General features: G+C 51.3%; 15 protein-coding genes, 1 long non-coding RNA gene and 5 pseudogenes across 24 annotated transcripts in view; 9 read left to right on the top strand and 12 right to left on the bottom strand.

The window, feature by feature from the left end:
• Nucleotides 1-7,949: 7,949 nt before the first annotated feature.
• LOC109143274 lies at nucleotides 7,950-9,719 on the bottom strand. 5 transcript variants are annotated; one of them, XR_002043328.3, is made up of 4 exons: nucleotides 9,522-9,719; nucleotides 8,867-9,198; nucleotides 8,593-8,779; nucleotides 7,950-8,119 (listed from the first exon to the last, which is right to left on the bottom strand). It is a non-coding gene; the product is annotated as an uncharacterized LOC109143274 (long non-coding RNA). The 5 variants fall into 5 exon arrangements; XR_002043327.3 differs by having other exon boundaries at nucleotides 8,593-8,757; XR_002043326.3 differs by having other exon boundaries at nucleotides 8,593-8,754.
• A 120-nt stretch (nucleotides 9,720-9,839) lies between these two features.
• Nucleotides 9,840-24,126, top strand: GOSR2 (golgi SNAP receptor complex member 2). Of its 3 annotated transcripts, none has more exons than XM_039565690.1 (6): nucleotides 9,840-9,921; nucleotides 11,323-11,387; nucleotides 12,894-13,002; nucleotides 14,297-14,429; nucleotides 17,134-17,274; nucleotides 21,223-24,126. In XM_039565690.1, exons 1-6 carry the CDS (start codon nucleotides 9,893-9,895, stop codon nucleotides 21,382-21,384), a joined length of 639 nt encoding a protein of 212 aa, XP_039421624.1. In that variant the 5' UTR covers nucleotides 9,840-9,892; the 3' UTR covers nucleotides 21,385-24,126. The 3 variants fall into 3 exon arrangements, with proteins under 3 accessions (XP_039421624.1, XP_039421625.1, XP_010412199.2); XM_010413897.4 differs by lacking the exon at nucleotides 9,840-9,921 and adding an exon at nucleotides 9,979-10,019; XM_039565691.1 differs by lacking the exon at nucleotides 17,134-17,274.
• A 5,212-nt stretch (nucleotides 24,127-29,338) lies between these two features.
• LOC104698527 (gametocyte-specific factor 1-like) lies at nucleotides 29,339-38,231 on the bottom strand. Its single transcript, XM_039565686.1, has 7 exons — nucleotides 37,937-38,231; nucleotides 35,786-35,883; nucleotides 34,358-34,484; nucleotides 33,619-33,705; nucleotides 32,871-32,931; nucleotides 31,946-32,026; nucleotides 29,339-31,124 (listed from the first exon to the last, which is right to left on the bottom strand). The coding sequence occupies exons 1-7, from the start codon at nucleotides 38,214-38,216 to the stop codon at nucleotides 31,073-31,075; spliced, it is 786 nt and encodes a 261-aa protein (XP_039421620.1). The 5' UTR covers nucleotides 38,217-38,231; the 3' UTR covers nucleotides 29,339-31,072.
• Nucleotides 38,232-41,783: 3,552 nt separating this feature from the next.
• On the bottom strand, nucleotides 41,784-42,709 carry LOC120409631 (annotated as a pseudogene).
• Nucleotides 42,710-44,482: 1,773 nt separating this feature from the next.
• On the top strand, nucleotides 44,483-45,685 carry LOC104698513 (feather keratin 1-like). Its single transcript, XM_019279964.3, has 2 exons — nucleotides 44,483-44,575; nucleotides 44,929-45,685. The coding sequence occupies exons 1-2, from the start codon at nucleotides 44,498-44,500 to the stop codon at nucleotides 45,253-45,255; spliced, it is 405 nt and encodes a 134-aa protein (XP_019135509.2). The 5' UTR covers nucleotides 44,483-44,497; the 3' UTR covers nucleotides 45,256-45,685.
• Nucleotides 45,686-48,231: 2,546 nt separating this feature from the next.
• Nucleotides 48,232-48,971, bottom strand: LOC104698514 (annotated as a pseudogene).
• Nucleotides 48,972-50,058: 1,087 nt separating this feature from the next.
• On the top strand, nucleotides 50,059-51,424 carry LOC120411309 (feather keratin 1-like). The gene is made up of 3 exons (XM_039565578.1): nucleotides 50,059-50,120; nucleotides 50,216-50,312; nucleotides 50,680-51,424. Exons 1-3 carry the CDS (start codon nucleotides 50,059-50,061, stop codon nucleotides 51,004-51,006), a joined length of 486 nt encoding a protein of 161 aa, XP_039421512.1. The 3' UTR covers nucleotides 51,007-51,424.
• A 2,906-nt stretch (nucleotides 51,425-54,330) lies between these two features.
• Nucleotides 54,331-54,990, bottom strand: LOC104684232 (feather keratin 1). The gene is given in 3 exon segments (XM_039565719.1): nucleotides 54,331-54,527; nucleotides 54,530-54,704; nucleotides 54,707-54,990. Coding segments are annotated over 3 exon segments (300 nt in total). The 5' UTR covers nucleotides 54,731-54,990; the 3' UTR covers nucleotides 54,331-54,426.
• A 57-nt stretch (nucleotides 54,991-55,047) lies between these two features.
• Nucleotides 55,048-58,659, top strand: LOC120411308. Its single transcript, XM_039565577.1, is given in 7 exon segments — nucleotides 55,048-55,104; nucleotides 56,229-56,315; nucleotides 56,420-56,501; nucleotides 57,163-57,276; nucleotides 57,396-57,444; nucleotides 57,446-57,548; nucleotides 57,915-58,659. Coding segments are annotated over 7 exon segments (819 nt in total). The 3' UTR covers nucleotides 58,242-58,659.
• Nucleotides 58,660-62,244: 3,585 nt separating this feature from the next.
• Nucleotides 62,245-70,597, bottom strand: LOC120411342 (feather keratin 1-like). The gene is made up of 3 exons (XM_039565713.1): nucleotides 70,512-70,597; nucleotides 69,839-70,149; nucleotides 62,245-62,326 (listed from the first exon to the last, which is right to left on the bottom strand). The coding sequence occupies exons 2-3, from the start codon at nucleotides 70,126-70,128 to the stop codon at nucleotides 62,311-62,313; spliced, it is 306 nt and encodes a 101-aa protein (XP_039421647.1). The 5' UTR covers nucleotides 70,129-70,149; nucleotides 70,512-70,597; the 3' UTR covers nucleotides 62,245-62,310.
• Nucleotides 62,311-63,034, bottom strand: LOC120411349 (annotated as a pseudogene).
• Nucleotides 65,226-75,401, top strand: LOC120411331 (feather keratin 1-like). 3 transcript variants are annotated; one of them, XM_039565704.1, is made up of 3 exons: nucleotides 65,226-65,318; nucleotides 65,672-65,982; nucleotides 75,342-75,401. In XM_039565704.1, the coding sequence occupies exons 1-3, from the start codon at nucleotides 65,241-65,243 to the stop codon at nucleotides 75,355-75,357; spliced, it is 405 nt and encodes a 134-aa protein (XP_039421638.1). In that variant the 5' UTR covers nucleotides 65,226-65,240; the 3' UTR covers nucleotides 75,358-75,401. The 3 variants fall into 3 exon arrangements, with proteins under 3 accessions (XP_039421638.1, XP_039421636.1, XP_039421637.1); XM_039565702.1 differs by lacking the exon at nucleotides 65,672-65,982 and having other exon boundaries at nucleotides 75,031-75,394; XM_039565703.1 differs by lacking the exon at nucleotides 75,342-75,401 and having other exon boundaries at nucleotides 65,672-66,138.
• An 11,987-nt stretch (nucleotides 75,402-87,388) lies between these two features.
• Nucleotides 87,389-88,326, bottom strand: LOC120411344 (feather keratin 1-like). Its single transcript, XM_039565716.1, has 2 exons — nucleotides 88,218-88,326; nucleotides 87,389-87,855 (listed from the first exon to the last, which is right to left on the bottom strand). The coding sequence occupies exon 2, from the start codon at nucleotides 87,832-87,834 to the stop codon at nucleotides 87,529-87,531; it is 306 nt and encodes a 101-aa protein (XP_039421650.1). The 5' UTR covers nucleotides 87,835-87,855; nucleotides 88,218-88,326; the 3' UTR covers nucleotides 87,389-87,528.
• A 6,789-nt stretch (nucleotides 88,327-95,115) lies between these two features.
• LOC120411346 lies at nucleotides 95,116-96,051 on the bottom strand (annotated as a pseudogene).
• A 1,969-nt stretch (nucleotides 96,052-98,020) lies between these two features.
• Nucleotides 98,021-100,863, top strand: LOC120411307. The gene is made up of 3 exons (XM_039565576.1): nucleotides 98,021-98,336; nucleotides 99,999-100,096; nucleotides 100,463-100,863. The coding sequence occupies exons 1-3, from the start codon at nucleotides 98,021-98,023 to the stop codon at nucleotides 100,787-100,789; spliced, it is 741 nt and encodes a 246-aa protein (XP_039421510.1). The 3' UTR covers nucleotides 100,790-100,863.
• A 4,247-nt stretch (nucleotides 100,864-105,110) lies between these two features.
• On the bottom strand, nucleotides 105,111-106,048 carry LOC120411345 (feather keratin 1-like). Its single transcript, XM_039565717.1, has 2 exons — nucleotides 105,940-106,048; nucleotides 105,111-105,577 (listed from the first exon to the last, which is right to left on the bottom strand). The coding sequence occupies exon 2, from the start codon at nucleotides 105,554-105,556 to the stop codon at nucleotides 105,251-105,253; it is 306 nt and encodes a 101-aa protein (XP_039421651.1). The 5' UTR covers nucleotides 105,557-105,577; nucleotides 105,940-106,048; the 3' UTR covers nucleotides 105,111-105,250.
• A 3,945-nt stretch (nucleotides 106,049-109,993) lies between these two features.
• LOC120411347 (feather keratin 1-like) lies at nucleotides 109,994-110,852 on the top strand. The gene is made up of 2 exons (XM_039565718.1): nucleotides 109,994-110,091; nucleotides 110,458-110,852. The coding sequence occupies exon 2, from the start codon at nucleotides 110,479-110,481 to the stop codon at nucleotides 110,782-110,784; it is 306 nt and encodes a 101-aa protein (XP_039421652.1). The 5' UTR covers nucleotides 109,994-110,091; nucleotides 110,458-110,478; the 3' UTR covers nucleotides 110,785-110,852.
• Nucleotides 110,853-112,842: 1,990 nt separating this feature from the next.
• LOC120411352 (feather keratin 1-like) lies at nucleotides 112,843-121,807 on the bottom strand. The gene is made up of 2 exons (XM_039565724.1): nucleotides 121,785-121,807; nucleotides 112,843-113,309 (listed from the first exon to the last, which is right to left on the bottom strand). The coding sequence occupies exon 2, from the start codon at nucleotides 113,286-113,288 to the stop codon at nucleotides 112,983-112,985; it is 306 nt and encodes a 101-aa protein (XP_039421658.1). The 5' UTR covers nucleotides 113,289-113,309; nucleotides 121,785-121,807; the 3' UTR covers nucleotides 112,843-112,982.
• Nucleotides 118,558-118,934, top strand: LOC120411348 (annotated as a pseudogene).
• On the bottom strand, nucleotides 121,038-121,459 carry LOC104684237 (feather keratin Cos1-2). The gene has a single exon (XM_039565722.1). The coding sequence runs from the start codon at nucleotides 121,412-121,414 to the stop codon at nucleotides 121,118-121,120; it is 297 nt and encodes a 98-aa protein (XP_039421656.1). The 5' UTR covers nucleotides 121,415-121,459; the 3' UTR covers nucleotides 121,038-121,117.
• Nucleotides 121,808-124,721: 2,914 nt separating the features above from the next.
• LOC120411351 (feather keratin Cos1-1/Cos1-3/Cos2-1) overlaps nucleotides 124,722-127,885 on the top strand; it is a 20,591-nt gene continuing 17,427 nt past the window's right edge. Inside the window, exons 1-2 of the mRNA XM_039565723.1 lie at nucleotides 124,722-124,796; nucleotides 125,146-125,213. Of these exons, the coding sequence (XP_039421657.1) occupies nucleotides 125,167-125,213 (47 nt within the window). The 5' untranslated portion in view covers nucleotides 124,722-124,796; nucleotides 125,146-125,166. The remainder of the gene's footprint in view (nucleotides 124,797-125,145; nucleotides 125,214-127,885) is intronic.

The following is a 127,885-nucleotide window of genomic DNA, read 5'->3' as shown; positions in this document are numbered from 1 at the left end:
GCCTTGATGCCAATTCCTGCTTTCTGCAGTTTGGTTTCTCATGTCCAGGAGGAACCATTCCCTAGCAGCAGCCTCCAAGCTGTAAACTTTTGACCTGAGCTAATTACTGAATTCACTTTATAGAAGTAATGAGGTTCTGAGCCTCTGCAATGCCTTGGAGGCTCTAGAGAGTCCGAGCCAAAACCTGAGCTCCCTAATCAGTTCTGACTGTTTTTTTATTCATTTACCGAGTGCCCCAAGGCACTGCCGCTCCTTGAGCTCCCTGGGAGGACCTGCAGTGCTGCTCTCCCCAGTCTGCAACTGGGCAAAACATCCCAGTCAGGGCTGCAGGTACACTCAGCACCTCAGGGATGAGAGGAGGAGACACCAGTGGGGATCAGTGGTCAGAGCAGCAGGGCCAAGAGAGTTGTGCTCAAGTCTTTCCTCAAATCTACTATTGGGCAACTGGGATCTCCTCCTTCTGCCTCAAAACCTCCAGCAAAGAAATTGATAGAACTTTGCTATCTGTGGGAGAGCACTTGGATAGCTGTGGGCAGTGTAAAGATGAGAGGAGGTGTAGCTGTGCAGGAGCATTCATGGACACTGGTGGCAGGAGCACAGCAGGAAAAGGCAGTGGGAACACTGCAGAGATGTTCCTGTGCTCTGGGCAGCATGTGAAGTCCCATCTCCCTCACTTTCCTGAGTTCTTCCCACCCAGTACAGGCAGGCCTTAACCAGCAGTCCAAAACTAGGCCCAGACAAATTGTGGATGCCCCATCCCTGGATCTGTTCAAGGCCAAGTTGGATGGGGCTTGGAGCAATCTGGATTTTTTTCTACTGGAAGGTGTCCCTGCCCATGGCAGGGGATTGGAACTAGATGAGCTTAAAAGGTCCCTTCCAACATAAATAATTCTGTGATTCTATGACTCTGTGATTCTGCCTTTCCCTGGTTACATTCAGGAGCTGTCAGCAGCTGAAGAAGAGCTGGAGACCTGTGCTGAACCCCTCAGCCCCAAGCCCACCACTGGTCTCCAGTTGTTCACAGAGCTGATGGCCCCAGCTTCCCCTCTCAAAGGCTTCCCCTTGCCCTTGTGCTTGCTCTGTTTGTCCCTCTCTCTTACGTGCTGCAGCACCCCCAGGGCTGACACCAGGGAGAAGGTGACTGTGCCACCCAGGTCAGGACACTGCTGACCAGCTCCACCTCCAGCCCTCCACTCCAGCAACCTCCCACTCTGGGGCTGCGTGGTGAGAAGAGCATCCCCGCTTCCCAAGACGGGAACGGAGAAGGGAAGGTGTGCTGTCCCTGCCCAGCCTCGTGACCAGTTTGAGGCATGAATGGTTTGCCATGGTGGGCTCCTGCTGAGCCTCACTGAGCCTTGTCCATGGGCAGTGGGGGATCCCAAGGGGAGCTCTGCTCCACAAGGGGACCCCAAGGTGAGCTCCACTCCACCCTGGACAGTGAGGGACCCCACACTGAATCACCTTCAGCCATGTCCTGCCTGCTCATGGCAGAGCCCAGGCAGACAGAGCTTGCTGTGCCTGCCAAGCCCCTCTGTGCCCAGCCCTGCAGTGTGGGCACGAGCGGTGTCAGCTGGGGCACAGGGAAAGCAGAGCTGCCAGAATGCAGGAATGGCCCTGCTGCTGCTGCTGTGGATCCCAGGGAGGCTGGGCTGGCAGGAGCAGGGGCAGGGATTTACATTGCAAATCCACGCAAGGCTGAGTTCAAGCACCCGGGGCCAGCAAAATCATTATTGTGGTCTTGGCAAACCCAGCTCTCCTTGCTGAGGGTGATGTGCTTGGTAATTACATAAGATTGGCACATTTCTCTCTGCTGTTCTTCTGTCTCCCTTCAGACAGAGGGTTGGTGATTCAAAGTGGGGACTTTGTGAGCATCCTTGCATTCAGCCTGACAACTCAGATAATGGCATTTCTCACACAGGTTTGAGGCATCACCTCACTGACACAGGCCAGAGGAATTAACCTGCAATGCAAATGATATTTTTATTTTCAATATAAAAATTCCCTAAAAATACATGTGATAGTTCTAATTTTAACTCATAGCCATGCAAGTGAAGGTTGTGGCATCCGAAATGCTCAAAATTGCAGTGTTTTAAAACAGCTGTACCAGAAAAGTGACTGGGGGAAGCAAGAGTGGTTCTTCAGCTTGTGCTATGGACACTGAGAAAGGGTATTGGCAGGTGGAAATGCACCAAGGTCTTTTGAAATCAGTGATGAGCTGATTTTGCATCACTTGCTGTGAACAAAGGTCTTATTTGGTTTGGAGGCTGCAGGGAAGTGATGCAGAAAAATCTGTGACCGAACAGGTAAGGATAAGCTGTGAGTGCCTGTTACCAACACACATTCATGATATTCTAAAATAATATATTTATAGCATATGATTTTATAATATTATATATTTTTTATAATTCATGAAATTGTCCAGCAGGAGTTAAAATTTGATCTTAGAAAATTCAGATCCACAAGGATAGTAAGCTATAGCAAATTCAGTGGTGGATGTGGCCAACAGAAAGTGTTCTTGAATTTCAGGTATTTTTCCAAAACTAAGAAGAAAAAATTATAAGGACTATGTTAAAAAAAAATTAATCTCTTCATGATGCATGGTCACTTTGCTGTCAGTGGGGCTGCCCTGGCTGTGGGCAGGGAGGTGAGCACACCTGAGTAGGCTGAGCACACATTGGTTTACCAGGGACTAAAGTGATTATGGGATAATCCAAAACACTTGGAGAGAGCAATAAATCCTGGAGCTCCTGTGCCACTTCTCATGTCCCCAGCTGCTGCCTCATCATGCTTGGGGCAGTGGGACAGTGTTGGCAAACTTGAAGGAGCAATAAAGGAAATCCATTTCATTAAAACAAGGAAGAGTGGTAGATGTAATTTTGCAGATTTCATTTGATGTTAAACCCACCTGCCTTGTAGTGGGGCAGAAAAAACCCTGCTGCCAGTGGAATCGGTGACTGGAGTGGGCAATGCAACTGGACCTGGGAGGAGTCTGAAGTGTGAGGTAAGATTTGCAAGGCTGGCTGCTGGAGGTAGATTTTTTTGTGATTAGACCATTTAGTCTGGTCAGAAAAAGCAGATAAGCTTGAGGGAAAACAAGCCCTTCTCTGAATTTGAAATAGAAGCAGCAAATTGACAGATGGCTCAGGATAGCAGGAGCAGTGCAACAGGGCCAGCTAATCACTGGAGATAAGATCTCCAACAGAGGCACGCTCCCAGCCCCCGCTGTGGCACCGTCCCTGTCCCTGCAGACATCCCGGCAGGTGGGGAAATGCCGCCGCACCAAGGAGTGACCTCACGTCAGAGGGGACATGTGCAGCTCCAGCTGGGGCAGCAGTGCCTGGTGCAGCCCTGCTGCCGAGGAGGCTGAGCCAAACCACTGCCAACAACGCTCCTCAGCCTCTGGTGGGAGCCTCAATCTTAGGGAATATAAAAGCTCTTGAGACACAATCTGCCTCTCCATCCCTTGGCAGGTGTTTTCCAGCCCCAAGGAAATAAGATTCATGTTACCCACAGGTACCAAAACCATCTTGTGGGAAGATGGCAAAATTGAATTCCTAAGGAAAAAAGTTTGTAAAAGCACCAGGAAAGTCAGTGCTAGAGATGGATTTTCTCTTCAGTGGGGTGTGTTGGGTACTGTGAGCAAGCTTGGTAAGGAGAACTCCTCCTAAGGGATGCCTGTGCTGTGCATTTCTGAGTGCCACTGCAGTCCAGAGCTTCCTGGGCTATCAGAAACTCCTGGGACCCCTCTCACAGAGCACCTGACTTACCTGGGCATTGGGAAATGGCCAGGAAAACACCACCCTGCTGTTGTTAAACTGAGCAACACCAGGCTGGCTCACAGTAGTTGCCCAGAGAAGCCCCATCCCTGGAAGTGTCCAAGGCCAAGGCTGGACCAGGCTTGGAGCCACCTGGGATAGTGGAAGGTGTTCCCTGTCCATGGCAGGGGGTGGAAATGGATGGGCTTTAAAGACCCTTCCCAGCCAAACCGCTCCATGATTCTGTGATTCTGTGACTCTGGCACAGGAGCTGCCAGGCTGGACTGAATGGTGAATTCCATGTTTTATGCCTCCATCCAGTCCCCACACTTTCTCCTGATCTCCATTAACACAAGAGCCTTGGGAAGGTTTTGTTCAGATTACCGGGGAAGGTTTTAGGAAAATTCCTCTATGGCATTCTTGAGAAAACTCTCCCTCTCACCACTGCAGACAATCCCATTTTCTCTCTTGGGGGACTCGGGCTGGATTGACAGGAGACGACATCCATCCTGTGGGTGCACGCAGCTCCTGGGGCCTCTTTGTGTCAGGCTGCTTTAACAACAAACAGAGCACAGCCCCTGCAGCATCCCATCCAGCCAGGGAGACATGGGGAGAGGGACCCGGCACGCCAGCTCCTCATGCCTGGATTACCCTGTGGATGAAATGCAGATGAAATAGATTTTTTTTTTTTTTTCTTTTCCATTTTAAGATCCCCCATATTGACAAAATGTGAGTATGAGGCAGATTGACACCCAGATTTGACTTGGGAAGCAGTTCAGCATTAACCTATTCAGCTAATGAACTCCAGTTATCCGGATTGGTTTGCCAAAATTAGACCCAGGAAATGGCTGTTTATTCAGTGGGAAAGAGAATATAAAAGGTCTGTCCCTAAAATTTGCCAAAGCAGCTGATGATGATGCCTTAGGTTTTAACTTTTATATTTTTCAAATTCTGTACCGCTTAGTGTGTAACTCTGAAGTTCCTTGTAACCTGTTCACTTCTGCTCTCTTGTGCTAGGGAGACATAACAAAGCCTCTCCAGGCCTGCTCTTCAAGGACACCCAGACTGTCCTAGGCCCAAAAAGTACAAACCAAAGAGCCTCTAAGGGGGGCAAGTGGAGGGGAAATTACATCATTAAACTGAAGCTTTAATTGGAGAATTAACCCTGCTATGTAAATGAACCAAACCTATAAAAGTGTGAAGAACTCGTGACTGTTGTCCATCTTGGGGTCCATCTCGGCAGTGGCCTCTGGCTCCCCAGGGGTACCTTTGAAGGCCCTTCAAATAAATACCTGCCTTTATTCCCTTACTCCTGTCCAGTCTCTGTTTCTAGGAGGCCTCTTCAGGCATCAATGATGTTGTCTAATTCCGATGGAATTCTTAACCTGACACATTTCAGAGAGACTGACTGTCAGGGAACTGACCCCTGGAAAAATCAGGATAATGGCACATGGTTTTGCTCACAGGTTTTAAGATTTTCTTATGTAAGTGTTACATTATGCATCCAGTCCAGGGTTAATAGTGCCCAGACAGAATCTGCCCTAATACATTTATGTATCAAACAGGGCTGCCCAGTAAATAAATTCAAAATATTTTCAAAGCCAGAGCTTTTAAGGCTGAAACTCAGAGATTTCTGTGGGATTTGGAATTGAGGGGGGATACCATTTCAGTTGAAGGCAGCTGAGGCTCCTAACAGGTTCCTGATGCTGGGCAAAAGGAAGGAGTAGTGGCAGGGTTATTGGAATTTCAGTTGTTCACTGTCTGGAGAAGGCAATGTTATTTCTTGCCCCTTCTGCCTCCTTGGCTCTGTTGGAGGAGGCTCTTTGTTCCTGATTCCTGAATTTCATTGATAAGGTCAAACAGGCAGGATCAGCAGGAAAAAGGCATGAGGAACTCAGTCCTGCATGGAGAACTGAGTTGTGTTTAATCATTATTATGATAATATAACATTTATAATGCAGTGGAGGCATGGGGTTACCAACAGAGCCATGCAGTGCCTGCACCAAAAATCCATCAAAGTCAGTATTTCACCTCCAGCAGCCCCGTGTGGCTGCCACCAGGGAAGGATGAAAGCATGAAGAAAATACACTTGCCCAGGATATTCTCCAAACCTTCAGCCGTTTGTGTCTCAAAGATCCCTCAGGCTCGGGGATGCTGCAGTGTTCCTCGCCACCGGGTACATCTTTGTTTTTCCTTCTATTCCTATTCCTTTTTCTATTTCTGCCATATTTCCCTGGCATCATTGCAGAAGGGAGGGAGGGAATGAATTTGCAGAGATGCTCCTTGACTCTTTCTTCCCTTGGCCTGGCCTTCCCCATCCTTTCCATATCCGTTTCCCTGGGATATTTATGCATAAGGGAATGATGGTCTGAGTGTTTGTGACTCTCATGGCCACTGATCAGTCTCAAAGCTGATTGTGACAGTCGTGCAGAAATGTTCTTAATTTGGGAAGATGAGCAGGAAGGTGCAATGTGTCTTTAAAAAGCTCCTTGCCCAGGGAGACCTGGGTCCAGCACATCACCCAAGAGCCTGAGAAATTTGATAGATGAGTCTCCAACATTCTTGTCATGTCTCCCCTTCTTGTTTTGCCCCCTTCCCCGGGCTGGAAGTGCTGAGAGGCATGCTGTGAGGTCTGCCTTGTGTCCGTGAGCCTGTCAGAGCTGGGACATGCAGCCCATGGCCTGCAGCTGGACTCAGAGGAGTCTCCATCAAGCACTCATCCAAACGTCTCTCCCCGGCGGAATGCCCTGGGGTTCGGCACTCCTTTGTTTTGAAAGCCACAGTTATTTGTATCAGCAAAGCATGCAAAGAGTGCCCCAAAAAGAGAGGGAGGGGGAAGAGAAAGAGAGAGGGGGGCAGAGAGTTTCTGTGCCTGATGGGATCATGCTCAGAGAAAGAGGGAGAGATGCATTATTGGAGTCTGGTATTAAACAGAGCATCAGTGTTTTTGGAGAGAGCCCCAAGTCCCGTGGCTGTGAGGGGGACAGGGGCTGGTGCAGGCAGAGCAAAGGAGACCCTGTGAGGATCCAGCTCTCCCTTGGGTGCTGCCAGGCTTCACAAGGCAGAGGAGGCAATGGGGAACACAGCAACGGGGTTCGAAAGCTGCTGCTGAATGCACATGGGGTCTGGAGATGGTGTGATAGAGAAAATCCCCCAGCTGGGTTTCTGGGAGAGCAGGGAATATGAATTCCTTTTTCTCCAGTAGATGCTACACAGGAATGACCTGGGGACATGAGAGACAGTGATAAGTGACTCTCTCCATCCCCTTTTATCCTGTTTACAATACAGAGGCTTTCCTTGAACAAAACCCTTTTTTTCCTCTCCGTGCTCCTGGCTGTTGTGTCTAAATGAGCCAATTTGCTGAAGGACTCCTCCTGGAAGGACTTGAAGTCTAACAAGAACAGACGCTGGGTTGCAGCATGTTGTTTCTGGCAAAAATCAATTTCTTCACAAAAGAACAGAAATCTGTTCTTGTATTTCAGTGCTTGCCATTTCATCAGGGCTCCTGTGATACCTCTCACAGCCCTGGCCAGGAGGGAAATCCTAGGGTCTATTTCCATTCAACTTATTTCCAGAAAATGTCTGAAACTGGGGTCTAATGGCTCAGGGAAGGGAGAGCAAAGGCCGGGGAGCGAATGTGTTTGTTACTGCTGCAGTTAATGGTTTTGTTGATGTGCTGTTTATCCTTGGGCTGATGTGATTTCTGGGGCTTGAGCTGCTGTTTGACATCCAGGGGATAATCTCTTGCCAGAGGCCTGGCTTGGCTGCATGGCAGGGCAGGGCAGACTAAGTTTGATGCATCATCTGAAACGCAAGAGATGGACCCACAGGGACAGAATCTCTCATTAATTAAAGATGCGTTCTTGTTTCCCTCTTTTATAGCTGTGTGATGCTCAGGAATGTGTTCTCCTGTGACAAGGCTGCATTCTTCAGGTGCTCACCCTGAACTGCAAATGAGCAACAACAGAAAGAACCCAACACTTTGGAGACTGTTCCAGCCTCCAGGTTTCCCAATTCGCCCAGTCTCACATCAGGAGGTGTCTGCCTTCAGCTTCCCCACCTCTGAAAATAATTTCTCACTTTTCCTCCAACGTTTGTCATCCTTCAGTAGCCTGAATTTTTGCTGCACAGTTATTTAGGTTTTGCCTAAGTAAAGTGCAGGACAAGGCTGAGGCTGCTGAAGAAAGTCTAGGATTTAAATAATTGTATTTTATTCAACTGTATTAGAGCATTTTATCGGGATGGACCCAGTTTAAGACATTATTCTTGTTGATAAAGCAGGTTTCCCTTCACACCAGAGGTGGGACAGGCATCACACACCCAGAAAAGGGCAGAATCAGCTCAACATCAGGGGAATTCAAAGCCTGAGGAACAAGTGAAAAACGAAAACATTATTAGAGGGAAGAGATAGTGGAGAAGGAGAGAGCTGAGTGCTTGTCAGGGCCATGAGACTTATAAATGATTGATCTTGTGGTATAGAGTTTAATGCTTTACAGAATACAAGCTTTTCCCGATTTTCCCCAATCAAGCTCTTTATTAGCATGAAGTTACATTTGTTGACAAGAACTGTTTTCCATTATACCACAGTGACAAGACAGAGTCATGGTCCTAATTTGAGCTTTTTAATCAATCAGTGATTGTACCTGTGCAGTTGTACCTGTGCCTCTGACATCCTGCTGCCCTGACTAACTGGGCTATACCTCCCCCCATTTTTTTTTTTTTTTTTAATAATCCACCTTCTCCTTGCTTTTCCCATGAAGTTAAAAGGTGACAGGAGTTCAGGTGGCTCAGCAGACTCTGACTATAAAGATATTGGGTTTTGTAGCCCAGTACATACAAGGAAGAGTTCTGGCTTCAACTGTAGTGTATTATCTAGTCCAAACAATGAAGAAACCATGTGCAGAAGAGTGAACTGAAAAGCAGTCTCTCATCGAGCCCCAGAGCAAGGCTGTGTGAGATAGGACAGGAACCTGCAGCTCCACCGTGAATGGGTGATATCCTGCTGGAGAGAATGTAGTGTATCTCTAAGCAGGGAGAAAAACCAGGATTATTAAGAAAGCAAAACTATTTGCAGGATGCCCTAAACTGACCGTGATCATGTGCAAACAAACCTGTGAAGTTAAGGCAGTTCTCTGGCAATGAAACACTGAATGGGACAGCAAGGCATGGTGCAGGACAGGTGTAATGATAATGAAAGAGCTGTTTTAGAAGGGATACCTTGATGAGGGATTCATCCTACGAGGAAGAAGGTATCTGCTTGGTATCTGCATCTCCAGGTGTGTTGGTCACCTGGACTTCTAGAGGTGACCTGACCTCTGGGGTTGTGTCCAGCCCTTCCTCAGCATCAGGATGTGGAGCTGCTCAGGGGAGGAGGCCACAGAGGTGCAGCAGGGCTGAAGCCCCTCTGCCATGGAGCCAGGCTGGGAGAGCTGCGGGTGTTCACCTGGACAAGAGAAGGCTACAGGGAGACCTCAGAGCCCCTTCCAGGGCCTAAAGGGGCTCCAAGAGAGCTGGAGGGGGACTTTGGACAAGGGCCTGGAGGGACAGGACACAGGGAATGGCTTCCCAGTGCCAGAGGGCAGGAATAGATGGGATATTGGGAAGGAATTGTTCCCTGAGAGGGTGGGCAGGCCCTGGCACAGGTTGCCCAGAGCAGCTGTGGCTGCCCCTGGATCACTGGAAGTGTCCAAGGCCAGGCTGGACAGGGCTTGGAGGAACCTGGGATAGTGGAAGGTGTCCCTGCCCATGGGACGGGTGGGACTATACCGTGACTCAATTCCATGCTCCGGTGCAGGGGATGCAGTTCCGCGAACCCAGGCGGCTCTCGTAGCTGACACCACCTTCGCTGACGGTACCGAGAAGCCGCAGCCACTATTTCCATGCTGCGAACGGAGGGAGCCACGGCACGATTCGTGTGGGAAGGGCCGCCCGGCCACTGCCCCTCACGGCCCCGGCCCGGCCCCTCACGGCCCCGGCCCGGCCCCTCACGGCCCCGCCACGCCTGTCCTGCAGCGCCCCCTGGCGGCGGTGTAGGGGCGGGACCGCGGCCAGGGAGGCGGAAGCGGAAGCAGCGAGAGGCGGCGGAGCCGGAAGTGGCCGGAGGCGACGTGTGCGGAGCGGAGCGGAGCTGGTGCGGAATGGAGGGGCTGTACCAGCAAACCAACAAGTGCGTGAGGGCTCGGGGGGTGCGAGGGGCTGTACCAGCAAACCAACAAGTGCGTGAGGGCTCGGGGGGTGCGAGGGGCTGTACCAGCAAACCAACAAGTGCGTGAGGGCTCGGGGGGTGTGAGGGGCTGTACCCTCAAACCAGCTGGTGTGTGAGGGATCTGGGTGTGAGGGGCTGTACCCGCACGCCGAGTGTGAGGCCGGGGCCGGGTGTGCGGGAGCCCAGGGCCGACACCCCACAGATCTCAGCGCTCTTTAAAAGCGTTTCCCCCATAAAACCCCATCCCGGAGCGGGGCCGCGGCGGGAGCAGAGCCCCGGGCCGCGTGTGCCACGTCAGCCCCGAGGGCTTGGCGATGATTCCCGTTTGTTGATGTAGATTTATTTAAAGCGTGCCCGTTTATAAGGATTTCTGCGGCAGCAGAGTGTGAGGGGTCCGGCTGCCGCAGTTTAAACCACCTCTGGAGGCGTGTGGCTCCTTAAGGATTAGTCCCACATTTGACAGGTAGTGCTGGTCTGGGGAGAGAGGAGTGGTGTGGGAATTGCAAAATAAGGCAAAAAACCTCGCGGTTCTGTTATTACAACATATGGAGTAACTCACGGGAAAGGGGCCAAAGGACATGGTTAATCTAATAGTCTGAACTTCCATGGTAATTTGCTTCTTTGTGGAGCTGTGTTCAGGGAGGTGGGGTGGTAAGAGACTTGAGTTAGATCTTGTATTGAATCATCATTTCTCTATCATTGAATAGTGATGCAGAGTGACCCTGTAGGGAAGAGCAGGACATCCTGCTGGAGGCAGCTGTTACAGATATGGAGAATGATCTTGTCCTGTTCCCGTTTCTGTAGTGCCTTATGATCATCAAATGGTTCAGGTTGAAATGGGCCTTAAAGCCCATCTAGTTCCAGAAGAATTTAACAACCATCAGTATTTTGTTTTGTTTTTCTTTGCCACTGCTTGTCCAGCAACAGTACTTTTTTATAATTAAAAGCTTTTAATTTCACTTGATGCCTGTGAATTCACATGTTGTTGAGAGTCAAAATCATTCCTTATTCATCTTTTCCTCTTGGATGTCTCCCCGCTGTCATCTCCAGACCAGGCTGAACAGCTGTTTCTTGTAGAAGAGTTGTTCTGTGCTTTTCATAATCTTCATGTTGATTTCTGTTTTTAAATAAAGTTACTTTGTAGGTGCTTATGAAGTGAGAGCACAGTTTGCTTCCTGCTGAGGACCTGGGTTGGTGGTCAGGGATGGGCTGTCTGCTCTTAACACTGTGTTGCTGATTCCTGTGCTGTTCTAAAAAGTACATTTCAGAAAAAAAAGCTGAAAAGTGAGGTACTGAGAAATGATTTTATAGCTGTTAAGTGACTTCTCTGTTCCTTTTCTCTTTCTCTTTCTCTCCTGACAGGCAGGTCCATGAGGTCCAGTCTTACATGGGGCGCCTGGAGACTTCAGACAAAGAGTCAGTGCACTGTAAGTAATGAGTGAGTGAGGGAGGTTGATTTAGTTTGCATCTTCAACCTTATATGCCTTCTCATATTTACAGTCATTATTGTAACAAATTTAGCTCCTGAGTCATTGTGATCAGCTGCTGAGACACATCACCAATTCAGAATGCACTGAAATCATTGTACTGTCTAACCTCAATAAGGTGATGTTCTGTATGAGGACAGAGCAGAAAAGACAGGACAAGAATTTACCTCATCTTCCTGTTATAATCCTTTAACTGACAGAGAGTGCTTGCTGTGGATGCTTCTTTAATATCGTGGTAGAATGCCAGATTTTTGGTGCTGTTAGGTTTTCGAACTCATGCTCAGGGTGTCTGTGCAGGCCTTCAGCACAAAGAGATCAAAATCCCCACATCGATGGAGGTTTTTTGGACACTTTGAATTAATGAACAGCTTGGTGTGGACGGAACTGCAAATTGAGAGCATCTCTGGGCCAGTTTGTTAGAAGCTCAGAAAGCTGAGAGATGTGACTGTGCCTGCCCTGCTGTGTTGTTATCCCCTCAGCATCCACCAGCTGGCAGCTTTCCCCTAAAGATGCTCAGTGCAGTTTCTGGGGAACATGCTGTGTGATTTTGTGTGCAGGAACTTAAGCAGGATGATCCTGACAATTGCTGCTGCAGCAGAGTCAGAACCTGTAATTCCACCTGCTTATAGGAAATGTGTAGAACCATTAGGTCTGAAATTGCCTCAGTAAATTTGGACTATAACCCTGTGCTCATAAATGACTAATAAGAAGATGCTCTGATATGTGTGGCAGGACTTTTTACCCCAGTGCAGAATTGGCACGTGTATTTTGGACCTGTGCTTGAACCCTTAATTCCTGCATGAGTCACTAATAATGGGTTTCATCAGGAACTTCTGAGGTGAAAGGACACTGCATTGACTGGATGCATTTCTGCACAGGTTCACTGACTTCTCTTACCTTGAACACATTTGTGAACCACGTCTGGGCTGTAGAAAGGGCTGTGATAATATTCCTATCAAAAAAGAATGACTTACTAATCCAGGTTGTGGGTTTTGTGGTGGTTATACCACTCCTCCTACAATGCCATACTTCCCAGACTGCTGAATGTGGTTTTCTGGGAAGTCCTGGTATGTGGAGTGGTTGGCAGGTGGTTGATGATGCTTCTCTGTGTTCTTGTGAGAGCAAATCCTGCCGAGGGAGCAGGAAGGGGGCTGCAGGGGGAATGTAGGGGCTTGAAATCCTAATTCATGGACCTGATGGGGAAAGAGGCTCAGATGTATGAAAAGAGCAGGGGCTTTCCTCAGAGCAGGAGGGAAAGGTGAGAGTGTCAAATTACTGCGCTAAAGAAGTGACATTTCATGATATTTATAGTTCCCAGTTACCTGATTATTTTCATCCAGTAAGGATGTCAGGTTTTACATACTGCCTTGAATGCTTTTGATCTTTTACCTTCATCAGATTGCAGTTCTTTAATTCAAATCAAATTCTCTTTTTATTTCCTTGCAGTGGTAGAAAATGAGATTCAGGCAAGAATAGACAACATATTCAGCAACTTGGAACGTCTGGAAATCCTGTCCAGCAAAGAACCTCCCAACAAGCGGCAGAATGCCAAACTGTGAGTTCACTGCTTTGCTTTGATTATGCAGGGTAGTCTTTGTAATTATTTTAATTAAATTTGTTGAAACCCTTTGCCTTTTGATTTGTGTGAAATCTTTGTATTTTGCATAACTTATCTCTGTGCTCTACAATAGCAAAATTGAGGCACAGAGGCAAAATTGCTTTCCTCTGTTTAACCACAGGATAATGAGAATCATTAAGGTTGGAAAAGACCTCAAAGATCATCAAGTCAGACTGGTGATGCAGCTGGATTCTTGGCTCTGTTCTCAGATGAGCAGAACATGCACTTGGATGCTCTCTCTCTCTCACTTGCTTTTAATGGCACTTGTGGAGGTAGAGAGTAAAATTCCTTCAGTTGGTGTCATTTTTTCTGGGCTATTTTCCAAGCTGTTGGTGACTGAAACAAAGAGGTTTCTGAAGTGAGCAATATTTTGAGCAAGGAGCTTGGACCACAAACATCAGGACTTGCTGTTCTTAATTAATTCTGTGACTCAGTTATTAATGTTTAGTCCAAAATCCCATTGTAGATAGTAGGGGTGGATTTCATGTCACCTGTATTAAAGAAAGAGGTCAGTATCTGAAATACTCATTGATTTCTTTATAGAATCCTGGAATGGTTTGGGTTGGAAGGGGCCTTAAAGATCAGTTCCAACCCCTGCCACGGGCAGGGACACCTTCCACTAGGTCAGGATAATCGGGTAATCAAATATTAAACTTAACCAATCATTTAATCAGGGCCAGTGGAGTTCTGGACATGATTTGTTTCAGCCCAGTGGAGATGTCTGAGATGTCTCTTGTATCGCCCACTGACTTTTGAGCTCCTTTTAATAAACCCTCAAACTTAAGAACATGGTGCTAATTAAAGAAACTGGAAAGCTTCATCTTCTTTGTGAAGAGGGGTCATTAAATAGAACCTGTACAAATCCTACCATCTTCCCAAATCTGTGTTAAATGAGGAACAGATATTGTTATATAACTCCTGAGGAGACAGTCCGTGGGATAGGATGTCCAAGAGAGCTCAGGAGTTCTGCTTCACATTCTGTCATTAGCCTGGAAGCTAAATAATTGATTAAAATAAATAACCACCCATGAAAGAATCACCTGTGTAGTAGAAAAATGAGACAGGGAAGATGTAAGTGTGGAATTCGGCCTAGCATTGGATGCCCTGCATTTTCTAGAGAAGTAGAACCCGTCATTCCTTGTTGTTCATCACTGTTAATTTATGATGCTCCTTTGCTGATACAAAAACCACCAGAAAAGAAGAGTGTTTTTATGTTGCTGGTCCTTTGCAGGCGAGTTGACCAGCTGAAATACGATGTGCAGCACCTGCAGACAGCTCTGAGGAACTTCCAGCACCGCCGGTACCTGCGGGAGCAGCAGGAGCGGCAGCGGGAGGAGCTGCTGGCTCGCACCTTCACCACCAACGTAAATATCTGTGCTTGGGCTCCCAGTGCTCCACAGCTCAAATCCATCAGGGGGGTGTCAGGCAGGATGTAAACAGGACTGTTGGGAGCTGCTGTGAGTGTGAGTGAAGGTAGAGAAGAATCAAAAAATGTGGGGATCAAGTCCAGCTCTCATGAGGAAAAGCTGGGCTCTTAAGGCAGCAGGGAAAGGCTCCAGAAGCTGCTGCTCCTGTTTTATCCAGTGCAGTTCCACCTGGGTTTACATAGCAGTTGTAAAAGGGTCAGTGAGGTAGGTACCAAAGTGTACATTTACTTGGATTTGTGTTAAATGTTTGCCAAATCCTGAGAGCTGTGAAAAGCCTGGCTTTACACACCCCACTGGCAGCAGGTGTCAGCAAACTTCAGTTTAGCCAAACACAAAGCACACAGCTGGATCGAAGGCCTGCTTTTTGCCTGGAAATGAGTCAAAAAGTTGGTAATAACATGAATGTATTCCACCTGTTCTTATTAATTCTTAGTTCTTGCATTGGGAAGCCCCCCCAGTGCAAATTCCTGGAGGAATTTTGCTCTGAATAATGCAGCTTTGCTTTCAGATTTTACTTTTCTGCAACTAGAAAGTTAGTCTTGTTGTTGTTGGGGCTTTTTTTATACTACTATTCTTTATTTAAAAAAAAATATTCTCCTTTTTTTCCCCTTTTTAAAGGCATCTCACCTAACATTCGTTATCTGTGTTGTCAGTCACTGTCAGGGCAAGAAAGAAAGAATGTGTGCAGTCCTAATGAACTAAGATTTGGGCAGTTCGATGCATTTCTCAAAGCCTGCCAGAAAGATAATGTCTGGTATTGTGTTGGCTATTTCAAAATTATAAACAAGGCTTGAAAGGAACACTGCAGTTTGTTGTTTTTGAAACATTGTGGTGTTTCCCTGCAAGTCGGGACAGGTTTTTCCTACAGGAAAATTTGCTGTTCAGAAACAAAAAGTGTGTAAGTGGAACAGTTTTAAAGAGCAGTAGCAGGCTTACAGATGCAAAATATAGAGCAAATGGGTTATTTTATCCTTCAGATATTGAAAGGTATCACAGATAAAAAAAGACACGATTATTTTGTATTTCTTTTTAGCTTGCTACAAGAATGTGGCTTTAAAATGATCATTTAATACGAAAATGATGATTTATTTGTCAGTTATCAGCCTCTCTTGGTTACAGGTTTACACAGTTCCTATTCATGTACTCCCCTATTCTACCAGAGATGTCAACTGAGTGTGTAAATCAGTGGAACATCCAGAACAGCTTTTTGAAGCTTGTAGCAGTGTTCTGAACAGTTTGCTTAATTCAGAGTTTTAAATGGTCTTTATCTTTAAAGCCTTTCCTTGTACCTGGAGAAAATCACAAGCAGCAAAACAGAGCTGTGGTGCCATCTCATCTCCTCGGGAGGGGGGGTCACAAATCTACTTCTCTATTTTAATTGCTGCCTTATAGTGGATAAAAAAAAACCTTGTACAGAAATGGAATCTGCTGTTTTGGAGGTTGTTAAATCTCTGGAATAAGAGCCATTCACTTGGAAATCTCAGTGCTTCTGCTCAGAGACGTGCGTGAGCCTTGGTGCTGCGTTCACAGTGGGCCAGGGTTGTGTGTTCTGCCACAGCCCCTTCATCCAGGGCCTTTGAGAGCTCTGTCCCTGATTCTTCCTTCTTCCACAGTGAGCAGAACCCCTGCCCAGGCTCTGGGTCCTACGTGGCATTTTCAGATGAACATTTGGGGTTATTACCAAAGAGTCTGTTCAGAGCACGTTCTGCTGTGTCTGTGTGTCACCTGCAGCTGCTGGGCACAGGGAGGGTGTTCATCATCTCTGACTGATTTCTGCCTTTGGGTGGTTCTTGTTCTGAATACCTGGAGCAGGTGATCAGTGTTCCCAACACTTCTCCCTTACCAGTATCCCAGTTCCTGCTCTAAACCATGTGGGAGCAGTGAGCCATTTCCTTGCCCCTCTGGAAGGAGTGGTGTCCAGAAAACAGAGACCTGGAGGCCTTTGGCAGACAGGGGTGATCCCATCCCTGGCCTCTTGTGCAGTCCAGATTAGAGTTTTACCCTGTTATTTCCATTTCAAGATTCCTAGTTCCTAGTTGAATGCATCTTTTCTGGAAAAACTTGAAAAATACTAATTTTTAATAATTTTTTTTTTTTTAAATGAGGTCCCTGGGTGATGAGTGAGCCAGAGCTCAGGGAACCAGGCCCATGTCTGTTTGCTCTCACTGCCAGAAATTCGCGCTATTTTGTAAATGTTTAGATGTCATCTCCAACATTTTGTTTTTCAGGCCTTTTGTTGCTCAGAAATGTGGTGTGAAATCTTCCACAAGTCTTTCATTTGCAGTGATCAGTGACTAAGCACCTTCTTGGTGTTTAACACCTTGTTAAACACCTTCTGTTAGCTTTGATGTTCTCTCTTGCAGTCCCCTTTCCTACTGAGATTATAAAAATTCTCTGCTTTTGCTCTTTTCATCCTTGAGATCTCATTGCAGCTGAGCATCTGCTCAGCTTTGCCTTTTCGCTTCCTCCCTGTCTTCTCTAAATGACTCTTTTCACTCAAACATCAATGCTGTATTTAAAATCATTATGAAAAAAAATGTTTAAGCGCAGTCCTCCAAGTCCTGTTGGGTTTTTGCAGTGTCTGCTGGTGCATGTTGTGTTTCTGAGTGAGCAGGTAACCGAGTCCCTGCTTTCCCTACAGGACTCTGACACCACCATCCCGATCGACGAAACCTTGCAGTTTAATGAATCCCTGCAGAGTGCCCACCGTGGCATGGATGAGCTTATTGGCAGTGGCACCAACATCCTGCAGGGCCTGAGGGACCAGAGAGTCACATTAAAGGTGGGGGCATCATTTTTTACCAGAAAGACCCCACGTTTTTCTGTGTTTATGCTGATCAGGCTAAGTAAAATCAATATATGTGTTGTTTCAGTACATTGCTCCGAGCTGAGGATGCTGGAAAGGCCCAAAATTCATTTAAACAACCAGAAATCTTTACATTTTATCATCCTTTAATACCCTTAAGATCTCTTGGGGCTGGCTGGCCTTCACCTGCAGGGCAGCATCTGGAGTGCTGAGTGTTATGTTTTATTCCATTATGTTTGTTTTTCTTTGGTTGATTGTTGTTTTTTAGTTCAGGTTCAGGAGCAGCAGTAGCTGGCTGGCAGGGAAATGTTGGTTCAGATGAACATCCCTCGGAGCAGCCACAAAGTTGGGTGTAGAGCACTTGGGGTTAAGATTAGTAATAAAGATATTGCACCTCAACAGTCCCTCCTTCCCTGCTGGTATGCATTGCTGCATGTCTCTTCATAGCAAATATTTGTCTTTTATTTTACAGACTGCTCAAAGTGATGGTAAATTTTGAGTGAAAAGCTCAGGGATACAAAAAGCTTTTTAATAAGAAGCGTGTGGGGAGAAATGGGACTTTTGAAAAATGTAGGGGAATGCCTGTGTTGTATCCATCTTCTGATGGGGATAACCACTGTTGTCAGTTTTGTGACACTGCTTTGTTTTGGGATGTATTTGCCAGATTTAGGCATTTTTAATGACATAAATCCCAGATTTGGTCAGGTCTGTCACACCTGCAGCTCCATGGTGTGGCAGGCAGTGTAAGCCTGGTCTGCACTCCAGCTGGCACATGGGGAGCTGAGCTGGATGTGCACAGGCACTTTGCTGCCCTGATCTCAGGGTTCTTGGCTGCCTGGTGTTCCCTGAGCCCTGCACAGGACCAGCAGAGGGTCCAAAGCAGGGCTGCAGCTCCTTTTCTGCTCCCTAGTCTGGTGTCCAGGCCCTGCACCCACAGATGTTACACAGAGACATTAAAGCAGAGTTTAAAGCTGAGTTCTTTCCAAGATGAGGTTTAGCTTCTTGGTTCAGGTCAATTGTTCACTGACCTGGTGAATATGGATTTGTTTTAAGACAAGGTCCATTACTAGAAAAACCTCAGTGGGTAGTTCAGTGTTCATTGCAGAGGAATGGTGTTGCTGAGCAGTCTGGCCACAGGACTGGTGGGGACAGGGAGGGGTTCTGCTGCCAGTTCATGAGGAAAGGGCTGGAAGGACTCATTACTAGTGCTGGGAGAGGACTGGGGTTTGTGAATGCTTTTTGGAAAGAGCACCTTCCTTGAAGTTCCTGCATCCCTGAGAGGATTGTGGACATTTGTCCTCGGTGTTGAGCACTGGGTTGCTTTGGTGGCTGATCACATTGGCCTGGGGCATCCAATCATCAGTGTTCCTGTGCTGCACACAGGGAATTGGAGTTGATTCTCCAAGCTGGGATATCACTGATCCAAGGTAATCTCTGATGAGGGACTGGATGAAGCACATGGATTCTGGAGGGTCCCAGAGAAGGAGGTGCATCCCATCACAGGTCAGGAGAGCTCAACCACAGCTGGCCAGTGCCATAGAGAAGCCCTGGCAGGACCTGGTGCCCTGCAGAGATAAGGAAATGCTGTTTCTTGTAGCACCACCAGTCCTGCGTGGCTGCTTTTGCTGGCTGGCTGGCAGTGACTGCCTGGTTCCTGCTGGATCTCCCTGGGCCTCCTGGCTCTCCTCCAGCCTTTGCCAGGCACGTGAGCTCTGGGCCAGCCCTGCAGCAGGGAATTGCTGGGTGTCTGTCTATGGCTGCTCATACACACAGTCTGTGCTTTTGGGGCCATCGTGTTCCTGGGGGATGTTGCTTCTCCCTCGCAGGTGAGGAAATGTCTGTTTATGTTCCTTTTCCCCTTACTCAGTTTTTCTTACACTGAGAACATCTGGCAGAAGCAGCTGGTGTAGAGACAGCCTACAAAGAGAAATGGGTTAATGTGGAATCATGGAATATCCCATGTTGGAAGGGCCTCCCAAGGATCACTGAGTCCAACTCCGGGCACAGACACCCCAACAGCCCCACCCTGGGCATCCCTGGCAGCGCTGTCCCAGCGCTCCTGCAGCTCTGGCAGCCTCGGGGCCGGGACCATTCCCTGGGGAGCCTGGGCAGTGTCCAAACACCCTCTGGGGACAGATCCTTTCCCTGATCTCCATCCCAAATCCCCCCTGACACAGCTCCAGCTGTTCCCTGGGGTCCTGTCCCTGTCACAGAGCAGAGATTGGAGCTGCAGCCCCCACTGAGCTCTGCCCTCAGTCTCCTCTGCTCCAGCTGAACAAGTGACCTCTGCTGCTCCTCCTGTGGCCTCTCCAGACCCTTCCCCACCCTCGTGTCCCTCCTCTGGACACTAATAGCTTTATTCTCTGTAACTTTGTGCATTTTGGCTATAAATAGACAGGTACGGAATGAGTATTCCCAGAAGTGATCCGGTTCTACAATTTCACTGTTCTGTGACTGCAGGAATTGAAGAGCTTTCCCTTTCTATGGTTTGCTTTCATTTTAAAGCTTCATATTTGGTTTCTGTTCTCCCAGCACGGTTTGGTTTTGTTCTGAAGCAGTGTGAAATGATTCTGCGGAGACAGGAAGGTGCTGAGCCTGAGAGCAGTGCACAAGAGGTTAATGAGAGGTGTGGGAAATGGAGAAAACAGATTATGTGGAACTAGCAGAGACACAACCTGACCAGTGAAGGGCCTGAACTGCCTTGAACACTGATGATGTAGTTCAGCACTGCAAGTCTGTGTTTTATGAACTGAGACACTTTTCCATGTGGGTCTAATATAGTTGATCTAAATTCTCTCCTTGGAGAGCCTTCCTGATCTTGAGTCAAGTTTATACTCAAGACAGTTCCCAATTTCCGCATTTTCACTCTTTTGAGACCAAAAATAACGTGGACTGAAGAAGGGAGGCTGAAGATTTTATTTCAAAGTCAAAGCATGGAATTCAGCACTGTGATGGGAATCTGTGCTGTTGACTTGGCTCAGAGATGAACCCAGTGTTACAGCATCCTGTAGTGGGGTGTTCTGTCAGGGACAGCCCAGATGTCACCGTGAGGGACTGTCCATTATCCCTGGCCTGGCAGGGCCCCTCCTGGCAGTTGCCCTGAGCACACGTGGGTGTGAGGAGGGTCCTGGCCTGTGTCTGGCTGTGGCTCAGTGCTCTGCCTGCCCACAGGTGTGTACAGCTTTCCTGGAAGGGTCCTTCTCACCTCCTGTGCCATTGGGACTCTGCAGCCCTGAGTCCTCTCCCTTCTCCCCACTCGGGACAATATCCCACCCTGACCTGTGCCTGGAGCACGTCTCTGTGCCAGTATTTCATACTGTTTCCTCCAACCACTGCCCTGAAATAAAGCAGCATTCCTGTTGTGTCCCTGCTGCTGATGTAATCGTGGGATCCACATTCCTAATTCTAAGTGTCCTGCCTGCAGCACCCTGTGCTTTTCTGTGCAAGGATTTCAGCAAATGGCATTAATTACACATTTATCTTCCTTTTTTCTGCCATTTACCTTGCAAGTGTCTGGACCTTCTCAGTCAATCTCTGTTGGTATGAACTGTACTTCAGCAAGGGGAGCTCTGCACAAAACCTTGCCTGGTCAGAGCTTGAAGTTCTTTTTAGACTGTGACTAGAACAGGACCAGGAAAATTCTTACTCTTGCTTAGGGAGTGCATTTTTCTGAGACACTTTTTATCTTGTCTCTGTCCAGACAGATTGTTTTGTGTCTTTAACCATGTTCCTGTTCATGTGTATGAATTAATTAGTCAAACATCCAGTTGTTTCCAGGGTCCTGTGGCCACCTCCTGTGGAATGGGAGGGATGGTTGGCTGGGAGAAGTCCGTGGACTAGAATCCACACAGAAATATGTGTGGACTGTGGAATAAGAAGGCTCAGAGCATGAGTGTAATTGTGTCATTGCTGTGTTGTCTTCAGGGCACTCACAAGAAGATCCTGGACGTTGCCAACATGCTGGGCCTGTCCAACACGGTGATGCGGCTGATTGAGAAACGCGCCTTCCAGGACAAGTTCCTCATGCTGGGGGGGATGGCCGTGACCTGCCTCATCATGTTCCTCGTCGTGCAGTACCTGACATGAGCTGCTGAACTCCTGCAAGAGGAGTGTCTCCAGGACTGACTTTCCTCTGGGTGCTGCTTTGGATGAGCCCTTTCCGTGGACTTCAGAGTTTACAAATCCCACTCGGACAGTGTCACGTGGAAAGCACGTCGGGAAATGGATGTGTCCGGGGATGCTGTGCTTGAGAATGGCCCTGTGAAAATAACCCCTGGCCTTTACTGCTCTCACCTCAAGCCTGCAGGTTGAACAGTCTGGTTAATAGGAAGCAGAAGTGAACATTGTGCCCAGTTGTAGCAAGGCAGGAATGTCCCTTTGGGCACACAGGGATGGGAGGATGCAAAGGCACAGCATAGGATGCAGCGAGTCTTTCCTGTGCTGGCCAGCACTGACCTGACCCCTGCACTTCGCACAGAGAATTTCACAGTGTTCATGGGCCTGAGTTCAGCCTGTGGGACTGAGTGTGCAAAAAGAGTTGGGAGGTGAAGGGCTCCCATCTGCGGTTCCATTTGCTTGGAGGAGGAGGATGTGTGGGGAAGAGTCTTAGAGCACGGTTATAACCTCAGTTAACTTCACACACGGTATTAACCAGCACAGATCTCTCTGGTTTAGGCTGAAATGCTGCTCTGCTCATCTGAGGGATGTTCTGGTACCTCTCTCTGCCCTGCTGCTTCCCAGGGGATGCTGACTGCTGTGCTCCCTCCTGCTTCCACTGGGATGCACATCAGGCCTGTGGCATCTCCCTGGGTCTCCTGCCAAATCCAGCCTCCTAAACTGACATTTCTAATGCTGAAGCACAGAGATTTGGGGAGCTGCGTTCATTTCCTGAGGTGCTGGTTGGGTTTGGGGCTCTGGAGCTGGAACTTATGTGGATAGAGCAGGTGAGTCCCCCTGTACTGCCTGGAGGTGTGGGATTGTTCACAGAGCTGGAACAGGTTCTTCACACCAGAGGAATGGTGGGATCAGCACAACAGGCCTGGCACTGAAAATCAGCTTGGTATGGGGAGTTCCCTCAAGTTTGTGCCTTGGGATGGTGATGTCCCCATCCTTGGGAAGGGTGTTCCCTGTGGTACCCTCTGCACCTGTGGAGTTACTGTGAAAGACACTGGGACATGTCACCTCCCGGGGGTGGTGCTGGCTGGGACTCGTCTCCTTGGGGTCATTCCCTGTCTCAGTGAAACACTGGAGCTGTGAGATCCTTGTCTCAATCCAGCACTGCTTTCCCTGCAGACTGGGGATGTCTGACAGAGGGGCCATCCTGGGATTTTGGGCATCATCCATTTCTGTCACCCTACAGAGCCATTCCCATCCCAATGTGCAGCAAGTCTGGAGCATTCCCTGATGTCTGACAGTGGCCCAGAGGTGTCATATCCAGATGATGTGGCCTCATGCTGGCAATTCCTTCCTTGTTTTCTGTCTGGAATGGTTGTGGGTCTCTGGATTAGTAACTAATCACAAGTTCTGCATTCTGTCCTCACTGCACTGAGCTTTGCTTTCATTATGTGGCTTGTTGCAAACTGGGAGAAGGAATTTTAGGGAATGTGGACCATGAGACGGGGCCATGCTGGTGACCAGAGCTGGGGTGGGGCCCAGCCAGACCCCCAGTGTGACCAGTGGCCCCTGTCCATGGACTTCTCCATGTATTTGATACTTCTGGAGTGTTTCCTGCTCTTGGAGTTCCCTATTTGTCCAGGTTTTCCAAGGAAATACTGTAGCAGAGCAAATACAGAACTGGTTTTCATTTGAGCCCAAGGGAGTAAGGAATTAAAGGAAAAGAGGGAATCTGCAGTGATGGAGCATCTGTGTTGCTGTGTCTGTAATAGAAATCATAAATCCAAATTTGCCTGAAATTTATTTTGGATATGAAATCTGATGGATTCAGCCCTTGAGAGGGCAGCTGAGCACTTACAGGGGGTCCCTGGCAAATCTCAGTTCCAATGAACTGATCCAATTCCACTTGATTTTACAGTGTTGGTGTTTAGAGTTTAAAGCTGTTATTGTTTAAAGTTTCTGTAGCTGTGACCTGGTGTAGCAGGGTTTATCTTACACCAGGCTGGGACTCTGGCCAATCTTTTGGGCTGCAGTAGGAGCCATAACATACTTGGAACTGGATTTTTTTTCTGTTTCTGAGCCTAGCTTGGCATTTTAATAGACGTTTTCCTCTTGATTTATTCTGCCTTCTCCGTGTCCCTGCACAGGCTGATTTCCCCTTGGTGAGCCAAGTGTCCTTGCTACCCATGGCATCCAAAGGTGACATGTGGGGCTTGAAGGAACCACCTGGGGAACTGGATTTGAGGATGTGTGACATCAAACATGTTTGCAGTGCCTGTGAAATCCAAAGAGATTTCCAAGAGCATCCGTGCTCTCAGGTGGTTTGTGTGAAACTCCAAAAGCCTCCATTGCAGTGGGACAGGGCAGGGACATTTGTGGTTCCTTCAAGCCCCACCTCTCCCCTTTGGATGCAGTGGGAGATGAGCTGGAGCCCTGGTGGGATTGTGGGCCCTGCCAAAGGAAGTGAACTGGAGGCCAGGAGGCTTTGCTGCTGTAGCTTGGTGGTGTTTCCTTCCTCACTGAACACCTCACTTCTGCTTCCAAACTGTGGCACGAGTTCCAGCTCTGGGAGGAGCTGCTCTCTCAAGAGGGGACTCTGTGGGAATTCATTTGCCTCTGGAATAAAACTTTTTACCAGTATTTTATACATAAAGGAGCAAGGGTGGGATGTGATTCATGTGATGGTCTGTGAATAAAGATTTTTTTCAACCAAAATTGAGGGGTTTTTTTTACCTTTACCACCATGTTGGGGCCAAAAGAAACAAGCAGGACCAGTTCCAGGATTGATCCTGGTTCAGTGTGGATGGAGGAGGGGTCTGCAGGGGAGGGGGCCACGGGGCTGCTGTGGGGGGCTCCCATTTGGGTCACAGTAGGAAATGGGTCCCACTGCACTGGGGCTGGAAGGAGTGGGAGCCTGTGCTGTCTGTACCAGACCTCACTGGTCAGACTGGTGGGATGTGGCTGGCTGGGACAGCCCCAGAGCTGGTGGCGGTTCAGAAAAGGGGCTAGAAATGGGTGGGTGATGGAACAGCAGTGGGGAGGAGCTGGGGGCACATCCAGGCCCTTGCTGTGCTCTGCCCACCTCCCCTTAGGCCCTTGGATGGGCCAGACCTTCCTCTCCCTCTCTACCAGCCAGTGATGCAGGTGAAAGGGTTCTAATTAAGAGTAGTGAAGGAAGATGGAAATGTGGCTCTTGATAAAGAGATTGTGAAATTAAAATGTGAGAGCAAGGGGTTGGATTATCTTCCTCTTGTTCTTATGTTCTGTTTTGAAGTCATTCCAGTCCCCACAGCTACAAAACACTTATTAAATCAGAAAATACCCAGCAAAGAATGCCGAAACTTGTCAGTGCTGTACGTAGGAGCTTGATGCAGAGGTGGGAGCAGCCTGTGGCAGTGCTGGGATGGGGCTGCAGCAGTTCTGCAGAGGCCTGCGGCGGCCACCCTGCCCTTAACGAGAACCCCGTGTAGAGAGCAACTTGTTTATGTTACCTTTGATAAAGGCTGAAGTAAAGACAATTCAGCCAAATTAAATTTAATAAAGAAATAGATTTTATTCCGCGGCTGAAGGATCGGTCACACAGAAAGCCACGATGGAGAAAAGCAGCCCCGAGCCCGGGGTCGGAGCTGGGTGAACACGCACAGATCTGATCTCTATCGCACCAGACCTCCCAAGTTCACGACTGCTGCTTCGGCTGGTCCCTTCTCATACAGCTTTTGGGCAGAGTCCGAATTAATTCTATTCTTCTCGCAATTTAGCATATTCATGATGTTTTCTTGTCCTGAAGTTGGACTGCACAAAGCCTTTCCTGGGTCTGATGAATTGTCCATCCTGGATGATGAATGGTCCATCTCTGGTTTCTGGAACAGTTCTTTTTAGTTCCTGGAATGTCCAATTCCTTATCAGCTGAGATGTAGATATCAGAAGATAGCGATCAAGTCATCATAGTGTGAATGTTCCGGTGATAAGATCCAATCCCACCTGGGGTGGAATTCTCACCTATTGATTACATCTGTGCTGAAAGAACTTCCTTTTCAACTGCTCCAGTGTTGTAAAATTTTCCTCTCAGCCAGGCTGGTGGGGTGTGTGTGTGGGGGGGGGGGTTGAAACTCTGGCTCTGTATAGTTTTATTACAGTTCATTTTTATACATAACAGCACGAATTACAGACTTCATTTATAACAAGGCCTTTTGTTCTCTCGGGAAGATGCATACCAGGGAAATGACCACAGCTATAAGCACCAGGTGTGAATTATTTCTCCTTTATCTCCCAGAACGCTGGGACTGGCATGTTTGCGTGAGTGGCTGCTAAGGGACACCAAAGTCTGCCCTGCCAGGTGTTCGGCGGTGCAGCTGTTTTGTCTTTCCCTCTGCACGTTCCAAAAACTTTCTTAAAACTTTCCGATGGTAGAAACACATAAATACTGAAGTGTGTGTAATAAAGATGGATCCTGCTAGAAGCAGCAGTGGTCTCTGTATTTTTCCAAGCTGCTGCAAGTTCCTGTCCAGGGTGGACCCCTGAGGGGCTTTGATACTGTGAGCAGCAGCTGGAAATGGGACTGATGCTTCAGGAGCGTGTTTGAGCGTGACTGAGCACGGGGAAGAAATCCAGGAAAGATTTTATGTCCTGGTTTCACCTGGGATTGAGTTAATTTTCTCCCCAGCAGCTGGTCCAGGGCTGTGTTTGGGATTCAGTATGGGAATAATGTTGATAACAGACGGATGGTTTGTGTTCACTTTAAATCAAGGATTTTCAGTTTCCCAGGCTCTGCCAGTGAGCAGAGGCTCAAGAAGCTGGGAGGGAACAGGGCCATGACAGGTGACCCAGAGTGGCCAAAGGGATATTCCACACCACAGAGTCATTCTGAGTATATACACTGGGAGGGGTCAGAGGGTGGTGAACAACTGTACAGGCCAGCACTTGTCTGTCTTGTTTATGTCTCCCCTTCTCTCTCTCTCTTTTTTTTTTAATTATTGATAATCTCTAACTTTGTTTCAATTATTAAACTGTTCTTATCTCAACCCACAAGTTTTACTTTTCCCCCCCCTGATTCCCTCATCTCCCTGCCTGGAAGGCGGCGATCTGTGATGATCTGAGAGGGAAAAGTTTTTAAACAAAGAGACTAAACCATTTGAGCACTTAAAACCAGTGCAATTGGGGTAAGGTATGTGCAGAATAGAGGGGGAGATAATGAGTGATAAGCGATGATGATTGGGTGGGACAGAATTAATTTAGAAGGAAGACAGTGTAGGTAAGTACCAGAGGATGTCTGTACTCAGCCGGGAACAAAAGCCTGCTCTGTGTGTGCCTCTCCCTGTTCACTCCTCCTCAGGTTGACCCTGGAATGTCCGAGCACAAGGGGCTGTGTTAAAAATCAACCTCCTATAGTGCAACACACAGCCCATGGTAACACTGCCCAGGGCTGGAAGTCTCAGGAGGAGGAAAATGTCTTTTCCTGGGCTATCACAGGTGAAGGTGTCCTGGTTTCCCGGCCCCGTGTAAAGGGAAAGCTCTGTCAGCTCCCTGCTCCTGCCTCACTTTCTCTCCCCAAGGCCTGCAGGTGATGGAGCCCTTCCCTTCCCAGCCCCCTGAGCTCTCCCTGCACCAGTCCCGGGGGATTCCTGGCAGGGAGTTTCCTTCTTACCCACGAGGCATCGTTGGTCTCCTGTTCCACCACTCTTGGATATCTTTGTGCCTTTGCTTAGGGAGGGGAAGGGCCAAGAGAAAGGAAGGGGTAGAGGGGAATAAGGGATCCAAGTCATGTCAATGTCCTGGAAAGGGGCAGGAGAAAATAAAGCCCAGCAGAACTGTAAATGATACTGGAGTTGCAACATATAGGGCAGGAGTACTGTCAGAGCCCTTGGCTGTGCTGGACACAGCAACAGGGAGCTGCTGCCCTGGGCCATTATGGGATGTCTGTATTGGGTGTGTAGGGATGGAGTCAGGAAAGCCAAGGCACACATGGAATGGGACTTGGCAAGGGACATAGGTCAGAACAGAAGGGCCAAGGAGAGTGTACCCTCCTGATGGAACTGAAGGGAGAAATGGTGGCAATGGACAGTGAGCTGGGGGTGTCCAGCCTGGAGAAGAGAGGGCTCCCAGGAAACCCTAGAGCCCCTCCCAGTGCCTAAAGGGGGCTTATAAAAAAGAGGGAAAGGGACTTCTTACAGAGGCAGTGATAGGACAAAGGGAACAGTTTTTAACTAAAAGAGGAGAGATTTAGATTAGATATCAGGAAGAAATTCTTCTCTGTGAGGGTGGGGAGGCCCTGGCACAGGATGCCCAGAGCAGCTGTGGCTGCCCCTGGATCCCTGGGAGTGTCCAAGGCCAGGCTGGATGGGGCTTGGAGCAACCTGGAATAGTGGAAGGTGTCCCTGCCCATGGCAGGGGGTGGGACTGGATGGGCTTTAAGGTCTCTTCCAGCCCAAAGGAGTCCGTGATTTTGACTCTACATCCCATCAGCTCCTAGCAAGGACATCCAGCCTCCAGGGAATGGGGTGAAGGCTCTGGCACTGCACAACCCGCCCAGCACAAGAGATTGAGGATTTAACACAGGAATTGTCACACCAAAGTCCTCACTCTGTCACCAGGATGGAGGAGCCCTGTGATACGCTTTAAAAGATATTCTGCGTCCTGTAGTAAATACAAAACAAGCAGAGGGAGCCGAGAGCCTCGGAAACATTCCCGATGCTGGGGGAGGGTCACCCTGCCAGCCTCTCACCCAGCATTCCCAAAGCACTGCAGGAGCAGCAGAGCCACGGCCTCTCTGCCCTTCACAGGAGGTGGCACGTGCAGGATGTGATGACATTGAGGATGTTGAAGACCTTGTCCAGAAGGATATGGGGTTTCAGATCTCTGGGATGTGGGATCTCAGATGTCAGTCACAGGTGGGCTGCACCCACCCTAACACAACCGGGGGCTTGTAGCTGCAAGGCTCGGCGTGCCCTCGGGCAGAGGGATGCAGTGTTGGCCTCCACAGCGTCCTCGCTGCACGGCTCAGTGGAATCGGCGTGGGATGGGTTCGTGCCTGGCTCCTCCTCAGAGGAAACACGTCGGGTGGCCGATGATCAGGCTGGTGTTTGCCCGGAGGCAAAGAAGGCAGGAGGGGCTTCTGGTGTGGGTTCCAACAGATTCATTTGCAGGAGGGTCCAGGGACCAGAAATTGCTCGAGAAGAAGCGGGCTCACCCCTTTATGGGGGGGTGGAGCAAGGCGGGGAAAGGGAAAACAACCAATGGGGTACAAGCAGAGGGGAGGATACAATTTTTCAGAACAAATGGGGAAAACAGGGAGGCAGGAGTCATAACAGGGAACCAATTAATAACTAAAAAAGGGAGAACTTTCTGGAACGGGGGGAGGTAATTTAGGATTGGGAGCCACCCAGGGGGAGGTAACCTAGACCTCAGTGATCTCTTCTGGTGACTGACATTTGATGCTTTCAGCCCGAGAGCAGAGTGACCCACCCCAACACCACCCTACAAAACAAACCCCCTTCTCATGGACCCTACCCTCAGTTCTTGTGGCCTGGGGGTGTTTGAAGTCACAACCACAACTTTCCAAGCCTGGTCCTTTCCAGAAAGGCCGGGGTACTAGATTCACCCCAGACTGGGGGAATAATGTTCCCCCCAGTGTTAATAACGTGGAGGAGCTCTCCTCCTCCAGACTGCAGACACATGTGAGCCTCAGCGAGGAGCAGCTTTCACCCACTGCCAGTTAAAAGAGCTCAGGCTAATGGAGCCCAATTATGGCATTTACCTGTAAAATTGTAGTGCTCTGGCCCACAAAACCTGCAAATGAGCTGCTGCTGTCAAACCAGAAACAATCACAGCTGGTGTTTGTCACCACTTTCATCCCAAGTGACAAAAAATAAATGAAGGTGGAAAGGAGAACTTCATGTCAGCACTGGCTGACTTCAAAGAAAAGCAGTTGTAGGGCATTTACAATATTTTTATTCTAAACTGCCAACAAGAACCTTGACATAAATTGACAGAATTTTAAAAGAATCCTAATTTTGCACATTCCAGTCAACATGTATTACTTTCTAGTGGTAGTATACAGATGGTGGGAATCCAGTTTTTAGAGGACAATATGAAGGCATTAATCTCTTTCTAGACAAACACCATGTCTGGCTTCTTAATTGTTTATGGTTGTGTATTTGGATCCCATTTTGTACTTTGCATGTTTAGAAATTCACTGCTTGATCTTAACATTTTCAGGCCTAAACACATATTTTTACTGATTTAAACCATTCCTACTCCCTTCCTCCCCTCCCCCAATACAGAACAGGTACCTGAGAGCTCTCAAACATGTTTTAAGCATTAGAAAACTGCAAAACTCTAATGGAAACTAGACGAGCACTTCAGTGTCCTGAAACTTCCCCTGTTTGGAGTTGTGATTGCAGAGGATTCTCTGTTAAGGTCTGCCTGGGGAAGCCCCTCACACACAGGAGGCAAAGGTAAGGCCTAAGGTGACAAAGGCAAGGCTGAAGGTGTGAAGCTGCAAAAGTTAAGGTCAGAATGCTCTCAAGACAGTCTCTGTAAATGACAACACAGTTTAAAACCCAACCTGAACATTCTCCACACTCTGAGTGGACAAACTCAGAGTCCAGTCAGACTCCAACAAGATAGAAACAAAAAGTGCATGCACAGAAAAAATACTTTTAAGTTTGGCTGCTCTAGATGATTTTAATCTCAGCCTCTTGACAGCCTGGAGAAACTCAGCACTTTGTGCTCTCCAGGCTGTAACAGGCCCTCAAACACAACTCCTGAAGCCTCAGTGGCAGGGAGTTTGCGGCAGCTCCCCAGCAAATAGCCAAAACTTCTCCCAAATGTCCAGCAGAAGTTCCATAATCCCTCCAGGCTTCCTGAGAACAACAAGATGCTTAAGGCATATGGTAGAAATTCCTGGAAGTAACTGTTGGGTGGTTCCTGACTTCTACTGAAATGGGACTGTAACAGTTTCTGCTATGCCAGGCCTGAACTCTCCCAAATCTGCCATTCCTGCAGGACATTCCCCCTCCCATTCCTGCATCTGCTGTTCACAGTTAGCACTGACCATGAGCACCCAGCTCCCAAGGGGCACCTCCACATGCACACACTTGTTTTAAAGCATCAAGTGAAGGGACAAGATTCTGGGGGGTATTTTCAGCCCCCCAAACTGTTCTGTTTCCCACTGTCTCTTCTCTAATTAGAAACCTAATCAGACCCTGCTTCCCCTGCTTAAAATCACTCCCTCAGTCCCCACTCCTTAAAAGCCTTCTGAAGGGTCTCTTGCTGTTTCCCAGTCTCTGGAGCACACAGAACAGCCTCACAATTCATCACCTGCCATTTGACAAGTTAAACAACAGAGTCTTGCCAGTTCCTGTGTTTTTCCTGTTCACGGGGAGTTATCAGGATCCAGGGCTGGGCAGGGAAGGTTTCTGAGTCTGTAAATTTATCAGTCTATTTTTTCAAGAACAGTAACAAAATTCACCAAGTAAAGGTGAGGGTAACTTCTAAAACAACTGCTTGGGGGAAACATCTGGCAACCAAGGACAGTTCCACATATTCAAATGTTGCAAGAAACACATAATGCAACAAAAGCCAAGTGTAAAGGAGTCCTCCCATCAGGTCCAGAGCGTGTCTGTCATCTGCAGGAGCTCTCCTGTCCAAAACAGGGAGACACTTACTGCTGGGGCAAAACCAAGTTCCAGGGGGAGGAACTAATACTCCGAATTCTGAAAAGGAAAAGATATAATTTTTGCTTGAGATGGACAAAGATACAACAACTTCTCCCATTGCCCAGAGGGACAGTGGCCTCTGCAGAGGCAGCACTTGTCCCCTTGGCAACAAGGCCTGTCTACAACTAACATTTCAGTTTGGTTTGGCAGATTCAGCTCAACACTGTGGCAATTGCACAGTCCCTGTCTGTGCAGGAGCTGTGTCTGCAGTGCCCTGAGAGCACCAGGTTTAGTTGCTCCCAGTGGGAATCAGGACAGTCATTCCTCAAAGCATCTTCAAGCTGTTGCTTTGCTGCTAAAGACAAACAATAGTCTTTGATTTCAGCATTAGATGCTTTCCCATGGGGAGCTCCATCCCTCCCCCAGATGGAATTTGATGGCTTCTTCTCCCAGTGGTGCTGGTTTAAGGAGCCCATTTCACCCCAGCTCTGATTTAGCTGGGCCTGACAGTGAACAGAGCAGAAAGCAAAGAAACAATTTGGTTTAAGTCAGGGGGAGGATGTTGGGTGAAAGGGGTAATGGGGATGCTGTGGAAGGGCCTGGTTAGCGAGACCGAGCCAATGTGGCCAGGATGCAGCTCTGCCTAACCTGGGCCACAGGAATGGAGCAAGAAAAGAATAGAAGAGGCTTCAAAGGATGGACAAAGCGGATGATCTGAGCAGCAGATTCCCTCAGAAGCTGCTCTCAAGAAGCAAGTGCTCAATACAACCCCTCCTGTCCGTGCAGTGGGAGCCACAAAGTGCTGCTGCAGCCAGAGATTTTAGGAGCTGTCCCCAGCTCTGGACTGACAGTGCCAAAGCCCCATGCTCAGTACTCACGGTCCTGCAGACACGGTGTACGGGAAGGTCCCGGGGAGCCGCATCTCTGAGGGCAGGGAGTCATTCCGGTGACTGATGGTGCTGGAATTAAATGACTTTGGTTACTTCTGGCAAATGCACTGGCTCACATTCATTCATTTTACTGCAGCAGGGCCCTGGGGGATGGTGCTGTGCCACCATGGTGGTGGTGGTGGTGCTGAGGAGAGCTGGATGTGCTCTGAACACTAAAAGATCTTTTAAAGAGTCTTACAGGTGGAACCAGGCAGTGCTGCTGTCAGCCCCTGTGGAAGAGCTCACACAGAACTCGGAGCTGCCATGGGCAGGAGTGTTGCTGAACCCTGAATGAACCCATTAGATAAACCTTAAAACACCTTGGGCAGCTCTGGTGGTGCCATCACATCCTGTAGCCAGCCCACAATCAGTGAAACCAGCCAGGGCAGCCCCTTCCAGTTCACAGCTGGGCACTGAGCTCCTCACTCCCCCTGCCCCAAACTGTGACCATAATTTGGAAGAGGCACAATGGGAGGATTCTGCTGACACAGGGCCCAACTCCAGCACATCTGCCATGCCCCAGGAGGCAGGAGCTCACAAGGGATCTCCCAAGGAGTCACAGGGATCACGAGGTGTGACCACCTTTCTCCCCTGCACATTGTCCAGACATCCATCAGTCCCTGAACACAGGCCATGGGCAGGAAGAGCAGCCTGCCACAGGCATACAGGAGCAGTATCTGTGCTCCTGAGGGTTTCCTTCTCTGGTCCAGGCCACATGAGGAAGCAGGTCACACTGCACCAGCAGCATCTCTCCTCCCAGGGTTGTACAGCAGCAAAGGCAGCTCCTGTGCAGCCATCAAGGTGAGGCTGAGAGAAGGCTGCAATATTTGTTTAAACAAACACTGGTGTAAAGAATCAAACTTGCATTCCCTACCTGTTTATGGCAGAGTTGATCACGCCCCACACAAAAGGAGACTCAGATCCCTCCAGCAGCTCTGTGAAAGAAAGCAGATGTTGTGGCTCAGAACTAAGAAACCCCAGAAACCACCATCAGATCAGTGGCTTAAATGGCTCCCCACTTCCAGAGGGCAGGGTTAGATGGGATACTGGGCAGGAATTCTCCCTGTGAGGGTGGGGAGGCCCTGGCACAGGGTGCCCAGAGAAGCTGGGGCTGCCCCTGGATCCCTGGAAGTGTCCAAGGTCAGGTTGGACAGGGCTGGGAGCCACCTGGGATAGTGGAAGGTGTCGCTGCCCATGGAATGAGATGAACTTTAAGGTTCTACCCAAGCCAAACCATTCAGGGATTCTGTAATTCTATGATCTGTATCTCTGTCATATTTTCACATGCTCAAGAGGAAGGAAAAGCTGACCTATGATGAATGTGTCTGCTCCACTGAGGAACATGTTTCCATTGCTGTCACTGCACATAAGGTACAAAAGCTCATATGGGATGAAGGGATGCTTGGAAATCTCTCCCCATCCTCATTCTGGCAGGCATTTTGGATTGTTCTCTATACCAAGCCAAGCCTGCTGGGGGGAGAGATCCATGTTCTTAGGAACAAGCATAAGCAAAGTGTCTGACAAGGCAGCCCTGAGTGAACAGCACCCCTGGCCTCACACTGTCCCAAGAGGAACTGGAGGACATGGCCAGGGAGAAGGCAGCAGATGGGGAAGTTCCTCACCTGTTTCCCAGTCTTCATCACATGGAGGTGCCTGCCATGTGCTCCCATTATTCAACTGCTCCTTTGGGGGCTCACAGGACCGGCTCACTTCAGGAAGAGAGAAAACACAGTGACCAGCAGTCCTTAAATCCCTTGAACACTTTGGCTCAAGCTGTAAAACATCTCTGGGCTTCAGAGGAAGCCCTGCCTGATGCAAACAGGTTGGGGACAGCTGAAATCCAGCAACTTCAAATTTGCCTTTTTCAATGAAAAAGAGAAGACTCTGCTCCCTGGAACTTTGAGCAGGAATGCTGGAGTGAAGAGGAAACTTGCTGACATGGTTGCAGGCATCACTGCCTGTGCACCTCTACAGAAGAGAAAAAACTGTGTGCTCTGTGGTGTGCAAGAGTTAAAGGGAGATCAGCTCTGCAAGAGGAGTGGCCCATCCTTGTGGCCATTAATGCATCCCACCCCTCCTTCCAGAGGCACTTCCTGCATGGTGTTGGGTACAACCTTTCTATTCAACAAGCCCGGTAACAAAATATGTGCAAGGCCTACCCAGAGCACCTGCCATATTCTCAAGAAAATGCCCAATAAAGCCAAGCAAATGAGATCAAGTTTTCCTGAAGCTGCTGTGTCACACAAAACTACAGACAACATTTTGCCTCCCACTTTTGGGTTATTCCATGATCCATCCTCACGAGAGGAGACCTCAGTCCCCAGGGTGCACTGACACCTGGGAGCACAGGGGTTCTCTTACCCACATCTTGCTCCATGAAGGCTTTGTCGTTGCACTTTGTGATGTGGTCACTGAGGTCAGCCTGAGGAACCAGGTGACGAGCGTTGAAGGGGCACGTGGCCAATTTCTTTGCAATTTCAGGGTTGCTCTAGACAAGGGAAAACCAAAATTATGTGCCACATCTCTCAAGTTCACTTATCTCTTGTTGATAAAAAGGCACAAAACACTGGGATATTTGTGGTGTTGCTTTAAAAAATACAATAATAAACAAGAAATTGCAACGTATTGATCAGACAATCACTAAAAACAAAAGGGAAATGAACTTCCAGACACAAATCACAGACACTGAGCCACCCTTGACTGAAGTGAAACAGACCCTCAGCAAACTCCCTACAGTTCCCTGTAGTGCTGCTGATACGACTGCATGGCTTAAAGCACAAATGAAACCATTTTCAAACCAATAGGGGAGAGACATCAGGCATATATCACCCTTCAGATATATTTTAACTAAGTGGGCACAAAGGCAGAGAAATTCTGTAAACCTTTCAGCAGGACACCAGGACAAAACCAACATGCTTAAAGGTTTACTTACTAACACTGTTCACCCAGCTTACATGCACACTCCTACCAAAACGTGCAGGGGCTCAACACAGAAAATTTCAGCCCTCTTGAATATTTGGTACTTGCCACTTAGCTCTGGCCCCCACTTTCACTAGCTAATTAATATTTTTAAAGCTTCAGTTCCACCAAAATGAATTTATTGTACTGATGCCAGGACACACTGCCTACAACTGCATCTTAAGTGGAAGGCACAGCAATGCTGGACTGTTTTAAAAACACACTGGCAAACTTAAAAAGGGGACAATCAGGTTTTCAAAAGTCTCAGAAAAAACCCAAAGCTCAGAAGGTTTAAAGAAACCAAATCATGAGGGCAACAGTGGAGAAGAGAGGAAGTGTGTCCTATGAAATGACTTGTAATCAAATTCTTGATTAAAGATGGAGAGGGGAGTAAACCTCTCCCAAACATGCTGAGCCCAGGATGTGCAGTTTCTGCCAGATGCCCATTAAACAGCTGTTGGCAAAACAAAACTGCCCAGCCCTGCAGTTAAAGGATAAACTGCAACATCAAAGCACTTCTGCTCTGAGGGGCCCAGAGGGGTGCTCAGAACTCCAACAGAGTCCTCTCTTCAGCTGAAAGTGGAAAAATGAATCCGACCTCCCTGTGAGCTGCTGGAAGAGACTGGAGTCTCCTCCCTGAACTAACCATGAAGGATCTCTGTCTCCTTCCAACAGAGCCACACCCATCTTGGGTGAATTCATGTGTGCCTGGAACTATTACTAAACAAATCACAAAGTTATATGAAATAAAGGCTAAACAGGGCTATTTGTCAGGAACACAGGGTGCACTTGCATGCACAGAGTCACTCAATCACTGCCTGTCCAGCTCACCTCCTTACACTTCACCAGGTGATAGGGAAACCGCCGTGCTCTGATCCGATGGTGTTTAACCAATGGGCACTGGATCAACCTCTCCGGATCCAACGTATCTGAGAGAACAGGAGAACAGAGAAAAGCACCTGGTTAGAAAGGCAAGAATCACACAGTGCAATGGGGAAAACCCCACACCACCACATCAGGGCTGTGGTCTGAGGGAGTTAAACCAGTTGCTCTTAGTTTGAAACCATTCATTAAGGCAGGCACCTGCTTTGCATAACCAAATTAATTAAACTTGAAGTTCTCATAACTGGGACATTACTTAAAACAGAGGAGAGTCAGTACCACTGAGTGTAATAACTCTTTAGGTTACCTTATTAGGGAGAAAACCACCCTTACTCCAAGGGAAAGCCAGCAGCACTTTCCAGCTCTCCTGGAGGAGGATCAATGGGATCCTGTCACACCCACCAGAGCCTTCAGAAGCTGAACCAAATCATTTTTCCATCAACAGCTTGTTTTGCTGGAGGCAGAACGTGAGGGAACTGAATTACACTCTGGAGGTAGCAGTGTGCCTAACATGGTGCATGAGACTCTAAATGAAGCTTTTAATCATGTAGTTATTTGGAGCTGAGGCATTACTAAACCAGGAAAAACACTGAGGAACAAATACACTGAACAGTGAAGCAGTGTGAATCCATGCATACATAATATTTGTCTTTAAAATATATTAAAATATAAATATTGATAAATATGCATATTCTCAGTGAGGATGAGAGGCAGCCAGGAGGAGACACAAGGCCCCACTACTGCCTGTGGGTCTGTCTGTGGGGTACACACCAGGGAGCCTGGACTGCTCCCATCCTTTCTGCTCAGCCACTCTTGTTGCCCAGGCTTTCAGCACTTTAGGATTTGATTAGACAGGAGTTAAACCAGGTCTAGGCACTGGCTGTTGCTGCCTCTGTCCTCCTCTCTCACATGGGTGGCTCCATCAGGCCCCAGGCTGGCAGTTGTTAAAATGCTGTTCCAGAAGTCCCAACGAGCAGAATTCATGCTGAAAGCCACTTGGAAAGCAAAAGGACAGGCAGGATCCTCTTTGCCATCTGGGCTGTGCAGTGCTGCTGCCTCTGAGCACCTCTCACCTCAACAGCCCAGGCAGGGCATTAGAGCAGCTGAAAACCCACCTGGCTTTGCACTGTTCCAGCTGGCCCTTGAAGAGCAATCACAAGTGGTTTTGCCACCAAAAACGCTGTGAAAAATAAAACTCTCTAACACTATAATTTTAGTATTAAAAAGCAGCATTACTTTATTTTGGCACTGGGTGCACGGGGGATGCTCCTCCTAACGACCCCTCCTCCGCCCAAGGAGGGTTTCTTATCCTTTAATGCATTCCAACTACGGGGTCTGGCCGAGATGTATCTTGAGATTTTATCAGGCACACAGTCTTTATTCTCACGGCTAAGTTACCCACTTGTGCACATTAATCACTGATATATGTAAATACAAGATTAAGCACTATCTGTTTAAGGAATTCACGAGACTAAACACTATTTGTTAGAGGTTTTTCCAAAAGCTTCTCTCTCTCGGAACTGGCTCCGCACAAGATCAAGTACGTTGCCAATGAAGGGAAGGGGACAGATGTCGAGCACCAGAGGACGAGCAGAGCCCTCAGCACCAAACACCAACAGCACAGGAGCGGCTCGGGCAGCCGAGAAGCTGCAATTTATATACGGCTGAAACCACCAAAGGCACCACAACAATGCCACGTGCAGGGAGATCCTTGTACCTGTCCCTGTCCACACTGCGTGGAAACGGATCCCAAAACCGCCTGGAGCGGCTGAGCCGGGAGACACGGGTGGAAGCCACGCTCGAACTAAACAAAGTCGCTTTATTCAGGTAAATCCTGCAGGCCGGACCCCACCCGCACCAGCTGCCCCTGTTGTGCCAACCTGGGCTCGAACCACCGAGAGAGGGCTCGCGGGGGCCCGCCCGGCTTCGGCACTGGGCACGGGGACTGACCCGGCCCGAGAGGGGACGGGGCCCGGCCCGAGGGGAGCAACAAACCCGGCCCGAGACGGAACAGACCCCGATAGCGCGGGTCAGGCCCGGGCCCTGCCCGCAGCCGACGAGCGCTTTCCCCGTCTCTCCCCAACCAACCCCAAGCCTCACCCAAGTCCTCCTCGAACTCCATGGCGGCGCTGGGCCTGGGGTCGGGTGTGGGACTGGCTGAGCCGGGTCTGCTCCGGAGCGGGATATGGGGTGAGACCGGGCAAGGCCGGATCTGCCTCGGGGCCGGCTGTGGGATTGGGTGTGGGACTGGTCCACCACCGCCTCGGGGCCGGCTGGGGCCGGTCCGGGGCCGGCTGTGGGGTTGGCTGTGGGGCCGGTCCGGCTCCGCCCTTCCCGCCCAGCCGCGGTTGGCGGGGCAGAGCCGCGGGCGCGGCGCCATCGAGCGCGGCCGGGCCGGGCCCCTTAAACCACCCTGAGGTGCTGGGGAATGTTCGGCCGTGTGAAAAACGAGGTTCACTCTTTGTAAAATTTTAAGAAAAATTTAATAAAAGGGACAATTAGGAGACAACAGCAAAAAAAAAAAAGAAAAAAAAAAAAAAGTATTGCGGCCGGGTGCTTTGGCAGAGATCCAAAGGCACACCTGTACATCCCAAAGATCGTCTTTAAAAGTACATCGCTTATTGCATATTCATTATCATCATGCATAATTCATTAATTCTTTGGAGTTGCTAAGTATCATCCCGTCAGCCTTATCCTTCTCCTTGGCTCCATTCCGTTTGTTTTCGGGTCTTCTCCTCTGATAAGATCTTCCAGGAATGTGAAGACTTTTCTCTGCCTATCTTTTCTAAATTGAATACCTAAGCAATAGACATTCTATTTCATATAGTACATTACAGAACCTAGGTAAAGTTTTTCTAGCATTAAGTAACATGCAAAAAGCCAACATCACAATACATTTATAACAGCCGAAATAAACCAATTTAGGTAGAACGAGCCAGACTTAGGCTCATTCTGGTGTTTGTGACTGGGCCTGCTGCAGGCTCAGGTGCTGGTTATGAACTGACCCCAGACAGAGAATCAGAATTGTCAAGTTTGGAAGAGACCTTTGAGATCATCGAGGTCATCCAGTCCAGCTGTCCTCCCACTGTGACCCTTAAACCCCTAAACCACATCACCCAGCGCCAGATCCTGACACCTCCTGAGCACCCCCAGGGGTGGTGACTCCACCACCTCCCTGGGCAGCCCCTTCCAGTGCCTGACCACCCTGATCTAATGTGAATCTCTCCTGTCTCAGCTCAAGGCCGTTTCCCTGGTCCTCTCACTGCAGGCACAGCAAAAGAGACTGACCCCGCCTCACCACAACTTTTCAGGGAGTCGTAGAGAGTGACAAAGTCCCCCGGAACCTCCTCTCCTGGCTAAACAAACCCCCCTCCCTCAGCCCTTCCTCATAATACAATTTATTTCGGCTGGAATGGAGTTGATTCCCTCAGTAATTTCCCAGTAGCTGTCACAGTGCTGTGCTTTGACTTTAGTATGGGAATGAGAGGAAAGATGTGTGCTAATGCCTTTAAAACAGTTTGATGGGTGTTAACATCTTTGAAATGGGTCTTCGTGTCTCTGCAGACTTCGGGCAGCAGGTTCATTACCGGGCCCGGACAGCTTGGCTCCGGAAACAGGCGAGGGTCTGCACGAGGCTGAACCTCTGAGCTTTGGGGTAAAACAGTAGGTTCAAGGGGGATCTGTGGTAGGCGGCTCGGGAAGGCTGTTCCTGCCTGGTGCCTCAGCCGACGGGGAAAGGAAGAGGGCAACGTGCGGCCGGGAGTTGGGATAAAAGGGAGGCCGTGCCCTCAGAAACCTCGAGAGAGAAAAGCCCGCGGGCGTGTGCCCCAGTGGCCTCTCTCCCTTTATTCGAATAAAGTTCAAGGACTTCTCTGTCTCCTTTTTGGACATAAACCTCTGGCGTTTGTGATTTTCCTGACAGGAACATTGGTAATGTTGTCCACAAAAATTGTGTTCATTACCTGGTGTGTAACCAGCCAATAATTACACACTTGAGGGAGACATTGATTATTTATTTCAGAGTTGCACAAGCCTGGATGCTCGGTGGAATTCCACAGAACAAGCACACCAAACATCAGAACTTTTTATACATTTTAGCAAACAAAGTAATTAGTGTTCATTGGCTACACATAACATAGTTCTCTTATTAATTAGCATTCTATCTTCCATTGGTTAATGATTCTCTCGTTTCTCATGCTAATTAGTCCACATGCTCAGTCTTTCTCTTCCTTTGGGTCAGGGGATTTCTTGGGTCAGTGGTCCGTGCATTGGTGGCCATGATCTGCCCCTGCCAGAATTACCTTTTACTGACTTGGAGCTGATTTCAACACAATTGCTGAGTTGGCTTTGTTGGTTTCTTCCTTACTTTGGGAGTTCTGCCAGATGTCCTTGAAGGCCGTAAATTCTGCATTCCTTGTGCCCGCTATCAAGTGGTTCGTCCTCCTTCACAAGCTTTGTTAACCTCTCCCTATGTATGAGATCAGTGAAGCCTGTCCAACTCTAAACCTTAGCAAGGCAATTCTAGGAACAAGTGGTCTTTCTAACACCTGGATGTCACTTACAGCTTGCTGGCTGCTCTCTGTTTCACAGACTAAATCTCTCTTTTTGTCGATTAGGCTTGAAAGTATACAAAGATCACACGTCAAAGAACATCATTTCTTAAGAAAATTTTATATACTCCACATTTTGCAACAATAACACAGTGATGGTTTGGGTGCTCAGTTGTGTTTATCCTGTGTCTGGGGCTGTTTTAGCCCCCCGGTGCACCAGAAGCCAGAGCAGGAGTTCAAGAGGCTGCAGCCTCAGCAGAAGCTGCACCTCTGTAAGCTCCGGATGTCCCCCTGCACTGACTTGGAGAAGGAACTCAGCAAGGTGTTAGAAGACCCTGGACCAAAACTTGAACCAAGAGGTGTGTGTGAGCACATGTGGAGGGCAGGTGCCCAAGTCACAGGGACATCATTGCCTGGGGATTTCTTTGCACCAGCTTGAGCTCTCCTGAAAGTTGCCTAATTTAATTCCAGCAGGTGATTGAAAACTTACTAGTGCTCTCTGGTAGCAGCAAGAGCAGAATCATCTTAAGGTACAAGAGATAGTGTACCTTAGAATCATAACTGTACATCAGGAGAACAGTGTAGGCTTCTCTTGAGTGGAAATACAAACAAAAGATTTTTTCAAGCACAGAGAAGCTTGTCTCTTCCTGTCCTGTCTGCAAAAAATATGTAAAAAACTGTTTCCAGAAGCCTAAGATGGACTAGATCTATCAAAGGATTGTGTCTTCCTGCACACATGATCTGCAGTGGTGCTTTACTCATTTGCGAAGGCTGAAAAGGGCTCAGTACACTCTTCCATCCTTCCCTCTGGGAATAGTGAAGGCTCTCCATGTGCCCTATGCACCCTTAACCTTCCCAAACACCCTTCCTCCTGACTCTGTGTGTCTGGAGTGTCCAAGAGGCAGGGACCCTGCATGGAGAGTTAACAATCGTCATGTGAACAATCCCTGCACGAACGTCCCTGAAATACCCTCCCAAAACCACCCCTGGTCAACACTGCTCTGCTTGGGCATCTTGGGATCATATCTGTAGGGGAAAGGATGACACAGAGATGTGGGCTTGGATGCAGAAGAACTTTAATGTGTCAAAAGAGATAAACAGGTCAATCCAAAAGAGGAATCCAGTGCAGGAAGCACCAGGGGCAGATGAGTTTGTGTCCCATGTCTGTGGCAGGGATCCCAGCAGAGATCTGCCTGATCCAGAGAGGGAGCAGGGCCAGCAGCTCCTCCCCAGGCTGGCTGAGTGCAGCTCACAGCCCAGGGGAGCACAAGGCAACAAGGACACAGGAGGGAAAGGAGAGAGTGGCAGAGGGCACAGGCAGGGATGGGCCGTGCTTCCCGAGAGCCCAGGCTGGCCCTGTCCTTCTGCAAGGCATGGGCTGGGCTGGCTCAGTCCCTCAGGAAGCAACAAGCTGATGCTGCGTCCCCAGGGCGGTTCCACCCTCTGCATCCCTGGCTTCCTTCCCCAGGGCCATCGCCAGCAGCTTTAGCAGGGGAGGCCCCTCGTGCCACAGAGGCCACTGCCCAAGCCTGAGAGGCCAAAGCCCCCGGAGCTGATGGGCACTCCCTGAGAGCTGAGGATGCTGCCAACAGCAGCCGAGGTGGAGGATCCCACCACGGTGTTCTGTGGGAAGGAGCTGAGGATGGGCCCGGGCAGGGTCACCACCACAGGAGAGGGTTCGATGATGACGGTGGAGTCCTGGCACTGCCGGACACAGGGCTCATTGCAGCTGTTGGCCAGCGGGGTGGGGCCGCAGGGCTGGCAGGGCCGGCACGGGGTGTAGCAGGACATGTCTTGGGGCTGCAGGTGCACCTGGCAGAGAGGACAGAGAGGACCAGAGTACAAGGAGTGTGTAAGGATCAACCTGTCACTCCACAATGGGGGACAAAAGGCATGAACAGGAGACAAGCCCTGGGGGCTGTATAGAGAGACCCACAGGCTTCTCCTTTTCCTCAGAAGAGCCCTGCCAAGAGCTACCAAGGAAGATCCCTGCCTGGCCCATAGCTCTGGAAACACCTCAGACAAGCCCCAGCTTTCCCCATGTCGCACCTTCTGCCCCCTTCCCATTCCCATGGCAAGAATCTATATAGGACAAAAAAGCATGCATGGCTGAGAAATCCCATGGGAGGAGGAGAAGGATGAGAAAAAGCTTCAGACTCACCTTGTTCTCAAGGAGATGGAGGCGAGACGAATGGATGAGAGAGTGAGGAGAAGGGCCCATTTTTATACTTCTCCTGCACTGCCCCAGGCCCACAGTCACTGCACAAGGACAGTAATTTTCCTACAGACTCACCTCAAAGCAAAACATTCTGCCCAATGGCACAGGTTGTAGTTTGGATTCCATCTATGTTGCCATTTCATTTCCTCATTTCTGACATTCCCACTAAATTATGGAGGCTTCTATCATGTAGTGGAATGACAAGTCCAAGGATTTCTTGTGCAGGAACACATCGGTATGGGCAGGAATCAAGGCTCAAGTTGACCCATGTGGAGTTCTGTACTTCCTCACTGCCTGAGGGATGTGTTGGCTCTGGGACAGCACCTTCTCTTCCCCCTCTCTTCACCCCATGATGCACTTTGGCTGCACTCTTTGCACCGTGACGTAGAGGACACAGAAAGTCCTGCCACACATTGTCAATTCTGAGAACACCCTGAGCTGTGGCAGTGCTGCCGAGCAGGTCAGGCTGAGGACAATGGCCTTTGGGCTGCCTGGAGCTGTGGGTCTGGGCACAGCCCAGTGCTTGAAGATGGTTTTCCACGGCTAGGATGGAGCTGCCCTTGCTGAAGGGGAATTCAGCCCTGCCCGGGACAAAGCCTGCAGACATCACACCTTCCTGGCTTGGCCTCACACCAAAATTAGAGCCTGACTCACCATGGGTCAGGAGAGTCTCTCTTTGGAAATTTGCCTACTGAAGGCATTCCCTTTCCCTCCTGGGTAGCGTCCCAGCTGCCTCCATGTCTGCAGGGCAGGGAAGTGCATCAGTCCTTGGTGTAGTTTGAAAGCCGGATTTGCATCCAGGGTGCTTCTGCTGCGCACATGTCCCTGAGCACTTCATGTTGGATTTCGTAGTGATTTTTTCTATCACCTTTCCAGATATCGAGGCAAGTCTGACTGGCCTGTTATTCCCTGACTCCTCTTTCATGCCCCTTTTGAAGACAAGACACTCACTGGCTTTCTTCCAGTTCTCAGGTGCATTCCATGGTTGCTGTGACTTTCAAAGGGAGTTGAGAAAGGCTTTGTACTGGAACCAGTGAACACATAACATCAATTCACAGACACTCATTTCAGACCAGTGTATTTGAATGTTCCCCCATCGGATTCTGTTCTGCTTGGGGAAGTCTTTTCTGTTCTAGATGTTCCAAGGAGTATCAGGAGCCTCAATTCCTGACAGCAATTCCTGATGGTAAAAACCAAGGACAGGAACCTTTGAGGATCTCCACCTTTCCTGTATCCCCTGCCCTCAGGGAAGCTGCCCTGTTGAATACTGGGGCTGTCTTTGGCCAAGGCTCCCTTTACTGATGACCTGTCTGGAGAAGACCTTCTTATTGCCCCTCCTTTGCCTGTTTCAACTCCAGGTGGGCTTTGGCTTTCCTAACGCCTGGCAAACATCCCCTCCAGAGCAAAGGGCATCAAGAGGAAGAGAGATGGAACATTGGCATGGCCTGGCTGCCTAGAGATGCTGCAGCTTGTGACCCTTGAAGAGAGCAGAGAGAGAGGGAAAAGACAGAAGCAAGTGAAATGTCCATAAAAAGTGCAGTATTTGGATGCTCTCTAACATGCGGTGCAAGACAGGGCCTCTTCCTGCAAGGGTTATTGCAAAGAGTTGCTTTTCACTGCCCAAGACCAACATTCCCTGCCTTCGTGGGACCCTTCCAGCACTTGGGTGATGTGCCCCCACTGACATGACTCTGCCTGGGATATCCTTTGGCTTCTCATCACAGAACATGAAAGGATCCTGCAATGCAGGGCAGGAATGTCAGAAATGAGGAAATGAAATGGCAGCGTAGATGGAAACAAAGGTGAATCACTACCACTGTGTGGGGTATTTTCCTTTGAAGATGAGTCTGTTGAAAAATTACTGCCCTTGTGCAGGACTGTGGGCCTGGGGCAATGCAAGAGCTGTATAAAAGCAGGCTCTTCTCCGCACTCTCACATTCACTCCACTCACCTCCATCTCCTTGGAACAAGGTGAGTTTGAAGCCCATTCTTCATTTTCTCCTTCTTCTCTGCGATTTCTCTACACATACCCATGACTTTGTCCCATGCGGGATCTTGGAGATGCTTTTTGTGAGGGGAGGAAAGGAGTGGGAGGTGTGTGGCTGCTGGGTCTTAGCAGAAGTATTGCCCCAGCTTTGGGCTGGTTGGAGATGTCCCTGGGCTTGAGCTCTTGGTGGGGTTTGTGTGAGGGGAAGAGCCCATGTGCCTCCACAAACAGCCTCCAGCTCTTATTCCCAGCTCATGCCTTTGCTCCCTCATGGTGTGATGACAGTTGGATCCTTACGCACTCCTTGTACTCTGGTCCTCTCTGCTCTCTCTGCCAGGTGCACCTGCAGCCCCAAGACATGTCCTGCTTCACCCCGTGCCGGCCCTGCCAGCCCTGCGGCCCCACCCCGCTGGCCAACAGCTGCAATGAGCCCTGTGTCCGGCAGTGCCAGGACTCCACCGTCATCATCGAACCCTCTCCTGTGGTGGTGACCCTGCCTGGGCCCATCCTCAGCTCCTTCCCACAGAACACCGTGGTGGGATCCTCCACCTCGGCTGCTGTTGGCAGCATCCTCAGCTCTCAGGGAGTGCCCATCAGCTCCGGGGGCTTTGGCCTCTCAGGCTTGGGCAGTGGCCTCTGTGGCACGAGGGGCCTCCCCTGCTAAAGCTGCTGGCGATGGCCCTGGGGAAGGAAGCCAGGGATGCAGAGGGTGGAACCGCCCTGGGGACGCAGCATCAGCTTGTTGCTTCCTGAGGGACTGAGCCAGCCCAGCCCATGCCTTGCAGAAGGACAGGGCCAGCCTGGGCTCTCGGGAAGCACGGCCCATCCCTGCCTGTGCCCTGTGCCACTCTCTCCTTTCCCTCCTGTGTCCTTATTGCCTTGTGCTCCCCTGGGCTGTGAGCCGCACTCAGCTATCCTGGGGAGGAGCTGCTGGCCCTGCTCCCTCTCTGGATCAGGCAGATCTCTGCTGGGATCCCTGCCACAGACATGTGATAGAGATTCTTAGGTGACCCTGGTGCTGTCTGCACTGCGGCTTCCACTCAGAGTGACCTTGTTTGTTCTCTTTTAACTCATTAAATTTCTGTTGCATCCCAGCCCATGCCTCTGTGTCATCCTTTCCCTGTTATTGGTCTCCCAAGATTCCCAGGGAGAGAAGTGTTGCTCTGGAATGGTTCTGTGAGACAGGTTCAGGAGAAGGTGTCTCAGTGCCTTTTAGGACAGGAGAGTTAAATGTGCTTTATCACAGTATTGCTGCTTTTTAACCTTCTCCATGTGTCTGTGTTACGACCCACTGCAGAAGGTGGGGGGTAACGCAGGTTCTTGCTAATACATCCCTTGAGATTGATTAGAGAGAACCAATACTGAATGCTCCGTGTTTGTAAGTTCACACATGGAGGGTTTATTGTAGAACAATGTGATTGCACAGGAAGACATGTCTGTAGCCATTTTGGTTATTATTCTCTATAGCAACACAACAACATGAAAGCACTGCAAGATGAAAATGCAACCACATCACCCAGGGACGTGCACAAGGCAAAATAAAGGAAGAGAGATAAAGGGCAAGCTTGTGAAGATCTCTGCAACCATAGGCCCTGTGATGAGACTTGGTTGCTGCGCAGTCTTGGTCAAAGTGCTTGCAGACTGGACCTGTCAGGTTGTGGGGGAAGTCTCAAAGAACTGGTGCAGAAAAGTCCCTGGGAAAATCCACAGAACACAAAATCTATTGGTTTTCTATTGGGTTTATATTCACTCTGTTTCAGATATGCCCAGGTTCCTCCCCTGGAGCGGGGAGCTTCACACTGCATCATGTAATGTTCAGGAGCCCTTGACACTTCTAAGACAACACAGCTGCCCATCACACCCAGCTCAGTTGCATTGTTTTTGGCCCAATATGGCTCATCAGCAGAGATGAACAGTCAGGACACACCAATGTCCTGGTGCTTCCCCTGCGGGAGGAGATGGACCCCCACAACCCAGTGGTCTGTGCAAGGGAGGGCAACTTAGAGTGACAGGAGGCACCAGCATCCACCTCCTATCTTGTTTGAAGCCCATCATTCACCCTCTGTCTTATTAGATCAGAGGTTGGCCATCCAAAGCTCACCTCCCCCAGTTCACCAAAGCACCCTGGTCTCCACAAATGGGGGAATGTTTTGAGTCATTATCCCTTAAGAGTTCAGTGTCTCACAGGTGGATAGAATGAACCAAACCTCTCCACTGACCCTGTCTACTCCAAGAATATTATCTCTCTGACCAAACCATTCTTGTCTTCATGCTCAGCAGTGCCTCTGCCTAAGTCAAATGGTCTGATCTCCTCCCAGCCACCCTGCAGTGAACTTGCGCCTCTTGGTCCTGGTGGTTCTTGCATTGCAGCCTGTGCCCAACACGGGGGATGGCAGCAGGCGAGTGCTGAGCAGAGCAGCATCATTGCTCCCACCCTTCTCCTGGTTCCACTCCTGCTCACACAGCCCAAGATGCTGGTGACAGCCCTCAGTGTCTGTGATCATCAGTGACACAGACAATGGCATTGGGTACACCCTCGTAGCACTTTCAGATGTGGTTTATTTGCCATAGGGGTATTCAGCCAAGGTGATGATCTTGGAGGTCTTTTCCAACCTTAATGATTTGTGACTCTCAGCAATGACACGAAGCTGAGGGGAGCAACAGCTACACTAGAGGGGAGGGTTTAAATCCAGAGGGATCTTGACAGACTTGAGGAATGGTCCCATGTGGAACATGGGAACTTCAACAAAGCCAAGTGCAAGGTCCTGCCACTGCTTTGGGCAATCCTAGAAATCAATAGGGACTGTGGGGTGCATGGATGGAGAGCTGCCCCGCAGAGTAGGGCTGCAAAAATGGTCACACAGATGCATCACCCCTGCTCTGAAGGGCAGCTGAAGCAGTTGAGGTTTTTCAGTCAAGAAAAGAGCAGGGTCTGGGGGACCTTATTGCAGCCTTTCAGTACATCAAGGGGTGGTGTAAGGAAGTTGGAGACACACATTATATCAAGTGATTGGACAAGGGGCAGGAGTTATAAACTGGAATAGGCGAGCTGGAGCTGAGGTACCCATGCCCATGGCAGGAGGTTTGGACGAGATGATCTTTAACAATCTCTTCCAATCAAACCCATTCTATGATCCCATGATAACATGGGTCTGTGAGAAGGCAGACCATGGCACTGTGTCCTTCCCTTTCAGAAACCTTTCAGATCCGTGTGATCTCCTGGAGTCTGAAGGGAATCCAGTACCTCTGTCTGGTTAGTAACATATTCACTGCTGAGTACTTATGTCACAGTGTTGAGCTGAGAAAGGAAAAGAAAAAGAAGTGCAAACAAAGTGAATGTTTGTCCCTGGAATGTGTGGGGAAGCTCTATCCTCACCCAAAAAGGCAGAGAAACTGAGAACCGAGAGAGTCACTCAGTGCACACTGAGCACAGCCAATGCCAGCCTGTGTTGACAGCCAGTGCAAAACCAGCCCAACAACCCCCTCCCAGAAACACCCCAGGGCAGCCTCTCTGCCTTGGGAGAGGGTCTGCAGGGCAAAGGATGACACAAAGGCATGGGCTGGGATGCAGCAGAATTTAATGAGTCAAAAGAGGGAAAAGAGGGGAATCCAGGTGGAGGCTCCAGTGCAGGGAGCAGCTTTAGCAGGGGAAGCACCTCGTGCCACAGAGGCCACTGCCCAAGCCTGAGAGGCCAAAGCCCCGGAGCTGATGGGCACTCCCTGAGAGCTGAGGATGCTGCCAACAGCAGCCGAGGTGGAGGATCCCACGGCGGTGTTCTGTGGGAAGGAGCTGAGGATGGGCCCGGGCAGGGTCACCACGACTGGGGAGGGCTGGATGGCGACGGTGGAGTCCTGGCACTGCCGGACACAGGGCTCATTGCAGCTGTTGGCCAGCGGGGTGGGGCCGCAGGGCTGGCAGGGCCGGCACGGGGTGTAGCAGGACATGTCTTGGGGCTGCAGGTGCACCTGGCAGAGAGGACAGAGAGGAGCAGAGTACAAGGAGTGGGTGTGAAGCAGCCTTTCAGCCCACCATGAGGATGACCCTGTTTCTCTCAGTGCCAAAGACTCCCCAAATCATGACAAAGTCCATGGAGATCCCCACCTGACCAGTAGCTCAGGAGACACCTCAGCCAAGCCCCAGTGTCTGTCTCTGCCACACCTTCTGCCTCCTTTCCCTCACCCATGGCAAGGAGCCCCAGTGCTCAGCTGAACACAAGTAATGTGCTTAGAAATGCATTTGGTGGAGGACAAGGAGGAGGAGAAATGCTCCAGACTCACCTTATTCCCAAGGAGCTGAAGACAGGAAGAGTGGATGAGAGAGTGAGGCGAAGGAGCTGCTTTTATATTGCTCCTGAACTGCCCCAGGCCCACAGTCACTGCACAGGGGCAACAATTTTCCTACAGACTCATCTCCCAAGCACAATATCCTCCCTAATGCCACAGGGCATGTTTTGGTTTCCATCAACCTGCCTTTTTCATTTCCTCCTTTCTGACATCCCACTAGGTCATGGGGATCCCTTTCATGTTAAAGGATGAGAAGCCCAAGGATTTGACTTGCAGGAACACATGAGGAATGGTTGGACTCAATGATCTTGGAGGTCCTTGCAATCCTCATGATTCTCTTGAGTCAATAATTCCCTGATCATTGGCAGGAATCAAGTCTCAAGCAGAGCCCTGTGCCATTGGGCTTCTCAATATCCGGGGGAGGTGTTGGGTGTCTGGACCATTCCTTGTTCCTCCCTCTCTCTCCTCACCTGTGATGTCCTTTGGCTGCACAATGTGGAGCCTGATCTGGATGACACACAAGCACAGGCCACTTTTCCAATACGTGCTGTCAGTGCTGAGAACACGTGTGACATGTAGGAGAGCTGCCAAGCACCCTTTTCTCTGTGACTGGATGGAGCTGCACTTGCTGAAGGGGAATTCAGCCCTGCCTGGAACAAAGCCTGCAGGCATCCCACCCTCCTGCCTTGGCCTCCCACCAAAAGGCTGACACACGGCCAACCCAATATTAGAGCGTGACTTGTCACTGGTAGGGAGAGTCTCTCCCTGGAAATTTGCCTACTGAAGGCATTCCATTGTCCTTCCTTGGGCCTTGGCTTTTGTAAACCCAACCCTGGAATACTCAGACAGCCCAGCTAATGTTCTGCATCAGCAAAGGGCATCAGGACGAAGGGAGAGGAAAGCATTTCCGTGGAGAAGCAGTGGCCAGTGGGCATTGGAGTGAGGTGAGGGCGGGGAGAGAGCAGCAGGCAGGACGTGGTGCCAGGAGAGGAGGCTCTGGATGCTCTGCTGCTCTGTGCGGGGGCAGGGCAGAGCTGGGCCTTGCCCCGCAGAAGCAGCTGCCAACAGTGGCAAGGCACTGCCCCCAGCCAACATCCCCTGCGTGCACGGGACCCTCTGGCACGGGGGGCACATCCTGTGCCTGCATGGACACGCTCTGACCGCGGGTATCCTCAGGCCTCGCATGGCACACGTGAAAGGAGCTGCAACACAGAGCAAGCACGTGAGAAATGAGGAAATGAAATGGCAGTGTTTATGGAAATCAAACCATAACGTGTGGCGTTAGGGAGGATATTTTTCTTTGGAGGTGAATGTGTTGGAAAATTACTGCCCTTGTGCAGTGCCTGTGGCCTGGGGCGGTGCAGGAGCAGTATAAAAGGGGCACCTTCTCCTCGCTCTCTCATCCACTCCTCTCACCTCCATCTCCTTGGGATCAAGGTGAGTCTGAAGCCCTTTCTTTTCTTGCTCCTTTGAGCTTTCTGATCCCCTTCTTTGCTTTAATCCCATGTGGGCTCTTGAGAACTGCTTGTCATGGGAGAGGGAAGGGGCAGAAGTTGTGCATGGAGAGAGGCTGGGTTTTGGCTGAAGTTTCTCCTGAGTTCTGGCCCAGGTGTGGAAGTGTCTGGGCTTGGTCGCTCTTTGGGAGATTCTTGGGGCCTTGAGCAAAGAGTGAGGCTGTTGGGCCTGTCTGAGCAGCCTCCTGTGGTCTTCTCCTTCTCTTTGCTTTTCTTCATCATGGTGTGCCAACAGACTGCTCTGACATAGCCCTTCCTTGTACTCTGCTCCTCAATGTCCTGTCTGCCAGGTGCACCTGCAGCCCCAAGACATGTCCTGCTTCACCCCGTGCCGGCCCTGCCAGCCCTGCGGCCCCACCCCGCTGGCCAACAGCTGCAATGAGCCCTGTGTCCGGCAGTGCCAGGACTCCACCGTCATCATCGAACCCTCTCCTGTGGTGGTGACGCTGCCTGGGCCCATCCTCAGCTCCTTCCCACAGAACACCGTGGTGGGATCCTCCACCTCGGCTGCTGTTGGCAGCATCCTCAGCTCTCAGGGAGTGCCCATCAGCTCCGGGGGCTTTGGCCTCTCAGGCTTGGGCAGTGGCCTCTGTGGCATGAGGGGCCTCCCCTGCTAAAAGCTGCTGGCGATGGCCCTGGGGAAGGAAGCCAGGGATGCAGAGGGTGGAACCGCCCTGGGGACGCAGCATCAGCTTGCTGCTTCCTGAGGGACTGAGCCAGCCCAGCCCATGCCTTGCAGAAGGACAGGGCCAGCCTGGGCTCTCGGGAAGCACGGCCCATCCCTGCCTGTGCCCTCTGCCACTCTCTCCTTTCCCTCCTGTGTCCTTGTTGCCTTGTGCTCCCCTGGGCTGTGAGCCGCACTCAGCCAGCCTGGGGAGGAGCTGCTGGCTCCACTGCCTGTGTGGGCACCTGCTTAGAAAACAGCCCTTGGAAAACAAGCCCTTGTTGTTTTCCCCTGGTGCTCTCTGCATTGACATCTCAGCTTGGATTGACCTAATTTTCCTGTTTAGACTCATTAAAGTTCTGTGCATTGCAGCCCATGTCTTTCTCTCATTTATTCCCCTGAAGATCCTCTCCCAACATGCCCAGAAAGAGAGATGTTGCTCAGGGCTGGTTGTGGGAGGGCCTTGTGGCGGGATGATTTTGCACAGGGTGTTAAGAAAGGCTCAATTTAAATATTCTTAGTCATGCAATGGGTAACTCTGTTTTTTAATTTTCTCTACTGACTTGGGGCTGGAGAGCATGGCTGGATGCTCTTCAATGATCATAATGACAAGAGAGATGATTTTTGGTCTCCCCATAAGCTTTCTCTTCCCTACACTCAGCAAGCCCTTGGCCTTCAGTGTCTCCTCTCCAGCCAAGTGCTCCAACCTCCTCACTGTCCTGGCCACCTTACACCAAACTCGCTGCACTTGGTCCAGGTGGTTCTTGCATTGCAGCCTGTGCCCAACACCGGGGATGGCAGCAGGCGAGTGCTGAGCAGCACGACATCGTCGCTCCCACCCTTCTCCTGGTTCCACTCCTGCTCACACAGCCCAGGATGGTGGTGACAGCCCTCAGTGTCAGGGAGAGCGAGAGAGAGAGAGAGAGAAGAGAGACTTTTTGGTTGAAATAGATTTAAGAAAGAAAGGGCCAAAAAGAGAAAACCCAGGAAAGGCAACATTTAAGGAAGTTGGAGACAGACATTATATCAAGGCCTGCAGTGATTGGAGACGGAGCAAGATATTCAATGTGAAATAGGGTAGATGTAGAAGGCACAAAAGATAGAAATTTATGATGATGAGTGTGGTGAGGCACTGGAAAATATTACTTATAGAATGATGTGGTGCCCCATCCTGGGAAGGATCCAAGGTCAGGCTTAAAGGACTTTTGATTAACCTGATGTAGTGACCGATATCCCTGTCCATGGAAAGGGGTTGGACTAGATGACCTTTACTGGATTCTTCCAGCTCCTGAAGAATGTGTAATATGTCAAGATTATCTCAATTCAGGATCATCTCTGATGTCAGCTAGTTCTGGTTCCAGCCAGGACAGGGTCAATTTTTGCAGCAGCCAGGAGAGGGCACGGCCAGGACTTGGAGGTATTTCTATACCACTTCAGATCATTGCTGGGGCCGGGAGAGGGAAGGGAGTCTCTTCAGGAAGGAAGGGCTCTCTTGGGGTCGGGGCAGTTGTGGCTGCAGTTGGGTTGGGGAGCTCCACGGTCACATTTTGGCATGTGATTCACTCTCTCTCTTGTACACTTTTGTTATTAATACTGCTGTGATTATAGTTCATTTTCTTATCTCATTGCTGCTTCCAGTAAAGTGTACCTATCTCAGCCTGTGATCTTTGCTTTTTGTGCCTCCAATTCTCCTCTCCTGCCCTCCACAGTGGAGAAGGAAGGGAAGGGAACAGAGCAGCACGTGGTTGGATTTGGAGCACTAAAGTGGAGAATACCACTGTTAAACCAGGACAAAGATCTTTCTCTACTTGCTAGCCTAATCAGCAAGAAAGGGGGTCTAATGATTGGAACAGGCAGTGGCTGCCTCCCCTAGTCAAGGACATCTGGGAACTAACAAGGCTTAAAGATGTAGCTGTCCTGGTTTGGCCCAGGTAAGCAGGAGGGGGCATGGGCAAGACTCATGTGAATTGATACCAGCCCATGTTGGTACCTGGACGAGGTGGAGGGGGGAGAGGGAGAGGGACCCTCTGGCTTCCAGGAAGAAGGGTGTTCCTTCCATTGGGAAAAAGCCTGGGGGATGAAACCATCTGGACTTGTTTAACTTTCCTGTAAATATTTTCTTTGTCTTACACCTTTTGTTTTTAATATTGTGGCAGTTACTGTTAGTTTTCTTATCTCGTTGCTGTTTCCAGTAAATTGTTCTTATCTCAACCCGTGACCTTTGACTTTTGTGCTTCCATCTGGAGGGGAAGGGGAAGTGAGTGTTGGCCTGGAGTTTTTTTTAGCGGGACTACTAAATTGGAGAATACCATTCCTAAAACACAACAGTAGTAAATCAAGATGTTGTGTGCCAGTGGAGCAGATTGCAGTTAGCATGTCTTCCTCCCAGACATCTTGTATGGAACTCAGTAACCCACCCCAGTAGAGGGGCTGCACTTGGAAAGCTTCTACCTCTGAATTTCTGGGTACAAATAATGGCATGAAGAGTCTGGTGGGTATGCTTGATTTGGGGAATTCCACCGAGAACCCAGGCTTGTGCAACTCTGACATAAATAATCAGGTTCTCTTTGGAGTGTGTGATTATTGAGTTATTGCACAGTGGGCAACAAATCTGATTTTGTGGGCAACACAATCAAACCCATTCTGTGATTCCATGGTAACAGGGGTCTGTGTGAAGGCAGCCCACTGCTCTGTGTCCCTCATTTTGGGAATCCTGTGGTTAGGATGGGATCTCCTGGGAGTCTGAGGGAAGCTGGTGCCTCCATCTTGTCAGTGCCACATTGAGTGCTGAGTCCTTGTGTCAACTGTTCAGCTTAAAGAGGAAAGGGAAAAGAGGTGCATGGCTGTCCCTGGACTATGTAGGGTAATTTTATTCTGTTCTAGGGTTATTCTATTCTATTCTATTCTATTCTATTCTATTCTATTCTATTCTATTCTATTCTATTCTATTCTATGCCATTCTAATCTATTCTATGCAGCACTGCCAAGAAGGACTTGGGGGTGCCTGTGGGATGATAGGCTTGCCACGAACCAGAACTGTGCTCTGGCAGCCCAGAAAGCCAGCTGTGTCCTGAGCTACATCAAAACCATCTTGGGCAGCTGGAAAAGGGAGGGAATTCAGGGAAACTGAGAACCCAGAGGGTCGCTTAGTGCACACTGAGCACAGCCAATGCCAGCCTGTGTTGACAGCCAGTGCAAAACCAGCCGAACAACCCCCTCCCAGAAACACCCCAGGGCAGCCTCTCTGCCTTGGGAGAGGGTCTGCAGGGCAAAGGATGACACAAAGGCATGGGCTGGGATGCAGCAGAATTTAATGAGTCAAGAGAGGGGAAAGAAGGGGATCGAGGTGGAGGCTCCAGTGCAGGGAGCAGCTTTAGCAGGGGAAGCACCTCGTGCCACAGAGGCCACTGCCCAAGCCTGAGAGGCCAAAGCCCCCGGAGCTGATGGGCACTCCCTGAGAGCTGAGGATGCTGCAACAGCAGCCGAGGTGGAGGATCCCACGGCGGTGTTCTGTGGGAAGGAGCTGAGGATGGGCCCGGGCAGCGTCACCACGACTGGGGAGGGCTGGATGGCGACGGTGGAGTCCTGGCACTGCCGGACACAGGGCTCATTGCAGCTGTTGGCCAGCGGGGTGGGGCCGCAGGGCTGCAGGGCCGGCACGGGGTGTAGCAGGACATGTCTTGGGGCTGCAGGTGCACCTGGCAGAGAGGACAGAGAGGAGCAGAGTACAAGGAGTGGGTGTGAAGCAGCCTTTCAGCCCACCATGAGGATGACCCTGTTTCTCTCAGTGCCAAAGACTCCCCAAATCATGACAAAGTCCATGGAGATCCCCACCTGACCAGTAGCTCAGGAGACACCTCAGCCAAGCCCCAGTGTCTGTCTCTGCCACACCTTCTGCCTCCTTTCCTCACCCATGGCAAGGAGCCCCAGTGCTCAGCTGAACACAAGTAATGTGCTTAGAAATGCATTTGGTGGAGGACAAGGAGGAGGAGAAATGCTCCAGACTCACCTTATTCCCAAGGAGCTGGAGACAGGAAGAGTGGATGAGAGAGTGAGGCGAAGGAGCTGCTTTTATATTGCTCCTGAACTGCCCCAGGCCCACAGTCACTGCACAGGGGCAACAATTTTCCTACAGACTCATCTCCCAAGCACAATATCCTCCCTAATGCCACAGGGCATGTTTTGGTTTCCATCAACGCTGCCTTTTCATTTCCTCCTTTCTGACATCCCCACTAGGTCATGGGGATCCCTTTCATGTTAAAGGATGAGAAGCCCAAGGATTTGACTTGCAGGAACACATGAGGAATGGTTGGACTCAATGATCTTGGAGGTCCTTGCCAATCCTCATGATTCTCTTGAGTCAATAATTCCCTGATCATTGGCAGGAATCAAGTCTCAAGCAGAGCCCTGTGCCATTGGGCTTCTCAATATCCGGGGGAGGTGTTGGGTGTCTGGACCATTCCTTGTTCCTCCCTCTCTCTCCTCACCTGTGATGTCCTTTGGCTGCACAATGTGGAGCCTGACCTGGATGACACACAAGCACAGGCCACTTTTCCAATACGTGCTGTCAGTGCTGAGAACACGTGTGACATGTGAGAGAGCTGCCAAGCACCCTTTTCCCAGTGCCTGGATGGAGCTGCACTTGCTGAAGGGGAATTCAGCCCTGCCTGGAACAAAGCCTGCAGGCATCCCACCCTCCTGCCTTGGCCTCCCACCAAAAGGCTGACACACGGCCAACCCAATATTAGAGCGTGACTTGTCACTGGTAAGGAGAGTCTCTCCCTGGAAATTTGCCTACTGAAGGCATTCCCTTGCCCTCCTGGGACGCATCCCCGCTGCCTCCATGTCTGGAGGGCAGGGAAGTGCAGCGCTCCTTGGTGTGTTTTGAGAGCTGGCTTTGTACCCAGGGCGCTTCGGAGCGCATCCCCTCGCTGAGCATCCCCAGGCATGTGGCACTGCAGTTTCCCCAGAGCTTTCATGTGTTGTGGAAATGGAGGAGGTTTCCTGCCCTATTCAGTGGTGCTGGGTTGTTGTCTAGGCTGAGGAGGCATTTGGGGCATGGGGAAGGAGTGGATTTAAGTCCCAATGCCCAGCAGAAGCCATAGAGCTTTGGAACCCAGGATGTGTCCCAAGCAGTGGGGAGGTATTTTCTGAAACCCCTTCTTTTGTCTCCAGAACATCCAGGAGAGCTCCCCTCCACAGCCAGATGTCTTTGACCTGGAAGATGAGTTCCCTGTGTCCATTGCTGCCCCCCATCAGAGTGTTCTCTTTTTATCCTGTGTTTTGCCTGGACCTTTCATGTTCCTTGGACCATGAGGTGCCCCTCTGGTGCTGCTGGCTTTTCCAATCTCTTTTGGTCGTCACAGGTGCCTGTGAAGGCACATCTGACCTGCCAGATGCCTGACTGGATGGAAGTTGTCATGTTTGAAGTCCAGGGTCTGTACATTGGTACTCATATACGTCCTGACCATCTCTTCCTCCCTGTCCTCAGCTGCATTCCCTGACTGCTGGCACTAGCCAAAGGGTGTTTGGAGGTGTTTTCTTTGACTCCAGCACTTGTGTGCCTGTCACGAGGTTGCACACATTCATGTCGGTCCAGTCTGAATGTTGTTCCTCCTCTGCTGTGGGGAAGGTCTCCTTATTCTGCTCTTTCTGAGGAATATCAGGATCCTGAGCCTGTGACAAGAAATGTTGCCAGTGAAGACCAAAGCCCAGAAGCCCTGGGGAGCCTTCCCCTTTCCCATAACCCCTGTCCCCAGCGAAGCTGCTCCAGTCAGCCTTGGCTCAAGCCTCCCTTTTGCTGCTGCCCTGTGTGGAAGATCTTCTTGTTTCCCACCACCAGCTTTGCTGATTCTGCTCCAGGTGGGCCTTGGCTTTGGTAAACCCAACCCTGGAATACTCAGACAGCCCAGCTAATGTTCTGCATCAGCAAAGGGCATCAGGACGAAGGGAGAGGAAAGCATTTCCGTGGAGAAGCAGTGGCCAGTGGGCATTGGAGTGAGGTGAGAGCGGGGAGAGAGCAGCAGGCAGGACGTGGTGCCAGGAGAGGAGGCTCTGGATGCTCTGCTGCTCTGTGCGGGGCAGGGCAGAGCTGGGCCTGTCCCCGCAGAAGCAGCTGCCAACAGTGGCAAGGCACTGCCCCCAGCCAACATCCCCTGCGTGCACGGGACCCTCTGGCACGGGGGGCACATCCTGTGCCTGCATGGACACGCTCTGACCGCGGGTATCCTCAGGCCTCGCATGGCACACGTGAAAGGAGCTGCAACACAGAGCAAGCACGTGAGAAATGAGGAAATGAAATGGCAGTGTTTATGGAAATCAAACCATAACGTGTGGCGTTAGGGAGGATATTTTTCTTTGGAGGTGAATGTGTTGGAAAATTACTGCCCTTGTGCAGTGCCTGTGGGCCTGGGGCGGTGCAGGAGCAGTATAAAAGGGGCACCTTCTCCTCGCTCTCTCATCCACTCCTCTCACCTCCATCTCCTTGGGATCAAGGTGAGTCTGAAGCCCTTTCTTTTCTTGCTCCTTTGAGCTTTCTGATCCCCTTCTTTGCTTAATCCCATGTGGGCTCTTGAGAACTGCTTGTCATGGGAGAGGGAAGGGGCAGAAGTTGTGCATGGAGAGAGGCTGGGTTTTGGCTGAAGTTTCTCCTGAGTTCTGGCCCAGGTGTGGAAGTGTCTGGGCTTGGTCGCTCTTTGGGAGATTCTTGGGGCCTTGAGCAAAGAGTGAGGCTGTTGGGCCTGTCTGAGCAGCCTCCTGTGGTCTTCTCCTTCTCTTTGCTTTTCTTCATCATGGTGTGCCAACAGACTGCTCTGACATAGCCCTTCCTTGTACTCTGCTCCTCAATGTCCTGTCTGCCAGGTGCACCTGCAGCCCCAAGACATGTCCTGCTTCACCCCGTGCCGGCCCTGCCAGCCCTGCGGCCCCACCCCGCTGGCCAACAGCTGCAATGAGCCCTGTGTCCGGCAGTGCCAGGACTCCACCGTCATCATCGAACCCTCTCCTGTGGTGGTGACGCTGCCTGGGCCCATCCTCAGCTCCTTCCCACAGAACACCGTGGTGGGATCCTCCACCTCGGCTGCTGTTGGCAGCATCCTCAGCTCTCAGGGAGTGCCCATCAGCTCCGGGGGCTTTGGCCTCTCAGGCTTGGGCAGTGGCCTCTGTGGCATGAGGGGCCTCCCCTGCTAAAGCTGCTGGCGATGGCCCTGGGGAAGGAAGCCAGGGATGCAGAGGGTGGAACCGCCCTGGGGACGCAGCATCAGCTTGCTGCTTCCTGAGGGACTGAGCCAGCCCAGCCCATGCCTTGCAGAAGGACAGGGCCAGCCTGGGCTCTTGGGAAGCACGGCCCATCCCTGCCTGTGCCCTCTGCCACTCTCTCCTTTCCCTCCTGTGTCCTTGTTGCCTTGTGCTCCCCTGGGCTGTGAGCCGCACTCAGCCAGCCTGGGGAGGAGCTGCTGGCTCCACTGCCTGTGTGGGCACCTGCTTAGAAAACAGCCCTTGGAAAACAATGGACTGTTGTTTGCCTCTGGTGCTCTCTGCATTGGCATCTCAGCTTGGATTGACCTAATTTTCCTGTTTAGACTCATTAAAGTTCTTGTGCATTGCAGCCCATGTCTTTCTCTCATTTATTCCCCTGAAGATCCTCTCCCAACATGCCCAGAAAGAGAGATGTTGCTCAGGGCTGGTTGTGGGAGGGCCTTGTGGCGGGATGATTTTGCACAGGGTGTTAAGAAAGGCTCAATTTAAATATTCTTAGTCATGCAATGGGTAACTCTGTTTTTTAATTTTCTCTACTGACTTGGGGCTGGAGAGCATGGCTGGATGCTCTTCAATGATCATAATGACAAGAGAGATGATTTTTGGTCTCCATTAAAGCTTTCACTTCCCTACACTCAGCAAGCCCTTGGCCTTCAGTGTCTCCTCTCCAGCCAAGTGCTCCAACCTCCTCACTGTCCTGGCCACCTTACACCAAACTCGCTGCACTTGGTCCAGGTGGTTCTTGCATTGCAGCCTGTGCCCAACACCGGGGATGGCAGCAGGCGAGTGCTGAGCAGCACGACATCGTCGCTCCCATCCTTCTCCTGGTTCCACTCCTGCTCACACAGCCCAGGATGGTGGTGACAGCCCTCAGTGTCAGGGAGAGCAAGAGGGAGAGAGAGAGAGACTTTTTGGTTGAAATAGATTTAAGAAAGAAAGGGCCAAAAAGAGAAAACCCAGGAAAGGCAACATTTAAGGAAGTTGGAGACAGACATTATATCAAGGCCTGCAGTGATTGGAGATGGAGCAAGATATTCAATGTGAAATAGGGTAGATGTAGAAGGCACAAAAGATAGAAATTTATGATGATGAGTGTGGTGAGGCACTGGAAAATATTACTTATAGAATGATGTGGTGCCCCATCCTGGGAAGGGTCCAAGGTCAGGCTTAAAGGACTTTTGATTAACCTAATGTAGTGACCGATATCCCTGTCCATGGAAAGGGGTTGGACTAGATGACCTTTACTGGATTCTTCCAGCTCCTGAAGAATGTGTAATATGTCAAGATTATCTCAATTCAGGATCATCTCTGATGTCAGCTAGTTCTGGTTCCAGCCAGGACAGGGTCAATTTTTGCAGCAGCCAGGAGAGGGCACGGCCAGGACTTGGAGGTATTTCTATACCACTTCAGATCATTGCTGGGGCCGGGAGAGGGAAGGGAGTCTCTTCAGGAAGGAAGGGCTCTCTTGGGGTCGGGGCAGTTGTGGCTGCAGTTGGGTTGGGAGCTCCACGGTCACATTTTGGCATGTGATTCACTCTCTCTCTTGTACACTTTTGTTATTAATATTGCTGTGATTATAGTTCATTTTCTTATCTCATTGCTGCTTCCAGTAAAGTGTACCTATCTCAGCCTGTGATCTTTGCTTTTTGTGCCTCCAATTCTCCTCTCCTGCCCTCCACAGTGGAGAAGGAAGGGAAGGGAACAGAGCAGCACGTGGTTGGATTTGGAGCACTAAAGTGGAGAATACCACTGTTAAACCAGGACAAAGATCTTTCTCTACTTGCCAGCCTAATCAGCAAGAAAGGGGATCTAATGATTGGAACAGGCAGTGGCTGCCTCCCCTAGTCAAGGACATCTGGGAACTAACAAGGCTTAAAGATGTAGCTGTCCTGGTTTGGCCCAGGTAAGCAGGAGGGGGCATGGGCAAGACTCATGTGAATTGATACCAGCCCATGTTGGTACCTGGACGAGGTGGAGGGGGGAGAGGGAGAGGGACCCTCTGGCTTCCAGGAAGAAGGGTGTTCCTTCCATTGGGGAAAAAGCCTGGGGGATGAAACCATCTGGACTTGTTTAACTTTCCTGTAAATATTTTCTTTGTCTTACACCTTTTGTTTTTAATATTGTGGCAGTTACTGTTAGTTTTCTTATCTCGTTGCTGTTTCCAGTAAATTGTTCTTATCTCAACCCGTGACCTTTGACTTTTGTGCTTCCATCTGGAGGGGAAGGGGAAGTGAGTGTTGGCCTGGAGTTTTTTTTAGCGGGACTACTAAATTGGAGAATACCATTCCTAAAACACAACAGTAGTACATCAAGATGTTGTGTGCCAGTGGAGCAGATTGCAGTTAGCATGTTGTCTTGGGGTGACCTTATGATGTGTATCCCATATCGCTACCTATGCCCAGAAATTAATTATTGGCCTTTCTATGCCTCTGAACTGAGCCTGAGAGGGGGAAGAAAAAACTGAGCAAAACTTTCTCAAAGCAGTTTGAAACTTGTTCAAGGTCACATAAAGATAGCAGGTTTTTTTTTCCAGCTGGGCAGGGGGGAGCGAGGAAGCACCCAGGCTGGCAGTTTTTTCCAGTCAGCTTTTGGCCAGTTTTTCCGGCAGTTCCTTTGTTCTCTGGAGAGAGGCTGAGAGCTGAACTTTTCCTTCTCTGGAATTCGGGATTTTCTCCCTTTTCTACTGGACTGCCTGATTGCTGTAACATCAGAGCACATCGGGAAGACTTTCCACCGGGCACAGAGGGCCTGGCCCCGGCCCAAGCCCCAGCTCCGAGGAGACCAAAGGAGGACTCGAACACTTTCCCAGGTTTTTCCTCTACAGCGAAAGATTTTACCATTTAACATTATTTCCTTTCCTGTGTGCTTGTTAAATAAATAGTTTTATCTTCTTCACTTTCCTTCGAGGAAAATTTATTTTTTTTTTTTCCCGAACCTGGTGGGGGAAGGGGTGGTTGTGCCTTCTCTCAGAGTATATATATATTTCTAAATTTGGCCAAACCGGAACACATGTCTTCCTCCCAGACATCTTGTATGGAACTCAGTAACCCACCCCAGTAGAGGGGCTGCACTTGGAAAGCTTCTACCTCTGAATTTCTGGGTACAAATAATGGCATGAAGAGTCTGGTGGGTATGCTTGATTTGGGGAATTCCACGAGAACCCAGGCTTGTGCAACTCTGACATAAATAATCAGTTCTCTTTGGAGTGTGTGATTATTGAGTTATTGCACAGTGGGCAACAAATCTGATTTTGTGGGCAACACAATCAAACCCATTCTGTGATTCCATGGTAACAGGGGTCTGTGTGAAGGCAGCCCACTGCTCTGTGTCCCTCATTTTGGGAATCCTGTGGTTAGGATGGGATCTCCTGGAGTCTGAGGGAAGCTGGTGCCTCCATCTTGTCAGTGCCACATTGAGTGCTGAGTCCTTGTGTCAACTGTTCAGCTTAAAGAGGAAAGGGAAAAGAGGTGCATGGCTGTCCCTGGACTATGTAGGGTAATTTTATTCTGTTCTAGGGTTATTCTATTCCATTCTATTCTATTCTATTCTATTCTATTCTATTCTATTCTATTCTATTCTATGCCATTCTAATCTATTCTATGCAGCACTGCCAAGAAGGACTTGGGGGTGCCTGTGGGATGATAGGCTTGTCACAAACCAGAACTGTGCTCTGGCAGCCCAGAATGCCAACTGTGTCCTGAGCTACATCAAAACCATCTTGGGCAGCTGGAAAAGGGAGGGAATTCAGGGAAACTGAGAACCCAGAGGGTCGCTTAGTGCACACTGAGCACAGCCAATGCCAGCCTGTGTTGACAGCCAGTGCAAAACCAGCCCAACAACCCCCTCCCAGAAACACCCCAGGGCAGCCTCTCTGCCTTGGGAGAGGGTCTGCAGGGCAAAGGATGACACAAAGGCATGGGCTGGGATGCAGCAGAATTTAATGAGTCAAGAGAGGGGAAAGAAGGGGATCGAGGTGGAGGCTCCAGTGCAGGGAGCAGCTTTAGCAGGGGAAGCACCTTCTGCCATAGTAGCACCTGGAAATGCCAGACGGGTCACAGCCCCCGGAGCTGATGGGCGCTCTGCCAGAGCTGACGATGCTGCCAACAGCAGCAGAGGTGGAGGATCCCACGGCGGTGGGAAGGAGCTGAGGATGGGACCAGGCAGGGTCACAACCACAGGCGAGGGCTGGATGGCCACGGTGGAGTCCTGGCACTGCCGGACACAGGGCTCATTGCAGCTGTTGGCCAGTGGGGTGGGGCCGCAGGGCTGGCAGGGCCGGCACGGGGTGAAGCAGGACATGTCTTGGGGCTGCAGGTGCACCTGGAACAGAGAGCAGAGAATCAATTCATGAGAGGTATTTGAAGTGCCACCTTTCACCTCAAAATGAGGTAGATCCTTTCTCTCAGCTCAGTGAGCTCCACCAAGAGCCATGGAGCACCCCAGCTAGCCCATAGCTCAGGAAACATCTTATTCTTTATCCATCCTTTCTCCGTTATATACTGTCCCTCTCCCATGGTAAGCAGCCTCAAGACCCAGTACTGGGTTTGGAGATGTGAGAAGAGGTCCCAGAAGAGGATAATGTGGAAGGAGTAGAAGGACAAGGAAAATAAGAAGGAGGATAAGAACCGGCTCCAAGCTCACCTTGTTCCCAGTGCGATGGAGAAGAGAGAAGTGGATGAGAGAGTGGTGAGAAGGGCCCTTTTTATACTGCTCCAGCGCTGCCCCCAGCCCACAGTCACTGCATAAAGACAGCAATTTTCCAACACACTCATCTCTAAAGCAAAATATATGACCTACTGCCCCAGGTTGTGTTTTAGTTTCCATCAACAGTGCCATTTCATTTCCTCATTTCTGACTCACCCTCTAAGTAACAGAGGCACCTTTCAAGTACCTGGATGAGGAACCTGATGATTTCCTGCTCAGGTACTCATCAGTACAGGCAGAAGATGTGCTCCACTCACTGGAGGTGTCTGTGCAGCCTGAGGTCTGGGGAAATCTGGTGGGTCTGTTTTCAGCACCCTGTGCAGGACAATGTGCACATCTTCCCACCAAAGCACCTCTTGGACACCTAAAGGCCCCTGTGCCAGACTCTGGACCCCATTCCTCTCCCTCCCTGCTGCTTCCCTGCTCATGCCAGGAGTCACTGGGCATTGATAGACGGGTGCGCTGCAGTGCTGTTGTCTGATGCTTTCACTCAGGGAAATCTCCTTCCGGGGACACAATTGCCAATTTCCTTCTGAAAGTCACCCTTTCTTGTGACAGTCTCTGGGGTCCCCAACCTATACTATCATTAGGCTTGCAGAAAAATGTTGTTCTCTCAAATTCCTTGATTCCTCAATAAACCTTGGACCTCTACTCTCCTGACACCACCATAAGCTTTAGCAGCAGCTGTGGGCACTGCCAGCAGCAGAGTCAAAGCCCTGCACACTTTTTGCAAACACAATGAGTCCTGCAAGCCCCCTGGGTTGAGGGAGTGCTGACAACCAGGTCACGGAGAGGGCAGTGACCATGGGGCTGCCTGGAGCTGCAGTCCAGTGCTCAGAGATGGTTTTACTGGGACATGGTGCAGCTGCCCTGGCTGTGGGGGAATTCAGCTCTGTGTGGGACGTGGGCCAACAGGATGCCAAAAGGTTGACAACCGGCCAATCCAAAATTAGAGTGTGACTTGCCACAGGCAGGGAGAGTCTACCCCAGGAAATTTGTTTACTCAAGGCATTCCCTTGCCCTCCTGGGATGCATCCCAGCTGCCTCCATGTCTGGAGGGCAGGGAAGTGCATCCCTCACTGGTGTAGTCTGAGAGCTGGTTTTGTACCCAGGGCGCTTCAGAGCACATCTCCTCCCGGAGCATCCCCAGGCATGTGGCACTGCAGAATTTGAAGGCTGTAAGATCACAGCAGAGTTCTGTGCAGTGATTCAAGAGTTCTTCCTTTTTCAGTGCAAGACTTCTTGGCACCTTCTTGAAGGCAGAAAAACTTGCGTGGGCCAAGTCCTCCAGCTCGTTTCCAGTGCTCACATGCTTTTTTGACAGCTGTGATTTCAAAGGGAGTTGACACCAACCATCCCGCCTGTGTGCACAGCATCAAATCACAGACACTTTTGTCAGGTCAAACTGTTTATGTTCCCACACTTATCCCGTTGAACTGTGGGGAACTCTTCCCATATCCCAGCAACCTGAGGAGCGTCAGGAACTCAAATTCCTGATAGCAACTTCTGCCAGTAAAGAACAATTCCAGGAACCCCTGGAGTACCTCTGCCAGGCATGTACACCCTGCCCTCAGGGAAGCTGAGTTGAGTACTGTGGCTGCCTTTGGCCAATTCTCCCTTTTCCTGGAAGACCACCTTGTTGCCCTCCACGTGCTTTGCCTGATTCAGCTCCAGGTGAGCTTTGGCTTTCCTAACCCCACCCTGGATATTCCAACAGCCTAGCAAAGATCGGCCCCCCAGAGCAAAGGGCAGAAAGAGGAAGAGAGATGAAACATTGGCACAACCTGGCTGCCTGGAGATGCTGCAGCTCGTGACCCTTACAGAGAAAGGGAAGAGAGAGAAGCAAGTGACAGGTCCCTGAGCAGGAGGAACTCTTGGGGGATGTGGTGACATATGTTGCAGGGGGCAGAGCTGGGGCACTTCTTCCACAGGCAGTTGCAAACAATTGCACTTCACTGCCCCAAGCTAACATCTCCTGCCTGCATGGGACCCTTCCAGCACCTCTGGCCCAACAGACATGATTCGGCTTGGGATATTCTTTAGCTTCTTATTGTGACACATGAAAGGATCCTGCAGAGCAGGGCAGGAATGTCAGAAATGAGGAAGTAAAATGTCAAGGTAGATGGAAACATAACCAGAATCGGTGCCATTATGTAGGATATTTTGTTTTCTAGGTGAGTCTGTTGTAAAATTACTGCCCTTGTGCAGGACTGTGGGCCTGGGGCAATGCAAGAGCTGTATAAAAGCAGGCTCTTCTCCGCACTCTCACATTCACTCCACTCACCTCCATCTCCTTGGAACAAGGTGAGTTTGAAGCCCATTCTTCATTTTCTCCTTCTTCTCTGCGATTTCTCTACACATACCCATGACTTTGTCCCATGCGGGATCTTGGAGATGCTTTTTGTGAGGGGAGGAAAGGAGTGGGAGGTGTGTGACTGCTGGGTCTTAGCAAAAGTATTGCCCCAGCTTTGGGCTGGTTGGGGATGTCCCTGGGCTTGAGCTCTTGGTGGGGTTTGTGTGAGGGGAAGAGCCCATGTGCCTCCACAAACAGCCTCCAGCTCTTATTCCCAGCTCATGCCTTTGCTCCCTCATGGTGTGATGACAGTTGGATCCTTACGCACTCCTTGTACTCTGGTCCTCTCTGCTCTCTCTGCCAGGTGCACCTGCAGCCCCAAGACATGTCCTGCTACAACCCGTGCCGGCCCTGCCAGCCCTGCGGCCCCACCCCGCTGGCCAACAGCTGCAATGAGCCCTGTGTCCGGCAGTGCCAGGACTCCACCGTCATCATCGAACCCTCTCCTGTGGTGGTGACCCTGCCCGGGCCCATCCTCAGCTCCTTCCCACAGAACACCGTGGTGGGATCCTCCACCTCGGCTGCTGTTGGCAGCATCCTCAGCTCTCAGGGAGTGCCCATCAGCTCCGGGGGCTTTGGCCTCTCAGGCTTGGGCAGTGGCCTCTGTGGCACGAGGGGCCTCCCCTGCTAAAGCTGCTGGCGATGGCCCTGGAGAAGGAACCCAGGGACACACAGGATGGTACAAGCTTGGGATAGAGCATCAATGCTCTATCTACCACTCAGATGACTTCTTTCCCATCTTTTGTCTCATTAAAGTTCTGCTGCATCCCAGTCCATGCCTCTGTGTCATCCTTTGCCCTGCACATGCTCACCCTGCATGTCCAGTGAGGGAGGTGTTGCTGTGTGGTTCCGGGAGGGCGTTGTTGGAAGTGGCATTGCCATGGTCGTCAACATTGCATTCATTATTCTAACGCAGCACTGATTACTCATATTAAGTGTGACCTTTCTAAATTCCTCTGCCTCTCTGTACCTCCAAGAATTACCTGATGCCATTCAGCAACCATTCAGATACTCCAGGAATTCTTTTAGTCCTCCCATCAAAGCCTTCCTTCTCTTCTCTGTTGTCAGCACAGCCTGTGTCCTCAGTCTCTCATCCACAAGTAAATGTTTCAGCCCACTCCCTGACCTGCCCAATCTTCATGTATTTCACTTCCCTTGCTGGAGATATTTTTGTGTTACAGTCCAGTAGGCAGCACAGCATGCTTGATGCCATCTGGGGAGTGCAGAGCAGAGTGGGATCTTTGCTCCCATCAATATCCTGTTGACAGTCGTGCTCTGATAGCCCACAATGTTGATGACAGTCCTTGGTGTCCAGGAACACTCCTGGCACTTCCTCCTGTTTTGATGGTGTTACCACAGAAGCACCTCACGTGGGCCCTGCTTTTCAGAGGCTGAAGCATGTGACAGGGTTGGCTACTACAATGCCAACTTCAAATCTGGACTCTGTGAGGATGTTTGTCACTGTGCCCAGCTGTGTCCTGCAGCCGTTCAGCTGCTCCTCTCCCTCAGATGCCCCTGGACAGTTCTTTGAGACTCTCAGCCCACACCCGCTGCCTCTCCCTGCCTCCCTCCATCCAGAAACTCTCCCAGGAAAGTTGCATTGAGGAAATCCACAATATCAGAATGGCCTACGAGAAGAAAAGACTGAGAGCAGACCTTTAAGGAAGACATGGGGACACTGGAGATTGAAAACTGGACATGAGCCAGCAGTGTGCCTTTGCAGCTGAGAAATTCCATCAGGTCCAGGGCTGCACAAACAGAACCATGGCCAGCAGGTCAAGGCAGGGGATTCTCCCCTTCGTATCTGCTCTGCTTAGACCTCAGCTGGAGCCCTGAATCCAGTCTGGAGTCCTCAATTCCAAGTAGACACGGAGCTGTGAGAGCAGCTCCAGACAAGGGCTGCAAAATGATCACACGGATGCATTGCCCCTGCTCTGGAGAAAGGCTGGGGGGAGTGGAGGTTTCTGAGGCAGGAGAAGAGCAGGCTCTGGGGACAGCTCATTGCAGCCTTTCAATATGTAAAGGGCATGAATGAGGAGGTTGGAGAGAGGCGTTTTCTCAAGGCCTGCACTGATTGGACAAGGAGCAACAGTTTTAAACTGAACTAGGATAAATACAGATGGGACATGAGGAAGAATTTTACTATGGTGAGAGTGGTAGGACACTGGGAAATGCTGCCTAGAGAATGAGGGCGTGTCCCATCTTGGGAAGGGTTCACGGTCACGTTTGCTCAAACCTTATGGGATGCAGTGACAGATATCCGTGTCCACGGCAGCAGGGCTGGACTGGATAAACCTCAACGGTCTCTTCCAACCAAATCCATTCTATGATGCCATGATAACAGGGGGCTGTGAGAAGGCAGCCCACTGCACGGTGCCCCTCCCTTTGAGAACATCCTGTGTTAGGATGGGATCTGCTGGAGTCTGAAGGGAATCCAGAACCTCTGTCTGGTCAGTAACACACTCACTGCTGACTACTCGTGTCACAGTGTGGGGAGGAAAAGGAAAAGAAGTGCAAACAAAGTGAATGTTTGTTCCCCACATTGTCCAGGAACAAACATTCACTTTGTTTGCACTTCTTTTCCTTTTCCTCCCCACACTGTGACACGAGTAGTCAGCAGTGAGTGTGTTACTGACCAGACAGAGGTTCTGGATTCCCTTCAGACTCCAGCAGATCCCATTCTAACACAGGATGTTCTCAAAGGGAGGGACACCGTGCAGTGGGCTGCCTTCTCACAGCCCCCTGTTATCATGGCATCATAGAATGGATTTGGTTGGAAGAGACCGTTGAGGTTTATCCAGTCCAGCCCTGCTGCCGTGGACACGGATATCTGTCACTGCATCCCATAAGGTTTGAGCAAACATGACCGTGAACCCTTCCCAAGATGGGACACGCCCTCATTCTCTAGGCAGCATTTCCCAGTGTCCTACCACTCTCACCATAGTAAAATTCTTCCTCATGTCCCATCTGTATTTATCCTAGTTCAGTTTAAAACTGTTGCTCCTTGTCCAATCAGTGCAGGCCTTGAGAAAACGCCTCTCTCCAACCTCCTCATTCATGCCCTTTACATATTGAAAGGCTGCAATGAGCTGTCCCCAGAGCCTGCTCTTCTCCTGCCTCAGAAACCTCCACTCCCCCCAGCCTTTCTCCAGAGCAGGGGCAATGCATCCGTGTGATCATTTTGCAGCCCTTGTCTGGAGCTGCTCTCACAGCTCCGTGTCTACTTTGAATTGAGGACTCCAGACTGGATTCAGGGCTCCAGCTGAGGTCTAAGCAGAGCAGATAAGAAGGGGAGAATCCCCTGCCTTGACCTGCTGGCTATGGTTCTGTTTGTGCAGCCCTGGACCTGCTGGAATTTCTCAGCTGCAAAGGCACATTGCTGGCTCATGTCCAGTTTTCAATCTCCAGTGTCCCCATGTCTTCCTTAAAGGTCTGCTCTCAGTCTTTTCTTCTCGCAGGCCATTCTGATATTGTGGATTTCCTCAATGCAACTTTCCTGGGAGAGTTTCTGGATGGAGGGAGGCAGGGAGAGGCAGCGGGTGTGGGCTGAGAGTCTCAAAGAACTGTCCAGGGGCATCTGAGGGAGAGGAGCAGCTGAACGGCTGCAGGACACAGCTGGGCACAGTGACAAACATCCTCACAGAGTCCAGATTTGAAGTTGGCATTGTAGTAGCCAACCCTGTCACATGCTTCAGCCTCTGAAAAGCAGGGCCCACGTGAGGTGCTTCTGTGGTAACACCATCAAAACAGGAGGAAGTGCCAGGAGTGTTCCTGGACACCAAGGACTGTCATCAACATTGTGGGCTATCAGAGCACGACTGTCAACAGGATATTGATGGGAGCAAAGATCCCACTCTGCTCTGCACTCCCCAGATGGCATCAAGCATGCTGTGCTGCCTACTGGACTGTAACACAAAAATATCTCCAGCAAGGGAAGTGAAATACATGAAGATTAGGCAGGTCAGGGAGTGGGCTGAAACATTTACTTGTGGATGAGAGACTGAGGACACAGGCTGTGCTGACAACAGAGAAGAGAAGGAAGGCTTTGATGGGAGGACTAAAAGAATTCCTGGAGTATCTGAATGGTTGCTGAATGGCATCAGGTAATTCTTGGAGGTACAGAGAGGCAGAGGAATTTAGAAAGGTCACACTTAATATGAGTAATCAGTGCTGCGTTAGAATAATGAATGCAATGTTGACGACCATGGCAATGCCACTTCCAACAACGCCCTCCCGGAACCACACAGCAACACCTCCCTCACTGGACATGCAGGGTGAGCATGTGCAGGGCAAAGGATGACACAGAGGCATGGACTGGGATGCAGCAGAACTTTAATGAGTCAAAAGATGGGAAAGAAGTCATCTGAGTGGTAGATAGAGCATTGATGCTCTATCCCAGGCTTGTGCCATCCTGTGTGTCCCTGGGTTCCTTCTCCAGGGCCATCGCCAGCAGCTTTAGCAGGGGAGGCACCTCGTGCCACAGAGGCCACTGCCCAAGCCTGAGAGGCCAAAGCCCCCGGAGCTGATGGGCACTCCCTGAGAGCTGAGGATGCTGCCAACAGCAGCCGAGGTGGAGGATCCCACCACGGTGTTCTGTGGGAAGGAGCTGAGGATGGGCCCGGGCAGCGTCACCACCACAGGCGAGGGCTGGATGGCCACGGTGGAGTCCTGGCACTGCTGGACACAGGGCTCATTGCAGCTGTTGGCCAGCGGGGTGGGGCCGCTGGGCTGGCAGGGCCGGCACGGGGTGTAGCAGGACATGTCTTGGGGCTGCAGGTGCACCTGGCAGAGATGGCAAGAAAAAGTCATGAGAGGCATTTGAAAAGCAACCCGTCACCACACCATGCAGCTGCCTTGTTAAGGCAAGATGGGAACAAGAGCTGGAGGTGCTGTACTGAGGCCCACAGGCTTCTCCTTCCATTTAGCCAAGAAGTTCCCTGCCAAGAGCAACCAAGCCCAGGGTAATCCCACCTATCCCATCGCTCACTTCAGCCAAGTCCCAAACTCTTGCACACTTTCTGTTCCCACTCCTCTCCCAGCATAGGCAGCCCCATGACCCAGCATAGAACAAAGGGGCAGGTATGTGCAGAAAGCAGAAGGGAGGAGAAGAGAAGGAGGGAGAGCAGAAAAGTCTTCAAGCTTACCTTGTTCCCAATGAGATGGAGACAAGAGGACTGGATGTGAGAGTGAGGAGAAGGGCTGGCTTTTATACTTCTCCTGCACCACCCCAGGTCCACAGTCACTGCACAAGTAAATTTCCAACAGACTCATCTCCAAAGCAAAATATCCTCCCTAAAACCACAAGCTGTGCTTTTGTTTCTGTCAGCGCTGCCGTTTCATTTCCTCATTGCTGACATTCCTGCTCTGCCTTGCAGGATCCTTCCAAGGATCCACAAGGAGAAGATACCCCATGCACTGTCACGTCAGTGAGCGCAGAAGTACAGGAGGGGTCCCGTGCAGGGAGGAGATGTTGGCTTGGCACAGTGAAGTGCTGTTTGTAACTGCAGTGGATGAGCTCCAAGTCAAGGATCGCCTGGGAAAAGTCAACCCATACAAGCAGAAGCTGGAAGGGAAGGGCTGCACAGGCCTCATCTACCTGGCCTGAGGCTTGTCTCAGGCTGTGGTGGGGGGCTCTCCTGAATGCTTTACAGAGTTAAAGAAAGGTTTGCAGAAAACATCTCCCCACCATCTGGGACACATCCCTGGGCTTCACGTGACATGACTTCTCCTGGCATTAGTGCTTCCTCATGCTTCCTTTCCCCTGACCTAAAGGCTGCCTCAGCCTGGAGCACAAACCATCACCAGTGGGGAAGCTGGAAACTTGCACAACTCCCCAGTGACTGAGCTGGAAGGACCCTGTGGTACCACATGCCTGGGGATGCTCAAGCAGGGGACGTGCTCAGAAGGGCCCTGGGTACAAACCCAGCTCTCAAACCACATCAAGCAGGGCTGTACTTCCCTGCCCTGCAGACATGGAGGCAGCTGGAGAGCATCCAGCAGGGCAAGGGAATGCCTTCAGTAGGCAAAATTTCCAGGGAGAGACTCACCCTATCCATGGAGTCATGCTCCAAGTTTGGGTTGACCGTGTGTCCGTCTTTTGGTGACGTTCTGCATGCAGGCCCATGACCCACACACAGCTGAATTGGCCTCCAGCAAGGGCAGCTCCATCCATGCCTTGGGAAAACCATCTTCAGTCTTTGGGCTGTTCCTTGTAAAGAGCTCCAGGCAGCTCAAACAGACATTGCCCTCAGCATGAACTTGTTACCATCCCTCCCACAGCTCAGGGGGTGTTGGGGTTCCTCCCTCCTGCCATGGGGTCCGGGGAGAAGGGGCCCCGGGGTAGAGGCACCGGGTTTCTCCACTCTCTGGTCAACCTCGTTCCCCATTGGGTGTTTTGTGTTCCTCTGCCCAGGAAGGACCCTGCTGGTTCCGTGATTGTTACAGTTCTTCGGCAGTCGCCGGCCATGTGGCTGGAAAATAAACATCTCTGAAAAACATCTATCAAGAATCGGTCCTTATATTTTTCCACGGGTCTCGCTGTCTTATGCAGGTTGCAAAATTCCCCACTGCAACAATGGTGGGCAGAACAATCCCCTGGAGACAGCGCCTGAGGAATAACTGAAATTCTGAAGGTCCCTGAAAATTCATGTGAAAAAGGACACTCTGGATCTCTCTCTTCTTGCCTTGCTTTGGCTGTTCTCTCTGGACTATGGAGGAATTGTGGGAAGTGTGGCTGTCTAAGCCACAGAAAGAAATGTATCTAGAAGTTAAAGGAATCCTGGCACAGCAAAACAGGAAACTTGCTCAGGGAGATCTAGAACATTTTTTTGACTGGCTTTTCAAAAATTTCTTTTGTATTTCTCGAGACTTACTTTTTGATATTAATCCTCCTGGAATTGGTAACTTGTATTTTTGGTCCGAGATCTTGGGTGAGATATTGGCTCAATGAAAACATGGACTAGTGATAGAACTTCTCCATGCATCTCCTGTAATCAGTGAAGCTCTTCAGGCGCGTGTGCATGGTCCCATTACCTCAGTGGCAGAAGATGACCATCATCACATGGCTGGGACAGTGCGGTGGCCATCCCAGGAGCGCGTGACTGCAGCCACAGGGTGTCCCCTGCCCGTGCCGGCAGAGGTGCCCATGCTGGATGCGCCCGGCATCCTCGGGAGCCCGCGCCTTATCGCGGACCCCATCCCTGTCTCGGGGTCCCCTGCCATGCGACTGCGAGTGAGGGAGCGACGCCGCAGGCGCCGCGGGTTCCGTGGGCCACGTGCAGCAGAGAGGCGGCTCCTGCGAGCAGCCAGGAACCGGGCTCAGCTTGGAGAACCCGCTCCGAGCACACGGCTCAGAGAGCTTCGTAGAGAGAGAAGCGGCGGTTTCCACAGCGACACGAGAAGCCGCGCAGCGCAGCACCGAGCCGAAGCGGCGCCTCTCGGAGGGCGCGGAGCAGCAGCAACGCTGGGGCCCGACCGAGGCGTTGGAGTCGGCGAAGCAGTGGCCTCGCAGGACCAGCAGCCACAACACAGATGCAAGCACGTAATAGGAGAAGTTCTAGCAACAAGAATCAGGAATTGTGAAGTGGTACAATGTCAAAAACAACTGTGGTTTTATAATGAGATGTGACAACCAGGAAGATGTATTCATCCCTAGAAGTGCCATTAAAAGGAATAACCTTGAAAAATACCTCCAAAGTGTAGGAGATGGAGAAGCTGTACAATTTGATGTTGTGCAAGGAAGAAAAGGCCCACAGGTGGCCCACGTGACAGGGCCTGGTGGTATTCCAGTCAAAGGCAGCCATTATGGTCAAAATTATAAACAATATCCATCGCAGCAACTTCCCTACCTGCAGCCTACTTTCCCCTTTTACCCTCTACCCAATATGAACCCTTTCCTAAGTTAACCCCATCTGCAATTTATCCCTAATCCATTTTTCACCCCATGGCTTCCCTATACAATTCCCTTTCCCTACAACACCTCTCCGATGCCGAGGGGTGGATGAAAAAGGGGAGGGAAGAAATTAATTATTTTTGATTAGAGTTCCAACAGGTAGAAATGGGAGAAACCCTCTCCTGCCTCAGTTTCCCCACAAAGCGTGCTCAGAGTGTCCTGTCTCCTTTCTGCCAGCCTTAAGATGTTCCAGAGAAAAAATCCATTTGGACATTTAGAGACTCAGGAGGGTGGCTTGTTTTCTTTTGAAATTGTTATCTTATGTTTTTCCAGTTGTTTCCAATGTTAAGTTTTAAATCTCTTTTAGTTAAAACAAAAGGGTGAAGTGTTGGGGTTCCTCCCCCCTGCCATGGGGTCCTGGGAGAGGGGTCCCAGGGTGGAGGCACCGGGTTTCCCCACTCCCTGGCCAACCTTTTTCCCCATTGATTGTTTTGTGTTCCCGTGCGCAGGGAAGGAACCTCTGGTCCCATGATTGCTACAGTGCCTCGGCAGCCGCCGGCCCCAGTTGGGGCTGGAAAATAAACATCTCTAAAACTAAAGACCAAGAATCGGTCCATATTTCTTTTCCACGGGCCTCGCTGTCTTATACATGTTGCAGTAATCCCCGCTGCAACAAGGGGGCTTTCAGGACAAGCAGCTTCTTTTGGAAAAGTATCCTCGGCTAGTATGGGGCCAAAGTGTGTGGCCAAAGTGTATGTTGATCTGAGGAAAATGGGAAGAACAAGGTATTTACTCAACCTCCACACACCCCCTACAACAGTGAGAAGGGACCCAGCTCCAGAGGGCATCTCAAGGAATCCTGGCGTCCAGGAGAGCAAAGTTATCTTCCCTCACAACTGCTGATGGCACACACTGGGAGTCCCACAAGGCAGCCACGAGAGGGGACAACCTTGCCAAACAAACTGTCACATAAGGAGAAGACAGGCTTGGTGGGAGGGTATGTCCAGCTGCCTGCAAAGAAGGTAGAAAACAACCACACCGTATTTCCCCAGATAGGTGTCAACTGTCTGCATAGACCCCTCCAGCACATGCAACTCATCTTCTGCACGTGCTGATGTGTCACTGCCCAGAAAATCCTTGGGCCTTTCATCTCAGTGCTTGAAAGAATCCTTGGAGGCCTATTGGTCACGTCAGAAAGGAGGGAATGAAAATGGCAGCGTTGATGGAAACAAAAGCACAAGCTGTGGCATTAGGGAGGATATTTTGCTGGGGAGGCGAGTCTGGTAGGAAAATTACTGCTCTTGCGCAGTGACTGTGGGCCTGGGGCGGTGCAGGAGCAGTATAAAAGCAGGACCTTCTCTTCATTCTCTCATCCACTCTTTACGGTTCCATCTCACTGGGAACAAGGTGAGTTTGGAAGACTTTTCTCTTATCCTCCTCCTTATCCTCCTTTTCCTTCTCCTGTGGGCTGTCTCAGCACATACATCTCTCTGTCATATTCTGGGGCCATGAGAATGCACGGATAGGAAAGGAACAAGACACTGGGGAAAGGAAAAAGTTCAGGCTTCAGAGAGACTTGTCTGGAGCCATGAGCTACGTGGGGTCATCCCTGGGACTTCAATTCCTGCTGAGTTCTTCTGAGGGAAAGGAGATGCTTGTGGCTACTAGTGGAGTCCTTTAGGGAAGAGAAAAAGGGTATCCCTCACGTGGGGGGTGACAGGTTGCTCTTGAAACACCCCTCATGGTCTGCCCCTCTCTGCTCTCTGTTCCAGGTGCACCTGCAGCCCCAAGACATGTCCTGCTTCACCCCGTGCCGGCCCTGCCAGCCCAGCGGCCCCCCCCCGCTGGCCAGCAGCTGCAATGAGCCCTCTGTCCAGAAGACCCCGGACTCCACCGTGGCCATCCAGCCCTCGCCCGTGGTGGTGACCCTGCCCGGGCCCATCCTCAGCTCCTTCCCACAGAACACCGCCGTGGGATCCTCCACCTCGGCTGCTGTTGGCAGCATCCTCAGCTCTCAGGGAGTGCCCATCAGCTCCGGGGGCTTTGGCCTCTCAGGCTTGGGCAGTGGCCTCTGTGGCACGAGGTGCTTCCCCTGCTAAAGCTGCTCCCTGCACTGGAGCCTCCACCTGGATTCCCCTCTTTCCCTCTTTTGACTCATTAAATTCTGCTGCATCCCAGCCCATGCCTTTGTGTCATCCTTTGCCCTGCAGAGCCTCTCCCAAGGCAGAGAGGCTGCCCTGGGGTGTTTCTGGAGGGGGTTGTTGGGGCTTGTTTTGCACTGGTTGTCATCACAGGCTGGCATTGGCTGTGCTCAGTGTGCACTGAGCGACCCTTGGGTTCTGAATTTTGAGCCTCTTTAGGTCAGGATAGAACTTCCCCACATTGTCCAGGAACAAACATTCACTTTGTTTGCACTTCTTTTCCTTTTCCTCCCCACACTGTGACACGAGTAGTCAGCAAGTGAGTGTGTTACTGACCAGACAGAGGTTCTGGATTCCCTTCAGACTCCAGCAGATCCCATTCTAACACAGGATGTTCTCAAAGGGAGGGACACCGTGCAGTGGGCTGCCTTCTCACAGCCCCCTGTTATCATGGCATCCATAGAATGGATTTGGTTGGAAGAGACCGTTGAGGTTTATCCAGTCCAGCCCTGCTGCGTGGACACGGATATCTGTCACTGCATCCCATAAGGTTTGAGCAAACAGACCGTGAACCCTTCCCAAGATGGGACACGCCCTCATTCTCTAGGCAGCATTTCCCAGTGTCCTACCACTCTCACCATAGTAAAATTCTTCCTCATGTCCCATCTGTATTTATCCTAGTTCAGTTTAAAACTGTTGCTCCTTGTCCAATCAGTGCAGGCCTTGAGAAAACGCCTCTCTCCAACCTCCTCATTCATGCCCTTTACATATTGCAATGATGCAATAAGATCTCCCCAGAGCCTGCTCTTCTCCTGCCTGAAAAACCTCAAATCTCTCAGCCTTTCTCCATGGCAGGGGTGATGCATCCATGTGTTCATTTTGCAGCCCTTGTCTGGAGCTGCTCTCACAGCTCCGTGTCTACTTTGAATTGAGGACTCCAGACTGGATTCAGGGCTCCAGCTGAGGTCTAAGCAGAGCAGATAAGAAGGGGAGAATCCCCTGCCTTGACCTGCTGGCTATGGTTCTGTTTGTGCAGCCCTGGACCTGCTGGAATTTCTCAGCTGCAAAGGCACATTGCTGGCTCATGTCCAGTTTTCAATCTCCAGTGTCCCATGTGTTGGGGTCCCTCCCCCGCCGTGTAGCCCTGGGAGAGGGGCCCTGAGGGCACAGACACGGGGTTTCCCTGCCCCTGCTCAGCCTCGTTCCCATTGGTTGGTTTGTGTTCCCTGCGCGGGCAGAAGGACCCTTGGTCCCGTGACTGGAACAGTTCCTGGGCAGAGCTCCGGCCATGCGGCTGGAGAAATAAACATCTCTGAAACATCTAGCAAGAATCTGTCTGTCCATATATATTTCCTTTCCACGGGACTCCTGGTTTGATATATGCGTGTTGCAGGATCCCCACTGCAACAAATGGTGGAGAATTGTGAGCAGAACGATCCCCGATCCCTAAGCGACTGATTTGTGTGAGTAAACCCTGGAAACTTTGGATTCCTCTTCTTGGTTTTGCTTTGCTATTCCGTATCTAAACTATGGAGGAACCGTGGGAAGACTCTTGGCTCTCAGAGCCGCATATGGACATTTATCTTAAACTTAAGATGATTCTTGAACAACGATTTGTAAATTTTAGCTTGATTCAAGCTCAAAAAGAACTGAAACACTTCCTGGCATGGTTGTTTAAGAACTTTTTCTATGTTTCTTGGGATTTAATTCTTACCAAGGGCTTTTGGAAAACCGTTTGGACACAGTTAATACTGGAGTCAAAATATATGCCGATGGAAGAATATTTTCGTGAATATTATTTAGTTACCGAGACTGTTGAGCAATGTCAGCTGTGTCCTGGCGAAGGGAAGCGTGGCGCAGGGACCGTGCGGCCCAGGCCACGTGCACCGAGCGCTCTGCGAGCAGCAGCGAGGCAGTTCCCGCGCGGGCGGAGCCACGCGAGCCGCAGTGTCGGTGGCGGAGAGAGGCGCGGCGGGAGCAGCGGGACCCGGCGGTGCCTGCCCGGTCCCGCACAGCGCGTGGTGGAGCGAGCCCCGTGAATGCCCGACCGAGAGGGGCGGCGCGCGGGCGGCGGCTGGCGGCGGTGGCGGTGGAGCGGAGCCGCGCCCAGCCGAAAGGCGCGCTGGAGCAGGGCGCGGGGGAGTCGTCGCTCGGGGCCCGGCCGAGACGTGGGTGCAGCGCCCGGCATCGGCAGCGAAGCTGCGACCAGGGAGGCGATGCACGGAGAACTGAGCGGCGGGCCCGGCCCGGCCCGCGCAGCCCCGAACGCGACCCCGGGAAGAGCGCGGGCACGAGCAGCCCCGACAATTCCAACACGGTAGCGACCGAAGGAGAGAGCAAAGATGCAGCGAGACAGAAAACAGCACCACTCGGAAAAAGGAGAAGATCATAGTAACTAAGACCTTAGGGATAGTAAAATGGTATAATGTTAAGCAAAATTATGGTTTTATAACAAGGTGTGACAACCAGCAAGACATATTCATGCATAGAACTGCTATTAAAAAGAATAACCCTGAAAAATGCATCCCAAGCTTGGGAGATGGAGAAGTCGTGGAATTCAAAATTGTTCTAGGGAGAAAAGGGTTACAAGCATCGCAGGTCACTGGGCCTGATGGTGTTCCTGTAAAAGGCAGTATATATGCAAAAAATCGTAGTCATGTTAGACAATATCTCCACTGTAAGCCCCCCTACAGTCTCCCTTTCCTAATCCCACCTTTCCCTTTTACCCTATGTCCTATTACCCCCAGTGTATTCCGAATCCATTTTTTCACCCATGGTTTCCCCACAAAACCATGCTTTTGCCAATTGTTTCCCCAAAATCCCTTTCCAATGCCGAGTGGGGGATGAAAAGGGGGAGGGAAGAAGTTAAACCCTCTCCTGCCTCAGTTTCCCCACAAAGCATGCTCAGAGAGTCCTGTCTCCCTTCTGTCAGCCCTAAGATGTTCCACAGAATCTGATTGGACATTTAAAGACTCAGGAGGGTGGCTTGTTTTGTCTTAAAACTGTTCTTGTTATGTTTATCCAGTTGTTTTCATTCTCCTTTTATTAAAATAAAACGGGTGAGGTGTTGGGGTCCCTCCCCTGCCGTGTAGCCCTGGGAGAGGGGCCCTGAGGGCACAGACACGGGGTTTCCCTGCCCCTGCTCAGCCTCGTTCCCATTGGTTGGTTTGTGTTCCCTGCGCGGGCAGAAGGACCCTTGGTCCCGTGACTGGAACAGTTCCTGGGCAGAGCTCCGGCCATGCGGCTGGAGAAATAAACATCTCTGAAACATCTAGCAAGAATCTGTCTGTCCATATATATTTCCTTTCCACGGGACTCCTGGTTTGATATATGCGTGTTGCAGGATCCCCACTGCAACACCCATGTCTTCCTTAAAGGTCTGCTCTCAGTCTTTTCTTCTCGCAGGCCGTTCTGATATTGTGGATTTCCTCAATGAGCTTTCCTGGGAGAGTTTCTGGATGGAGGGAGGCAGGGAGAGGCAGCGGGTGTGGGCTGAGAGTCTCAAAGAACTGTCCAGGGGCATCTGAGGGAGAGGAGCAGCTGAACGGCTGCAGGACACAGCTGGGCACAGTGACAAACATCCTCACAGAGTCCAGATTTGAAGTTGGCATTGTAGTAGCCAACCCTGTCACATGCTTCAGCCTCTGAAAAGCAGGGCCCACGTGAGGTGCTTCTGTGGTAACACCATCAAAACAGGAGGAAGTGCCAGGAGTGTTCCTGGACACCAAGGACTGTCATCAACATTGTGGGCTATCAGAGCACGACTGTCAACAGGATATTGATGGGAGCAAAGATCCCACTCTGCTCTGCACTCCCCAGATGGCATCAAGCATGCTGTGCTGCCTACTGGACTGTAACACAAAAATATCTCCAGCAAGGGAAGTGAAATACATGAAGATTAGGCAGGTTAGTGAGGGGGCTGAAACATTTACTTGTGGATGAGAGACTGAGGACACAGGCTGTGCTGACAACAGAGAAGAGAAGGAAGGCTTTGATGGGAGAACTAAAAGAATTCCTGGAGTATCTGAATGGTTGCTGAATGGCATCAGGTAATTCTTGGAGGTACAGAGAGGCAGAGGAATTTAGAAAGGTCACCTTAATATGAGTAATCAGTGCTGCGTTAGATAATGAATGCAATGTTGACGACCATGCCAATCCACTTCCAAACAACGCCCTCCCGGAACCACACAGCAACACCTCCCTCACTGGACATGCAGGGTGAGCATGTGCAGGGCAAAGGATGACACAGAGCATGGACTGGATGCCAGCAGAACTTTAATGAGTCAAAGATGGAAAGAAGTCATCTGAGTGGTAGATAGAGCATTGATGCTCTATCCAGGCTTGTTTGCCATCCTGTGTGTCCCTGGGTTCCTTCTCCAGGGCCATCGCCAGCAGCTTTAGCAGGGAGGCACCTCGTGCCACAGAGGCCACTGCCCAAGCCTGAGAGGCCAAAGCCCCCGGAGCTGATGGGCACTCCACCAGAGCTGAGGATGCTGCCAACAGCAGCCGAGGTGGAGGATCCCACCACGGCTGTTCTGTGGGAAGGAGCTGAGGATGGGCCCGGGCAGCGTCACCACCACAGGCGAGGGCTGGATGGCCACGGTGGAGTCCTGGCACTGCTGGACACAGGGCTCATTGCAGCTGTTGGCCAGCGGGGTGGGGCCGCTGGGCTGGCAGGGCCGGCCACGGGGTGAAGCAGGACATGTCTTGGGGCTGCAGGTGCACCTGGCAGAGATGGCAAGAAAAAGTCATGAGAGGGCATTTGAAAAGCAACCCGTCACCACACCATGCAGCTGCCTTGTTAAGGCAAGATGGAACAAGAGCTGGAGGTGCTGTACTGATGCCCACAGCTTCTCCTTCCATTTAGCCAAGAAGTTCCCTGCCAAGAGCAACCAAGCCCAGGGTAATCCCACCTATCCCATCACTCACTTCAGCCAAGTCCCAAACTCTTGCACACTTTCTGTTCCCACCCCTCTCCCCAGCATAGGCAGCCCCATGACCCAGCATAGAACAAAGGGGCAGGTATGTGCAGAAAGCAGAAGGGAGGAGAAGAGAAGGAGGGAGAGCAGAAAAGTCTTCAAGCTTACCTTGTTCCCAATGAGATGGAGACAAGAGACTGGATGTGAGAGTGAGGAGAAGGGCTGGCTTTTATACTTCTCCTGCACCACCCCAGGTCCACAGTCACTGCACAAGTAAATTTCCAACAGACTCATCTCCAAAGCAAAATATCCTCCCTAAAACCACAAGCTGTGCTTTTGTTTCTGTCAGCGCTGCCGTTTCATTTCCTCATTGCTGACATTCCTGCTCTGCCTTGCAGGATCCTTCCAAGGATCCACAAGGAGAAGATACCCCATGCACTGTCACGTCAGTGAGCGCAGAAGTACAGGAGGGGTCCCGTGCAGGGAGGAGATGTTGGCTTGGCACAGTGAAGTGCTGTTTGTAACTGCAGTGGATGAGCTCCAAGTCAAGGATCGCCTGGGAAAAGTCAACCCATACAAGCAGAAGCTGGAAGGGAAGGGCTGCACAGGCCTCATCTACCTGGCCTGAGGCTTGTCTCAGGCTGTGGTGGGGGGCTCTCCTGAATGCTTTACAGAGTTAAAGAAAGGTTTGCAGAAAACATCTCCCCACCATCTGGGACACATCCCTGGGCTTCACGTGACATGACTTCTCCTGGCATTAGTGCTTCCTCATGCTTCCTTTCCCCTGACCTAAAGGCTGCCTCAGCCTGGAGCACAAACCATCACCAGTGGGGAAGCTGGAAACTTGCACAACTCCCCAGTGACTGAGCTGGAAGGACCCTGTGGTACCACATGCCTGGGGATGCTCAAGCAGGGGACGTGCTCAGAAGGGCCCTGGGTACAAACCCAGCTCTCAAACCACATCAAGCAGGGCTGTACTTCCCTGCCCTGCAGACATGGAGGCAGCTGGAGAGCATCCAGCAGGGCAAGGGAATGCCTTCAGTAGGCAAAATTTCCAGGGAGAGACTCACCCTATCCATGGAGTCATGCTCCAAGTTTGGGTTGACCGTGTGTCCGTCTTTTGGTGACGTTCTGCATGCAGGCCCATGACCCACACACAGCTGAATTGGCCTCCAGCAAGGGCAGCTCCATCCATGCCTTGGGAAAACCATCTTCAGTCTTTGGGCTGTTCCTTGTAAAGAGCTCCAGGCAGCTCAAACAGACATTGCCCTCAGCATGAACTTGTTACCATCCCTCCCACAGCTCAGGGGGTGTTGGGGTTCCTCCCTCCTGCCATGGGGTCCGGGGAGAAGGGGCCCCGGGGTAGAGGCACCGGGTTTCTCCACTCTCTGGTCAACCTCGTTCCCCATTGGGTGTTTTGTGTTCCTCTGCCCAGGAAGGACCCTGCTGGTTCCGTGATTGTTACAGTTCTTCGGCAGTCGCCGGCCATGTGGCTGGAAAATAAACATCTCTGAAAAACATCTATCAAGAATCGGTCCTTATATTTTTCCACGGGTCTCGCTGTCTTATGCAGGTTGCAAAATTCCCCACTGCAACAATGGTGGGCAGAACAATCCCCTGGAGACAGCGCCTGAGGAATAACTGAAATTCTGAAGGTCCCTGAAAATTCATGTGAAAAAGGACACTCTGGATCTCTCTCTTCTTGCCTTGCTTTGGCTGTTCTCTCTGGACTATGGAGGAATTGTGGGAAGTGTGGCTGTCTAAGCCACAGAAAGAAATGTATCTAGAAGTTAAAGGAATCCTGGCACAGCAAAACAGGAAACTTGCTCAGGGAGATCTAGAACATTTTTTTGACTGGCTTTTCAAAAATTTCTTTTGTATTTCTCGAGACTTACTTTTTGATATTAATCCTCCTGGAATTGGTAACTTGTATTTTTGGTCCGAGATCTTGGGTGAGATATTGGCTCAATGAAAACATGGACTAGTGATAGAACTTCTCCATGCATCTCCTGTAATCAGTGAAGCTCTTCAGGCGCGTGTGCATGGTCCCATTACCTCAGTGGCAGAAGATGACCATCATCACATGGCTGGGACAGTGCGGTGGCCATCCCAGGAGCACGTGACTGCAGCCACAGGGTGTCCCCTGCCCGTGCCGGCAGAGGTGCCCATGCTGGATGCGCCCGGCATCCTCGGGAGCCCGCGCCTTATCGCGGACCCCATCCCTGTCTCGGGGTCCCCTGCCATGCGACTGCGAGTGAGGGAGCGACGCCGCAGGCGCCGCGGGTTCCGTGGGCCACGTGCAGCAGAGAGGCGGCTCCTGCGAGCAGCCAGGAACCGGGCTCAGCTTGAGAACCCGCTCCGAGCACACGGCTCAGAGAGCTTCGTAGAGAGAGAAGCGGCGGTTTCCACAGCAACACGAGAAGCCGCGCAGCGCAGCACCGAGCCGAAGCGGCGCCTCTCGGAGGGCGTGGAGCAGCAGCAACGCTGGGGCCCGACCGAGGCGTTGGAGTCGGCGAAGCAGTGGCCTCGCAGGACCAGCAGCCACAACACAGATGCAAGCACGTAATAGGAGAAGTTCTAGCAACAAGAATCAGGAATTGTGAAGTGGTACAATGTCAAAAACAACTGTGGTTTTATAATGAGATGTGACAACCAGGAAGATGTATTCATCCCTAGAAGTGCCATTAAAAGGAATAACCTTGAAAAATACCTCCAAAGTGTAGGAGATGGAGAAGCTGTACAATTTGATGTTGTGCAAGGAAGAAAAGGCCCACAGGTGGCCCACGTGACAGGGCCTGGTGGTATTCCAGTCAAAGGCAGCCATTATGGTCAAAATTATAAACAATATCCATCGCAGCAACTTCCCTACCTGCAGCCTACTTTCCCCTTTTACCCTCTACCCAATATGAACCCTTTCCTAAGTTAACCCCATCTGCAATTTATCCCTAATCCATTTTTCACCCCATGGCTTCCCTATACAATTCCCTTTCCCTACAACACCTCTCCGATGCCGAGGGGTGGATGAAAAAGGGGAGGGAAGAAATTAATTATTTTTGATTAGAGTTCCAACAGGTAGAAATGGGAGAAACCCTCTCCTGCCTCAGTTTCCCCACAAAGCGTGCTCAGAGTGTCCTGTCTCCTTTCTGCCAGCCTTAAGATGTTCCAGAGAAAAAATCCATTTGGACATTTAGAGACTCAGGAGGGTGGCTTGTTTTCTTTTGAAATTGTTATCTTATGTTTTTCCAGTTGTTTCCAATGTTAAGTTTTAAATCTCTTTTAGTTAAAACAAAAGGGTGAAGTGTTGGGGTTCCTCCCCCCTGCCATGGGGTCCTGGGAGAGGGGTCCCAGGGTGGAGGCACCGGGTTTCCCCACTCCCTGGCCAACCTTTTTCCCCATTGATTGTTTTGTGTTCCCGTGCGCAGGGAAGGAACCTCTGGTCCCATGATTGCTACAGTGCCTCGGCAGCCGCCGGCCCCAGTTGGGGCTGGAAAATAAACATCTCTAAAACTAAAGACCAAGAATCGGTCCATATTTCTTTTCCACGGGCCTCGCTGTCTTATACATGTTGCAGTAATCCCCGCTGCAACAAGGGGGCTTTCAGGACAAGCAGCTTCTTTTGGAAAAGTATCCTCGGCTAGTATGGGGCCAAAGTGTGTGGCCAAAGTGTATGTTGATCTGAGGAAAATGGGAAGAACAAGGTATTTACTCAACCTCCACACACCCCTACAACAGTGAGAAGGGACCCAGCTCCAGAGGGCATCTCAAGGAATCCTGGCGTCCAGGAGAGCAAAGTTATCTTCCCTCACAACTGCTGATGGCACACACTGGGAGTCCCACAAGGCAGCCACGAGAGGGGACAACCTTGCCAAACAAACTGTCACATAAGGAGAAGACAGGCTTGGTGGGAGGGTATGTCCAGCTGCCTGCAAAGAAGGTAGAAAACAACCACACCGTATTTCCCCAGATAGGTGTCAACTGTCTGCATAGACCCCTCCAGCACATGCAACTCATCTTCTGCACGTGCTGATGTGTCACTGCCCAGAAAATCCTTGGGCCTTTCATCTCAGTGCTTGAAAGAATCCTTGGAGGCCTATTGGTCACGTCAGAAAGGAGGGAATGAAAATGGCAGCGTTGATGGAAACAAAAGCACAAGCTGTGGCATTAGGGAGGATATTTTGCTGGGGAGGCGAGTCTGTAGGAAAATTACTGCTCTTGCGCAGTGACTGTGGGCCTGGGGCGGTGCAGGAGCAGTATAAAAGCAGGACCTTCTCTTCATTCTCTCATCCACTCTTTACGGTTCCATCTCACTGGGAACAAGGTGAGTTTGGAAGACTTTTCTCTTATCCTCCTCCTTATCCTCCTTTTCCTTCTCCTGTGGGCTGTCTCAGCACATACATCTCTCTGTCATATTCTGGGGCCATGAGAATGCACGGATAGGAAAGGAACAAGACACTGGGGAAAGGAAAAAGTTCAGGCTTCAGAGAGACTTGTCTGGAGCCATGAGCTACGTGGGGTCATCCCTGGGACTTCAATTCCTGCTGAGTTCTTCTGAGGGAAAGGAGATGCTTGTGGGCTACTAGTGGAGTCCTTTAGGGAAGAGAAAAAGGGTATCCCTCACGTGGGGGGTGACAGGTTGCTCTTGAAACACCCCTCATGGTCTGCTCCTCTCTGCTCTCTGTTCCAGGTGCACCTGCAGCCCCAAGACATGTCCTGCTTCACCCCGTGCCGGCCCTGCCAGCCCAGCGGCCCCACCCCGCTGGCCAGCAGCTGCAATGAGCCCTCTGTCCAGAAGACCCCGGACTCCACCGTGGCCATCCAGCCCTCGCCCGTGGTGGTGACCCTGCCCGGGCCCATCCTCAGCTCCTTCCCACAGAACACCGCCGTGGGATCCTCCACCTCGGCTGCTGTTGGCAGCATCCTCAGCTCTCAGGGAGTGCCCATCAGCTCCGGGGGCTTTGGCCTCTCAGGCTTGGGCAGTGGCCTCTGTGGCACGAGGTGCTTCCCCTGCTAAAGCTGCTCCCTGCACTGGAGCCTCCACCTGGATTCCCCTCTTTTCCCTCTTTTGACTCATTAAATTCTGCTGCATCCCAGCCCATGCCTTTGTGTCATCCTTTGCCCTGCAGAGCCTCTCCCAAGGCAGAGAGGCTGCCCTGGGGTGTTTCTGGGAGGGGGTTGTTGGGGCTTGTTTTGCACTGGTTGTCATCACAGGCTGGCATTGGCTGTGCTCAGTGTGCACTGAGCGACCCTTTGGGTTCTGAATTTTTGAGCCTCTTTAGGTCAGGATAGAACTTCCCCACATTGTCCAGGAACAAACATTCACTTTGTTTGCACTTCTTTTCCTTTTCCTCCCCACACTGTGACACGAGTAGTCAGCAGTGAGTGTGTTACTGACCAGACAGAGGTTCTGGATTCCCTTCAGACTCCAGCAGATCCCATCCTAACACAGGATGTTCTCAAAGGGAGGGACACAGTGCAGTGGGCTGCCTTCTCACAGCCCCCTGTTATCATGGCATCATAGAATGGGTTTGGTTGGAAGAGACCGTTGAGGTTTATCCAGTCCAGCCCTGCTGCCGTGGACACGGATATCTGTCACTGCATCCCATAAGGTTTGAGCAAATGTGACCGTGAACCCTTCCCAAGATGGGACACGCCCTCATTCTCTAGGCAGCATTTCCCAGTGTCCTACCACTCTCACCATAGTAAAATTCTTCCTCATGTCCCATCTGTATTTATCCTAGTTCAGTTTAAAACTGTTGCTCCTTGTCCAATCAGTGCAGGCCTTGAGAAAACGCCTCTCTCCAACCTCCTCATTCATGCCCTTTACATATTGAAAGGCTGCAATGAGCTGTCCCCAGAGCCTGCTCTTCCCCTGCCTCAGAAACCTCCACTCCCCCCAGCCTTTCTCCAGAGCAGGGGCAATGCATCCGTGTGATCATTTTGCAGCCCTTGTCTGGAGCTGCTCTCACAGCTCCGTGTCTACTTTGAATTGAGGACTCCAGACTGGATTCAGGGCTCCAGCTGAGGTCTAAGCAGAGCAGATAAGAAGGGGAGAATCCCCTGCCTTGACCTGCTGGCTATGGTTCTGTTTGTGCAGCCCCGGACCTGCTGGAATTTCTCAGCTGCAAAGGCACATTGCTGGCTCATGTCCAGTTTTCAATCTCCAGTGTCCCCATGTCTTCCTTAAAGGTCTGCTCTCAGTCTTTTCTTCTCGCAGGCCATTCTGATATTGTGGATTTCCTCAATGCAACTTTCCTGGGAGAGTTTCTGGATGGAGGGAGGCAGGGAGAGGCAGCGGGTGTGGGCTGAGAGTCTCAAAGAACTGTCCAGGGGCATCTGAGGGAGAGGAGCAGCTGAACGGCTGCAGGACACAGCTGGGCACAGTGACAAACATCCTCACAGAGTCCAGATTTGAAGTTGGCATTGTAGTAGCCAACCCTGTCACATGCTTCAGCCTCTGAAAAGCAGGGCCCACGTGAGGTGCTTCTGTGGTAACACCATCAAAACAGGAGGAAGTGCCAGGAGTGTTCCTGGACACCAAGGACTGTCATCAACATTGTGGGCTATCAGAGCACGACTGTCAACAGGATATTGATGGGAGCAAAGATCCCACTCTGCTCTGCACTCCCCAGATGGCATCAAGCATGCTGTGCTGCCTACTGGACTGTAACACAAAAATATCTCCAGCAAGGGAAGTGAAATACATGAAGATTAGGCAGGTTAGTGAGGGGGCTGAAACATTTACTTGTGGATGAGAGACTGAGGACACAGGCTGTGCTGACAACAGAGAAGAGAAGGAAGGCTTTGATGGGAGAACTAAAAGAATTCCTGGAGTATCTGAATGGTTGCTGAATGGCATCAGGTAATTCTTGGAGGTACAGAGAGGCAGAGGAATTTAGAAAGGTCACCTTAATATGAGTAATCAGTGCTGCGTTAGAATAATGAATGCAATGTTGACGACCATGGCAATGCCACTTCCAACAACGCCCTCCCGGAACCACACAGCAACACCTCCCTCACTGGACATGCAGGGTGAGCATGTGCAGGGCAAAGGATGACACAGAGGCATGGACTGGGATGCAGCAGAACTTTAATGAGTCAAAAGATGGGAAAGAAGTCATCTGAGTGGTAGATAGAGCATTGATGCTCTATCCCAGGCTTGTGCCATCCTGTGTGTCCCTGGGTTCCTTCTCCAGGGCCATCGCCAGCAGCTTTAGCAGGGGAGGCACCTCGTGCCACAGAGGCCACTGCCCAAGCCTGAGAGGCCAAAGCCCCCGGAGCTGATGGGCACTCCACCAGAGCTGAGGATGCTGCCAACAGCAGCCGAGGTGGAGGATCCCACGGCGGTGTTCTGTGGGAAGGAGCTGAGGATGGGCCCGGGCAGCGTCACCACCACAGGCGAGGGCTGGATGGCCACGGTGGAGTCCTGGCACTGCTGGACACAGGGCTCATTGCAGCTGTTGGCCAGCGGGGTGGGGCCGCTGGGCTGGCAGGGCCGGCACGGGGTGAAGCAGGACATGTCTTGGGGCTGCAGGTGCACCTGGCAGAGATGGCAAGAAAAAGTCATGAGAGGCATTTGAAAAGCAACCCGTCACCACACCATGCAGCTGCCTTGTTAAGGCAAGATGGGAACAAGAGCTGGAGGTGCTGTACTGATGCCCACAGGCTTCTCCTTCCATTTAGCCAAGAAGTTCCCTGCCAAGAGCAACCAAGCCCAGGGTAATCCCACCTATCCCATCGCTCACTTCAGCCAAGTCCCAAACTCTTGCACACTTTCTGTTCCCACTCCTCTCCCAGCATAGGCAGCCCCATGACCCAGCATAGAACAAAGGGGCAGGTATGTGCAGAAAGCAGAAGGGAGGAGAAGAGAAGGAGGGAGAGCAGAAAAGTCTTCAAGCTTACCTTGTTCCCAATGAGATGGAGACAAGAGGACTGGATGTGAGAGTGAGGAGAAGGGCTGGCTTTTATACTTCTCCTGCACCACCCCAGGTCCACAGTCACTGCACAAGTAAATTTCCAACAGACTCATCTCCAAAGCAAAATATCCTCCCTAAAACCACAAGCTGTGCTTTTGTTTCTGTCAGCGCTGCCGTTTCATTTCCTCATTGCTGACATTCCTGCTCTGCCTTGCAGGATCCTTCCAAGGATCCACAAGGAGAAGATACCCCATGCACTGTCACGTCAGTGAGCGCAGAAGTACAGGAGGGGTCCCGTGCAGGGAGGAGATGTTGGCTTGGCACAGTGAAGTGCTGTTTGTAACTGCAGTGGATGAGCTCCAAGTCAAGGATCGCCTGGGAAAAGTCAACCCATACAAGCAGAAGCTGGAAGGGAAGGGCTGCACAGGCCTCATCTACCTGGCCTGAGGCTTGTCTCAGGCTGTGGTGGGGGGCTCTCCTGAATGCTTTACAGAGTTAAAGAAAGGTTTGCAGAAAACATCTCCCCACCATCTGGGACACATCCCTGGGCTTCACGTGACATGACTTCTCCTGGCATTAGTGCTTCCTCATGCTTCCTTTCCCCTGACCTAAAGGCTGCCTCAGCCTGGAGCACAAACCATCACCAGTGGGGAAGCTGGAAACTTGCACAACTCCCCAGTGACTGAGCTGGAAGGACCCTGTGGTACCACATGCCTGGGGATGCTCAAGCAGGGGACGTGCTCAGAAGGGCCCTGGGTACAAACCCAGCTCTCAAACCACATCAAGCAGGGCTGTACTTCCCTGCCCTGCAGACATGGAGGCAGCTGGAGAGCATCCAGCAGGGCAAGGGAATGCCTTCAGTAGGCAAAATTTCCAGGGAGAGACTCACCCTATCCATGGAGTCATGCTCCAAGTTTGGGTTGACCGTGTGTCCGTCTTTTGGTGACGTGCTGCATGCAGGCCCATGACCCACACGCAGCTGAATTGGCCTCCAGCAAGGGCAGCTCCATCCATGCCTTGGGAAAACCATCTTCAGTCTTTGGGCTGTTCCTTGTAAAGAGCTCCAGGCAGCTCAAACAGACATTGCCCTCAGCATGAACTTGTTACCATCCCTCCCACAGCTCAGGGGGTGTTGGGGTTCCTCCCTCCTGCCATGGGGTCCGGGGAGAAGGGGCCCCGGGGTAGAGGCACCGGGTTTCTCCACTCTCTGGTCAACCTCGTTCCCCATTGGGTGTTTTGTGTTCCTCTGCCCAGGAAGGACCCTGCTGGTTCCGTGATTGTTACAGTTCTTCGGCAGTCGCCGGCCATGTGGCTGGAAAATAAACATCTCTGAAAAACATCTATCAAGAATCGGTCCTTATATTTTTCCACGGGTCTCGCTGTCTTATGCAGGTTGCAAAATTCCCCACTGCAACAATGGTGGGGCAGAACAATCCCTGGAGACAGCGCCTGAGGAATAACTGAAATTCTGAAGGTCCCTGAAAATTCATGTGAAAAGGACACTCTGGATCTCTCTCTTCTTGCCTTGCTTTGGCTGTTCTCTCTGGACTATGGAGGAATTGTGGGAAGTGTGGCTGTCTAAGCCACAGAAAGAAATGTATCTAGAAGTTAAAGGAATCCTGGCACAGCAAAACAGGAAACTTGCTCAGGGAGATCTAGAACATTTTTTTGACTGGCTTTTCAAAAATTTCTTTTGTATTTCTCGAGACTTACTTTTTGATATTAATCCTCCTGGAATTGGTAACTTGTATTTTTGGTCCGAGATCTTGGGTGAGATATTGGCTCAATGAAAACATGGACTAGTGATAGAACTTCTCCATGCATCTCCTGTAATCAGTGAAGCTCTTCAGGCGCGTGTGCATGGTCCCATTACCTCAGTGGCAGAAGATGACCATCATCACATGGCTGGGACAGTGCGGTGGCCATCCCAGGAGCGCGTGACTGCAGCCACAGGGTGTCCCCTGCCCGTGCCGGCAGAGGTGCCCATGCTGGATGCGCCCGGCATCCTCGGGAGCCCGCGCCTTATCGCGGACCCCATCCCTGTCTCGGGGTCCCCTGCCATGCGACTGCGAGTGAGGGAGCGACGCCGCAGGCGCCGCGGGTTCCGTGGGCCACGTGCAGCAGAGAGGCGGCTCCTGCGAGCAGCCAGGAACCGGGCTCAGCGTGGGAACCCGCTCCGAGCACACGGCTCGGAGAGCTTCGTAGAGAGAGAAGCGGCGGTTTCCACAGCGACACGAGAAGCCGCGCAGCGCAGCACCGAGCCGAAGCGGCGCCTCTCGGAGGGCGCGGAGCAGCAGCAACGCTGGGGCCCAACCGAGGCGTTGGAGTCGGCGAAGCAGTGGCCTCGCAGGACCAGCAGCCACAACACAGATGCAAGCACGTAATAGGAGAAGTTCTAGCAACAAGAATCAGGAATTGTGAAGTGGTACAATGTCAAAAACAGCTGTGGTTTTATAATGAGATGTGACAACCAGGAAGATGTATTCATCCCTAGAAGTGCCATTAAAAGGAATAACCTTGAAAATACCTCCAAAGTGTAGGAGATGGAGAAGCTGTACAATTTGATGTTGTGCAAGGAAGAAAAGGCCCACAGGTGGCCCACGTGACAGGGCCTGGTGGTATTCCAGTCAAAGGCAGCCATTATGGTCAAAATTATAAACAATATCCATCGCAGCAACTTCCCTACCTGCAGCCTACTTTCCCCTTTTACCCTCTACCCAATATGAACCCTTTCCTAAGTTAACCCCATCTGCAATTTATCCCTAATCCATTTTTCACCCCATGGCTTCCCTATACAATTCCCTTTCCCTACAACACCTCTCCGATGCCGAGGGGTGGATGAAAAAGGGGAGGGAAGAAATTAATTATTTTTGATTAGAGTTCCAACAGGTAGAAATGGGAGAAACCCTCTCCTGCCTCAGTTTCCCCACAAAGCGTGCTCAGAGTGTCCTGTTTCCTTTCTGCCAGCCTTAAGATGTTCCAGAGAAAAAATCCATTTGGACATTTAGAGACTCAGGAGGGTGGCTTGTTTTCTTTTGAAATTGTTATCTTATGTTTTTCCAGTTGTTTCCAATGTTAAGTTTTAAATCTCTTTTAGTTAAAACAAAAGGGTGAAGTGTTGGGGTTCCTCCCCCCTGCCATGGGTCCTGGGAGAGGGGTCCCAGGGTGGAGGCACCGGGTTTCCCCACTCCCTGGCCAACCTTTTTCCCCATTGATTGTTTTGTGTTCCCGTGCGCAGGGAAGGAACCTCTGGTTCCCATGATTGCTACAGTGCCTCGGCAGCCGCCGGCCCCAGTTGGGGCTGGAAAATAAACATCTCTAAAACTAAAGACCAAGAATCGGTCCATATTTCTTTTCCACGGGCCTCGCTGTCTTATACATGTTGCAGTAATCCCCGCTGCAACAAGGGGGCTTTCAGGACAAGCAGCTTCTTTGGAAAAGTATCCTCGGCTAGTATGGGGCCAAAGTGTGTGGCCAAAGTGTATGTTGATCTGAGGAAAATGGGAAGAACAAGGTATTTACTCAACCTCCACACACCCCTACAACAGTGAGAAGGGACCCAGCTCCAGAGGGCATCTCAAGGAATCCTGGCGTCCAGGAGAGCAAAGTTATCTTCCCTCACAACTGCTGATGGCACACACTGGGAGTCCCACAAGGCAGCCACGAGAGGGGACAACCTTGCCAAACAAACTGTCACATAAGGAGAAGACAGGCTTGGTGGGAGGGTATGTCCAGCTGCCTGCAAAGAAGGTAGAAAACAACCACACCGTATTTCCCCAGATAGGTGTCAACTGTCTGCATAGACCCCTCCAGCACATGCAACTCATCTTCTGCACGTGCTGATGTGTCACTGCCCAGAAAATCCTTGGGCCTTTCATCTCAGTGCTTGAAAGAATACTTGGAGGCCTGTTGGTCACGTCAGAAAGGAGGGAATGAAAATGGCAGCGTTGATGGAAACAAAAGCACAAGCTGTGGCATTAGGGAAGATATTTTGCTGGGGAGGCGAGTCTGTAGGAAAATTACTGCTCTTGCGCAGTGACTGTGGGCCTGGGGCGGTGCAGGAGCAGTATAAAAGCAGGACCTTCTCTTCATTCTCTCATCCACTCTTTACGGTTCCATCTCACGGGAACAAGGTGAGTTTGGAAGACTTTTCTCTTATCCTCCTCCTTATCCTCCTTTTCCTTCTCCTGTGGGCTGTCTCAGCACATACATCTCTCTGTCATATTCTGGGGCCATGAGAATGCACGGATAGGAAAGGAACAAGACACTGGGGAAAGGAAAAAGTTCAGGCTTCAGAGAGACTTGTCTGGAGCCATGAGCTACGTGGGTCATCCCTGGGACTTTCAATTCCTGCTGAGTTCTTCTGAGGGAAAGGAGATGCTTGTGGGCTACTAGTGGAGTCCTTTAGGGAAGAGAAAAGGGTATCCTCACGTGGGGGGTGACAGGTTGCTCTTGAAACACCCCTCATGGTCTGCCTCCTCTCTGCTCTCTGTTCCAGGTGCACCTGCAGCCCCAAGACATGTCCTGCTTCACCCCGTGCCGGCCCTGCAGCCCAGCGGCCCCACCCCGCTGGCCAGCAGCTGCAATGAGCCCTCTGTCCAGAAGACCCCGGACTCCACCGTGGCCATCCCAGCCCTCGCCTGTGGTGGTGACCCTGCCCGGGCCCATCCTCAGCTCCTTCCCACAGAACACCGCGTGGGATCCTCCACCTCGGCTGCTGTTGGCAGCATCCTCAGCTCTCAGGGAGTGCCCATCAGCTCCGGGGGCTTTGGCCTCTCAGGCTTGGGCAGTGCCTCTGTGGCACGAGGTGCTTCCCCTGCTAAAGCTGCTCCCTGCACTGGAGCCTCCACCTGGATTCCCCTCTTTTCCCTCTTTTGACTCATTAAATTCTGCTGCATCCCAGCCCATGCCTTTGTGTCATCCTTTGCCCTGCAGAGCCTCTCCCAAGGCAGAGAGGCTGCCCTGGGGTGTTTCTGGGAGGGGGTTGTTGGGGCTTGTTTTGCACTGGTTGTCATCACAGGCTGGCATTGGCTGTGGTCCGGGGTGAACTGGGCGGCCCTTTGGGTTCTGAATTTTTGAGCCTCTTTAGGTCAGGATAGAACTTCCCCACATTGTCCAGGAACAAACATTCACTTTGTTTGCACTTCTTTTCCTTTTCCTCCCCACACTGTGACACGAGTAGTCAGCAGTGAGTGTGTTACTGACCAGACAGAGGTTCTGGATTCCCTTCAGACTCCAGCAGATCCCATTCCTAACACAGGATGTTCTCAAAGGGAGGGACACCGTGCAGTGGGCTGCCTTCTCACAGCCCCCTGTTATCATGGCATCATAGAATGGATTTGGTTGGAAGAGACCGTTGAGGTTTATCCAGTCCAGCCCTGCTGCCGTGGACACGGATATCTGTCACTGCATCCCATAAGGTTTGAGCAAACGTGACCGTGAACCCTTCCCAAGATGGGACACGCCCTCATTCCTCTAGGCAGCATTTCCCAGTGTCCTACCACTCTCACCATAGTAAAATTCTTCCTCATGTCCCATCTGTATTTATCCTAGTTCAGTTTAAAACTGTTGCTCCTTGTCCAATCAGTGCAGGCCTTGAGAAAACGCCTCTCTCCACCTCCTCATTCATGCCCTTTACATATTGAAAGGCTGCAATGAGCTGTCCCCAGAGCCTGCTCTTCTCCCTGCCTCAGAAACCTCCACTCCCCCCAGCCTTTCTCCAGAGCAGGGGCAATGCATCCGTGTGATCATTTTGCAGCCCTTGTCTGGAGCTGCTCTCACAGCTCCGTGTCTACTTTGAATTGAGGACTCCAGACTGGATTCAGGGCTCCAGCTGAGGTCTAAGCAGAGCAGATAAGAAGGGGAGAATCCCCTGCCTTGACCTGCTGGCTATGGTTCTGTTTGTGCAGCCCTGGACCTGCTGGAATTTCTCAGCTGCAAAGGCACATTGCTGGCTCATGTCCAGTTTTCAATCTCCAGTGTCCCCATGTCTTCCTTAAAGGTCTGCTCTCAGTCTTTTCTTCTCGCAGGCCATTCTGATATTGTGGATTTCCTCAATGCAACTTTCCTGGGAGAGTTTCTGGATGGAGGGAGGCAGGGAGAGGCAGCGGGTGTGGGCTGAGAGTCTCAAAGAACTGTCCAGGGGCATCTGAGGGAGAGGAGCAGCTGAACGGCTGCAGGACACAGCTGGGCACAGTGACAAACATCCTCACAGAGTCCAGATTTGAAGTTGGCATTGTAGTAGCCAACCCTGTCACATGCTTCAGCCTCTGAAAAGCAGGGCCCACGTGAGGTGCTTCTGTGGTAACACCATCAAAACAGGAGGAAGTGCCAGGAGTGTTCCTGGACACCAAGGACTGTCATCAACATTGTGGGCTATCAGAGCACGACTGTCAACAGGATATTGATGGGAGCAAAGATCCCACTCTGCTCTGCACTCCCCAGATGGCATCAAGCATGCTGTGCTGCCTACTGGACTGTAACACAAAAATATCTCCAGCAAGGGAAGTGAAATACATGAAGATTAGGCAGGTTAGTGAGGGGGCTGAAACATTTACTTGTGGATGAGAGACTGAGGACACAGGCTGTGCTGACAACAGAGAAGAGAAGGAAGGCTTTGATGGGAGACTAAAAGAATTCCTGGAGTATCTGAATGGTTGCTGAATGGCATCAGGTAATTCTTGGAGGTACAGAGAGGCAGAGGAATTTAGAAAGGTCACCTTAATATGAGTAATCAGTGCTGCGTTAGAATAATGAATGCAATGTTGACGACCATGGCAATGCCACTTCCAACAACGCCCTCCCGGAACCACACAGCAACACCTCCCTCACTGGACATGCAGGGTGAGCATGTGCAGGGCAAAGGATGACACAGAGGCATGGACTGGGATGCAGCAGAACTTTAATGAGTCAAAAGATGGGAAAGAAGTCATCTGAGTGGTAGATAGAGCATTGATGCTCTATCCCAGGCTTGTGCCATCCTGTGTGTCCCTGGGTTCCTTCTCCAGGGCCATCGCCAGCAGCTTTAGCAGGGGAGGCACCTCGTGCCACAGAGGCCACTGCCCAAGCCTGAGAGGCCAAAGCCCCCGGAGCTGATGGCACTCCACCAGAGCTGAGGATGCTGCCAACAGCAGCCGAGGTGGAGGATCCCACCACGGTGTTCTGTGGGAAGGAGCTAAGGATGGGCCCGGGCAGCGTCACCACCACAGGCGAGGGCTGGATGGCCACGGTGGAGTCCTGGCACTGCTGGACACAGGGCTCATTGCAGCTGTTGGCCAGCGGGGTGGGGCCGCTGGGCTGGCAGGGCCGGCACGGGGTGAAGCAGGACATGTCTTGGGGCTGCAGGTGCACCTGGCAGAGATGGCAAGAAAAAGTCATGAGAGGCATTTGAAAAGCAACCGTCACCACACCATGCAGCTGCCTGTTAAGGCAAGATGGGAACAAGAGCTGGAGGTGCTGTACTGATGCCCACAGGCTTCTCCTTCCATTTAGCCAAGAAGTTCCCTGCCAAGAGCAACCAAGCCCAGGGTAATCCCACCTATCCCATCGCTCACTTCAGCCAAGTCCCAAACTCTTGCACACTTTCTGTTCCCACCCCTCTCCCAGCATAGGCAGCCCCATGACCCAGCATAGAACAAAGGGGCAGGTATGTGCAGAAAGCAGAAGGGAGGAGAAGAGAAGGAGGGAGAGCAGAAAAGTCTTCAAGCTTACCTTGTTCCCAATGAGATGGAGACAAGAGGACTGGATGTGAGAGTGAGGAGAAGGGCTGGCTTTTATACTTCTCCTGCACCACCCCAGGTCCACAGTCACTGCACAAGTAAATTTCCAACAGACTCATCTCCAAAGCAAAATATCCTCCCTAAAACCACAAGCTGTGCTTTTGTTTCTGTCAGCGCTGCCGTTTCATTTCCTCATTGCTGACATTCCTGCTCTGCCTTGCAGGATCCTTCCAAGGATCCACAAGGAGAAGATACCCCATGCACTGTCACGTCAGTGAGCGCAGAAGTACAGGAGGGGTCCCGTGCAGGGAGGAGATGTTGGCTTGGCACAGTGAAGTGCTGTTTGTAACTGCAGTGGATGAGCTCCAAGTCAAGGATCGCCTGGGAAAAGTCAACCCATACAAGCAGAAGCTGGAAGGGAAGGGCTGCACAGGCCTCATCTACCTGGCCTGAGGCTTGTCTCAGGCTGTGGTGGGGGGCTCTCCTGAATGCTTTACAGAGTTAAAGAAAGGTTTGCAGAAAACATCTCCCCACCATCTGGGACACATCCCTGGGCTTCACGTGACATGACTTCTCCTGGCATTAGTGCTTCCTCATGCTTCCTTTCCCCTGACCTAAAGGCTGCCTCAGCCTGGAGCACAAACCATCACCAGTGGGGAAGCTGGAAACTTGCACAACTCCCCAGTGACTGAGCTGGAAGGACCCTGTGGTACCACATGCCTGGGGATGCTCAAGCAGGGGATGTGCTCAGAAGGGCCCTGGGTACAAACCCAGCTCTCAAACCACATCAAGCAGGGCTGTACTTCCCTGCCCTGCAGACATGGAGGCAGCTGGAGAGCATCCAGCAGGGCAAGGGAATGCCTTCAGTAGGCAAAATTTCCAGGGAGAGACTCACCCTATCCATGGAGTCATGCTCCAAGTTTGGGTTGACCGTGTGTCCGTCTTTTGGTGACGTGCTGCATGCAGGCCCATGACCACACGCAGCTGAATTGGCCTCCAGCAAGGGCAGCTCCATCCATGCCTTGGGAAAACCATCTTCAGTCTTTGGGCTGTTCCTTGTAAAGAGCTCCAGGCAGCTCAAACAGACATTGCCCTCAGCATGAACTTGTTACCATCCCTCCCACAGCTCAGGGGGTGTTGGGGTTCCTCCCTCCTGCCATGGGGTCCGGGGAGAAGGGCCCGGGGTAGAGGCACCGGGTTTCTCCACTCTCTGGTCAACCTCGTTCCCCATTGGGTGTTTTGTGTTCCTCTGCCCAGGAAGGACCCTGCTGGTTCCGTGATTGTTACAGTTCTTCGGCAGTCGCCGGCCATGTGGCTGGAAAATAAACATCTCTGAAAAACATCTATCAAGAATCGGTCCTTATATTTTTCCACGGGTCTCGCTGTCTTATGCATGTTGCAAAAATCCCCACTGCAACAATGGTGGAAAATGTGGGCAGAACGATCCCTTGGAGACAGCGCCTGAGGAATAACTGAAATTCTGAAGGTCCCTGAAAATTCGTGAGTAAAGGACACTCTGGATCTCTCTCTTCTTGCCTTGCTTTGGCTGTTCTCTCTGGACTATGGAGGAATTGTGGGGAGTGTGGCTGTCTAAGCCACAGAAAGAAATGTATCTAGAAGTTAAAGGAATCCTGGCACAGCAAAACAGGAAACTTGCTCAGGGAGATCTAGAACATTTTTTTGACTGGCTTTTCAAAAATTTCTTTTGTATTTCTCGAGACTTACTTTTTGATATTAATCCTCCTGGAATTGGTAACTTGTATTTTTGGTCCGAGATCTTGGGTGAGATATTGGCTCAATGAAAACATGGACTAGTGATAGAACTTCTCCATGCATCTCCTGTAATCAGTGAAGCTCTTCAGGCGCGTGTGCATGGTCCCATTACCTCAGTGGCAGAAGATGACCATCATCACATGGCTGGGACAGTGCGGTGGCCATCCCAGGAGCGCGTGACTGCAGCCACAGGGTGTCCCCTGCCCGTGCCGGCAGAGGTGCCCATGCTGGATGCGCCCGGCATCCTCGGGAGCCCGCGCCTTATCGCGGACCCCATCCCTGTCTCGGGTCCCCTGCCATGCGACTGCGAGTGAGGGAGCGACGCCGCAGGCGCCGCGGGTTCCGTGGGCCACGTGCAGCAGAGAGGCGGCTCCTGCGAGCAGCCAGGAACCGGGCTCAGCGTGGGAACCCGCTCCGAGCACACGGCTCAGAGAGCTTCGTAGAGAGAGAAGCGGCGGTTTCCACAGCGACACGAGAAGCCGCGCAGCGCAGCACCGAGCCGAAGCGGCGCCTCTCGGAGGGCGCGGAGCAGCAGCAACGCTGGGGCCCAACCGAGGCGTTGGAGTCGGCGAAGCAGTGGCCTCGCAGGACCAGCAGCCACAACACAGATGCAAGCACGTAATAGGAGAAGTTCTAGCAACAAGAATCAGGAATTGTGAAGTGGTACAATGTCAAAAACAGCTGTGGTTTTATAATGAGATGTGACAACCAGGAAGATGTATTCATCCCTAGAAGTGCCATTAAAAGGAATAACCTTGAAAAATACCTCCAAAGTGTAGGAGATGGAGAAGCTGTACAATTTGATGTTGTGCAAGGAAGAAAAGGCCCACAGGTGGCCCACGTGACAGGGCCTGGTGGTATTCCAGTCAAAGGCAGCCATTATGGTCAAAATTATAAACAATATCCATCGCAGCAACTTCCCTACCTGCAGCCTACTTTCCCCTTTTACCCTCTACCCAATATGAACCCTTTCCTAAGTTAACCCCATCTGCAATTTATCCCTAATCCATTTTTCACCCCATGGCTTCCCTATACAATTCCCTTTCCCTACAACACCTCTCCGATGCCGAGGGGTGGATGAAAAAGGGGAGGGAAGAAATTAATTATTTTTGATTAGAGTTCCAACAGGTAGAAATGGGAGAAACCCTCTCCTGCCTCAGTTTCCCCACAAAGCGTGCTCAGAGTGTCCTGTTTCCTTTCTGCCAGCCTTAAGATGTTCCAGAGAAAAAATCCATTTTGGACATTTAGAGACTCAGGAGGGTGGCTTGTTTTCTTTTGAAATTGTTATCTTATGTTTTTCCAGTTGTTTCCAATGTTAAGTTTTAAATCTCTTTTAGTTAAAACAAAAGGGTGAAGTGTTGGGGTTCCTCCCCCCTGCCATGGGGTCCTGGAGAGGGGTCCCAGGGTGGAGGCACCGGGTTTCCCCACTCCCTGGCCAACCTTTTTCCCCATTGATTGTTTTGTGTTCCCGTGCGCAGGGAAGGAACCTCTGGTCCCATGATTGCTACAGTGCCTCGGCAGCCGCCGGCCCCAGTTGGGGCTGGAAAATAAACATCTCTAAAACTAAAGACCAAGAATCGGTCCATATTTCTTTTCCACGGGCCTCGCTGTCTTATACATGTTGCAGTAATCCCCGCTGCAACAAGGGGGCTTTCAGGACAAGCAGCTTCTTTTGGAAAAGTATCCTCGGCTAGTATGGGGCCAAAGTGTGTGGCCAAAGTGTATGTTGATCTGAGGAAAATGGGAAGAACAAGGTATTTACTCAACCTCCACACACCCCTACGACAGTGAGAAGGGACCCAGCTCCAGAGGGCATCTCAAGGAATCCTGGCGTCCAGGAGAGCAAAGTTATCTTCCCTCACAACTGCTGATGGCACACACTGGGAGTCCCACAAGGCAGCCACGAGAGGGGACAACCTTGCCAAACAAACTGTCACATAAGGAGAAGACAGGCTTGGTGGGAGGGTATGTCCAGCTGCCTGCAAAGAAGGTAGAAAACAACCACACCGTATTTCCCCAGATAGGTGTCAACTGTCTGCATAGACCCCTCCAGCACATGCAACTCATCTTCTGCACGTGCTGATGTGTCACTGCCCAGAAAATCCTTGGGCCTTTCATCTCAGTGCTTGAAAGAATCCTTGGAGGCCTGTTGGTCACGTCAGAAAGGAGGGAATGAAAATGGCAGCGTTGATGGAAACAAAAGCACAAGCTGTGGCATTAGGGAGGATATTTTGCTGGGGAGGCGAGTCTGTAGGAAAATTACTGCTCTTGCGCAGTGACTGTGGGCCTGGGGCGGTGCAGGAGCAGTATAAAAGCAGGACCTTCTCTTCATTCTCTCATCCACTCTTTACGGTTCCATCTCACTGGGAACAAGGTGAGTTTGGAAGACTTTTCTCTTATCCCCCTCCTTATCCTCCTTTTCCTTCTCCTGTGGGCTGTCTCAGCACATACATCTCTCTGTCATATTCTGGGGCCATGAGAATGCACGGATAGGGAAGGATCCAGACACTGGGGAAAGGAAAAAGTTCAGGCTTCAGAGAGACTTGTCTGGAGCCATGAGCTACGTGGGGTCCTCCCTGGGTCTGCAATTCCTGCTGAGTTCTTCTGAGGGAAAAGAGATGCTTGTGGGCTACTAGTGAAGTCCTTTAGGGAAGAGAAAAAGGGTATCCCTCACGTGGGGGGTGACAGGTTGCTCTTGAAACACCCCTCATGGTCTGCTCCTCTCTGCTCTCTGTTCCAGGTGCACCTGCAGCCCCAAGACATGTCCTGCTTCACCCCGTGCCGGCCCTGCCAGCCCAGCGGCCCCACCCCGCTGGCCAGCAGCTGCAATGAGCCCTCTGTCCAGAAGACCCCGGACTCCACCGTGGCCATCCAGCCCTCGCCCGTGGTGGTGACCCTGCCCGGGCCCATCCTCAGCTCCTTCCCACAGAACACCGCCGTGGGATCCTCCACCTCGGCTGCTGTTGGCAGCATCCTCAGCTCTCAGGGAGTGCCCATCAGCTCCGGGGGCTTTGGCCTCTCAGGCTTGGGCAGTGGCCTCTGTGGCACGAGGTGCTTCCCCTGCTAAAGCTGCTCCCTGCACTGGAGCCTCCACCTGGATTCCCCTCTTTTCCCTCTTTTGACTCATTAAATTCTGCTGCATCCCAGCCCATGCCTTTGTGTCATCCTTTGCCCTGCAGAGCCTCTCCCACGGCAGAGAGGTTGCCCTGGGGTATTTCTGGGAGGGGGTTGTTGGGCTTGTTTTGCACTGGTTGTCATCACAGGCTGGCATTGGCTGTGCTCAGTGTGCACTGAGCGACCCTTTGGGTTCTGAATTTTTGAGCCTCTTTAGGTCAGGATAGAACTTCCCCACATTGTCCAGGAACAAACATTCACTTTGTTTGCACTTCTTTTCCTTTTCCTCCCCACACTGTGACACGAGTAGTCAGCAGTGAGTGTGTTACTGACCAGACAGAGGTACTGGATTCCCTTCAGACTCCAGCAGATCCCATCCTAACACAGGATGTTCTCAAAGGGAGGGACACCGTGCAGTGGGCTGCCTTCTCACAGCCCCCTGTTATCATGGCATCATAGAATGGATTTGGTTGGAAGAGACCGTTGAGGTTTATCCAGTCCAGCCCTGCTGCCGTGGACACGGATATCTGTCACTGCATCCCATAAGGTTTGAGCAAACGTGACCGTGAACCCTTCCCAAGATGGGACACGCCCTCATTCTCTAGGCAGCATTTCCCAGTGTCCTACCACTCTCACCATAGTAAAATTCTTCCTCATGTCCCATCTGTATTTATCCTAGTTCAGTTTAAAACTGTTGCTCCTTGTCCAATCAGTGCAGGCCTTGAGAAAACGCCTCTCTCCAACCTCCTCATTCATGCCCTTTACATATTGAAAGGCTGCAATGAGCTGTCCCCAGAGCCTGCTCTTCTCCTGCCTCAGAAACCTCCACTCCCCCCAGCCTTTCTCCAGAGCAGGGGCAATGCATCCGTGTGATCATTTTGCAGCCCTTGTCTGGAGCTGCTCTCACAGCTCCGTGTCTACTTTGAATTGAGGACTCCAGACTGGATTCAGGGCTCCAGCTGAGGTCTAAGCAGAGCAGATAAGAAGGGGAGAATCCCCTGCCTTGACCTGCTGGCTATGGTTCTGTTTGTGCAGCCCTGGACCTGATGGAATTTCTCAGCTGCAAAGGCACATTGCTGGCTCATGTCCAGTTTTCAATCTCCAGTGTCCCCATGTGTTGGGGTCCCTCCCCCGCCGTGTAGCCCTGGGAGAGGGGCCCTGAGGGCACAGACACGGGGTTTCCCTGCCCCTGCTCAGCCTCGTTCCCATTGGTTGGTTTGTGTTCCCTGCGCGGGCAGAAGGACCCTTGGTCCCGTGACTGGAACAGTTCCTGGGCAGAGCTCCGGCCATGCGGCTGGAGAAATAAACATCTCTGAAACATCTAGCAAGAATCTGTCTGTCCATATATATTTCCTTTCCACGGGACTCCTGGTTTGATATATGCGTGTTGCAGGATCCCCACTGCAACAAATGGTGGAGAATTGTGAGCAGAACGATCCCCGATCCCTAAGCGACTGATTTGTGTGAGTAAACCCTGGAAACTTTGGATTCCTCTTCTTGGTTTTGCTTTGCTATTCCGTATCTAAACTATGGAGGAACCGTGGGAAGACTCTTGGCTCTCAGAGCCGCATATGGACATTTATCTTAAACTTAAGATGATTCTTGAACAACGATTTGTAAATTTTAGCTTGATTCAAGCTCAAAAAGAACTGAAACACTTCCTGGCATGGTTGTTTAAGAACTTTTTCTATGTTTCTTGGGATTTAATTCTTACCAAGGGCTTTTGGAAAACCGTTTGGACACAGTTAATACTGGAGTCAAAATATATGCCGATGGAAGAATATTTTCGTGAATATTATTTAGTTACCGAGACTGTTGAGCAATGTCAGCTGTGTCCTGGCGAAGGGAAGCGTGGCGCAGGGACCGTGCGGCCCAGGCCACGTGCACCGAGCGCTCTGCAAGCAGCAGCGAGGCAGTTCCCAGCGCGCGGGCGGAGCCACGCGAGCCGCAGTGTCGGTGGCGGAGAGAGGCGCGGCGGGAGCAGCGGGACCCGGCGGTGCCTGCCCGGTCCCGCACAGCGCGTGGTGGAGCGAGCCCCGTGAATGCCCGACCGAGAGGGGCGGCGCGCGGGCGGCGGCTGGCGGCGGTGGCGGTGGAGCGGAGCCGCGCCCAGCCGAAAGGCGCGCTGGAGCAGGGCGCGGGGGAGTCGTCGCTCGGGGGCCCGGCCGAGACGTGGGTGCAGCGCCCGGCATCGGCAGCGAAGCTGCGACCAGAGGAGGCGATGCACGGAGAACTGAGCGGCGGGGCCCGGCCCGGCCCGCGCAGCCCCGAACGCGACCCCGGGAAGAGCGCGCGGGCACGAGCAGCCCCGACAATTCCAACACGGTAGCGACCGAAGGAGAGAGCAAAGATGCAGCGAGACAGAAAACAGCACCCACTCGGAAAAAGGAGAAGATCATAGTAACTAAGACCTTAGGGATAGTAAAATGGTATAATGTTAAGCAAAATTATGGTTTTATAACAAGGTGTGACAACCAGCAAGACATATTCATGCATAGAACTGCTATTAAAAAGAATAACCCTGAAAAATGCATCCCAAGCTTGGGAGATGGAGAAGTCGTGGAATTCAAAATTGTTCTAGGGAGAAAAGGGTTACAAGCATCGCAGGTCACTGGGCCTGATGGTGTTCCTGTAAAAGGCAGTATATATGCAAAAAATCGTAGTCATGTTAGACAATATCTCCACTGTAAGCCCCCCCTACAGTCTCCCTTTCCTAATCCCACCTTTCCCTTTTACCCTATGTCCTATTACCCCCAGTGTATTCCGAATCCATTTTTTCACCCATGGTTTCCCCCACAAAACCATGCTTTTGCCAATTGTTTCCCCAAAAATCCCTTTCCAATGCCGAGTGGGGGATGAAAAGGGGGAGGGAAGAAGTTAAACCCTCTCCTGCCTCAGTTTCCCCACAAAGCATGCTCAGAGAGTCCTGTCTCCCTTCTGTCAGCCCTAAGATGTTCCACAGAATCTGATTGGACATTTAAAGACTCAGGAGGGTGGCTTGTTTTGTCTTAAAACTGTTCTTGTTATGTTTATCCAGTTGTTTTCATTCTCCTTTTATTAAAATAAAACGGGTGAGGTGTTGGGGTCCCTCCCCTGCCGTGTAGCCCTGGGAGAGGGGCCCTGAGGGCACAGACACGGGGTTTCCCTGCCCCTGCTCAGCCTCGTTCCCATTGGTTGGTTTGTGTTCCCTGCGCGGGCAGAAGGACCCTTGGTCCCGTGACTGGAACAGTTCCTGGGCAGAGCTCCGGCCATGCGGCTGGAGAAATAAACATCTCTGAAACATCTAGCAAGAATCTGTCTGTCCATATATATTTCCTTTCCACGGGACTCCTGGTTTGATATATGCGTGTTGCAGGATCCCCACTGCAACACCCATGTCTTCCTTAAAGGTCTGCTCTCAGTCTTTTCTTCTCGCAGGCCGTTCTGATATTGTGGATTTCCTCAATGATGCTTTCCTGGGAGAGTTTCTGGATGGAGGGAGGCAGGGAGAGGCAGCGGGTGTGGGCTGAGAGTCTCAAAGAACTGTCCAGGGGCATCTGAGGGAGAGGAGCAGCTGAACGGCTGCAGGACACAGCTGGGCACAGTGACAAACATCCTCACAGAGTCCAGATTTGAAGTTGGCATTGTAGTAGCCAACCCTGTCACATGCTTCAGCCTCTGAAAAGCAGGGCCCACGTGAGGTGCTTCTGTGGTAACACCATCAAAACAGGAGGAAGTGCCAGGAGTGTTCCTGGACACCAAGGACTGTCATCAACATTGTGGGCTATCAGAGCACGACTGTCAACAGGATATTGATGGGAGCAAAGATCCCACTCTGCTCTGCACTCCCCAGATGGCATCAAGCATGCTGTGCTGCCTACTGGACTGTAACACAAAAATATCTCCAGCAAGGGAAGTGAAATACATGAAGATTAGGCAGGTTAGTGAGGGGGCCGAAACATTTACTTGTGGATGAGAGACTGAGGACACAGGCTGTGCTGACAACAGAGAAGAGAAGGAAGGCTTTGATGGGAGAACTAAAAGAATTCCTGGAGTATCTGAATGGTTGCTGAATGGCATCAGGTAATTCTTGGAGGTACAGAGAGGCAGAGGAATTTAGAAAGGTCACACTTAATATGAGTAATCAGTGCTGCGTTAGAATAATGAATGCAATGTTGACGACCATGGCAATGCCACTTCCAACAACGCCCTCCCGGAACCACACAGCAACACCTCCCTCACTGGACATGCAGGGTGAGCATGTGCAGGGCAAAGGATGACACAGAGGCATGGACTGGGATGCAGCAGAACTTTAATGAGTCAAAAGATGGGAAAGAAGTCATCTGAGTGGTAGATAGAGCATTGATGCTCTATCCCAGGCTTGTGCCATCCTGTGTGTCCCTGGGTTCCTTCTCCAGGGCCATCGCCAGCAGCTTTAGCAGGGGAGGCACCTCGTGCCACAGAGGCCACTGCCCAAGCCTGAGAGGCCAAAGCCCCCGGAGCTGATGGGCACTCCACCAGAGCTGAGGATGCTGCCAACAGCAGCCGAGGTGGAGGATCCCACCACGGTGTTCTGTGGGAAGGAGCTAAGGATGGGCCCGGGCAGCGTCACCACCACAGGCGAGGGCTGGATGGCCACGGTGGAGTCCTGGCACTGCTGGACACAGGGCTCATTGCAGCTGTTGGCCAGCGGGGTGGGGCCGCTGGGCTGGCAGGGCCGGCACGGGGTGAAGCAGGACATGTCTTGGGGCTGCAGGTGCACCTGGCAGAGATGGCAAGAAAAAGTCATGAGAGGCATTTGAAAAGCAACCCGTCACCACACCATGCAGCTGCCTTGTTAAGGCAAGATGGGAACAAGAGCTGGAGGTGCTGTACTGATGCCCACAGGCTTCTCCTTCCATTTAGCCAAGAAGTTCCCTGCCAAGAGCAACCAAGCCCAGGGTAATCCCACCTATCCCATCACTCACTTCAGCCAAGTCCCAAACTCTTGCACACTTTCTGTTCCCACCCCTCTCCCCGCATAGGCAGCCCCATGACCCAGCATAGAACAAAGGGGCAGGTATGTGCAGAAAGCAGAAGGGAGAAGAAGAGAAGGAGGGAGAGCAGAAAAGTCTTCAAGCTTACCTTGTTCCCAATGAGATGGAGACAAGAGGACTGGATGTGAGAGTGAGGAGAAGGGCTGGCTTTTATACTTCTCCTGCACCACCCCAGGTCCACAGTCACTGCACAAGTAAATTTCCAACAGACTCATCTCCAAAGCAAAATATCCTCCCTAAAACCACAAGCTGTGCTTTTGTTTCTGTCAGCGCTGCCGTTTCATTTCCTCATTGCTGACATTCCTGCTCTGCCTTGCAGGATCCTTCCAAGGATCCACAAGGAGAAGATACCCCATGCACTGTCACGTCAGTGAGCACAGAAGTACAGGAGGGGTCCCGTGCAGGGAGGAGATGTTGGCTTGGCACAGTGAAGTGCTGTTTGTAACTGCAGTGGATGAGCTCCAAGTCAAGGATCGCCTGGGAAAAGTCAACCCATACAAGCAGAAGCTGGAAGGGAAGGGCTGCACAGGCCTCATCTACCTGGCCTGAGGCTTGTCTCAGGCTGTGGTGGGGGGCTCTCCTGAATGCTTTACAGAGTTAAAGAAAGGTTTGCAGAAAACATCTCCCCACCATCTGGGACACATCCCTGGGCTTCACGTGACATGACTTCTCCTGGCATTAGTGCTTCCTCATGCTTCCTTTCCCCTGACCTAAAGGCTGCCTCAGCCTGGAGCACAAACCATCACCAGTGGGGAAGCTGGAAACTTGCACAACTCCCCAGTGACTGAGCTGGAAGGACCCTGTGGTACCACATGCCTGGGGATGCTCAAGCAGGGGACGTGCTCAGAAGGGCCCTGGGTACAAACCCAGCTCTCAAACCACATCAAGCAGGGCTGTACTTCCCTGCCCTGCAGACATGGAGGCAGCTGGAGAGCATCCAGCAGGGCAAGGGAATGCCTTCAGTAGGCAAAATTTCCAGGGAGAGACTCACCCTATCCATGGAGTCATGCTCCAAGTTTGGGTTGACCGTGTGTCCGTCTTTTGGTGACGTTCTGCATGCAGGCCCATGACCCACACACAGCTGAATTGGCCTCCAGCAAGGGCAGCTCCATCCATGCCTTGGGAAAACCATCTTCAGTCTTTGGGCTGTTCCTTGTAAAGAGCTCCAGGCAGCTCAAACAGACATTGCCCTCAGCATGAACTTGTTACCATCCCTCCCACAGCTCAGGGGGTGTTGGGGTTCCTCCCTCCTGCCATGGGGTCCGGGGAGAAGGGGCCCCGGGGTAGAGGCACCGGGTTTCTCCACTCTCTGGTCAACCTCGTTCCCCATTGGGTGTTTTGTGTTCCTCTGCCCAGGAAGGACCCTGCTGGTTCCGTGATTGTTACAGTTCTTCGGCAGTCGCCGGCCATGTGGCTGGAAAATAAACATCTCTGAAAAACATCTATCAAGAATCGGTCCTTATATTTTTCCACGGGTCTCGCTGTCTTATGCAGGTTGCAAAATTCCCCACTGCAACAATGGTGGGCAGAACAATCCCCTGGAGACAGCGCCTGAGGAATAACTGAAATTCTGAAGGTCCCTGAAAATTCATGTGAAAAAGGACACTCTGGATCTCTCTCTTCTTGCCTTGCTTTGGCTGTTCTCTCTGGACTATGGAGGAATCGTGGGAAGTGCGGCTGTCTAAGCCACAGAAAGAAATGTATCTAGAAGTTAAAGGAATCCTGGCACAGCAAAACAGGAAACTTGCTCAGGGAGATCTAGAACATTTTTTTGACTGGCTTTTCAAAAATTTCTTTTGTATTTCTCGAGACTTACTTTTTGATATTAATCCTCCTGGAATTGGTAACTTGTATTTTTGGTCCGAGATCTTGGGTGAGATATTGGCTCAATGAAAACATGGACTAGTGATAGAACTTCTCCGTGCATCTCCTGTAATCAGTGAAGCTCTTCAGGCGCGTGTGCATGGTCCCATTACCTCAGTGGCAGAAGATGACCATCATCACATGGCTGGGACAGTGCGGTGGCCATCCCAGGAGCACGTGACTGCAGCCACAGGGTGTCCCCTGCCCGTGCCGGCAGAGGTGCCCATGCTGGATGCGCCCGGCATCCTCGGGAGCCCGCGCCTTATCGCGGACCCCATCCCTGTCTCGGGGTCCCCTGCCATGCGACTGCGAGTGAGGGAGCGACGCCGCAGGCGCCGCGGGTTCCGTGGGCCACGTGCAGCAGAGAGGCGGCTCCTGCGAGCAGCCAGGAACCGGGCTCAGCGTGAGAACCCGCTCCGAGCACACGGCTCAGAGAGCTTCGTAGAGAGAGAAGCGGCGGTTTCCACAGCAACACGAGAAGCCGCGCAGCGCAGCACCGAGCCGAAGCGGCGCCTCTCGGAGGGCGTGGAGCAGCAGCAACGCTGGGGCCCGACCGAGGCGTTGGAGTCGGCGAAGCAGTGGCCTCGCAGGACCAGCAGCCACAACACAGATGCAAGCACGTAATAGGAGAAGTTCTAGCAACAAGAATCAGGAATTGTGAAGTGGTACAATGTCAAAAACAACTGTGGTTTTATAATGAGATGTGACAACCAGGAAGATGTATTCATCCCTAGAAGTGCCATTAAAAGGAATAACCTTGAAAAATACCTCCAAAGTGTAGGAGATGGAGAAGCTGTACAATTTGATGTTGTGCAAGGAAGAAAAGGCCCACAGGTGGCCCACGTGACAGGGCCTGGTGGTATTCCAGTCAAAGGCAGCCATTATGGTCAAAATTATAAACAATATCCATCGCAGCAACTTCCCTACCTGCAGCCTACTTTCCCCTTTTACCCTCTACCCAATATGAACCCTTTCCTAAGTTAACCCCATCTGCAATTTATCCCTAATCCATTTTTCACCCCATGGCTTCCCTATACAATTCCCTTTCCCTACAACACCTCTCCGATGCCGAGGGGTGGATGAAAAAGGGGAGGGAAGAAATTAATTATTTTTGATTAGAGTTCCAACAGGTAGAAATGGGAGAAACCCTCTCCTGCCTCAGTTTCCCCACAAAGCGTGCTCAGAGTGTCCTGTCTCCTTTCTGCCAGCCTTAAGATGTTCCAGAGAAAAAATCCATTTGGACATTTAGAGACTCAGGAGGGTGGCTTGTTTTCTTTTGAAATTGTTATCTTATGTTTTTCCAGTTGTTTCCAATGTTAAGTTTTAAATCTCTTTTAGTTAAAACAAAAGGGTGAAGTGTTGGGGTTCCTCCCCCCTGCCATGGGGTCCTGGGAGAGGGGTCCCAGGGTGGAGGCACCGGGTTTTCCCCACTCCCTGGCCAACCTTTTTCCCCATTGATTGTTTTGTGTTCCCGTGCGCAGGGAAGGAACCTCTGGTCCCATGATTGCTACAGTGCCTCGGCAGCCGCCGGCCCCAGTTGGGGCTGGAAAATAAACATCTCTAAAACTAAAGACCAAGAATCGGTCCATATTTCTTTTCCACGGGCCTCGCTGTCTTATACATGTTGCAGTAATCCCCGCTGCAACAAGGGGGCTTTCAGGACAAGCAGCTTCTTTTGGAAAAGTATCCTCGGCTAGTATGGGGCCAAAGTGTGTGGCCAAAGTGTATGTTGATCTGAGGAAAATGGGAAGAACAAGGTATTTACTCAACCTCCACACACCCCTACGACAGTGAGAAGGGACCCAGCTCCAGAGGGCATCTCAAGGAATCCTGGCGTCCAGGAGAGCAAAGTTATCTTCCCTCACAACTGCTGATGGCACACACTGGGAGTCCCACAAGGCAGCCATGAGAGGGGACAACCTTGCCAAACAAACTGTCACATAAGGAGAAGACAGGCTTGGTGGGAGGGTATGTCCAGCTGCCTGCAAAGAAGGTAGAAAACAACCACACCGTATTTCCCCAGATAGGTGTCAACTGTCTGCATAGACCCCTCCAGCACATGCAACTCATCTTCTGCACGTGCTGATGTGTCACTGCCCAGAAAATCCTTGGGCCTTTCATCTCAGTGCTTGAAAGAATACTTGGAGGCCTGTTGGTCACGTCAGAAAGGAGGGAATGAAAATGGCAGCGTTGATGGAAACAAAAGCACAAGCTGTGGCATTAGGGAAGATATTTTGCTGGGGAGGCGAGTCTGTAGGAAAATTACTGCTCTTGCGCAGTGACTGTGGGCCTGGGGCGGTGCAGGAGCAGTATAAAAGCAGGACCTTCTCTTCATTCTCTCATCCACTCTTTACGGTTCCATCTCACTGGGAACAAGGTGAGTTTGGAAGACTTTTCTCTTATCCTCCTCCTTATCCTCCTTTTCCTTCTCCTGTGGGCTGTCTCAGCACATACATCTCTCTGTCATATTCTGGGGCCATGAGAATGCACGGATAGGAAAGGAACAAGACACTGGGGAAAGGAAAAAGTTCAGGCTTCAGAGAGACTTGTCTGGAGCCATGAGCTACGTGGGGTCATCCCTGGGACTTCAATTCCTGCTGAGTTCTTCTGAGGGAAAGGAGATGCTTGTGGGCTACTAGTGGAGTCCTTTAGGGAAGAGAAAGAGGGTATCCCTCACGTGGGGGGTGACAGGTTGCTCTTGAAACACCCCTCATGGTCTGCTCCTCTCTGCTCTCTGTTCCAGGTGCACCTGCAGCCCCAAGACATGTCCTGCTTCACCCCGTGCCGGCCCTGCCAGCCCAGCGGCCCCACCCCGCTGGCCAGCAGCTGCAATGAGCCCTCTGTCCAGAAGACCCCGGACTCCACCGTGGCCATCCAGCCCTCGCCTGTGGTGGTGACCCTGCCCGGGCCCATCCTCAGCTCCTTCCCACAGAACACCGTGGTGGGATCCTCCACCTCGGCTGCTGTTGGCAGCATCCTCAGCTCTCAGGGAGTGCCCATCAGCTCCGGGGGCTTTGGCCTCTCAGGCTTGGGCAGTGGCCTCTGTGGCACGAGGTGCTTCCCCTGCTAAAGCTGCTCCCTGCACTGGAGCCTCCACCTGGATTCCCCTCTTTTCCCTCTTTTGACTTATTAAATTCTGCTGCATCCCAGCCCATGCCTTTGTGTCATCCTTTGACCTGCAGAGCCTCTCCCAAGGCAGAGAGGCTGCCCTGGGGTGTTTCTGGGAGGGGGTTGTTGGGCTTGTTTTGCACTGGTTGTCATCACAGGCTGGCATTGGCTGTGCTCAGTGTGCACTGAGCGACCCTTTGGGTTCTGAATTTTTGAGCCTCTTTAGGTCAGGATAGAACTTCCCCACATTGTCCAGGAACAAACATTCACTTTGTTTGCACTTCTTTTCCTTTTCCTCCCCACACTGTGACACGAGTAGTCAGCAGTGAGTGTGTTACTGACCAGACAGAGGTTCTGGATTCCCTTCAGACTCCAGCAGATCCCATCCTAACACAGGATGTTCTCAAAGGGAGGGACACAGTGCAGTGGGCTGCCTTCTCACAGCCCCCTGTTATCATGGCATCATAGAATGGGTTTGGTTGGAAGAGACCGTTGAGGTTTATCCAGTCCAGCCCTGCTGCCGTGGACACGGATATCTGTCACTGCATCCCATAAGGTTTGAGCAAATGTGACCGTGAACCCTTCCCAAGATGGGACACGCCCTCATTCTCTAGGCAGCATTTCCCAGTGTCCTACCACTCTCACCATAGTAAAATTCTTCCTCATGTCCCATCTGTATTTATCCTAGTTCAGTTTAAAACTGTTGCTCCTTGTCCAATCAGTGCAGGCCTTGAGAAAACGCCTCTCTCCAACCTCCTCATTCATGCCCTTTACATATTGAAAGGCTGCAAAGAGCTGTCCCCAGAGCCTGCTCTTCTCCTGCCTCAGAAACCTCCACTCCCCCCAGCCTTTCTCCAGAGCAGGGGCAATGCATCCGTGTGATCATTTTGCAGCCCTTGTCTGGAGCTGCTCTCACAGCTCCGTGTCTACTTTGAATTGAGGACTCCAGACTGGATTCAGGGCTCCAGCTGAGGTCTAAGCAGAGCAGATAAGAAGGGGAGAATCCCCTGCCTTGACCTGCTGGCTATGGTTCTGTTTGTGCAGCCCTGGACCTGCTGGAATTTCTCAGCTGCAAAGGCACATTGCTGGCTCATGTCCAGTTTTCAATCTCCAGTGTCCCCATGTCTTCCTTAAAGGTCTGCTCTCAGTCTTTTCTTCTCGCAGGCCATTCTGATATTGTGGATTTCCTCAATGCAACTTTCCTGGGAGAGTTTCTGGATGGAGGGAGGCAGGGAGAGGCAGCGGGTGTGGGCTGAGAGTCTCAAAGAACTGTCCAGGGGCATCTGAGGGAGAGGAGCAGCTGAACGGCTGCAGGACACAGCTGGGCACAGTGACAAACATCCTCACAGAGTCCAGATTTGAAGTTGGCATTGTAGTAGCCAACCCTGTCACATGCTTCAGCCTCTGAAAAGCAGGGCCCACGTGAGGTGCTTCTGTGGTAACACCATCAAAACAGGAGGAAGTGCCAGGAGTGTTCCTGGACACCAAGGACTGTCATCAACATTGTGGGCTATCAGAGCACGACTGTCAACAGGATATTGATGGGAGCAAAGATCCCACTCTGCTCTGCACTCCCCAGATGGCATCAAGCATGCTGTGCTGCCTACTGGACTGTAACACAAAAATATCTCCAGCAAGGGAAGTGAAATACATGAAGATTAGGCAGGTTAGTGAGGGGGCCGAAACATTTACTTGTGGATGAGAGACTGAGGACACAGGCTGTGCTGACAACAGAGAAGAGAAGGAAGGCTTTGATGGGAGAACTAAAAGAATTCCTGGAGTATCTGAATGGTTGCTGAATGGCATCAGGTAATTCTTGGAGGTACAGAGAGGCAGAGGAATTTAGAAAGGTCACCTTAATATGAGTAATCAGTGCTGCGTTAGAATAATGAATGCAATGTTGACGACCATGGCAATGCCACTTCCAACAACGCCCTCCCGGAACCACACAGCAACACCTCCCTCACTGGACATGCAGGGTGAGCATGTGCAGGGCAAAGGATGACACAGAGGCATGGACTGGGATGCAGCAGAACTTTAATGAGTCAAAAGATGGGAAAGAAGTCATCTGAGTGGTAGATAGAGCATTGATGCTCTATCCCAGGCTTGTGCCATCCTGTGTGTCCCTGGGTTCCTTCTCCAGGGCCATCGCCAGCAGCTTTAGCAGGGGAGGCACCTCGTGCCACAGAGGCCACTGCCCAAGCCTGAGAGGCCAAAGCCCCCGGAGCTGATGGGCACTCCACCAGAGCTGAGGATGCTGCCAACAGCAGCCGAGGTGGAGGATCCTACCACGGTGTTCTGTGGGAAGGAGCTGAGGATGGGCCCGGGCAGCGTCACCACCACAGGCGAGGGCTGGATGGCCACGGTGGAGTCCTGGCACTGCTGGACACAGGGCTCATTGCAGCTGTTGGCCAGCGGGGTGGGGCCGCTGGGCTGGCAGGGCCGGCACGGGGTGAAGCAGGACATGTCTTGGGGCTGCAGGTGCACCTGGCAGAGATGGCAAGAAAAAGTCATGAGAGGCATTTGAAAAGCAACCCGTCACCACACCATGCAGCTGCCTTGTTAAGGCAAGATGGGAACAAGAGCTGGAGGTGCTGTACTGATGCCCACAGGCTTCTCCTTCCATTTAGCCAAGAAGTTCCCTGCCAAGAGCAACCAAGCCCAGGGTAATCCCACCTATCCCATCGCTCACTTCAGCCAAGTCCCAAACTCTTGCACACTTTCTGTTCCCACTCCTCTCCCAGTATAGGCAGCCCCGTGACCCAGCATAGAACAAAGGGGCAGGTATGTGCAGAAAGCAGAAGGGAGGAGAAGAGAAGGAGGGAGAGCAGAAAAGTCTTCAAGCTTACCTTGTTCCCAATGAGATGGAGACAAGAGGACTGGATGTGAGAGTGAGGAGAAGGGCTGGCTTTTATACTTCTCCTGCACCACCCCAGGTCCACAGTCACTGCACAAGTAAATTTCCAACAGACTCATCTCCAAAGCAAAATATCCTCCCTAAAACCACAAGCTGTGCTTTTGTTTCTGTCAGCGCTGCCGTTTCATTTCCTCATTGCTGACATTCCTGCTCTGCCTTGCAGGATCCTTCCAAGGATCCACAAGGAGAAGATACCCCATGCACTGTCACGTCAGTGAGCACAGAAGTACAGGAGGGGTCCCGTGCAGGGAGGAGATGTTGGCTTGGCACAGTGAAGTGCTGTTTGTAACTGCAGTGGATGAGCTCCAAGTCAAGGATCGCCTGGGAAAAGTCAACCCATACAAGCAGAAGCTGGAAGGGAAGGGCTGCACAGGCCTCATCTACCTGGCCTGAGGCTTGTCTCAGGCTGTGGTGGGGGGCTCTCCTGAATGCTTTACAGAGTTAAAGAAAGGTTTGCAGAAAACATCTCCCCACCATCTGGGACACATCCCTGGGCTTCACGTGACATGACTTCTCCTGGCATTAGTGCTTCCTCATGCTTCCTTTCCCCTGACCTAAAGGCTGCCTCAGCCTGGAGCACAAACCATCACCAGTGGGGAAGCTGGAAACTTGCACAACTCCCCAGTGACTGAGCTGGAAGGACCCTGTGGTACCACATGCCTGGGGATGCTCAAGCAGGGGACGTGCTCAGAAGGGCCCTGGGTACAAACCCAGCTCTCAAACCACATCAAGCAGGGCTGTACTTCCCTGCCCTGCAGACATGGAGGCAGCTGGAGAGCATCCAGCAGGGCAAGGGAATGCCTTCAGTAGGCAAAATTTCCAGGGAGAGACTCACCCTATCCATGGAGTCATGCTCCAAGTTTGGGTTGACCGTGTGTCCGTCTTTTGGTGACGTTCTGCATGCAGGCCCATGACCCACACGCAGCTGAATTGGCCTCCAGCAAGGGCAGCTCCATCCATGCCTTGGGAAAACCATCTTCAGTCTTTGGGCTGTTCCTTGTAAAGAGCTCCAGGCAGCTCAAACAGACATTGCCCTCAGCATGAACTTGTTACCATCCCTCCCACAGCTCAGGGGGTGTTGGGGTTCCTCCCTCCTGCCATGGGGTCCGGGGAGAAGGGGCCCCGGGGTAGAGGCACCGGGTTTCTCCACTCTCTGGTCAACCTCGTTCCCCATTGGGTGTTTTGTGTTCCTCTGCCCAGGAAGGACCCTGCTGGTTCCGTGATTGTTACAGTTCTTCGGCAGTCGCCGGCCATGTGGCTGGAAAATAAACATCTCTGAAAAACATCTATCAAGAATCGGTCCTTATATTTTTCCACGGGTCTCGCTGTCTTATGCAGGTTGCAAAATTCCCCACTGCAACAATGGTGGAAAATGTGGGCAGAACGATCCCTTGGAGACAGTGCCTGAGGAATAACTGAAATTCTGAAGGTCCCTGAAAATTCGTGAGTAAAGGACACTCTGGATCTCTCTCTTCTTGCCTTGCTTTGGCTGTTCTCTCTGGACTATGGAGGAATTGTGGGAAGTGTGGCTGTCTAAGCCACAGAAAGAAATGTATCTAGAAGTTAAAGGAATCCTGGCACAGCAAAACAGGAAACTTGCTCAGGGAGATCTAGAACATTTTTTTGACTGGCTTTTCAAAAAGTTCTTTTGTATTTCTCGAGACGTACTTTTTGATATTAATCCTCCTGGAATTGGTAACTTGTATTTTTGGTCCGAGATCTTGGGTGAGATATTGGCTCAATGAAAACATGGACTAGTGATAGAACTTCTCCGTGCATCTCCTGTAATCAGTGAAGCTCTTCAGGCGCGTGTGCATGGTCCCATTACCTCAGTGGCAGAAGATGACCATCATCACATGGCTGGGACAGTGCGGTGGCCATCCCAGGAGCACGTGACTGCAGCCACAGGGTGTCCCCTGCCCGTGCCGGCAGAGGTGCCCATGCTGGATGCGCCCGGCATCCTCGGGAGCCCGCGCCTTATCGCGGACCCCATCCCTGTCTCGGGGTCCCCTGCCATGCGACTGCGAGTGAGGGAGCGACGCCGCAGGCGCCGCGGGTTCCATGGGCCACGTGCAGCAGAGAGGTGGCTCCTGCGAGCAGCCAGGAACCGGGCTCAGCGTGGGAACCCGCTCCGAGCACACGGCTCGGAGAGCTTCGTAGAGAGAGAAGCGGCGGTTTCCACAGCGACACGAGAAGCTGCGCAGTGCAGCACCGAGCCGAAGCGGCGCCTCTCGGAGGGCGCGGAGCAGCAGCAACGCTGGGGCCCGACCGAGGCGTTGGAGTCGGCGAAGCAGTGGCCTCGCAGGACCAGCAGCCACAACACAGATGCAAGCACGTAATAGGAGAAGTTCTAGCAACAAGAATCAGGCATTGTGAAGTGGTACAATGTCAAAAACAGCTGTGGTTTTATAATGAGATGTGACAACCAGGAAGATGTATTCATCCCTAGAAGTGCCATTAAAAGGAATAACCTTGAAAAATACCTCCAAAGTGTAGGAGATGGAGAAGCTGTACAATTTGATGTTGTGCAAGGAAGAAAAGGCCCACAGGTGGCCCACGTGACAGGGCCTGGTGGTATTCCAGTCAAAGGCAGCCATTATGCACAAAATTATAAACAATATCCATCGCAGCAACTTCCCTACCTGCAGCCTACTTTCCCCTTTTACCCTCTACCCAATATGAACCCTTTCCTAAGTTAACCCCATCTGCAATTTATCCCTAATCCATTTTTCACCCCATGGCTTCCCTATACAATTCCCTTTCCCTACAACACCTCTCCGATGCCGAGGGGTGGATGAAAAAGGGGAGGGAAGAAATTAATTATTTTTGATTAGAGTTCCAACAGGTAGAAATGGGAGAAACCCTCTCCTGCCTCAGTTTCCCCACAAAGCGTGCTCAGAGTGTCCTGTCTCCTTTCTGCCAGCCTTAAGATGTTCCAGAGAAAAAATCCATTTGGACATTTAGAGACTCAGGAGGGTGGCTTGTTTTCTTTTGAAATTGTTATCTTATGTTTTTCCAGTTGTTTCCAATGTTAAGTTTTAAATCTCTTTTAGTTAAAACAAAAGGGTGAAGTGTTGGGGTTCCTCCCCCCTGCCATGGGGTCCTGGGAGAGGGGTCCCAGGGTGGAGGCACCAGGTTTCCCCACTCCCTGGCCAACCTTTTTCCCCATTGATTGTTTTGTGTTCCCGTGCGCAGGGAAGGAACCTCTGGTCCCATGATTGCTACAGTGCCTCGGCAGCCGCCGGCCCCAGTTGGGGCTGGAAAATAAACATCTCTAAAACTAAAGACCAAGAATCGGTCCATATTTCTTTTCCACAGGCCTCACTGTCTTATACATGTTGCAGTAATCCCCGCTGCAACAAGGGGGCTTTCAGGACAAGCAGCTTCTTTTGGAAAAGTATCCTCGGCTAGTATGGGGCCAAAGTGTGTGGCCAAAGTGTATGTTGATCTGAGGAAAATGGGAAGAACAAGGTATTTACTCAACCTCCACACACCCCTACGACAGTGAGAAGGGACCCAGCTCCAGAGGGCATCTCAAGGAATCCTGGCGTCCAGGAGAGCAAAGTTATCTTCCCTCACAACTGCTGATGGCACACACTGGGAGTCCCACAAGGCAGCCACGAGAGGGGACAACCTTGCCAAACAAACTGTCACATAAGGAGAAGACAGGCTTGGTGGGAGGGTATGTCCAGCTGCCTGCAAAGAAGGTAGAAAACAACCACACCGTATTTCCCCAGATAGGTGTCAACTGTCTGCATAGACCCCTCCAGCACATGCAACTCATCTTCTGCACGTGCTGATGTGTCACTGCCCAGAAAATCCTTGGGCCTTTCATCTCAGTGCTTGAAAGAATCCTTGGAGGCCTATTGGTCACGTCAGAAAGGAGGGAATGAAAATGGCAGCGTTGATGGAAACAAAAGCACAAGCTGTGGCATTAGGGAGGATATTTTGCTGGGGAGGCGAGTCTGTAGGAAAATTACTGCTCTTGCGCAGTGACTGTGGGCCTGGGGCGGTGCAGGAGCAGTATAAAAGCAGGACCTTCTCTTCATTCTCTCATCCACTCTTTACGGTTCCATCTCACTGGGAACAAGGTGAGTTTGGAAGAGGTTTCTCTTATCCTCCTCCTTATCCTCCTTTTCCTTCTCCTGTGGGCTGTCTCAGCACATACATCTCTCTGTCATATTCTGGGGCCATGAGAATGCATGGATAGGAAATGTAGCAGGGGGGGTCCCGGGAGCAGGGGAATCCAGCCAGAGTCACAATACGAACACTGATACGATTTGAGCATCGTGCTCCCGTTTTTTTTATCCGGTTACACCAAGTTATACTTCTCCCAAAGTTCACGCCCCTTTCCCATGAGAAAGCCTCTAAGCAGCGGGGGAGCTGACCAGTGTATATCTTTTCCCAAGGCTGTTCAAGGCTGCCAGCCAGCAGGTGCCTTGCAAGCCTGTTTTCAGCCGGAGGCCCCGTCAGGGGTACTTCTGCAACAGCCCTGGGATGCCCGAGCCCTCCTGGGGAATCCTATATTCCACAAGGAATCCCTCTACAAGGAAAGGATCCAGAGACTGGGGAAAGGAAAAGGTTCAGGCTTCAGAGAGACTTGTCTGGAGCCATGAGCTACGTGGGGTCCTCCCTGGGTCTGCAATTCCTGCTGAGTTCTTCTAAGGGAAAAGAGATGCTTGTGGGCTACTAGTGGAGTCCTTTAGGGAAGAGAAAAAGGGTATCCCTCACGTGGGGGGTGACAGGTTGCTCTTGAAACACCCCTCATGGTCTGCTCCTCTCTGCTCTCTGTTCCAGGTGCACCTGCAGCCCCAAGACATGTCCTGCTACACCCGTGCCGGCCCTGCCAGCCCAGCGGCCCCACCCCGCTGGCCAGCAGCTGCAATGAGCCCTCTGTCCAGAAGACCCCGGACTCCACCGTGGCCATCCAGCCCTCGCCCGTGGTGGTGACCCTGCCCGGGCCCATCCTCAGCTCCTTCCCACAGAACACCGTGGTGGGATCCTCCACCTCGGCTGCTGTTGGCAGCATCCTCAGCTCTCAGGGAGTGCCCATCAGCTCCGGGGGCTTTGGCCTCTCAGGCTTGGGCAGTGGCCTCTGTGGCACGAGGTGCTTCCCCTGCTAAAGCTGCTCCCTGCACTGGAGCCTCCACCTGGATTCCCCTCTTTTCCCTCTCTTGACTCATTAAATTCTGCTGCATCCCAGCCCATGCCTTTGTGTCATCCTTTGCCCCTGCAGACCCTCTCCCAAGGCAGAGAGGCTGCCCTGGGGTGTTTCTGGGAGTGGGTTGTTGGGCTTGTTTTGCACTGGTTGTCAACACAGGCTGGCATTGGCTGTGCTCAGTGTGCATTGAGCGACCCTTTGGGTTCTGAATTTTTGAGCCTCTTTGGGTGAGGATAGAACTTCCCCACATTGTCCAGGAACAAACATTCACTTTGTTTGCACTTCTTTTCCTTTTCCTCCCCACACTGTGACACGAGTAGTCAGCAGTGAGTGTGTTACTGACCAGACAGAGGTTCTGGATTCCCTTCAGACTCCAGCAGATCCCATCCTAACACAGGATGTTCTCAAAGGGAGGGACACAGTGTAGTGGGCTGCCTTCTCACAGCCCCCTGTTATCATGGCATCATAGAATGGGTTTGGTTGGAAGAGACCGTTGAGGTTTATCCAGTCCAGCCCTGCTGCCGTGGACACGGATATCTGTCACTGCATCCCATAAGGTTTGAGCAAACGTGACCGTGAACCCTTCCCAAGATGGGACACGCCCTCATTCTCTAGGCAGCATTTCCCAGTGTCCTACCACTCTCACCATAGTAAAATTCTTCCTCATGTCCCATCTGTATTTATCCTAGTTCAGTTTAAAACTGTTGCTCCTTGTCCAATCAGTGCAGGCCTTGAGAAAACGCCTCTCTCCAACCTCCTCATTCATGCCCTTTACATATTGAAAGGCTGCAATGAGCTGTCCCCAGAGCCTGCTCTTCTCCTGCCTCAGAAACCTCCACTCCCCCCAGCCTTTCTCCAGAGCAGGGGCAATGCATCCGTGTGATCATTTTGCAGCCCTTGTCTGGAGCTGCTCTCACAGCTCCGTGTCTACTTGGAATTGAGGACTCCAGACTGGATTCAGGGCTCCAGCTGAGGTCTAAGCAGAGCAGATAAGAAGGGGAGAATCCCCTGCCTTGACCTGCTGGCCATGGTTCTGTTTGTGCAGCCCTGGACTGTCGACTTTCAGGTGGGGGAAGCCATGCAGACAATCACTGTGATTGGTAGAGCAAGCTTCGTTTATTAGCAATACAGAGGCATTTATATAGTCTTGAATACAAGCTTATCAGTTCTTTAATTAGTTTAAGCATTCAAAGGCGCATTCTTACTTCTACAGAATTTGGTTACATAAAAAACTACATTTGGCAGGCTTTATGTTTTGTCTTGAGAGATCAAAGTCTTTCCTCCCTTCTCATGGTCAGCACATTTTTATCAGAACAGCACTGTATCTCCTAAAAAACTCCCTTTTTGTTCCCAGGCCTGTTTCTCACACAGGCACTTTCTCGTGGTGGTTTTTTCTCATGCAGGCCTTTGCTTGCAGGCTTTTGCTTGTACAGTTATGGATTTGTTCCCTTTATCAAAAATCCATGTCCCTGATCCTCTAATCATTCTGCAACACTGGACGTGATGGAATTTCTCAGCTGCAAAGGCACACTGATGGCTCATGTCCAGTTTTCAATCTCCAGTGTCCCCATGTCTTCCTCAAAGGTCTGCTCTCAGTCTTTTCTTCTTGCAGGCCATTCTGATATTGTGGATTTCCTCAATTCAACTTTCCTGGGAGAGTTTCTGGATGGAGGGAGGCAGGGAGAGGCAGCGGGTGTGGGCTGAGAGTCTCAAAGAACTGTCCAGGGGCATCTGAGGGAGAGGAGCAGCTGAACGGCTGCAGGACACAGCTGGGCACAGTGACAAACGTCCTCACAGAGTCCAGATTTGAAGTTGGCATTGTAGTAGCCAACCCTGTCACATGCTTCAGCCTCTGAAAAGCAGGGCCCACGTGAGGTGCTTCTGTGGTAACACCATCAAAACAGGAGGAAGTGCCAGGAGTGTTCCTGGACACCAAGGACTGTCAGAGGCAGAGGAATTTAGAAAGGTCACACTTAATATGAGTAATCAATGCTGCGTTAGAATAATGAATGCAATGTTGACAACCATGGCAATGCCACTTCCAACAACGCCCTCCCGGAACCACACAGCAACACCTCCCTCACTGGACATGCAGGGTGAGCATGTGCAGGGCAAAGGATGACACAGAGGCATGGACTGGGATGCAGCAGAACTTTAATAAATCAAGAGACGGAAAAGAGGGGGATCCAGGTGGAGGCTCCAGTGCAGGGAGCAGCTTTAGCAGGGGAGGCCACAGAGGCCACTGCCCAAGCCTGAGAGGCCAAAGCCCCCGGAGCTGATGGGCACTCCCTGAGAGCTGAGGATGCTGCCAACAGCAGCCGAGGTGGAGGATCCCACGGCGGTGTTCTGTGGGAAGGAGCTGAGGATGGGCCCGGGCAGGGTCACCACCACAGGCGAGGGCTGGATGGCCACGGTGGAGTCCTGGCACTGCCGGACACAGGGCTCATTGCAGCTGTTGGCCAGCGGGGTGGGGCCGCAGGGCTGGCAGGGCCGGCACGGGGTGTAGCAGGACATGTCTTGGGGCTGCAGGTGCACCTGGCAGACAGAGCAGTGGCAAGCAGAGAAGAGGGCTGAGGGAGGGGAGCCTGTTGTTCTATCACGATGGAGAAAAACCAGAAGTGGACAATTGCACCACATTGTTTAAAGAGGCCCAACAGCCTCACCTCCTACTCAGCTCTTAAGAACCCCCCTAAGAGTGATCAAGCCCAGGGGCTCCTCCACAACTCAGGAGACATTTCAGCCAAAACCCAGCCTCTCTCCATGCACAACTTCTGCCCCTTCCCTCTCCCATGACAAGCAGTTCTCAAGAGCCCACATGGGATTAAAGCAAAGAATGGGATCAGAAAGCTCAAAGGAGCAAGAAAAGAAAGGGCTTCAGACTCACCTTGATCCCAAGGAGATGGAGGTGAGAGGAGTGGATGAGAGAGCGAGGAGAAGGTGCCCCTTTTATACTGCTCCTGCACCGCCCCAGGCCCACAGGCACTGCACAAGGGCAGTAATTTTCCAACACATTCACCTCCAAAGAAAAATATCCTCCCTAACGCCACACGTTGTGGTTTGATTTCCATAAACTCTGCCATTTCATTTCCTCATTTCTCACGTGCTTGCTCTGTGTTGCAGCTCCTTTCACGTGTGCCATGCGAGGCCTGAGGATACCCGCGGTCAGAGCGTGTCCATGCCGGCACAGGATGTGCCCCCCGTGCCAGAGGGTCCCGTGCACGCAGGGGATGTTGGCTGGGGGCAGTGCCTTGCCACTGTTGGCAGCTGCTTCTGCGGGGACAGGCCCAGCTCTGCCCTGCCCCGCACAGAGCAGCAGAGCATCCAGAGCCTCCTCTCCTGGCACCACGTCCTGCCTGCTGCTCTCTCCCCGCTCTCACCTCACTCCAATGCCCACTGGCCACTGCTTCTCCACGGAAATGCTTTCCTCTCCCTTCGTCCTGATGCCCTTTGCTGATGCAGAACATTAGCTGGGCTGTCTGAGTATTCCAGGGTTGGGTTTACCAAAGCCAAGGCCCACCTGGAGCAGAATCAGCAAAGCTGGTGGTGGGAAACAAGAAGATCTTCCACACAGGGCAGCAGCAAAAGGGAGGCTTGAGCCAAGGCTGACTGGAGCAGCTTCGCTGGGGACAGGGGTTATGGGAAAGGGGAAGGCTCCCCAGGGCTTCTGGGCTTTAGTCTTCACTGGCAACATTTCTTGTCACAGGCTCAGGCTCCTGATATTCCTCAGAAATAGCGGTAGGGAAAACTTCCCCACAGCAGAGGAGAAGGATCAGCTGTAGGAACTTTTAAACAGACTGAACTGACATGAACGTGTGCAACCTGGTGATGGACACACGAGTCTTGTTGTCAGTGAAAACACCTCCAAACACCCTTTGGCTAGTGCCAGCAGTCAGGGAATGCAGCTGAGGACAGGGAGAAAGACAATGCATCCTGACTTCCAGAAGGCCATGACTGAAATCTGGCTTTGCTGCAGGTCTCCAAGGGTTGTGATGAGTGGGATGAAATGCAGCTGGCAGAGACTCACTCTTGGTGCACTGCTCGGCCCAGACTTGGGCCAGCACTGCTTAACCCCTTTGGGCAAAGTCCTGCAAGGCTGGAGGGAGAAACTCCTGCCCTACCATGGGCTGGGGAAGCCAAAGAACTTTGCAGTACAGGAAGGGGGTCCTGCAGGGCATCACAACACAGCTCCGGGCCTTTGTGGAACTGGCACCCGACAGCATCCAAGGCTGCATTAATAAGGGGTTTGCTCTCCAACAATGAGAGAGGTGGAATGTGACCCCTCTCCTCTGCTCCACAGTGCTGAGAAATCAGCTGCCACATAGAACAGTTGCCCAGTATGAGAGAGGCACAGTCATACTGGTGCAGGTCCAGCAAAGGGCCTCAGTGCCCATGACTGGTGCCCCTGGGACAGGAGGGGCTGCATGAGGTGGGGTTGTCTGCCCCAGAGGAGAGGGGGCATCCAGGCACACTGCTCAGCAATGGCTAAAAGAGCTGTGGGAGGAGTCCAGAACACAGAGCCAGGCTCTCCTGAATCCTCTCCAGAGAGGGGACAAGGGGAAATAGGCGCACTGGAAATATGGGAAATTCCAGGGAAACATAAGAAAAGATGTTGTTAGTGTGAGGGTGGTAAAGAACTTGCCTGACACAGGCAGGTTGAGGATTGTTCATGCTTGTAGGAGTTCAGAGCTTGGCAGGTCTTGGCCCTGAGCATCCTCCAAGGGCTGATCATGCTGTGCAGAGGGGTGGTTGCACTACGTGACCACCAGAGGTTCCTTCCAGTCCCATGGAGTCTGTCATGGGGAAAAAACAGTGATGCACAGCTGCCCCTGAGAAGGAAGAACTTGAAGTGAATGCTGGAATCAAGGGCAGACTTGGCTGTCACACCAAAGAAAGTGGAGAGGAAGAGCTGGTGTCAGGGAGGAAATGAGTAGCAATGTACAGCCCCTGGATGTCAAAAAACTTATACCTAGTCAGGCATCTGGCAGGTCAGATAGCATGGAGGCACCTGTGAAATGCAAAAGAGATCAGAAAAGCTGGCAGCAGATTAGGCACCCTGTGGTCAAGGATTAAGAAAGGTTCAGGAAAAACACAGGAAAGCAAGAGGAGACTCTGAACATAGGGAGATGTGCTCAAGAGGGCCCTGCATACAAAAACAGGCTACATCAAGGAGCACTGCACTTCCCTGCCCTCCAGACATGGAGGCAGCTGGGATGCGTCCCAGGAGGGCAAGGGAATGCCTTCAGTAGGCAAATTTCCAGGGAGAGACTCTCCCTACCAGTGACAAGTCACGCTCTAATATTGGGTTGGCCGTGTGTCAGCCTTTTGGTGGGAGGCCAAGGCAGGAGGGTGGGATGTCTGCAGGCTTTGTTCCAGGCAGGGCTGAATTCCCCTTCAGCAAGTGCAGCTCCATCCAGGCACAAAGAAAACATCTCCAGCACTGGGCTGTAGCCAAGCCCGCAGCTCCAGGCAGCCACTACACACCTTGCCCTCAGCAGGGCCTTATTGCCTGCAAAAGAAGGTGGAAATCAATGTTACCATTTTTCCCTGGTCCCATGATGCCTTTCTTCCAGAGACCCCTCCAGCACATCTTCTGCCTGTACTGATGTATCCCTGCCTGGGAAATCCTTCAGCCTTTCATCTCGATACTTGAAAGGATGTTTGGACGCCTAATGATCATGTCAGGAATGAGGAAAAGAAATGGCCATGTTGATGGAAATAAAAGCACAGCCTGTGGCATTAGGGAGGATATTTTGCTTTGGAGGTGAGTCTATAGGAAAATTATTACCCTTGTGCAGTGACTGTGGGCCTAGGGCAGTGCAGGGGCGGTATAGGAGAGAGCTCTTGTCCTCGTCACTCTCTCATCCACCCCTCTTGCCTCAGTCTGCTTGAGAACAAGGTGAGTTGGGTCACTTTTCTCCTCTCCCTCCTTTTCCTCTTCCTCCTCCTATTTTCCAGTGCATACCTGTCACTTGGTCCTATGCTGCATCATGGGACTGCTCTCTCTGAGAAGCGAAATGTGAGACAGCGCCATGTGGAGGGAGGCTGGGGCTTTGCTGAAGTGAGTGATGGTCTAGGCATCTGAGACTGGTTGCTCTTGGCAGGGAACTTGTGGGCTAAATGTGGAAAAACTGTGGGCATCCCTGCATTTCCAGCTCTCATCTCTATCTTGGCTTGAGTCATGGTATGGTGACAGGCTGCTCTTCAAACACCTCTCATGGTCTGCTCCTCAATGTCCTGTCTGCCAGGTGCACCTGCAGCCCCAAGACATGTCCTGCTACACCCCGTGCCGGCCCTGCCAGCCCTGCGGCCCCACCCCGCTGGCCAACAGCTGCAATGAGCCCTGTGTCCGGCAGTGCCAGGACTCCACCGTCATCATCGAACCCTCTCCTGTGGTGGTGACGCTGCCCGGGCCCATCCTCAGCTCCTTCCCACAGAACACCGTGGTGGGATCCTCCACCTCGGCTGCTGTTGGCAGCATCCTCAGCTCTCAGGGAGTGCCCATCAGCTCCGGGGGCTTTGGCCTCTCAGGCTTGGGCAGTGGCCTCTGTGGTACGAGGTGCTTCCCCTGCTAAAGCTGCTGGCGATGGCCCTGGGGAAGGAAGCCAGGGATGCAGAGGGTGGAACCGCCCTGGGGACGCAGCATCAGCTTGCTGCTTCCTGAGGGACTGAGCCAGCCCAGCCCATGCCTTGCAGAAGGACAGGGCCAGCCTGGGCTCTCGGGAAGCACAGCCCATCCCTGCCTGTGCCCTCTGCCACTCTCTCCTTTCCCTCCTGTGTCCTTGTTGCCTTGTGCTCCCCTGGGCTGTGAGCCGCACTCAGCCAGCCTGGGGAGGAGCTGCTGGCCCTGCTCCCTCTCTGGATCAGGCAGAGGGACACCTCCTGGGGCACCGATTCCCTTCTGTCCCTTGTGCTCTCTGCACTGGGACCTCCAGACAGAACAACCTCATTTCTGTCTTTTGTCTCATTAAACATCTGCTGCATCCCAGCCTGTGTGTCTGTGTCATTCTTTCCTCTGCAGGTTCTTTTGCAATATGCTCAGGGTAAAAGATGTTTCTAAGGGCTGTTTTTGTAAGGGTTTGCTTGGGGTGAATATTCACCCAATGCTGATGGATAACAGCATTGTATAGGGTCTACACAGGATGGAGTTCAGTTTCACCAAATCAACCCTTCTCCTGGTTCTTTGCAGTTGGAGCTGGAATGGTGCTGATAACACAGAAATATTTTGCATTTTTCTGGGCAGTGCTTGTGTAGCATCAATCCTGTCTCTTCACTCTCCTCTGCAAAAGGCCATGAGGGTGGATGTGGTCAAGAGGCTGGGAGACGACACAGCCAGGCTGCCTAACCCACACTGACCAAAGGAATATTCAATACCATATGACACCATGGTCAGCAATAAATCCTGAGAGAAAGGAGGAAGAGGGTAGCGAGGGAGCATTCATTAACAGATTGTTTGTCCAGGAAGAAACTGCTAAGTGTACCATGTCCCTGCTTCCCAGGAGTGGCTGCACATTGCCTGTTGATGGAAGGTGATAATAAAACTCTTTTTTTTTTTTTCCTGTGTTTTTGCAGTTTTTCCTTGCTTTTCTTCATTAAACTGTCTTTATCTCAACATACAGTTTTTAAATCTTATCTTCTCCTACCATACTCTCTCTGAGGAGGGGGAGTGATAGAACATTTTGGTGGGCACCTGAGGGCCACGAAAGATGAGACTGTGCTGAGGGACCTATCTTGTGGGGAGGATGAGCAAACAGACCTCTCCCTTCTCATCCATGTGTGATGCAGGTTGTCTTGCTGGGCAGGCTCACAAAGCCCTTTTTCATCTTAGTGTGAGGTGTTTAAAAATACTAATTAACTCTATTAACTTAATGTGGTGTTTGAGGTATATGGTGTCAGGGTGGTGAAAGAATAGAATTTTTTGATGTGGCAACAGTGAAACTTGTCCTGAAGTGGCTGGCCCCTGCGTGGCAGCTTTTAACACAATACTGGAGCTTGACCTGTACTATCAGAGGACAGGGATCCAGACAGGGGCCCAAATCACTTCTGAGAATATCATGATTGAGTCATGCATCCAAACTACATTTAAGAACACAGAAGTTGAGGCAGGTACCCAAATCACACATGAGAACACCAGGGCTGACTACCAGAGCATAGTCAGGCGATCAGTGGCGTGATAATCCCACTCCACTCAGAACTCAGCTGATGGCATCTAGAATACTGTAGTGAGTTTGGGGGTCTAATGAGAGAAAGATGCATCTGTGAGAAGGGCTGGAAGGATCATCCAGAGAACTACAGGCCTGTTGATGCCATGAAGATTTTTTGCCTGTTTTTTTATACCCCTGTTATACCTTTTTACAACTTCTGTATTCTTAGTGGTTTTTGCCTACATTCTTGGACTTGTTTGTCAAGCTGGGAGACTAAACATTTTAGAAACTTCGTAGGTAGGGATCAGTGTGCCCCAGACCCCAAGGTCCTCTCCAGAACACATTCTGTAAACCAAGATAGAACCATCCAGGAGAAGGCTCCTTGGGGAGGGGGGCTCACTTGAGCCTCTCATTGGGGAATCTTTGATAGATCTGCTAATTAGTAAAACCTATAATGTTATACTCGATCTTTTGGGGCTGTGCATTGCAGTGTGCATTTCGATGCATATGACCTGGACATGTGCACCTAAGGATCCTTAAAATAAATACCAAGGTAAAATCCCTTTTTCCCTTCTAACTGTGTTTGACTCTTGATTTTAAGACCAGGAAAAGGCATCACTGTCAGTCTGACCTTGGCACCAGGGAAGGTTATGGAGCAGATCATCTTGAGTACAACCACACGGCACGGACAGGACAGCCAGGTGATCAGGCCCAGTCAGAATGTCTTTATGAAATGCAGACCCTACTTGACTAACCTGATCTCCTGTGACAAGATTACCCACTAAGTGGATGAGGAAAATGTTGTAGAAGTTGTTTACCTGGACTTTAGTAAAGTCTTTGACAC

Source organism: Corvus cornix, chromosome 27 (genome assembly GCF_000738735.6).
Source record: "Corvus cornix cornix isolate S_Up_H32 chromosome 27, ASM73873v5, whole genome shotgun sequence".
NCBI classification, from domain to species: domain Eukaryota; kingdom Metazoa; phylum Chordata; class Aves; order Passeriformes; family Corvidae; genus Corvus; species Corvus cornix.
Note: the sequence above shows the minus strand (reverse complement) of the source record. Positions and strands in the feature narration are given on the sequence as shown.

What these genes read in the sequence shown, in the direction of transcription:
- GOSR2 (XM_039565690.1), top strand. Translation starts at nt 9,893, where the DNA reads ATGGAGGGGCTGTACCAGCAAACCAACAA. An exon ending in AAGCGGCAGAATGCCAAACT is followed by an intron (nt 13,003 to 14,296) that starts GTGAGTTCACTG and finishes GGTCCTTTGCAG; the next exon opens with GCGAGTTGACCAGCTGAAAT. An exon ending in ACCAGAGAGTCACATTAAAG is followed by an intron (nt 17,275 to 21,222) that starts GTGGGGGCATCA and finishes TGTTGTCTTCAG; the next exon opens with GGCACTCACAAGAAGATCCT.
- LOC104698527 (XM_039565686.1), bottom strand. Translation starts at nt 38,216, where the DNA reads ATGGCGCCGCGCCCGCGGCTCTGCCCCGCCAACCGCGGCTGGGCGGGA. An exon ending in GGAGTTCGAGGAGGACTTGG is followed by an intron (nt 35,884 to 37,936) that starts GTGAGGCTTGGG and finishes CTGTTCTCTCAG; the next exon opens with ATACGTTGGATCCGGAGAGG. An exon ending in ATCAACTCTGCCATAAACAG is followed by an intron (nt 32,027 to 32,870) that starts GTAGGGAATGCA and finishes ATTTAATTCCAG; the next exon opens with CACCATCAGTCACCGGAATG.
- LOC104698513 (XM_019279964.3), top strand. Translation starts at nt 44,498, where the DNA reads ATGCAAGAGCTGTATAAAAGCAGGCTCTTCTCCGCACTCTCACATTCA. An exon ending in CTCCATCTCCTTGGAACAAG is followed by an intron (nt 44,576 to 44,928) that starts GTGAGTTTGAAG and finishes TCTCTCTGCCAG; the next exon opens with GTGCACCTGCAGCCCCAAGA.
- LOC120411309 (XM_039565578.1), top strand. Translation starts at nt 50,059, where the DNA reads ATGGCACACGTGAAAGGAGCTGCAACACAGAGCAAGCACGTGAGAAAT. An exon ending in AGAAATGAGGAAATGAAATG is followed by an intron (nt 50,121 to 50,215) that starts GCAGTGTTTATG and finishes GCCCTTGTGCAG; the next exon opens with TGCCTGTGGCCTGGGGCGGT. An exon ending in TCCATCTCCTTGGGATCAAG is followed by an intron (nt 50,313 to 50,679) that starts GTGAGTCTGAAG and finishes CCTGTCTGCCAG; the next exon opens with GTGCACCTGCAGCCCCAAGA.
- LOC120411331 (XM_039565704.1), top strand. Translation starts at nt 65,241, where the DNA reads ATGCAAGAGCTGTATAAAAGCAGGCTCTTCTCCGCACTCTCACATTCA. An exon ending in CTCCATCTCCTTGGAACAAG is followed by an intron (nt 65,319 to 65,671) that starts GTGAGTTTGAAG and finishes TCTCTCTGCCAG; the next exon opens with GTGCACCTGCAGCCCCAAGA.
- LOC120411342 (XM_039565713.1), bottom strand. Translation starts at nt 70,128, where the DNA reads ATGTCCTGCTACACCCCGTGCCGGCCCTGCCAGCCCAGCGGCCCCACC.
- LOC120411344 (XM_039565716.1), bottom strand. Translation starts at nt 87,834, where the DNA reads ATGTCCTGCTTCACCCCGTGCCGGCCCTGCCAGCCCAGCGGCCCCACC.
- LOC120411307 (XM_039565576.1), top strand. Translation starts at nt 98,021, where the DNA reads ATGCGACTGCGAGTGAGGGAGCGACGCCGCAGGCGCCGCGGGTTCCGT. An exon ending in CAGCCACAACACAGATGCAA is followed by an intron (nt 98,337 to 99,998) that starts GCACGTAATAGG and finishes GCTCTTGCGCAG; the next exon opens with TGACTGTGGGCCTGGGGCGG. An exon ending in TCCATCTCACTGGGAACAAG is followed by an intron (nt 100,097 to 100,462) that starts GTGAGTTTGGAA and finishes TCTCTGTTCCAG; the next exon opens with GTGCACCTGCAGCCCCAAGA.
- LOC120411345 (XM_039565717.1), bottom strand. Translation starts at nt 105,556, where the DNA reads ATGTCCTGCTTCACCCCGTGCCGGCCCTGCCAGCCCAGCGGCCCCACC.
- LOC120411347 (XM_039565718.1), top strand. Translation starts at nt 110,479, where the DNA reads ATGTCCTGCTTCACCCCGTGCCGGCCCTGCCAGCCCAGCGGCCCCACC.
- LOC120411352 (XM_039565724.1), bottom strand. Translation starts at nt 113,288, where the DNA reads ATGTCCTGCTTCACCCCGTGCCGGCCCTGCCAGCCCAGCGGCCCCACC.
- LOC104684237 (XM_039565722.1), bottom strand. Translation starts at nt 121,414, where the DNA reads ATGTCCTGCTACACCCCGTGCCGGCCCTGCCAGCCCTGCGGCCCCACC.